The sequence below is a fragment of the Lampris incognitus genome, chromosome 2, assembly GCF_029633865.1.
Source record: "Lampris incognitus isolate fLamInc1 chromosome 2, fLamInc1.hap2, whole genome shotgun sequence".
In the NCBI taxonomy this organism is placed as follows: domain Eukaryota; kingdom Metazoa; phylum Chordata; class Actinopteri; order Lampriformes; family Lampridae; genus Lampris; species Lampris incognitus.
In genome coordinates, this window is record NC_079212.1 from 15,736,827 (window position 1) to 15,868,845 (window position 132,019).

The following is a 132,019-nucleotide window of genomic DNA, read 5'->3' on the forward strand; positions in this document are numbered from 1 at the left end:
CCCATCAGTTGTTATTGGAGTGCATCGTCTGAATAAAGTCCGGCTGGAATGCTACACCGCGGCCTATGCAAAGTAACCATAATGGAGATCTTGGCTCAATTGACCTTTCGCAAAGTACCGCCCCAGAACGGTGCTTGTCCAATCCTACCTTAGCAACGGTCTGTCAAGCTTTCAAACACACAACAAAATGCTGAAACGGTGTGCCTATGGGATCTGCAAATCGGGTACAAGATATCTGAAAAGTTTGGAGGGGGTGTCATTGTCTTTCCCTTCCCGAAACCCAGAACGCAAGAAGCGCAATGTCGGCAATAGATTTCACAGCTTAATCCATCCAAAATCAACAAAAATACCTGTCTGCTCCAAGCTAAGCGTGCTACTAGCTATTATTGATAGCTAATACAGCTAACGTATTATTACTGTTACTTTTACCCACACAATGCGCTGATTTCTTCCTTCATGTTTTGGTGTTTTCCGGCTACTTCCTGGATAGTTCTGAAATGCTTGACGGGCATAGCAACAGTAACTAAGGGGGGCGGGACTTTGCGAAAGGTCAATTGTTAACTGAGAGTTTCCGGGCAGAATAAACAAGGACATGAAGCTAAATCTAATAAATACATAATCTAAAATTAATAAAATTAATAAAATAAAATAAAAAAATCCAATAAATGCTGTTAGCATTTGAGTTTATGTTTCCCAGATTTTACAGTGGAGGTTCTTTGATTGTTTTTGCTTATGAATAGTTGAGATGTATCCTAAAGAACATTTATTTACAACATGTCCTGATTGCAATCCGAGCTGCTTGTTCCTACGTGTACCTGACCAAAATTTCTACAGGTTGTTTTATTGAACAGGTGTTCTCCGTTCATTCGTGAAGCAAAGGAGCTAGCATGGAGGCATGTTTCTCCAACTATGCTACAGATTTACTCCTGATCGATCCTGTTCAGCAGGGTTTTAAAGCTGCCCTTCGACATTGGCAGTACGAGGACCTGTCATCTAACCATGCGGCGTCATCGCTCAGTCAGTGAAGCAGGTATGGGTAAACATCATAACACAACACATCATAGCACATCATAACACAACATAGCGCATCGTAACACATCATAACCCGACATAGCACGTCATAACACATCACAACCTGACATAGCACATCATAACACAACACATCATACCCCATCATAACACAACACATCAGAACACTACATACAACATAACACACCATATGTATGTTTATATATTTTGTTCACCTGACCTAAATGTCTTTGGAATGTGGGAGGAAACCGGAGCACACCCACGTAGACACAGAGAGAACATGCAAACTCCACACAAAGAACGACCCGGGATGACCCCCAAGGTTGGACTACCCCAGGGTTTGAACCCAAGACCTTCGTGCTGTGAGGCGACAGTGCTAACCACTGGGCCACCATGCCACCCCATGCAATCAATCTTTTCCATTAAATGTGACCTTGCACTGGCTCCCTGTTGTTGCCTGTATATATTTCTAAATCTCGTTGTTGGTGATCTGGGCGGACCTACAAACCCATATTAAATAATACACTCTTACTTGCCGACTTTGTTCTACTTCTTAGAGGCTGCTATCTTCACCGTCTCCAAAGGTCCAGACTTTTCTCTCACCTGGCCCCTAAATGGTGGAGGAAGGTCCCAGCCTCCATCAGAGCTACTGACTCACTTACTCTCTTCTAGAAAGACCTAAAAACTTTCCTGTTCCAGGTTTACATTAATCCATGGTCTCTAAGCAACATTTGCAGCTAATATGAACCACTTAGTACCATAGTATCTGCTGCTAATATTGTGTCCTTACTTTTTGTTTTGTTTTGTTTTGGGATTGTTTGTTTTTTTAGGGGGGATCCCCCCTTTTTTTCTCCCAAATTGTATCCGGCCAATTACCCCACTCTTCCGCGCCATCCCGGTCTCTGTTCCACCCCCTCTGCCAACCCGGGGAGGGCTGCAGACTACCACGTGCTTCCTCTGATACATGTGCAGTCGCCAGCCGCTTCTTTTCACCTGACAGTGAGGAGTTTCGCCAGGAGGACATAGCATGTGGGAGGATCACGCTATTCCCCCAAACAGGCGCCCAGGTGCAGTGACTAGGACACATACCCACATCCAGATTCACACCCGCAGACACGGCCAATTGTGTCTGTAGGGACGCTCGACCAAGCTGGAGCTAACACGGGGATTTGGGCAACGGAATAGACCGCTACACTACCCGGACGCCCATTGTGCCCTTACTTTGACACCAGTTGCAACTGGTGGCGTATCGTGTCCGTCAACTATTTGCACTTTACGTCACATGCAGTGATGTCCCGTTTTGCTGATTCATGGTTTTGTCCATGTACTTCTACATTAAATGCACTTTACATGCATTCTTGATAAATATTATTAGAATGTTGCAAATGCACACTAGTAGTACTTCATGTAATACTATAGACTCTATTACTGTGATGTAATTACTATGTAGCACTCCAAGATACCGGTTGGTAACGCTCAAATTTATCTACTGGCTGCCAACTCACTTGTGAGTCACTTTGAATAACAACGTTTACTTTGTTCAGACACACAGATAAGTGCCTTTAGTCGACTGGTTAACGTTGTCGGCCGCGATGCGGGAGGTAAGGGTTCGCGTCCAGGCTGTAGCGGCACCCGGGCTGCCCCCCTTAATTCGCTGCATTGGTGAATTAAGGGGGGCAGCCTGGGTATGTTTTAAATGTAAATACACACATTAATTATCCGTTTTCAGATGCTTTATTGATTTACACAATACAACTGAACATCGAAACTGCTGATAATGTGCTGATCCCTCATTATTTCAAGAGAAATCAAGACAGAATATGATGTGAACATATTATAAATACACTTCGCTAACAGTGACTACTTTCATACATTTAATGACTCATTTATTACCAGCTGATACACATCATACCTTGGTTAAAGTATTTCACATTCCTGACCTTGTTATATTGTACATATATATATTTCTATGGCCTGGGAGTTGCAATCTTGCCTTTTAATATGAACTGTTAAAACCGCCACTAGTTTTATATCCTATTGTTCCTCATTTCTGAAGTATTGGTTGTTCACTTCATTTTCCGTTAACGGAATTTGAATAATACTGGCGTGCTCTCTCCAAGGCAGCAAACACACCCCCCCCCCCGATATGATCAGACTGTCAAACTACATTGCTACAAACAGTGTCTAACGTTACACCAAACAGCTGCAATTCGCTCTGAGCAAAGACAAAATACTGATCTTGATACTGATCTTGATACTGGTTTTCATTCACAACCCGGAGATGACTTTATGTAAAGGAGCTTTTATTCATATCTCTCGGCTGTACATGTCCACCTGACTGTCAAGGCATTGGAGAGCGCAGTTCTGGGTTTTGGCGCTTTTGCACCTAATATTTATATCCTTTCTGGGCGGGGTTACATCCGGTCAACAACATGTAAACAATAAGTAGTTCAGTATCCACAGTGAATGATAGAACATTTATCAATACACCACAGTTGCTTTAAAAATTAATGTTTTTTTTACAGACAGCATTGAGAATTGCTTTTGAGTGGTTCGAATTCAAAGTCCAAAATAACTCGCTAATGCATGTTGAAGTGCACTGTGGCTAAGATAAAGGTACACTGACAACTTCTCAAGTGCAGTAGCACACACTCCTGAATCTAGGTCGCTCAACGTGACGCGAACACTGAATATCCAAGCAAGGCTTCGGTTTTAAACACCGGTGCTGTATTTCTTCGGCCACGACTCTGTACCACATTTCGCCAGCGCCGAGACAACAAATGTACACAGCCAGGGCATTCATTACCTGATTTGCAAACAGCTTTTCACAGTGGTTGACAAGTTCATAAGGCAGATCAGTGTACAGTCACTGGTGAAAACAGCATTAATTGTGTGCTGGCTGGAGGCGTCAACAGATATTAATCTCTTCTTAATAAGCAAAGCAAGAGTTGGCATTTTTATATGCTAGCGAGGTGTAATGAATAGCTGCTGAGCAGCCCTGGATGTCAGCTCCTGTTAATGCCGAGTCATGTTACAAGGGAAAAAAGAAGTCTGTAGATTTCAGACAGGTGAAACCAGAGATTCAAGAGCCAGCCTCTTAACACTTCCTTGCTCCAGCACAGTTCCTGACTTTGTCAGGCTGACTAACAATGGCTGCTTGCAGCCGCTCCGTATTTTATTATCTGATATTGCTCTCTGCGATGATTTAGGCCTCAGCTCCTGTGTTTTTTTTCTGTGAGTCTGCACCTTTGTCTGTGGTAGCCATGTTCTTAGTTGCTGGGCCAATCGTTTTGCCAAACACAGTGATATTATTTTTGAGAGGAGTCTGGGCCAGCAGTGCCACCCAAATCCTTCACTTTTTATCTCTCTTAATGTCCCTCCTAGTTCTTGTATTAGACCCCTGAAATCCTGCGGTAAGCAGTATCGAGGAATGTGTCTGAGCTCCTTCGGAATATCCTTGCTCTGGCTGAGGCCCCGGAAGTAGACGAGGGCGACTCCGTGGTCTTTGTTTCTCTTCTGCAGCGCCCCCTGTAGACAGGCCATGGCCGCCATGAACACCGGCTCTGTCACTGATGAAGGCTCACTCTGCAGAGTCACCTCATCATCGAATAATTTACCAGAGACTTGCTTCTGTACAGCTCTCCCTTTTGTATTCTTTCCAACCCGCCTTCCTTTTGCTGTCGCTTTCTTCTCTGACTCGTCTCTTATTTTCTCAAGTCTCACCTCCCTTTTACTGTCCTTTTCTTTCTTTTGTTCATTGCACTGCCTTCCTGTGCTCTTTTCTACCCACTTCTGATAGGATGCCTTGGCCTCGTGACTCCATACGATCAGCACTTTTCCTTCTGCCTTCTGAACTGCCTCCCATTGTCCATACAGCCAGGGAAGTGGACCCAGATCTGGCACTCCCCTCTTGGCCTCCGCCCCAATGTGCCTTTCTGAACTCTGATCCCACAGAGCCATTCGGACACTGGCACAGAGCTCTCCCTGCAGGACTGATGCCAAAGCACATACGGCATACACATGGGCGGACTGCTCCGATGAGCACACAAGCAACACTGGCTTCTGGATAGACAGCCAACCTGGAGATGCAGGGAAAACGTATAAAAAAGATGGCTGAAAAAAAAGTCAGAAAAAAAACAACTGTGGAAATAGTGTTAATTTATTGTTGAATGGGCCACTTTCAGTTTTACCGCTTTTGATAGAATAGTTTGTGTGCCACAGAAAATACTCACACTGTTTATCAAGCAAATGGGAATTAGGGCTGAACAATATTGTAGGAAAAAAATAGTGAGCATTAATTTTTTTGCAACATGCATTGCAGTATTAAAGAATAGAAATGAGATGTGCAACTTTTAACTTTCAAAACTCCATTTGCAAAGAATTTATCTAGCGACTATTTGGGTGATTTTAGAGAAGGAAATAAAGGTAGTGGTCCAAGAAGGCATTAAATCAGAAAAAATTATGTTATTTGTCAGATGCGCTAGAATATTCAATAGTAGTCATACAAAAAGCAGACTTTACTAGAGTTCTAGTTTTCAGTCAAGCAATAGCAGTTTTAGCCTAAACATGACCGATGGGCCCAGTTTGCCATATATTGCATCCTATCAAATCCGGCTATCGCACATGTGCAATGTCAATGACAAATGACAATTTAGATATTGATTATGAAACAATATATTGTCCAACCCTAATAGCAATCAGTCAAAACAGATCACAATATTGCAGTCTGAGTTAAAACTGGGAAGAAGGTGGGCCCATATGGAAACTTCTAGACAAAGAAAACACTGAGACTTGTGTAAATTGGAACGTCAAGATGTCGAGAACTAAACAGTTAACTAGTTCAAAAAACATCAACTGATAGTTGAGAAGGAAACTCCGAATCACCTGTAGCTCTTTTCTTGGTCACATGATGGATGAGCTTTCCCAGCCAAGCCATGACAGTCACCATCAGCAAGGCTGCCACAGCAATCACACCACATCGCCTGTGTGTGTCTGGCAGAAAACAGAGTAGGTGTCAGTGTAGTATGTTTATGGTCAGAGTGAGCATGTGTTAGTTTGTGTATGAGTATTAGTGTGTGTGATTGTGACCATGTGTGTGCAGTAAGTGTGTGTGTATGATTGTGATTAGTAGTCTGGTAGTCTATCTATGGTGATCTATGGTAGTCTGATAGAAATTGTCCACAAACACCCTGGTCAACTTCTACCAGACTACCATAGATGGCATCCTTACTGGCGACATACTGGTGTGGTTTGACAACCTGACTAAGTAGGACCACAAACAGCTGAGAAGGATGGTAAAAATGGCTTCAAAAATCATAGGAACAGCACTGCCTCAGCTTCCGGACATGTACGCCACCCGCTGCAGAAGGAAGGCCCTAAGTATCATGGAGGACATGTACACAACCCATTGCAGAAGGAAGGCCCCAAGTATCATGGAGGACATGTACACCACCCATTGCAGATGGAAGTCCCTAAGTATCATGGAGGACATGTACACCACCCATTGCAGAAGGAAGGCCCTAAGTATCATGGAGGACAAATACACCACCTATAGCAGAAGGAAGGCCCTAAGTATCATGGAGGACATGTACACCACCCATTTCAGAAGGAAGGCCCTAAGTATCATGGAGGACATGTACACCACCCGCTGCAGAAGGAAGGCCCTAAGTATCATGGAGGACATGTACACCACCCGTTGCAGAAGGAAGGCCCTAAGTATCATGGAGGACATGTACACCACCCATTGCAGATGGAAGTCCCTAAGTATCATGGAGGACATGTACACCTCCCGCTGCAGAAGGAAGGCCCTAAGTATCATGGAGGACATGTACACCACCCGTTGCAGAAGGAAGGCCCTAAGCATCACGGAAGACACCAGCCACCCAGCACATGGTCTGTTCCCCCTCCTTCCCTCAGGACAATGCTTATAGAGCATCAGAGTTTGGATCAGCCGCCTAAAAGACAGTTTTTACCCCCAGGTGGTCACGATAATGAACAGTAGGCACCTTACATAACTTCACTGACTTATTATTTTGTGGGATTTCTGATTTCTTATTATTGTTTTCGTTATTATTTCCTTACATACAGTTTTTTAAGGGCTGAGAGAGCCAGGCCATATGCACTTCATTGCATTTGAAGGTACATGGTACTTTTTATATGTATTTTTTTTTTAAATTTATTTCTGATTTTCCCCTTTTTTCTCCCAATTTAGTGGCCAATTGATCCCTATTTTAATTCAAACACCCACCCTCGTATTGCATGCGTTCGCCAACTGCATCTCTCCGGCCGGCAGTCTCGAAGGAAAGCGCCTCCCCACTTCCGTGACAAGGCGAATCCAAGCCGAACCACTGTTTTTCCGACACACACAGAGACGCATTCACATGACGAACACAAGCCGACTCCACCCCCTCCCGAAGACAGCGTTGCCAATGATTGCTGCTTCATCGAGTCCGGCCATAGTCGGATCTGACGAGACCGGGGCGCGAACCCCAGTCCCTAGTGGGCAACTGCATCGACACCAAGCCGACGCTTAGACCGCTACGCCACCGCGGACTTTTTTATATGTATTTGACAGTAAAGTGAAACTTGACCTTGTGCGTGCATGTGCATGTGACTTTACATGCAGGCCTAAAGGCTCATACATGTGCTCGCATGCATGCGGGTGTGCGGTTGAGCAAACTCACAGTCCGGACACAGAATCCTTTTGCCCTGCTTATAAGGGTCTGACTGCCACACCTGCAGATAACAACAGTGTGAAAGTGAGAATAGACAGGCACAAGAGGAAGCAAATTCCACAGAGAAGGGTTTTCTGGAACGTGCTATACAGTACCTGCACGCAAGGTTTGTCAGCTGGGGAATGAAGGGGCACACTGATCCATGACTCGTCTCTATTTCCTCGCTGTAAGACAGACGTAAACAGATAGGTGGTCATATTAAGGTTGTCTGATCACTCGTCTGCCCCCTCTCCCTCATGCACTCATTTTCCTTTTCTTTCACTTGCACGCACGCACACACACACACACACGAACAAACCCATGCACACACAAGGCCACATACCATTCTTATCGAGTGCACATGTCCTTGAGAAGCACAGCCTCTCTCATTCAGGATGCAGAGTTGAGCGGAGAACCTTGCTGGGACAGATGAGGTGAGGTACACAAACACACCCTGCCTACCAGCTCCAATATGTGCTTCCCACGGGGACACGTCTATGGAGGGTGGGTGGATAAAGCATGCGTTTTGAGGGTGAGAGGGAGGGTGGTAAAGACATATACGTATTACAGCTGCATGACTTGTAAGAGCGTTGCCAGACTTTAAACCGCTCACTACTCACCAGACCGGAAGGGGCAATGAAAATGATGGCTGTCTTGTAGCGACAACTGCAAAGACCAAATGGAAATATGAGCATCCATGCTAAGAAAAACAGGTCATGTGAACAAACACACACTCTCTCTCTCTCTCTCTCTCTCTCTCTCTCTCTCTCTCTCTCTCTCTCTCACACACACACACACACACACACACGGATGTCTGGTTGGGTGTTGTGGTGTCTTTGAAATGAATTTACACTGTTTTTCATGTATGACAAATAATTCTTGAAGTATTACTGTCTGTTCTCTAATACCCCTTTCACACTGGCCAAAAAACCCCCACTAACATCTGTTAGCGGGGCTTTTGGCCAGTGTGAAAGGGGTATAGGTATTGGGAAGATGGGTATATAAGAAGGTGGGACGATGGCGGCGTGAACTCACATTTGTGGCGGCCTCCCCCAGTACCGACTATGCAGTGTCTTTGTCCACGTCTAAATCTGTGTCTAATTTTATGATGTCATGTGCAGTTTTTATTTTTATCATCGATTTCATTTAACGGCTGGGAGAGCTGGTGTTGGATCGGCTGAGGGAGCCTGGTCTGCTGCGTCCTGTGAGCCCAGGGACCACAGCCCTGCCCGGAGCTGTGCCCGACGAGGAAACACCGAGGGCAGTCTGACAGGATGTGGGAGCGGGGCAGGCTAAGCTAACTGCTAGTCTATGCAGACTGGCAGTTCCGACAGAAATCCTGGCTGGCGTTCGTTCTCCTGGACAGTGGAAATTTTTTGGATTGTGTTGCACTGTTCTGTGTTGTTAACAGTTTGTGTTTTTTTGCTTTGTTCTCTCTGTTTTTGTATGCTTTTGGCAGTGTTGTTTTTGGGAAGTTTTGGATATGTGTTTTTTGCCTTTGGTGTTGCACTGGTGTGGGCTGGGGGGAAACGAAATTTCATTTCTTTCGCGTACGCAAGCGCATGAAATGAAATGGCAATAAATTGTTCCCAATTCCTGATATTGCTAAATTTCTACAGGGCCTTCAGCTGGCTCTCACCTGCACACATATCTGCGGGTGTTTGTCCACAGCCGAAATGTTGAATTTCTGTTGGAGAGACAGAGCGACACATGTGGTTCGGGAAACTTCAGGTAATATTATCGACTCACACCACTGCTTACTTACCAAGTTTCCTTTTTGGCCCGTCTCCTCCAGGGTGGAGTTGAGTATGGGTGTGCACAGTTCGGGCTGTGGGCTCCAGCAGAGGGAGGCAGAAGGCTTCAGGTTGCTAGCAGGACACTCGGAGCTCCATTCCACACTTGAATCATACAGTGTGATTTCACTTGAGTGCCATATGTCTCTGATTGCTGCATATGCCCGCGTGCGTGCACACACACACACACACACACACACACACACACACACACACACACACACACACACACACACACACACACACACACACACGATTTATTGAGGCACTGCAGTAAAATTGACACGGACATGTTTGTAGCACATGGCAACACAATACCACTGTTCTGCTTTAAATCTGTTTTTATTTACAGCCTGGGCCTTATTTTTGTTGTTTGTGCCTTTGTGCAAATCAGCTATGGTATCATTTTACACATCAGCTTCATCGAGGAGATCTTTGAGACAGATCTTCACGATGGCATCTTACATGTCAGCTGAACACAAGTTTCAGCCAGTCCAGTTCATATCTAAACTAAAGTAAAAACAAAAGTCAAAGTCAAAAGTTATTACCTTAAATCCCCCCGTATCAACGACAGTCCGTCACACTGTTAAGCCATTTCCTGGCTCAGTTTGCAGGAGTGGCCAACCTATACTCTCCATAGTAGTGTGCATAAAATAACCACCTGCCCAGTGCAACAGAGAAGCCACACAACACTGGGAAATTATGCACACAGTTAAACTGAGGCACAAGGTTTTTTGGGTTTTTTTTGGTGGTGGTGGTGGGGGGGGTTGTCCTTGTTGTAGTTAAAAGGATAGGTTTAAGGCTCATGTTACAATGCCCCATAAGAAGCTGTTGTAAAGCTGTGTCCAGTGGTGGGCCGAGTCCAAAATTTCCACTATGAAGCCGGTGTGTAAAATAATGTCATAAGTGAAATGCAAGATGGGAAAAACTACAAAAAGTAAGACCCAGGTTGTAAAAAAAAAAAAGACTTATCCTTTAAATGGACAGAGGAATTACTGATAGATTCAGAGTAAAGGGCTAAAAAGTGCAGCGACACCAGAAAATGAGTAAGAGGACGTCAAGTCGAGTTTATTTCTTATAGCCCAGAATTACAAGGTAGTCCCAAAGGGCTTTACAGTCAGTGCAACTTATGACCTGAAACTCCACAAGAAAGAACTCATAAGCTTAAAAAAATGTGAGGAAGATATTTTTCTATTGAGCTTTGCTATACATGTGTGTATATATATATATACATATATGTATATATATATACACACATGTATCTATATATATACATATATGTATCTATATATACACACATGTATCTATATATACATGTATGTATATATACACACATACACACACACACACATATATATATACACAATGTAACAGTAACAAGCTCAACTCGAGATTAAAGGTACAGTCCGCAATTGATGCACACAGCAGCTGTCTGCACCACTTCTGTTGTTGTTTTGTGTTTTGTTCAGACTTCATAAACATTGTTGGCTTTATCGCTTGCAAATAAGAAAACTAGCCAGTCCCAAATCACTTTCAGATCTTTTGAGGCTTTCAGTTGTCTCAATTTCTCAAACAAACACACAGTGTTGACCTGATGGTGAGATATGCCATGTTTCTTATCGTCTGTAGAGCGCTAGTGTTGTTGCTGTACTCCACATAGCCATGGCAGCGCATTAATATACGGATTGCATCTTTAAGTATGACAACCCCCATATATACGTTTATATGCGTTTCAACTCGCATCTAAAATGTTGTGGCAACTTGCACTTTGTGATGAGCGCTATAGGGTTACTGTTTTTTTTCCAATCTAACTTCTCAGACAAGATCTGAATCACGAGATACACTCACCTCCAAGAGTCTGATTTTGAAACGGGCACTTTGTATTTCGACGGGCATCTAAGAAGGTGTAAAATACCTGTGTATGCAGGCAAGACACGTAAAGGCAGCTCTATTAGGAAAAACAATTCATGCAGGAGCACTTGGATGCAGAAATGTGAACACTTTGAGTTGGACCTCACCTGCACACAGACACAGGGCAGCAGGAAAGGGAAGTTAAGGATGACTGACGGAGACTGAGATGGATCAGTCTGAAAAGAACACGGTGATGTTGAGAAAAACAACAAGAACAAAACACGCAACTCTCAGCAAATAAAGGGCATACACACACACACACACACACACACACACGCACACACCTGATACCTACAGTTATTAGACTGGAATGGGGTGGACCATTGCACTCATCTTGACTCTTCCTGTAACACCACCTGGCGTACACCTTGGCTCCAGGTTTCACAGTCAGGTTGGCGGATTTGGTCAACGGATCAACAGACAGATGAAATTCTGGTACTGGATCTGTCTCGCAAACACAAGGATATATCATAAATCCCAAGGATATATCATAAATCAGATTTAACTTCAATAACAAGGATTCTGGACCTTATGTCCAAGTCTCTGCTTTGTTGAATGTGTTAAATGTCCACGATGGGCTGAGTGAGACAGCATGGAAAAACAAAATCAAACAAAGACCAAACAAAAAAACACAATGCCCTACCTGGCACTTCGTAATTGTCCCTGTACGTTTCTGGGCCTATAGTGACAGTTATATTCACAATGTCACCCGCTTCAGCCTTGACACAATTACACACCAGCTCCCACTGCCAAAAAAAAAATCAACACTAAATTACCGTTGTACCATTGTAATCATCATCACCGTCGCTATTCCCAGAGACCCCCCAAAAGAGGATGACCCTTACGATGGTAACATTGTTGCTGATGTGCTTTTTACACGTGACCTCGGCCCCCAGATACCTCACACGCCACTAAAAGAGAGTGAGAGAGGTTGGTGAATTACAAGAGGGGCTGACATTTGTCTTCCATTGGATATCGTTGGTGCTCTAACTTACCGGTTTTGGCTTAAGCTTTAGTTTGTGTTCTCTCAACCGAACAGTAGCTGCCCATCTGATCGGTGACAAGATCTCAATGTTTGGTTTGAGATGCAAGTCTGGAAGAAATCAGTGTCACACAATTGCGACTCGACATCAGTCAGACGGTAAAATGAATGTAAGCTTGGAAAACCACGGGGGGCCATGATAGGATGTGTTCAAGAGCGAAAGGTTGATGGTGGACTTTGACTTCATACCTTCAGCTGTCATGTAAACATGCACACTAATACATTCGGTGTATTTTTCCCCTGGAAAAACCTGGACTGAGGACAGCTTCAGATGAGGGCCCCTCATTTCAGCTGATCAAACAGAAAGAAAAGAAAATCATCAGTCAAGTGAAGTCGGCGAAATGATGGAATTAGACTCACATCATTACGCTGGTATGTATGGGTACACTGACGTGGACCCATGCCATGTCTCATTTAATGTCATGCTTGTAGTATATGGTAATACAAGTGTGGCCATGTCCAGCTGTATCATATTATCTACCTATCTACCTATCTATCTATCTATCTATCTATCTATCTATCTATCTATCTATCTATCTTTAAAAGTTCGATAAAGTTGGAAACTTCCCAGATCAATAGCTCAGAAGCAAAACGTTGACAAAACATGAGCGATGCCTCTTTCTTACCATAACAAGGTAGAGAACAAGCTAAAATCTAATTTTCACCAAAACGAGTCGTGGTCCCACAGCTGGACAAATAACATTGGTCTCCATGTACAACCAGCTGTGAGACCGGTGTGCAGGGACCGTCTAAAACAGCGGTCGGGAACCTATGGCTCGCGAGCCATATATGGCTCTTCCGGTGACGGCATATGGCTCCCAGACAATTTTGAGTTGAAAATTATTTTTTTTTTTCAAAAAAATCAGTTTGGAACTGATTTTAAAATACTTGTGATATTTCTTAATAATACTGTGTCATTTTAAAGTAAACAGAAATTCGTTTTGAAGATAAATTTCACGGGTCACGGGTCACCCGTGGGTCGGGTCGGGAACCAATGGCTCGCGAGCATGTCCGGGTCATTGTAAAGGTGAAGAAATCAATTTTATCAGATAGCCAACTAGTTTATCCGCTTCAACCCTTGTAACGGAAAAGATGGCGAAAAGAAAAAAAGACGATGATTACCGTGCATTCCAGGCTGCGTGGACAGAGGAATTTGCATTTGTGGAGAGAGCAGGATCTGCGGTATGTCTAATATGCAATGATAAAATTGCATCGATGAAACGGTCAAATATAAAGCGGCACTTCGATACGCACCATGCTTCATTTGCATCGAAATATCCAGCGGGGGACAGCAGGAAAAGGGCATGCGAGGAGCTACAGCGGAGAGTGCAGACGAGTCAGCAGCAACTACGTGTGTGGACCAAGCAAGGTGACGGGAATTCCGCTAGCTTTGCGGGGGCTTTGGCAATAGTAAGGAATGGAAAGTCATTCACAGATGGCGAGTATGCCAAAACATTCATGCTTGATGTGGCCAATGAACTGTTTGATGACTTCCCAAATAAAGACAAGATAATCAAACGAATAAAAGACATGCCCCTGTCAGCAAGAACTGTGCACGATCGTAGCATCATGATGGCAAATCAAGTCGAGGAAACACAAATTAAGGACATAAACGCCGGGACGTACTTTTCTCTCGCGTTAGATGAGTCAACAGACGTTAGCCATCTATCTCAGTGCAGTATCATTGCCAGGTATGCTGCAGGTGACACACTGCGTGAGGAAAGCTTGGCTGTTTTGCCAATGAAAGGGACAACAAGAGGAGAGGATTTATTCATGTCTTTCATGGAGTTTGCTAAAGAAAAGAAAACTACCGATGGATAAACTTATTTCTGTCTGTACTGATGGTGCACCCTGTATGTTGGGGAAGAACAAAGGATTTGTAGCGCTTCTCCGTGAACATGAAAAGAGAGCCATCCTAAGTTTTCATTGCATCCTGCACCAGGAGGCGCTTTGCGCTCAGACGTGTGGCCAGGAGCTTGGCGAGGTGATGTCTCTGGTCATTCGAGTGGTCAACTTTATTGTTGCCCGAGCTTTAAATGATCGCCAGTTTAAAGCTCTGTTAGAAGAAGTTGGGAATCATTATCCCGGTCTGCTTTTACACAGCAACGTGCGTTGGTTGTCAAGGGGGAAGGTGCTCAGCCGTTTTGCAGCTTGCCTGAGTGAAATCCGGACTTTTCTTGAAATGAAAGGCGTCAAGCATCCTGAGCTAGACAACACTGACTGGCTCCTGCAGTTTCACTATCTCGTGGACATAACTGGCCATCTGAACCAGCTCAATGTGAAAATGCAAGGTATTGGAAATACAATCTCATCCCTTCAACAAGCAGTGTTTGCATTTGAAAGCAAGCTGGAAGTCTTTCTCAGGGACATTGAAACAGGTCGTCTTCTGCACTTTGAAAGACTGCAACAATTTAGAGATGCATGCTTAGCAAGTGACTCCACTCAACATCTGGATCTCCAGCAGCTAGCTGGCTTTACGTTCAATCTCCTGCAGTCATTCAAAGCACGTTTTGGAGAATTTCGTGCGCGCACTGGTCTTTTCAAGTTCATCACTCATCCACATGAGTGTGCAGTGGACAAAATCGACCAGACATGCATCCCCGGGGTCTCTATCGGAGACTTTGAGCTGGAAGTTGCTGACCTGAAGGCATCAGACATGTGGATGAGTAAGTTCAAGTCACTTAATGGAGAGTTGGAAAGTCTTGCGCGACAGCGAGCAGAGCTGGCGAGGGAACACAAGTGGACAGAAATTAAAAATCTTCAACCTGAAGACCAGCTGATTCTTAAAACTTGGAACGAGCTTCCTGTGACATACCACACAATGCAGCGTGTGAGTATTGCCGTATTGACCATGTTTGGCTCTACATATGCATGTGAACAGTCTTTCTCGCATATGAGGAACATTAAGACCAACCTACGCTCACGTTTAACTGATGGAAGCCTCAACGCCTGCATGAAGCTCAACCTCACCACGTATGAACCAGACTACAAGGCCATCAGCAAAACCATGCAGCACCAGAAGTCGCATTAAAAGTAAGACATATTTAATTTATTATACGTTAAAAATACTATATGGCTCTCAATGAAATATATTTAGAAATATTTGGCTTTTATGGCTCTCCCAGTCAAAAAGGTTCCCGACCCCTGGTCTAAAAAGTCCAGCACCGTAAAAAGATGCTGCAAAAATATTCAATAACTCCACTCTCATACAGTGTAGTGTCCCCAAAATCACTTCACACATCAATGGTCTCCTGTTGATTGTACTACAACACTTAGCTGGGGGGGGGGGGGCTTTTGTATAATTTCAGGGATTTTGTTGAATTTTCATGTGGTTACTAATAGATCATCTTGTGACTGCCTCATGGCCACTGCCTTTAAACCAATCAAAAGAAGGATGCATAAGGTGGACTAAGCCACTAGCCAATCAGGAGCGACTGTCAATTAAGCTCTACCTGCAGTGATCATATTCAGTCTTTACTGCAAAACCACTACGGTGGGGAAAGAAAGCTTTCAATAGTTAATGCGTTTCCATTCTCTTGAAAATATGCCTTCAGTCCCGTTCCATGTTGATAGGTAAGTAATATTTTTGTTTTTATTGTCTGGTCATTGTAGTTATTACCAGTTAGTTGAGCCATGCTTGTATACCTGTTCAGACCCAGAAATTTAAATTTGAGCTAGATCTTGTGCATATTCGACTAAGCGAAATGTTACTGAATTTCAGCTCCAAACAAATGTATTATATTTTTCTACATGTATATCAGAAATACCCTGTGATGGACTGGCGGCCGGTCCAGGGTGTCCCACCGCCTGCCTGCCACCCAGTGACTGCTGGATTAGGCTCCAGCATCCCGCAACCCTGCTCAGGATAAGCGGCTTAGATAATGAATGAATGAATATCAGAAATAAATAGCATCGTTAACCACGTGTTTAATTAATCCAATTACAAATTAAGGATATTGATTTGTGTAAAACCAGAAATATGATTTTTTTACTTGTTTTTTTAGTCACACATGCTATGTTACTTTTCGAAACAGTATCTTCATGCCCTTCAAACCACATCTTTGTGGTTGATCCTCTGCAAGGGTCAAATGAAGTTTAGGACTCCAGAAGGACTGGCTACAGATATGGGTAATATTAAATAGGCCACAGGAAATACTTAGGTCACACACACATTTAGTAAGGCCATAGAGTAAGCGCAAATTTAAACCACAATTGCCCATTGACTGAGAGCAGGATAAGCGGTTCAGATAATGGATGGATGGATGATTTTCCTTCTTTTCGTTCTGTAGACAGTGTTTCAAGATGTGGCAGAATAGACTTGGGAAGGAGGACTGGGTTAACATCAAGTGGCAGTCTGGCAAGATCACCCACATCTTCCAGAAAGATGACACCAGTTGTGGGGTCTTAGTCACGCAGGTGATTTTATGCAGCATGTTTTTTATGAAAGGTGTGTGGTTACTGTGTAAGATGACACACACAACGTGTGTTGTTTTGCCATCCATACAGATGGCCAAGATGACAGTGAGGGAATTTCCAAACATGCCACAGACGTTTCACATCGACTCATCAAAACAATCTCTTCAAAATCTAAGAAGAGACATGGCAGAAGAAATTCTCAAGGATCAGGTGTCATGCCAAATATTAAACACAAACTTAAAAAAAAATTACAAGTATATTACTGTTAAGTTTCAAAGGATGAGTTCTGTTCCTTCTGTGGAAACAAGGATCTGCCCAAAACTGCTGTTGATGCTGTTTAGGTGGGAGTTAACATTTGATTGTTTTAAAACAATTAAACCTTAAACATTTAATGGCCAATTTAATTATATTTCATTACTAATGATTATTACTAATATTTCAAATGTTTTCTATCCTCTCATTGGTAGCTGTCCACCATAATTTGGGGCGTGACGTAGGGCAATGCAATATTTATTGACAATGTTTTTCTTTGTTGTTTAATCACATTGGCAGCTGATGAGTGCGTGACACGTGAAACAAGCTTGTACCGAAATGCATTGAAGTTTTTTACCTATATATATATATATATATATATATATATATATATATATGCGCCCTATAATGGCCTGGAAGCCTGTCCAGGGTGTCTCCCTGCCTGCCACCCAATGACTGCTGGGATGGGCTCCAGCATCCCCGCGACCCTGAGAGCAGGATAAGTGGTTTGGATAATGGATGGATGGATAACTTTGTTAAAAGAAACATTCAACAGTAGGGAAAGTGCTCAACGAATAAGGAGCAAAATAATCCAGTGAGTGAAGTAAATTCTTTTTTAAAATTTCCTTGATTCTATATATATATATATATATATATATATATATATATATATATATATATATATATATATACACACACACACACACACACACACACACACACACACACACACACATATATATTTGTGTGTGTGTGTGTGCATAGTTTCTTGAAGATTAAAAGAGTGAACTAGTCTTGATGTATGCGATACCATATTTTATATTCTTATTCAAGACAAATACACCATACAAAACGTCATAGGTTCCCAGTTGCACCAGTTTGACCAAATATACTTAACTCACATGATACTCAATACCAATATAACTTGGAATCCTCACCACAAAGAGAAATTGACAACACCCGTCAAAAGTGGTTGTATATTTTTTTTCACTTATTGGTCATAAAAACAAATGAATGTTCATGAATACTTTCCTAATTTTTTTTTTTAAATTTGGGACTCCAATGCACCAAAAAAAAACAAAACTATTCAGAGTGAACCCCACTTTTCAACTACTGACCACTGGGAAGGGCTCCTAAACCAAACATTTATCCTTCTCCGAAGAAGCAGTTTGGTAAATACGATGGATTGTGTGATTGAGTCTGTATGTCAATTGATGAAAGTAGCCCAAACCAATGTTCTCGTTTGTGGAAAGCAAATAGCACACTTTCTCACATGGTTTCAATGTTAAAGAAACTCTGGTTAAAAGTAATCAAAATTATGCAAAAAAAAAATCTTTAAAAACTAAGTGGTTTCGAATAACCATCAGGGGTCTCCTGGTGTTTGACATGAATTTGGTGCCACTGCACTTTATCTTAAAAAAAAACAACAACAACATTAAGACCATTAAAAACGACGACGTTTTCCAAACTAGAAGAGTGCACTCAGTAGAGTGCAGATCTCCATCAGGCGTATCCCCTTCTGTGTTCAGACTTGGCAACAAACCAGCTGAGGAGTTAGCACTCAGTGCGGTATAAAACAGGTTTTTCAAAAAAGGTTTTGAATCACCACAACCATGAGAGGTCTTACATCACACAGTCATAACTGTGCACAAAAATTATTAAACTGACAAGCGCAGTAGGATGCGAGATTAGCCGTGGACACACACACACATGGATAGAAAAACCAGTGTTTTCCTGCCGTTATAAGACTTTTGCACAGCACCCAAGTCAATTGAACGTGAAATATATATATAAAAAGTTGTTAATATGCAGCACTCAAGCTAAAGAATCTACCTAATAAAAACGTTTTGCCTGTCAGTCTGTGGATGTGCAGCCTCCTAGATGGGCCCTCGCACGAATGTGACCAAGTCTAATATGAGCTTGCACTTTCCTAAAAGAAAAGGTTTGCTATACCACCGTTTTGGTCTAACCCTAACCCTGTATAAGAAATATAATAAAGCTCGGTGAACCGTTTGCGCTCACGCATGCGCGACTCACATCCACGGTTGACTCAGATCAGGCAGCAACAGTGTATGAGTCTTGAAAGTAAACGAGAAAGTCGATCGTATTTCGCAAGTCAGCAAATCTTTCACTGCTAATCTCAGCACAGGAGAACTGGAGGAACACTGGATAAACCAAACATAATAATCTTTGTCTTTATTTTCATACCATGAAGCTGGCTAACCTGTTTAGGATCACGCATGAGCGACTCACATCGGTCAAGCGAGGTGAGTGAAGAGAGGGAGCGGTGGTAGCGACAAACTTTTTAAAGGTTTTTAATCACGTCCGCGGTGGCGTAGCGGTCTAAGCATCGGCTTGGTGTCGATGCAGTTGCCCACTGGGGACTGGGGTTCGCGCCCCGGTCTCGTCAGATCCGACTATGGCCGGACTCGATGAAGCAGCAATCATTGGCAACGCTGTCTTCGGGAGGGGGGCGGAGTCGGCTTGTGTTCGTCATGTGAATGCGTCTCTGTGTGTGTCGGAAAAACAGTGGTTCGGCTTGGATTCGCCTTGTCACGAAAGTGGGGAGGCGCTTTCCTTCGAGACTGCCGGCCGGAGAGATGCAGTTGGCGAACGCATGCAATACGAGGGTGGGTGTTTGAATTAAAATAGGGATCAATTGGCCACTAAATTGGGAGAAAAAAGGGAAAAATCAGAAAAAAAAAAAAAAAAAAAAAAAGGTTTTTAATCACCGCAACCACGAGAGGTTCTTGAGCATGCAGTCGTGACCGCATAAAAGACTTTAGGCCAGTGTTTCTCAACCCAGTCCTCAAGGAACCCCTATCCTGCATATTTTCTTTGCAACCCTGAATAGGTACCTCTTTGTAGTTATTCGACCGATCAGCAATGAATTCTGTCAGATGTTGCACACCTTCTGTAATTAAGTGCTGCAAGATGATTGGTCGAGTAAGTACAAGCAGGGCTACCTATGCAGGGTTACAATGAAAATCTGCAGGATAGGGGTTCCTTGAGGACTGGGTTGAGAAACACTGCTTTAGGCTGATAGGTCCCGAGATTACCAGCATACAGATAGCCCCCCCCCCCCCCACACACACACACACAGTCGCGCCTGGCAGATCGCGACATAATCTAAATGTTGTGACATAATTAACTGGAGACTATTGATGTGCGAAGTGATTTTGATGACACCACACTGCATAAGAGTGACGTTATTAAATATTTAAATTCCCAAAATATGCAGAACCCCCCCCCCCCAAACTAAGTGTTGGGGTTAACCAACGGGAGACTCCCGGTGGTTGAGCTGAATTTGATGGCACTGTAACGATCACGGATGAATAGGCTCGGTAGCCTATGGCTAACCGCTCGTCTAAAGGCTCCGACCCGTTAGCCAAGGGCTACCGAGCCTAGTCATCCGTGATCGGTACAGTACTACACTGTATATGATTGACGTTACTGATATTTTTCCCCAATAAAAACTCCCCTAAAATTATGCAAAAGCCCCCCCCCCCCGCCCCGGATATGTGAAGTGATTTTGAGGACACTACTACACTCTCTGAGATTGAAGTTATTGAATATTTTTGTAGTCCTTCCTCTTTTCGGCGCTGCGCTTTTTTTAGACGGTCCCTGCGCACCGGGCTCCCAGCCGGCTGTACGTAGAGACCGGTGTTATTTGTCCAGTTTGGAGGAGACGGCTCGTTGTCCACCTTAGTACACTACGGCTGGAAAGAGGCGTCGTTTGTGTTTTAACAATGATTCGCTTATGAGTTATTGATCCGGGGAGTTCGAATCTGTTAATATATTTCTGACTTTACCTAACCTCTTTGAAAACCCATAATCTCAGTGTAGAGCTCATCTATTGATTCATTAACACCTTCCCTTTCCATTGGCTGTGTAGAATCTATCATCTTTATGATCGTAGCCTTCGTCGGCATGCTGTAACTTGAAATGACAAGAGCGTCTAATTTAACTTACCGGCTCCATTTGACACCTAAAGAGAGGGGAGGGGAGGGGAGGGGAGGAGGCGTAGTTAAGTTCACATGATGGAAACGTGGAAAACATCCGCAAAACATTATGTATATTGTCCAGTAGGTCATTTACAACAATAAAATAAGACATTTAATTCGGCGGGTTTTGGACTTAACGGAGCCTGTCCTGAATTCGGATCACTTTTCAGACTTCCATCGGGTAAAGAAGTGGACTCACCTGGCATTTGGCGTTTGGCGCTCCAATTACAAACACCAGCGAAGACGCCAAGACGACGGTCCGGGCCAGCTCGGTGTTCAAACCCATCCTGACACCTCGATGTTCGAACAGGGGAGCAATCTCACCAACGCTGGCACATGCTGACCTTTATTCTCTCGTTTCAGGCATTCCTTCGGCATGTATCCGGAAGTCCACGCGCAGAGAAATCCCTGGACCAGTCGACGCGTATGTCCTCGGCTGACCGTTGATCCGATCCCTGGTCAGCCTTCACCAGCGCATGGGGACCGGGTTTTACGCACGAGCCGCAGCATCTGCCCGCAGCCCACTCAGCGAAGTGAGTGCAGACTCGGGGCGTCTTCACCTGGCATGAATAACAGTCCCCTCCCTCTCCCGGTGTGTCCTCCACCTAGGCGATGAATGTAGGTCGACTTTTAATGTTTAATTTCTTCTCAAGACACCTTTATCTTTTGACTCAGTATATTCATACTTAGCCACAGCCCTTACGTGTCTAACAGACCACAACGGCGACTTTGTCAAAAGTCTAATAGTCAAAAACGTTGACTATTAGTGGGTTCATCATCATCTACTACTACTACTACTTCATAATACTATGACCAAAAAAACCTCACTCACTCTGTCTGTCTGTGTTTCCATACACCCACCTATCTGTCTTTAATACACCCATCTATCTGCCATATATGTCTGTCTTTCCATCCACCTGTCTGTCTGTGTTTCCATCCACTCATCAATCTATCCGTCTGTCTGTCTGCGTTTCCATCCACCCATCTATCAATTTTTCTGTCTGTCTCTCCATCCACCTGTCTGTCTGTCTGTCTGTCTGTCTGTCTGTCTGTCTGTCTGTCTGTCTGTCTGTCTGTCTTTCCATCCACCCATCCATCTAGCCATCTGTCTGTCTTTCCATCCATCTATCTATCTGTCTATCTATCTATCTATCTATCTATCTATCTATCTATCTATCTATCTATCTATCTATCTATCTATCTATCTATCTATCTATCTATCTATCTATCTATCTATCTATCTGTCTGTCTGTCTGTCTGTCTGTCTGTCTGTCTGTCTGTCTGTCTGTCGATCTACACTAAATATTTGCACGTTTTTTTATATTGAAAAAAATTGACAAATAAATGGTATCCCTAATGTTTAATATAAAAAGAGGTGTGTAATTCTTATCAATGTCAATGCCACATTTCTCTCTCATACTTTTAAAATGACCACTTTGTCTCATACAGAACCTGAATCTCCACAATTAGGGTATAATGACCAACATGTACCTTAGTCATGTAGGCTACCCCAACCTTTTTAGTACAGTGTACGTGCATGGGATGGACAGCTGAGGGGACACTTTGGAACAGAAATATAAAAACTGACATTCTTGCATATTTTCCACATTTGCTGAAGTAAACACTTTACAGTTGGCTGTGACTGCTCCTAAAGAATGTTTTAACCTGTGTAACACAACTGAAAGAACACATACAGCAAGACTTGGCACGTGCCCCATTCTTCATGGTGTAATGCCAGTCTTAAAAGTCTAGGTAACACCATATAACTGGTATACTTGTATCTGTCTTTATTCTAAAATGAATCTTTATAGGTTCATTGTGCTCAACACCAATTGCATCCTGAAGAAGGCATTGCAGAGATTGTGTTTTCTGAGGCGTCTCAAGAGTTTTGGTATGAGTACCAAAACCATGGAGAGTGACTTGAGAGGCTGTATCACAGTGTGGTTTGGCAACCTGACTGCTCAGGACTGCAGACTGCTGCAAAAGACTGTAAAGACAGCAGCAAAAATCATTTGCATGGAACTACCACAGCTTCATCATATTTACACCATTCGCTGCAAAAGGAAAGTCCAAAGCATCATGAAGGACAACAGCCATCTTCTGTTCTCGCTCCCTCCATCTAAAAAACGTTACTGGAGCAGCAAATCACACACCACCCGTCTCAGTAACAGTTTCTTAGCACAGGCAGTCAGGTTGCTGAACAGCTGATGCATCCATATGCACCTTACATTGTTGTCAAAGAAGGTTGAATCAGTTCATCTGGATACAGCGTTTATTGACAGATACATTTCATCAACTCATCTAAGTGACCTCTTCAGTCTAAGCTGACTGCAGGTATCCCCAGCCTTATAAACAATACAGTACAGTACAGCTGCATAACGACTGAAACCAATGACCAGTTTCATATGTAAATATGGGTGTGAGCATTAACTAGAGTTTCAATGGCCATGTGTACTATTCACAGAGGATTAGGGATTGTTTGCAATCACAGCATCTTACAATGCTGTGATGCTACACACAGATGCCTGTGTGTAGTCCCCTCCTGCTTTAAATCATCAGTCATTGCGTTAATGCCGAAGAAGACCAAGCTAACATGCTTGAATGATTTGCATCCTGTTGCGCTCACTCCCATAGTGAGTAAATGCGTTGAGAAGCTTGTTAAGTTGCTAATCTGGAGCATGTTACCGCCCACCCTGGACCCCCACTAATTTGCCTACTGACAAAATAGATCCATTGATGATGCAATAGCCACTACAACCGATACCACCCTCACCCACCTGGAGAAAAGGCACTCCTATGTGAGAATGCTGTCTGTAGACTAGAGCTCATCATTCAACACCATAGTCCCCTCCAGACTCTACACCGAGCTCAGGGACTTAGGACTCAACCCCAGCCTGTGCAGCTGGATCCTGAACTTCCTGTCGAGCCGACGCCAGGTGGTGAGGATGGGCTCCAACACCTCTGCCCCTCTGCCCCTCAACACAGGAGTCAGTCCACTCCCTGTACACCTATGACTGCATGGCCACACGTAGCTCCAACCTGGTGATAAAGCTCGCTGATGGCACGATAATGATGGGCCTGATCACCGATGATGATGAGATGGCATACAGGAGAGAGGTCAACAACCTAAAAAAGTGGTGCCAGGAGAATAACCTCTCTCTCAACGTCGACAAAACTAAGGAGCTGATTGTGGACAAAAAAGAAGAGGGGGGGCTGGACCCCATCACCATCAATGGGACTGCTGTAGAGAGAGTCAAGAGCTTCAAGTTCCTCACAGTCCACATTATTGAGCACCTCACCTGGGATGAACACACCAGCCATGTTGGGAAAAAGGCACAGCAACGCCTCTTTCATCTCAGGCGACTGAAGAAGTTTGGCATAGGACCCAAGATTTTACAGGCCTTCTACAGAAGCACAACCGAGAGCGTCCTGACTGGATGCAGCATCACTGCATGGCATGGGAGCTGTACTGCTCACAACCGCAAAAGGTTGCAGAGGGTTGTGTGGACAGTCTAGGACATCAGTGGATGTGAGTTTCCCGCCGTCCAAGACATATATAATGGACGTTGTGTCAGCAAAGCCCACAGGATTATCAACAAAATAGACTGCTATGCCACCCGGAGCCCCTGTGTTGATTTTTTAGGGATGGTGTGTCCTTGTTCCATTGTGTTAAGGCAGAGAGAGCCAGTGCACAAGGATTTTATTGTATTCTAATACACATGACAATAAAGTTGATCTCAGGCATTTGATGACCCTTTAGCGCCAACTATGGAGCATTGACCCTAACTATGTATTTAGCATGGAGGGGGGGGGGTCTCTGGGTCCTCTCGCAGAGTATTTTACATTTCTCAAAACTAATTACCTTGCAACTTTAATATAATTTGCGAAACACTAACATGTCTTTTTAAGATCAGTTCTTGCGTCCAGAGGGTCTAAGGGCAGAATGTTGTGCTGCTGTAGAGCCCACTGAGGCAAATTTATGATTTGTGATATTGGACTACACAAATGAAATTGACTTGACTTAAGGTTTGAGTGAGTTTGAGGGAACACATGGCCACAGTATTATTATTAGAATATTTATTTCAAGTCTATTGATTTCATTATATTTTTACTCAGCCTATAAGTGAGAAAACGTTGTTGTTGTCCTATTGATAAACATACACGGTTTGTCAAATGACACCGGCAGGACACAGATTATGATCTATCCTGAAGTAAGGACGAAAAATAAAGAATAATGATGCTCAGCCATTAATTAGAATGGAAGCGGATCCCAAGTCAAGGCCAAAACAGGCCTGACAGTCTTTTTGTCCCATTAATAACAGACATGCATTGATGTTTATTAATGTGCTTTAATATTCCCCACTTTACACATTATCTTTCTTCTCCAATTGATACTACATGGTAGACAGAAGTAACCATTATAATCATTTGCAAGCATATTGACTATTTCTGATGGCGGTCCATGACTGATTGCTGTAAACTAGGAAGAAATACATAAAATCATAAACACTAATGACAGGGGTGGGATGATTTGATTATCTGATAGTTGGGAAGGGGGAATACGTCAAGCCCAATTAGTAGTACAGCTATGGCCTTGTCATGTACTTTGGTTTTTCAGCAGCACACATTTCCCACCCTCTTGGTGGTCTGCAGGACCTTTGATTTATTTTTATTTATTCATTCATTGGTTTTCAGCGTGGTGGTTAGCGCTGTCACCTCACAGCAAGAAGGTCCTGGGTTCGAAGCCTAGGGTTGCCCTATGTTGGGGGTCCTCCCAGATCGTCCTCTGTGTGGAGTTTGCATATTCCCCCCATCTCTATGTGGGTTTCCTGCGGGTGCTCCGAGTTCCTCCCACAGTCCAAAGACATGTAGGTCAGGTGAATCGGCTACACTCAATTGTCCGTAGGTGTGAATGTGTCTGCCCTGTAATGGACTGGCAGCCTGTCCAGGGTGTTTCCCGCCTTCCGTCCTATGATTGCTGGGATAGGCTCCAGCATCCTACGGTCCTAATCAGGATAAGTGGCTCGGAAAATGGATGGATGGATGGACATTCCCCAGCTCTCCCTCTTTCCATTTTTGTCTCAGCAACCCACAAACAGACATATGAATAATCACATCAAAGAAATAGTTAGATATCTTTGAATTAACTTTCACAGTGTCTCAAAGAATACTAAAAAAATCAACTTTCCAAATGGTAGGCAAACATAATTCAAGAAGTGAAATGTTTTTTCAAATTTTTTCTATCCAAATTGGATATAGCATACATTTACTCTGGCATGTAACTCTACAAGCTCCATGACCTATTTGGTGTTGGATGAGGCAGGCCGCATGCTGGACATGGGCTTTGAGCCACAGATTATGAAGATTGTGCTGGACATTCACCCAGATGGATATACTGTCATGACCAGTGCTACCTGGCCAACCGGTATGAGGAGATTAGCAAAAGGCTACCTAACGGGCGTCCGGGTGGTGTAGTGATGTATTCCGTTGTCTACCACCACTGGGATCTCCGGTTCGAATTCCTGTGTTACCTCCGGCTTGGTCGAGCGTCTCTACAGACACAATTGGCCGTGTCTGTGGGTGGGAAGCCGGATGTGGGTATGTGTCCTGGTCGCTGCATTAGCACCTCCTCTGGTCAGTCGGGGCACCTGTATGGAGGGGGGACTGGGGGGAATAGTGTGACCCTCCCACGCGCTACGTCCCCCTGGCGAAACTCCTCGCTGTCAGGTGAAAAGAAGCGGCTGGTGACTCCGCATGTATCAGAGGAGGCATGTGGTAGTCTGCAGCCCTCCCCGGATCAGCAAAGGGGGTGGCGCAGCAACCGGGACAGCTCGGAAGAGTGGAGTAATTGGCCAGGTACAATTGGGGAGAAAAAGAGGGGGGGGAAATCCTACCTAAGGAATACTATGATGGTATACGTGGGCTACCTGGATTTAGCAGCAGTAGACAATGAGCAACAGGTTGTGCGGGTAGTCAAGAAAGAAGAGAAAAAGTTCCACATCCTTGACTTCATCCATAACATGTTGCCCCAGGATAAACTACTCATCTTTGTTAGCAGGACATTTGTGGCTGATGACCTAGCCAGTCACCTTTGCCTGTAAGGTATAGCGGTGCAGTGTCTTCACAGCAGCAATGAGTAGGGTGACCGTGAGGGATTTCAGAGAGGGTCGTGTGTGTACCTTTGTGGCTACAGACTTGGTATCCCGGGGCCTGAACGTCCACATGTCATGTGGCATCACACACATGTTCAATTATGACTTCCCTCAAAACACTGAGGGATATGTTAACCGTGTGTGCCTCGCTGGTCAAGCAGGACGGTCAGGAGCATCTCTTACATTGGTAACCAATGAGAACTTAAGGATGGCATCAGAACTGATTTCCATTCTGGAGAGATCTGGACAGGACGCCCCTGAGGAACTTGTGATTATGGCAGAGAGACTCTGAAGAGTGGATAGATGTATTGTGGTCTGTTATCAGACGTGACTGTTTCTGGTATTCCATGGTGGATGAACGCTTTCTTCAGAGCAGCAATGACGGTGTTGACAGAAGCTACCTTGAGGGGGTCTACGTCAATGACATACTAACTACTAAAACTAGTGCAGCGACCAGGACACACACCCGGCTTCCCACCCGCAGACATGGCCAATTTTGTCTGTAAGATGCCAGGCCAAGCCTGAGGTAACGCGAGGATTCGATCCGGCGATTTCCATGTTGGTAGGCAATGGAATAGACCACTATGCTACCCAGACACCTTGGAAGCCTTTTCAGCAGCTTCCAAGATGTTCCTAATGGCTCTTCTTTGCAGCCCATAAATCCCCAAGAGTCCCAGGACCCAGTGTAGAGACTGGCCTTTTATAGAGCAAAAAATGTGATCTGAAATGAATAGGTGAGCATTCATTTTGATCTCCATCCATTACCCAAACCACTTATCCTGCTCTCGGGGTCACGGGGATGCTCGAGCCTACCCCAGCAGTCATTTGGGCAGCAGGCAGGAAGACACCCTGGACAGGCTGCCAGGCTATCACAGGGCCAACACACACACACACACACACATACACACACACCCCTAGGGACAATTTAGCACAGCTAGTTCACCTGACCTATATGTCTTTGGACTGTAGGAGTAAACTGGAGGAAACCCATGCAGACACAGGAAGAACATGCAAACGCAACACAGAGGAAGACCCGGGACGACCCCCAAGGTTGGACTACCCCCAAGATTAGACTACCCCGGGACTCAAACCCAGGACTTTGTTGCTGTGAGGTGACCTCGCTAACCACTGCGCCATCGTGCCACCCTCATTTTGATAGTATTTATCTAATTTTCCTCATCTCTAAATACATATATTTGTTTCATATTTTCAACTCTATGTGGTCTCAAATGATAGAGTTGTTGTTCCTAACTATGTAGCATTTGTAGTTAACAGTTGTCTTCGGTAAAACCAGGTTTTTAATCTTTTGTCTATCAGAAATAAGTGACATTAATGAAATACATGTTCGTAGAAAAAAAAGGCATTGAATGTAATTGAATTCTTCACACAAAATTGGCTTCCGCTCAGAGGTATAATTATATTCAAGCAGAAACTGTATTGGGTTCTTATTTCATGAAAAAAAGATTTCTAGCAAACTATATGCCTAGACATCAATTGAAAAGGAGACACTAACTGGGACTGTACAAAACCCAGAATGCCTTCAGAATGATCTTTATGATATTAGCTGCAAGGCATAGGTTGCAATATATGGAGCTTTCTTTTTCTTTCTTTTTTTTAAACACATTCATTCATTTATTCATTCTTTCACCATCAACCACTTCTCCGGCGTCGGGTTGTGCTGGCAGCAAGCTAAGTAGGGCACTCCAGACGTCCCTCTCCCCAGCAACACCCCCGACTCCTGCTGGGGGATCCCAAGGCGTTCCCAGGCCAGATTGGACATGTACTCCCTCCAGTGAGTTCTGGGTCTACCCCGGGGTCTCCTCCCAGTTGGCCGTGCTGTAAAACCTCCAAAGGAAGGCGCCCAGGAGGCATGCTGATCAGATGCCCAAACCACCTCAACTGGCTCCTTTCGACGCGAAGGAGCAGCAGCTCTACTCTGAGCTCCCTCCGGATGTCCGAGCTCCTCACCCTATCTCTAAGGCTGAACCCAGACACCCTGCAGAGGAAACTCATTTCAGCCGCTTGTATCCGTGATCTCACCCTTTCGGTCACTACCCAAAGCTCATGACCATAGGTGAGGGTTGGAACGAAGACTGACTGGTAAATTGAGAGCTTTGCCTTCCGGCTCAGCTCCCTCGCCACCACAACGGTCCGGTACAACGTCCGCATCACTGCTGATGCCGCACCAATCCACCTGTCAATCTCCCCTTCCATCCTACCCTCACTCGTGAACAAGACCCCGAGATACTTGAACTCTTTCACTTGAGGCAACAACTCATCCCCAGCCCGGAGGGAGCAATCCACCATTTTCCGGTAGAGAACCATGGCCCCAGACTTAGAGGTGCTGACTCTCATCCAGGCCATTTCACACTCAGCTGCAAACCGCCCCAGTGCACACTGGAGGTCACGTTCTGATGAAGCCAACAAAACCACATCATCTGCGAGGAGCGCAGATGCAATTCTGAGATTCCCAAAACGGACACACCTCTCACCTCACACTTTTTTAAACACATATTACGAGAAAACGTCGACCTCAATGACAGTAAGCAGTGTCAGAATCTGGGTCACAATTTCCCTGATTCTTGCTTGAAATAGAACTGCGTTTCAGAATATGTGTTTGATGTTGGGCAACAGCTGCACTTTATTGAAATTATGTTCCTTTATACGTGCTGGCTGCAAATCCCCCACCTCCTGTCTGACTGGCCACACTACTCTGTCTGTATGTAATCATTCACATTTTCAGAGAAAAAAAAATAATCAAAAAGCATCATCCAAGACATACTGTCCCTGCAACTCCAGCCCCCGAGTTAATTAGTATGTGTGTGAATATTCAGTGCTGATATAGTTTTCGAACTGGCTCCACGCAAGCTGCAAAGGGTTAAAAAAAACCCCGATGCGTGTCTACACAGTGGTTACAGCTGCTGCGGGGGCTGACAGTATCTCAGTTGCCCCGAGAGCTGCTCTGAATGAAGACAAAACCATTGGCTTCAGGCCCAAAAAGAGGTACTGTCTCCTCATCTCGTCTTTACTCTGTCTAAACCACTGATGTTTATCGCCTGTTTCCACCTCCCCTCTAGTTGGTTGCTGTTCATAACAGGAAATGTGAGATGTCATGTTGAAGTGGGAGTAAGTGTGGGTCAGTAGCTTGGTTGGGTGGGGACCTTTATCTTGTACGGAAAGACCTATGAAACAACTTGGCCTGGGATCACTGGGGTGGGTGTTCACACAGAGAACCCAGAACGTAGTACTTGAAAAACCAGCAGCACACAGCGTGTATATACAATGCAAAGCCACTGCAACTAAAAACCTATAGCTGGTGCAGTTTGCAAAGAGGGTGTGTTTTTACAGAAAGAGGGAGAAGGACCTGTAAAACCAGTGCAAAGCAATATTTTACACTGAGGGACCTGTTGGCCCGGAGTAAAAGGGGCTGGACTTCTCTGTGTGATACGGAAGACTGCACAGCTCAGGAATTCTGAGGAAGACAAGAGCGATATAATGACATTAAGGTACAGGCTATGGGGCACCCGGGTAGCGTAGCGGTCTATTCCATTGCCTACCAACACGGGGATCGCTGGTTTGAATCCCCCCCGTTACCTCCGACTTGGTTGGGTGTCCCTACAGACACAATTGGCCGAGTCTGCAGGTCGGAAGCCAGATGTGGGTGTGTGTCCTGGTCGCTGCACTAGCGCCTCCTCTGGTCGGTTGTGGCGCCTGGTTGCGGGGGGGGGGGACTGGGGGGAATAGCGTGATCCTCCCACGTGCTTCGTCCCCCTGGTGACACTCTTCACTGTCAGGTGAAAATAAGCGGCTGGTGACTCCACATGTATCGGAGGAGGTTTGTGGTAGTCTGCAGCCCTTCCCGGATCGGCAGAGGGTGTGGAGCAGCGACCGGGACGGCTTGGAAGAGTGGGGTGGTTGGCTGGGTACAATTGGGGAGAAAAAGAGGGGAAAAAAATCCAACAAAAAAAAGTACAGGCTACATTGTACCACACATCGCCACACCCCTTCGCAATGAACTCAGCAAAGTGGTCTCCTTCTTCTGAAGACAGGTGATACGCTTTTGCTTCCCAGTTAAGATTTTACTTGTTAAGAAAGCTCAAGTGAGATAAATTCCTTCTCTTTTGCATATGCACAAAAACCTTTCAGGTGATTCAAGCATGTCTGTGTACAGCTCCTTTGCTTTACAGACTGTGACATTTCTCTGAAGTCTTCCCAAGCAGGGTGAGACAAACCCACTGGCTTAGGGTTCGAAAGCAAAACACACAGGACTCCACAACGCCAAACATCGAGACATACTGCGTTAACTTTTCTGATGCTTGAAAAGTTGCTGTATAGTCATATGTAACTTGATTGGTTTTTTTCCTCCCTAATTGTACTTGGCCAATTACCCTATTTTCCGAGCCGTCCCGGGTGCTGCTCCACCCCCTCTGCCGATCCGGGGAGGGCTGCAGACTACCACATGCCTCCTCCGATACATCTGGAGTCACCAGCCGCTTCTTTTCACCTGACAGTGAGGAGTTTCACCAGGGGGACATAGCACATGGGAGGATCACGCTATTCCCCCCAGTTCCCCCTCCCCCTGAACAGGTGCCCCCACCGACCAGAGGAGGCGCTAGTGTAGCGACCAGGACACATACCCACATCCAACTTCCCACCCGCAAACACGGCCAATTGTGTCTGTAGGGATGCCTGACCAAGCCAGAGGTAACATGGGGATTCGAACCGGCGATCCCCGTATTCGTAGGCAACGGAATAGACTGCTACGCTACCCGGATGCCTTGTTAACTTGATTCTTGAAATAACACGTGCTGCAGAAGACCGTAAACGGTCTATTACATGACTCACAACTTCCTGGAAAGTAGGAAGTTATGGGTGGGTAGGAACTTGAGGTAAACATGGTATTCCACATAGTACCCTCCTGCAAGCAACTGAGAAATTCAAGCTTCTCCAGGTCTCAAAAACTATGCATTGCCCATATAGTGTCACTCACTCACTCACTCACTCACTCTCACTCACACACACACACACACACACACAATCAGTGAGCAGATTCAAGAAGTGTTAAAAAATTCAATTCTTTTTATTAAACTTCTATCTTTATGCAATCTGTATATATAAAAGTTCTAAAGCCATTGGCCTGAAACTAAGACAGACAGTGAGGCTATCGTGTTTCAATTACTCCTCCGTATTCATTTACCGGCAGCCTGTGTGACACAGATGAATGTGGAAGGAAAAAAAAAAAGAAGTAAAAACAGTTTAGAATATACAAGAACAACTGCACAATGTTATCGAATGCAACAGGAGTGATGAGTCGTGGTCCTTAATCAAGCCTGTGGACCTTATTAAGAGAGTAAGTGGAATAAATAACAGGTAGTTGGTTTGCTCACAGTTAGTTGGCTGTGTACAGTCTGTCTCTGCTCTTCTTACAAGTGATTGTAGACTAGCACCAGGGGTGGTGGTGGGGGGTTGAAAGGAAAACAAAAAAGACATGCTTGAGTAATGGTGTTTGACACCACACCCACAATATTTGTATGGAATATGTGCTTTCTTGTTTGAATGTAAAAAGGATTTTTTGTTTGTTTGTAGGGAGTTGTTCCTTATCCGATGCGAGGGTCCAAGAACGGGATGTTGTGTTGCTGTAAAGCCCCTTGAGGCAAATTCGGGATAATGGGCTATACAAATAAAATTGACTTGAATGTATCCGTGTATGTGGAAATGACAGGAGGGAGGCAGAGATTGTGTGTATGCATCCAAGCATACTACTATGTCCTCTTCTTGTGTCTAGACCGTGATCTTGTTTTGATCATAAACACCACAAGGAATACTCCAAACCATGATTCTGAGCAGAGTATTTTTCTTTCATTATCATTATTAATACCCCTTTTTCAATTCTCTTAAATACAATATTGTACATGTCGTTTCAGGGGTCTACGGTGGCAAGGGATGTGTATGTACGTGCATCTGTGTGTGTGTGTGTGTGTGTGTGTGTGTGTGTGTGTGTGTGTGTGTGTGTGTGTGTGTGTGCATGCTTGTCCATCTTGGGGCATGTGCAGTGGATATGCTTTCCACTAGGCGCTACTGGCACTGTACATTTGTGTCGAGGGTGGGGTGCAGAGTTGGGGTGTCAATGTAAAAAAATATATCCTGTGTTGTTTTAGTCACTGTCGCTGGTCTCACTGCTAGGATCTCCCTGCACCTTGTTGCGGTGCTGCATGGCACGGTGGTAGGCCACCTGGACCGACTTGCGTATGTTGGACTTCCTGCCCTCCAGCATCTTCTCCTTGTCCAGCTCCTGGTCCACTCCCAGAGGTACTAGCTTGGAGCGTGGAAGCCACTGCCTGTGAACACACGAACATACTGGCCAAATTAATTCAGTTCGGTTGTATTCGGTTGATCATATTATCATAGTATGAGGGAGAATTTGGTTTGTGGATAGGGCTTGTAGTAGTAGCCTGGCGAAGCCAGCCTAAATCTCGCAAGCTCTGTTTTCGCTATACCAGATATAGTCTGGATAGCATCCATCGAGATCGAAATGAGCCCGGTAGCTGGAAGCCGGACCAGTCAGTGAACTACATTGAGAGGTTTAGATGACAACGACAATGAGCAGCGCTGTAAACAAAAACGACACCAATGACTGCACCAGGAGAGGTTAGTGTTGATGCTGCTATAGAAATGGTTTCATCAGAACTGGAATTCAGGGTGTCCGGGTAACGTAGCGGTCTATTCCATTGCCTACCAACAAAGGGGATCCGAGTTCAAATCCCTGTGTTACCTCCGGGGTATGTGTCCTGGTCGCTGCACTAGCGCCTCCTCTGGTCGGTCGGGGCGCCTGTTCGGGGGGGGGGGGGGGGGAGACTGGGGGAATCGCCTGATCCTCCCACGCACTACGTCCCCCTGGCGAAACTCCTCACTGTCAGGTGAAAAGAAGTGGCTGGTGACTCCACATGGATCGGAGGAGGCATGTGGTAGTCTGCAGCCCTCCCCGGATTGGCAGAAGGGGTGGAGCAGCAACTGGAACGGCTCAGAAAAGTGGGGTAATTGGCCAGGTACAATTGGGGAGAAAATGGGGGATGGGCATTCATCACCTCATTGAAAGTTAGACTGATCAACCTTCAAGCGGTAGTGGCGTTTACTCCCAGCAGGCCAGTGTGTTTGGAAATGTGGTGCTCCGGTTCTACGTCATTGGGTTTGCGACTGAATGATTAAAGGCTTATCCAATTGTCTGCAAAGTAATTTTGGTTTATGTCTTTCGACACCCCTAACACAAAATAATGTGCACTGAGCCTTATAGGAACACTAATAGCAAAGCAACATTTGTGGGCTGGCTCTGCAAGGCTAGGCTTGCAGTACAAACACAATTTAAATAGAAAACGAAATAAATAAATAAAAAAGTAAAGGCAGTAATGAAAAAAAGTATAAAAAGCACATGAAGAATAATGACACAAACATCAGCTGGTAAAACTATGCAAGTATTTCATAGCGGCCTTGAGTGCAATAAAAGGATGCTCATTCCTTGAAAATAGCAAGTTTTTTATACAGGTATAAGATGCTGCACCACTTCAAGTGCAAATTTTTTCCCATCCAAATGTGGTGTGGATTAAGGGAGTCCCTTGTTCTTTTCTTTTTATGGTCAGGCACTCTAAAGTAGCATCCGGACGGCAGCCACTTAAAGGACCTGACCAGGGCATCACCATGAAGTCACCAAAAGATGACCAGCACCATCAAGAGCAGCACTGGCTTTTTCTCTCCACTCGCCTTTCAGTCCACTCACTCATTTCATCTTACAGCTAGAACTGAAAACAAAAAAAACACTGCTAGTTCCGCTGCATATTTTGACCTAAAATGCTGCATGCTATTTTCCGTTTTTCTCGACTCTCAAACCACATGTGCCCTATTTCTGCTATAATGCAGAAAGGCTTTTTTTCCCCTTTCTTGCACCTCTGACATCCTTTTGCTGCAATAATTCTTGCTTGAAATGTAAACAAGAATAAATTCCACAGAATTTAGAAACCGCACGTGCTTTTCACTGCATTTTCACATCGACTTTGGACTCCAGTTAGAACCAGAAATGGTATGGGGTGACAGATTAAGAACGAGTGATTGAGAAAGAACAGATGAGATGAACCGGTGCACTTACCAGGTTCTCTTGTTGTCAAAGAAGAGGACGAGGAAGAGGTGCTCCCTGGCCTCCTGGGTCATCTGTTCTCCTAGCTTCAGCACGTCCAAGGGGGGCACCGGAATGGGCACGCCCCGGTGAAACACCCCTTCCCTGGGCATCTTTGGATCGATGATCTACGAGGAAGGAAAGAGCAGAGTTACAGCTATCAGGCGAAAGCAGCCATTAATCAAGCCTGAGGTTGTGATACGGCATGCTGATGGCCACAAAGAACTCATATCTGATTAATGCCGAAACTTTGTGACGTGGTCTGACTCTGTATTATATTTGCGGTGTCTGAGTGTATCTCACCAGGGCAGGGTAGGAGGGGTAACCTCTACATTTGGCCCACACCAGGTCCAGAGCATCCAGGGAAGAGTAGTCATCAGAGCTCATCCAGCAGCCTGACCTGCCTCGGCCACGCACCACTGAAAGTGATACCGGAAACACGAAGACCATCCGTATCACTCCATTTCATCAAGCTGGTGACAGTACACTAGCTCAATGACTCACAAACTGCATGTAATGCTGCAATTACTGCTTTTCAATACAGAAAAAACAAGCACACAAACAAACAAACAAAAATAAACCCAGTAAAGAATACCCTTGAAATACTAACCTTGCATCTACACTTGACAGATAGATTTTGCAAATGGACATCGACTATGTTCATACTAAAATGCATGCATGTGCACGCCTGCATCTACTTACAGTGTGAGACGCTGCGGGAGCCTCCAACGGAGTAGGAGTCATTTTCAGTGCCTGATGTCTCCTCACTGCTGTCTTCCTGGAAGGCTGATCGAGAAAACGATGCCTTGCCTCTGCCCTGCTTAGAAGGAGTAGTACTGGGAGAGAGGAGGGAGAGGGGGTCAGTGTACTGGCTTCGAGGCACAGATATTTACCTCACTGCATGATGGCTAGCTTCCACTGAGCAATCCGATTGGTCAAAGACCTGTGACCACGCATTAATTCCTAGAAAGCCTACTAATTTTGTCTCATCTCTGACTTCCTCCTATTACTGTCAAAAAAAGGAAGCGATGGAAACGGATGATCCGCTGTGGTGACCCCTAACGGGAACAGCCGAAAGTAATAGTAGCAGATTGTTATTCCACAATTGCTCATATCATGGTCATACTAGTGTGCCTGAGTTGCGACATCTGAGCCTAAAAATTGAACTCCACACTTTGCCACATCACCACTGTGTCAGTGACTACCGTGAAGCACCCCCATCTCAGAAAGTCCCTGCTATGGTGATGACTAGAGGATATGTACGTGTGCACTAGTCACCTGGTTCTGTCTGATGCTGCACTGCTGCTGCTGCTGGTGGTGGACTCGGAGTCTGAGCTGGAGCGAGGGAGGCTCCTCTCATTTCTGTACACACGGAAGCTCTCTGTCACTGGCTGGTTCCCTCCATCAAACCCATTGCTGGGCAAACCTAAGATAAATGAAGAGAGAGGGTGAAAAAGGTGCTGTCTATTGATATCCACACCTGTGCAAATACAAGCAAATGGGGGGGATTCAAACAAATGTAGCCTTTTAATGTTGCGCTCTTCTGTAGTAACCATGCACCCGCCATACCCAGCAGGAGGTCGTCATTGTCACTGTCGCTCTCTGAGCTGGAGCTGCTGCGGGGGCTGCGGGGTCTCTTCCTCTGCCTGGGCGGAGACAACAGGGGCAGCTGAGGGGGGCCGATGGGGCTTGGGCTGACCCCCGTCCCACCATGTCCGGCGTCCCGGTTCTTGGGGGGGCGGCCTGGCCTCTTGGGAGGCCCGGCTGTTTTGGGGTTCTTCTTGGAGAAGAGCACAGAGGTTCGACGGCCCACCTCTGGAGCCAAAGCCGAGGAGGACACACTCAGATCTTAAGTAAGAAAGCGAGAGAGGTTCAGGGAGGGGCGTCAAATACTAATAACTCGGTTGTCATTCCCTTCCACACATACACAGCTATGTCTCCCCTATGTACATAATGGATAGGATGCTACATAACAGTGATTGTGTACATACTGTAGCAATATATACCCTTCTCCTATAATTCGTCACATGTAAATGAGACATGCACAAACATGCCTTTAACCCTAATAAAAATCTTATTTGTTATTTTACTGCTGTTTTTTTTTTTTGCCATCAATTCACTTTTTCTTCGAGCAGCTTTAAATGAAAAATGTTATATAAATAAAAGCATTTGCGCAAAGCAAGATGTAATTAGAGCTTTGGTTGGAAGGCAGGGAGGCAAAATTAGGAGTGCCCATATCAATCAACAGTACACACCTACACCTATTTAAACCCCCCTTTTTAGGAGGGAGTGAACTGAATCTGGAACCTTGCCAGCTAGAACCTGAACAAGGAAATCCAGAGTCTGAGGTTAAGAGAGCAGACTGTGACCCGACAGCCAGGTTTATTGAGCTGCCCCGCCCAAGTTTAGCACAAGCTTTATACAGCTGCTCCAAATGTTCCTTTTTCAAACGGTCCTAACTTTACAGCGCCACGCCTACTGCACCATTTGTACTACTGTTTTCACGTTTCGCATCGCAGTGCTTCAACACTGACCCTTGCCACCGATCTCCTGGCTGCTGCTCTCGCCGCCCTCGTCGTGGCGTCCCGTAGAAGAGGGGTGGTGGGGGAGGGATGAGCAACGCTCGCCCCCTCCCACAGTGTCCCTGGGCCCCATGCCAGGCCCCCCCTCCCGCTGGTGGCCCAGCTTCCTCTTGATGATGGTCAGTTCCTTTCTCAGGGCTTTGGCCCTGCGGGACTGACCGATGCTATGCTTCCCCGAGCTGGCCTCTTCGATGCGCGCCTGCAGGATCCGTAGCTGCTCCTCCAATGGCAGCCGTCGCCGATTCTCTGGCACTAGCAGCTCTGCGAGAGGCAGGGAGAGGGGATAGAGAGGTTACACACCTCCACTGAGAGACAAAGAAATGTGAAATTAAGGAAACGGAAATGACATCACCAGTGGCTGCGTTTCCAAAGCGCGAATAATCACTAGAAACAAATGGTAAGCAGCAGTGAAGCAGCTCACTTACCCTCCTCATTCGAAGACTGACGGTCTCGGTCTCGGTCTCGGTCTCTTTCTCTCTCCCTCTCCCTTTCCCGCTCCCTTTCTCGGTCCCTCTCTCTATCATGATGGCTTTCTGGACTGGGTTCCCGTGGGAGGTGCATGCCTGTTTCATAGTCGAAGCCTATTCGCTCCGCCTGGCGCCGCGCTGTCCTGATGACAGCGCCCCCCATCTCTCTGAGCCGCAGGGCTGCGCGGTAGAAGACGGTGTCCTTTGCGTTGTACTTGAGGCAATTGTTAACAATGAGACCAAAGTCGGACTCAAAAGCCTCAAAGGTGAGGTAGCGGTGAGACTCCAGCAGGTTCCACATGGTCTGGAAGTCCATGGGAGTGTCGATGTGATCCAGGTAGTCTGGCACCTAGGGGTGGGGTTGGGGTGAAAGGTGAGAGATATCTGAACTACAATCCAAAGTGATGTTTGCGTCACAGCTTTTAATATTGCAGCGATTCTCTGGACAGAGAAAAGGCAATGGACACCTGTGAACACTCGCAACTTTTATCTTTTTTTTGGGGGGGATTTTTCTCCCAATTGTATTTGGCCAACTACCCCACTCTTCTGAGCTGTCACAGTCGTCGCTCCACCCCTTCTGCCAATCCGGGGAGGGCTGCAGACTACCACGTCTCCTCCGATACATGTGGAGTCACCAGCCGCCTCTTTTCACCTGACAGTGAGGAGTTTCGCCAGGGGGACGTAGCGCGGGGGAGGATCATGCTATTCCCCCCCCAGTCCCCCCTCCCCCTGAACAGGCGCCCCGAGCAACCAGAGGAGGCGCTAGTGCACCGACTAGGACACATACCCACATCCGGCTCCCCACCCGCAGACATAGCCAATTGTGTCTGTAGGGATGTCTGACCAAGCTGGAGGTAACACGGGGATTCAAACTGGGAGCCCCGTGTTGGTAGGCAACGGAACAGACCACCGCGCCACCCGGACGCCTGCAACTTTTATCATCCAAATCATTCCCGATTCACAGCTGGTATCAAAATGTGTTTTTGCTGCTTACTAGCTGCCCACACTGTGATCAAATTTAAGTATTTTGCATCCACGATGCAAAGCAGACGAGTAAGTAGGTGAGGTGACGTGTCCATCTACGGTCAACAAAAAGCAAACATGACATATGTAGGCTCACTAGAGGGGCCGACACTATACAGCCTCCGCTTTTCTCTCACTTGCTGGAAAAAGGGCTAATTTCTATCGCAATTCTCGGCTTTAGCCCTGATAGCAGTGTTGCACAACACAGCAGTTTATAGCCGAACACACCAGCACAAAAGTAGAGCACTGAGTCAAACATTGCCTATAATATGCTGCCTGCAGCACAAACAGGAAGCACCAGCTAACACATGTCAACCGGTGCTGGTGTCTTCTGGCCCTTAACAGTGTCTTGTTTGCTCCATTAGCGACAGTCAGGTTCTTTCTACCCCCTGGGTGGTTAAAAAAGAGCAAGAAGTAGGTATTATTCTCTTAATGCTAGGACGTGTTACTGTATTATTTATGTGTGTCGTCCATACTATCTAACGTAGTAAACTGTTGATACAGTTGTCAGTTTGATGTCAAGCTAGCCAGCCTGCAGAGGTCTTGATGCTTTTGATGGGTTATTGAAAGCCAGCAAAAGAAGCTTGTTTTCCCATATGATTTTGAAGTGTCTTTGAAAATTGCCTTTACTATTCAAATTAACTGCTTTCACCCACCCTAAGTTAGAGTCATTAGTCTCAGAGTCGCCAAATGTGTAATTCTTTTTATTTAACCCGGTACCTCACATACCAAGATCAGCTTACAGTCAATATAATGTGAATCATAAAATAGAAAAGAGACCATGAAAACAACTACAGCCATCATTAGCTCAGTAAAATCCCAATGCCCCAGTGCAGTGACGGAGACACTGTGCTGGAGGAGATACCGTCCTTTGGCTGAGACGTTAAACCGAGGTCCTGACTCACTGTGGCCATCAAAGATCCCACTGCAGTGGGGTTCCCCGGTGTCCTGGCAAAATTCCCAGCCTGGCTCTCTCCATCTGGCCACCTAATCACCCCCCCCATGATGTAACTGGCTCAATGATTCCTCCCTCTCCACCTCAAGCTGATGTGTGGTGAGCGTTCTGGCGCAAAATGGCGGCCATGCAATACCCAGGTGGGTGCTACACAGTGGTGGTGGTTGAGGCGAGTTACCCCCTTCAATGTGAAGCGCTTTGGGTGCCTAGAAAAGCGTTATATAAATGTAACGATTATTATAATTTTATTATTATTATTATTGTAAGAAAAAAAAGTTGACTTGTGTAGTTTCGATTGCACAAACACCTTGCCGACTCTGGTCGCCTACATCTGTCTGGTCATAGGTAGGCCGGCAGTGTATGATGTGTGCAGTAACACCTTGCACCAGCATGTGGTTTGCGTTATCCAGAGACGATAATTGGGTCCAGGTCCAATTCTGACCCCAAACACACTTAGTATCCCTACTACATCTGAGGGAATCCTAACCGGATACAACATTAATGTCTACTAATATCTGGTTTAAAGACACACTGACCAGAGACACAGCAAATACCTCTTATGTGTGTGTGTGTGTGTGTGTGTGTGTGTGTGTGTGTGTGTGTGTGTGTGTGTTTACCTCTGCCAAGGGTACAGGTTCAGTGAAAAAGTTGCTGGTGTCTCTGTCCTGTAACTGCTCCAGTGTACTCCTCAACAGCACAAGAAAGGGAGTCAGCTGCATCTCTAGCGCCATCTGCTGTACTTTGATCTAAAGACGTGTACACATACGCCAAAACAAAAAAAGAAAAAAGAAGCGAACACAAATGAGGACAGAATGCACACCTGCTCACTGAACAGAAGGTGTGGGGATAATGATCGTGTGCAGCGATGGAGTCGTGTCTGCGAGTGTGTTTGTGCACCTGTGCCCTGTTAACAATGCATTAAACTTGTTCATAAAGTGTTACAAACAGAGATGATAAAAAAAGAGATGGCACAAAACAAACACCCCTAGTACATTATAAAAATTAAAAAAAACGGAAACAGAGCCTGTGTGTATGTGTATGGTTGTATAATTTTTATTTCTTTTTCATTTTCTCCCAATTGTATCCAGCCAATTACCCCACTCTTCCGAGCCGTCCAGGTTGCTGCTCCACCCCTCTGCGGACCCGGGGGGGGGGGGGCTGCAGACTACCACATGCCTCCTCCGGTACATGTCGAGTCACCAGCCACTTCTTTTCACCCGACAGTGAGGAGTTTCGCCAGGGGGACGTAGCGCGTGGGAGGATCACGCTATTCCCCCCCCAGTTCCCCCTTCCCCCAGAACAGGCGCCCCAACCAACCAGAGGAGGCGCTAGTGCAGCAACCAGGACACATACCCACAGACACGGCCAGTTATGTCTGTAGGGACACCCAACCAGGCCGGAGGGATTTGAACCGGCGAGCCCCGTGTTGGTAGGCAACGGAATAGACTGCTACGCCACCTGGACGCCCATCTTTGTATAAATGTTTGTGAATGTGAACTCTGCATATCTGGACGCATGTGTAAATGGATTTAAGGGTATCAGGAAAACCAGGGCTATATGGTATCTGGAAAACCAGGGCTACAGGGTATCAGGAAAACCAGGGCTATAGGGTATCAGGAAAACCAGGGCTATATGAGTGAGTGACAGACTACATGGACGTAGAAAAATACAAAGCAGAATAGCTGGTGAGGTGGGCCTTCAGTCAGAGTTTTGATTGCAATGCACAAAAGGGTCTTTGAATCTAAACGTCAGTATTAGGAGTGTCTGATAATGACAGGGCAAAGCTAAACAGAAAGGGAGGTTTGTGTTAGACCTGTAAGTTAAACGTGCCACCGGCACGACAAGGGTTACGGCCTCGATCTCTGCCAGTGAGGGTGACGTATCTGATTCATATGCCTCACCGTCTCCCTCTTGAGCTTCTCCCTCTTGCGGATGAGCTCAACAAGTAGCCTGGCTCTCTCAAGGTCGTGCCTCAGCCTCTGCCACGCCTTCAGCTGCTCCTTCAGAGCCGACTGCTTCTCCTCACTGTCCCTCTGCACCGACACGCATAGGAGGACAACCACACACACATAAATATTCAACACGCAAGCTCAAATTTATCACCGTACGGCACGTTTTTAAAATAGAGAGGTCCGATTGTGAAACAGTCAGGCACGGTTACCACAGGAAGTTGTGTTGTGGGCTGCTGTGACTGGATCTGGTCAATGTTGCGCTGTGACTGTAGGTGGGTCTGCAGCCGGCGCAGCAGTGGCACGCCATTGCGACTCTGCCTCTTCAGGGTCCAATAGCTATGCAGCCGCTGCATGAACTGGCTTTTCCTCGGCACCGTCAGATTGCTGGTGATTTTACTCAGCCTGGAGAAAAAACAAACAGCAATGCTCATTAGACATTTTCCCCGCACGCTGCTTTTCTGCTGGGTGCTGCAAACTTGGGACAGGTTGAGCACAGTCCACCAACACTGTGGAGGCTGCAGCACTCAATAAAATTCAAAGTCTTTGGCTCCATGGTGTTTTATGGATCGTGCTCAACCTCATGGTAATGTTACTTTGGCACTATGTGTATATCTGATGGGGTAATAATCTGATGGGGTTTAAATTGCAGTGGAGTAAAGTCTCTTTGCTTTCTCTACCTGAGGGAAGTCATGGTGCTGTGCCCATGATCTTGGTAGGGATACAGTGTCTTACTTAAAGCTTCAATCCTGAAGATTTACATGTATATTTCTATTTCCGGCATATTGAAAACAACAGCTAACCCACAATCATCCAAGTCTTGATGACTTTTATAATTGCTCATTTTAATGGCTACTGTCAGACGAGACTTCCTTGAGAAAAAAATGACACGGCACAGCGTTTTTTAAGTTCACTGTAGCAAGCAACGAGGAAGAATAAAAAGAAGTAGTGGTGCGTTCAAAGAGGAAGTGAAGTTGTTGTGGTTAACACGCACACAAAGCAGGCCAAGGTTGTCAAAGACCTACAACAGATACTGCAACATTAATAGCTAAATCAAGGTTTAACTACTATGTTTGTTCTGTTCAGTGCTGTGGAGGATGCCGACACAGCGGCACTGGTGATTCTGACTCATTTCAAACATCTCTGAGACCTGGAGAAAGTCTGACATCAGTGTGATGATCATGCATCATTACAGGAGTCAGCAAGGTGAAAGGAAATGAGCAGTTCCAGGACTGCAACTTCAGAGACACTTCAATAAATGGGCTTGAGCCCATCCATCCATTCATTATCCAAACCGCTTATTCTGCTCTCAGGGTCACGGGGATGCTGGAGCCTATCCCAGCAGTCATTGGGCAGCAGGCGGGGAGACACCCTGGACAGGCCGCTAGGCCATCACAAGCCCCCCCCCCCCCCCCCCACACACACACACACACACGCACCTAGGAACAATTTAGTATGGCCAATTCACCTCACCTACATGTCTTTGGACTGTGGGAGGAAACCAGAGCACCCAGAGGAAACCCACACAGACACGGGGAGAACATGCAAACTCCACACAGAGGACGACCTGAGACGACCCCCAAGGTTGGACTACCTTGGGGCTCAAACCCAGGACCTTCTTCCTGTGAGGTGACCGCGCTAACCATTGTGCCACCGTGCTTGAGCCCATGTTATACATTTAAAGGATGGTTTCTATAACAATTAGACACATTTTTTTCATCAACTGCGAAGCCTGTGCCAGTGCAGAACAGGTTATACACAGGTGCTTCAAGTGTTTGGTTACCTATGAGGGGGTATACAGGGAACAGACACCACGGGTGCAGCAGCCCTCTTCTCAGCTAAAATTTTCCTGGCCCTTTTCATCTTTAGCCTGGACTTGGCCTTCGCCCTCTTGGCCCGCTCGGAGCTCCAGCCTTTGGAGTCATCATCGTGGCTGATGCTGGGATCGTCGTCCTCATCCAGCTCGCCTTCACTGTGGGAGGAGCCCATGCTCGCCCCTCCCACACCTCCCAGGGGTCGGGCTGAGCCTGGGGGCGTGTGGAGGTCACAGTAGGCCGTCTTGCGGACGCTGAAGGAGGTGCCATTGGCGCCGGTCTCCCTGACGGGCTCCATCTTCATATAAAGGCCGGCTTGCTGGGCACAGGTGACGTGGAAGGCCGTGTAGCAGTTGGCCTTGTGGCACTGAATGCAGGCGCCGGAGCCACGCTGCTTGCAGATGTAGCAAGTGAGTTTCCAGCGCGCAGGAGGAATGTGCTCAATGCTATCGATGGGTTCCAGGAAGACGGTGTTGGCAAAGCAGACCTGAGGGCAGACAAAACAATTCAGCTCGACGTAACACTTTAATCTACAGCTGTGGCAAGTAAAGAGATGACAGACTGACTGAACCCTTCTCATCGGGACACCGATAAAAGCACATCTATCAAACGTGCTTTAGAATTCAGATCCATTACACTGCCAACACCACTGCCATCAATGCCAGTCCATTTACACCGCAACAAACATCACAGCTCTTTATACCCGTCTGTTAAAGTTTAGTCTGCAGCCACACTGACAGCGCCGTATATGAGGTCCATTAAGTTTTACCCTGCAGCCCATGCTCCTGCCCTGTATTGTGTAACTGTCTTCTAAGGTGTCCGGACCAATTAAACAGGTCAAATTCCATGTGCGCCTGCCGCACTCACCGATTAACAGACCAGCAGAGAAGGCCTTGTCTAGTCTGCACACATTAGAATTAGCAGGGTAAAATGTATTCAGCGTTCATGCTGGTGAGGTAGAACACTGACAAGTATTTGTCCTTGACCTTGTTTCCATGATGAAAATGAGATGATGGTAAATTAAAGATTCACCGTTTGTCCCTACTGAATTTTAGATGAAGAGATCATTGGGTAGGTGTGATCAAACTTGTTCTAAATTAAAGTAAAAAATTAATTTCTAGACAAAAAAAAAAAAAAAAAAAAAAAGACAGACAAAAATGTTAATCAACAACCTGAAGAAAACGATATAAGAAAATCAAAACTCCCCTTTATTTTTGGATTCCCCCCCTTTTCTCCCCAATTGTATCCGGCCAATTACCCCACTCTTCCGAGCCGTCCCGCTTGCTGCTCCACTCCTTCTGCCGATCCAAGGAGGGCCGCAGAGGATCATGCTATTCCCCCCTGAACAGGTGCCCCGGCCTACCAGAGGCGGCACAAGTGCAGCGACCAGGACACATACCCACATCTGGCTTCCCACCCGCAGACACGGCCAATTGTGTCTGTAGGGATGCCTGACCAAGCCGGAGGTAACACGGGGATTCAAACTAGTGATCCCCGTGTTGGTAGGTAACGGAATAGACCGCTATGGTACCCGGACGCCTGTAAAAAAACTCCCCTTTGTACCAAAAAACTATGAGGTAACTCTTCATGATTTTTTTATCAGTTGTTGTTTACAAAGGGGAGTTTTGATTTCGTTATTGTCTCATTTCTGCCATGAAAAAAAACGTCAACAAATTGAACACCAAATGTAATGTAACAGAATGTACTGCAGTCCTTGAACAATTTTTAGATGACTATGTCACTCTACACAAAAGCATGCATGCTTCCTTCCTGCTCACCTCTGGGATCCAGAGGGCGCACACCACGTGTGCCCAGCGTGCATCGTCTGTCTGTTTGAAAGCTCCTCCCTTGTTGGGGCAGAGAGCACAGTCCACAGCTCTGCTGGGTGACTGCAGGCAGCGGCGGCAAAGCCACTGGCCCTCGGGGATGTAGGGTACGCCGTAGCACTCCTGGTGCACCGCCAGGTTACACATATCACAAAACAGGATCACGTTGCTGTTCTGACACTCTCCATCATTACAGATACAGCAGACGGCATCTTCATCGATTAGGGAGCTGGGGTCTGCCTGAAAGAGATAAGAACGGAAGGGTGAATAGGAGGGAGAGGAGGTAGATGAGGTCGTTAAATAGTCCAGTGGACAATATCTGACGATACTTGCTACAGTTTCTACTTCACAATTTGAGCTCATTTAAGTTCATGTTGTGTTTTGGGTACCTTGTTGTGGCTCTCAAAGTAGGACTCCTTCTCTAGGCGGTCCATTAGGTACTCAAAGACTTCCTGGGGGATGGGCGTCACACCCTCTTGGCGACGCTTGTCATTCATGATGTCGAGCCAGATGTAGTCTTCTTCATCGATGTCATACTCCACCTCTTCATCCAGCTCCTCCACAGACTTATCAATGTACCTGGAGCCCAGAGATGGAGAGGAGAGGCAGATTGGGTTGTGTGACTAAAGTGAATAAACCGGGAGGAAAACCAACGAAGGAAAGTTGGAGTGCAGAACTGTTGGAAAGTTTAGCTTTCCAGAGGAAAAAGGATGGAGTGTACACTGATATCTCACACTGTGCAGACCATGATGTCCATGTCAGTTCACAGGTATTCACAGCAGCTGCATATGACTGAGGTCATTGACTGACACTGTGCAAAACTATCCATGTCTAACCTGGTGTCGTATACAACTTCAGTGACAAAGTGCTCCGTTATAGCTAATGATCCTATCGCTATACAGTACGCTCACCACAACTACCTTTCTATACAGCTACAAACAGAATGTCAATGTTGCTACTATATACACAAATAGTCAGCTGTTTGAATTTATGTCTAGCCCATCTCCTTTGCAACAGACATGTAGCTGTGGATATCCCTTTGGGAAGTGAGCATGGCACCACTTGTTTGAAAGTTGCAGAGCCATGCTACTAAGACGATCCCCTTAGGCCAGCTATGAGTTTCTGTGACAATAAAGAGAATGGAAACTCTGCACAAACCTGTAGTAAGATGAGGGTCGTGGCGGTGCGTCGGGTCTTTCTTGGTCCAGTTCTCTGAACACCGCCTCTGGGAGTTTAACTGCTGGGCCAGACGGAGCGCTGTGGTGGTGAGACGAGCCCTCCTTCTTCTTCTCTTTACTCTTGTGCTTTCCGGACTTTGGAGTGGCTTTGCCCCCATTAGCGGCTGGCGTGTCCGGCCGGTCCTTGCCATTGCCTCCTGCGTCACTGCCTCCAGCACCGCTATCTCCACCGTTACACGCTCCTCCCCCACCAGCGCCAGAGGATGGAGGGTCCTCCACCTCACTGTCGTCTTCTGACACCACGTCAATGTTCTCAAAGATACTAATGCGATGGATGCGTCCCTGAATCTCAAGCTCCACCATGCGCTGGGCCTGGGCGTAAGTCATTGTGTCCCTGCCCGGAGAATGAGAGTGCTCTGACCGGTTGGGACTACCGGGTGTGTTTCCGCCCTGACCTAGTCCACCTCCCTTACCTCCAGTCCCATCCCCATCCCCTGCCAGCGATACGCGTGGAGGTCTTCCCTTTCTCTTTTTCTGAGGAATAGTCTGTACAGGAGTCGGGTTGTCGTGGTCGTAGTGGTAGAGATGGTACTCAATGCCACTATAGCTCTTGTAGACCTTACGGCAAGTCTCCACAGGGCACTCGTACGGGGGCTTGGTGGCCCGCAGATTGTGGCAAAAAGTCTTTACGTCAAAGTCCAGCCCCATTGTGCCAAGGGCCACCTCTGGGACAAATGCTGCTCGAGTTTACATCTGGAACACAAAGCGAGACGCAGAGCATCGAACGGTGTGATTTCATTTCTATGACGAAACATCCGAAATACAAGCGAACAGTTGCATCAAAGCGATTCTCCCACTGGCAGTCCAACATTTACCCCGGACAGGGCGAAAGTTTCCCCCCGGCGCATCACGCTGAAACGCGCACCTGTGTGATTGAATCACGTGACCGCGAGAGCGCCGTTCACCATACAGCCAAAACGGGGTGTTGAGGGAAACGTTACGTCAGTTGCTGGCAGGTGTATTTTTTTGTTGTTGTTGTTTACAGTCAACAATACAAGTCCCTACAATGATTCTTCTTTGAAGATGGTTTCGCACATTACAGACTACTATACATTTAAAGTTGCATTAATGCTTATATGAAGAACAAAAACTGGACCAGACGCTTTGCGACGAGATTCTGACAGTGCTGGGTGGGGGAGAAAGATCCCAAATCTTGCAAATGGACCAACGGTAAACCAAGCTAACGTTAACCTTGGCATATGACGCTTACTACCGCACAACCGAACACAACAACCACCGAACAGCCAGAATTTATTTCCCCCAAATATCGAGACGCGCGGTGACTCTATCGTCATTAGCTAACTACCGTTTTCTAATCCCGAGTGACGTGTGCCTTGCTCGACTTTGATATATTCGATTCCATTAACTTTACATGAGTTATATTCACGTGGTAAACCTTGCTGGCTAGCTGATACACTACGCGTGTTTACAAGCTTGGATAAAAAATGTGGCACCAAACCTTTGCACGTTGTAACACCGGGTGGTGTTTTTGTATTGCTGTAGACTACGTATAGCAGAAACACAATAATCTCAGTTTTAATATGGAACGTGCTTTTGTTTTGGGAGTTGTCATCCTCATTTCAATGCACCGAAAAATATGCGTATAGATAGGCCAATCATAACAGTGCGATTTGCATGACACCCTTGAACGCATACATGACGGTTAAGCTATCTTATTGTGTATTCGTGCAGAAGTACGAATATATATCTGCTTCATACACTCTGCATCCTCTTGAGCCACAAGCCTCTTCACCAGTACGGCGCTACCTACAGTGGATACAATTTGGCAGTGCACACCAGCTACACTCTCCACAATGACCTCACCCTGAGAATTACAGACAAAATCACACGTTTACCTAACCCGGCTGCGATCACATTTGTAAATTAGTAAAATGCACGAGGCGGGCATCTATTTAGTCAACAAAGACACATTCACCAACAAATGGTCTCCCCGTTGGCAATACAACCAGATTCGTGCTATGTGGTATAGGAAAACAAGCCGCCTTAGTATGAGCGATACCTTCCATACTTTGGTTTCTGGGTGCACAGCTACATGTTTCAGCTTCAGGTCATAAACCAGGTACAAAATAATGGTGCTCAAATAGTAAAAATGTGAATCCAATTCTCCACACCACGAGTCTATACGATCTAGATTATAAACACTTACAACTCCGCGTTCCTCAAGACTGCGTGCTGCGAAACCTCACGCCAAATCAGTAGGGCTGCAGATCGGTTTTTACCGAACCAAATACTCCGATTTAAGATCGCACGAAAAGTACATGCTGCGAAAAATGCTCATAATCCAACACAATATCCCGATGATTTCATTGTGGATGGGAATAATTCAGGAACTCAAACGAACAAAAGGGGCAACCATTGCTGTACGCCGTAGACGCGTGTAGACACATTCGTCAGACAAAAAGGAGCCATTTCTTGCCATTTAAATTACACATGGGCGTTTATGTTAGCTTTAGTCAAATTACTGGCACTATATTAAAGCGATAATTTTGGAGATGATCGTGAATCATAATTGTTTGCGATTCTATAGTCCCCTCGTTCGCTTACTAACGTGGCGAATCTGTGGGTTTGGTTCACGCATGCTCAAAGCGGAAAAAACCCCGATGATTAAATCCATTTTCAATTTACTGTTCTGCATAATGCTGAGTTAGTTATGCAGTCTTATATGAACAGTCTTACTGGAAAAGTCGGTGTTTAGTATTGTAAACTGCTATAGACATTTTTGATCCAAAATTTTTAAAACGGTAACAAATGGAAAACATTTTTACATACGAGTCAATTTCTCTTTGCCAGGCAACGTTTCTGACAACCCCCCCCAAAACTTTATAAAACGAAGTTATCGCGTAAACTGTTACTTAAAATTCAGTGATCCAATATTCGTTATACGTTGATTTTAATGGGTTGAGAAATTTACCTGCGCTCACAAATCCTAAGAATAAAACCAAAGCAAGTAAAAAATGTTTTGAAAAAGGACTCCGATACAAGTAATCAAGCACAAAATAATGTTTTATTTCTCTTTCAACATGTACAGTCTTTGTGATTAGAGTGCAGCTAACAGGGTTGAGTCGGGTAATGCAGTGGGAAATACAGCAGGCAGAAGCAATCCCACACAGAGCTCGAATGCAGGCTTTTGTAACTCGGGGTATAGTCACCAGGGGGCGGTATTGTCGGGAGAAGTGATACCATTGTAAGCACAGACCTGACACTTGTGCCATCTCTATGCACTTCGACTCTCCCTCCAAATACTGGATCCAGCTGAATACACCAGTGGTCGTTTTTCCCTCTCTGTTCACCTTGCGTTAACAGACTGGGAGGTGGAGAAAAATACCAGGTACAAGTAACAGAGAACAGAAATCTCTTACTACTGGAAATATTTCACCAAAGCAGAGGACTCTGCATAATATCCTATAAAAGTCCAATTCAAACCGAATTGATGGAAAAGTATACATTGAAGCGACCCCCCCCCCAACAGTCAAACAAACAAAATGTACAAATATAAATTACAAGAAAACTGTACAATTCACAGCTTGGCAGGATCAGGGTGCTGCAACCTTTTGAATGGTGTGGTGGAGATGTGACATTTCAAAGCACAGTAGCTGTAATATTTATCGGCTTTGTGGAAAAACATGAATAGTTGGCCATGCTTGTCAGTGGTCTAGAGTATCAGGAGTGAAACCCACTATATACAGTGTTGAAAACTCCACAGACAGGAGTCAGGAGAGAACATGTGTTGTGCAAATCTCCTGTATCAAATATTTCCAATTTTGCAATATACTTTTCAAAGACAGTGGGAAAAAACAAAAACAAAAGGCTTTTGTCAAAAGCAACATGGTAAAATAATACACATCAGAGTTTCAACAAGGCAATAACACTGGCTTAGGAGCATCTAATTTGTGGAGAATTCTTTTTCAGTAGATTTATTTCTATGGGGTGACTATAAAGTACCCTCTTATGTGTACGTTATGTTCATCTGTACAGTGAAACCACCTCAGACAGAATAGCAGCATCAAAATCAAGCATTAAACATTAAACAATGACAACCCTTGAGGCTTAATTGATTGCACAAAAAATAATGTTATAATAGAAGAGCCAAGCTGAAAAGAAAACATTTAGCAGTTGTGAGTTCAGTGTTCGCTTGGTGATTTATAACTTATGTTAAACTTTGCAGCTTGCTCCTGTTGCACATGTCAGGGATAAGGCTCGTGGCAAGGCCACTGTCAAAGCTTCGTCAAGGGGATACAATTGCACTTTTAAGCCTCAAAAACCTTTTTTCTCACATTTACTGCTACATTCTCATCTGGACACTACCAGAGTCATATATAGAGAACCATGTACAGTATATATGGCTCTGGACGCTGCCTTCTGTTGGAGCACAAGGCTACAACACTGCTAACTCTTCTGCTGGCCAATCAAAAGGAGGCCACGTCCAACAGAACCATTTAACCTGAAAGAGTGGATTTTGGCTGCTGGCTTGGTTTTTTTTTTTTTCCCATTTCTCTCAGTCGACATTAACTATTTGTTTCTGCAAGGCAACTTGACATTTCACCACTATGGCGTTCCATCTGTCACAGGGGTGGAAAGTAAGCCAAGATTAAAACATGACTTTATTACTTAAATAAGAACATATATTGTGTAAATAGTGCAGTACTACGAGGGAACTCATATGTAAACCAACAACAAAAGTGTCTGCAATGCATTAAAAATGAAGGCGCACTCAAGCCACCATCAACTAAAATCACTTGGATGCGGACAGGCTTTGTTTCATTGAAAAAGCTATGTTCAAGGCACTACATTTCTTCAAATATCCTCATCATACTGTAAATTCTACACTGTCACCTCAAGCCACTGCATTTGGATTCTCATGTAGTGTTTAAAGTGGACATACATTGACAGAAAGACAAAATCAATTTCAAAATGATGGGTATGAAGGATATGGTGAAACAATTTATTGTGACTGCTCACAATATGTCTAGTATGGCTGTGTGTTTAGTCAAGAGGAAAGCCAAAAGCATTAGGTACTCAAACACACATACTTAACATATATACTACACAAATAGACAGACATACGCACTCACAATCAACTTGTAGCTGTTGTATAAAGGATATCAGCACTCACTGTATTATTTACAAGCTCACAGACTATGTACACACATGGCTCTGGTGCACAAGCAGATCACTGAACCAGAGCAGAGTGGAGCTGGAACATCTTGCCGACTGACTCTATAAAGACTAGGGAATGGAGGGGTGGGTTTGATCCCCCTAATAGGGAATCAGAAAAGGCAGTAGGTTAGGTAGTCCTGGTGGTATTAGGACAGGATGCATTTTCAGGGTTGTGCAGGACCAAGGGGTAGGCCTGTACCCCTGGGTTTGCCAGGGTGGCATAGGGCATCACTCCTGCAGAGCCAAGCAGGCCCACGGGACCCATGGGCCCCACAGGGCTGGGCATTCCAGGCCACTGCTGTGGGTAAAGAGGACCAGGCATCATACCACTATAGGAGCCTGCTGAGAAAAGGTACCCTGGAGGGGGTATTGCAGAGGAGTTGGGACCTAGGGCTGTGGGCATACCGGGGCCTAAAGCAGCAGTCAGCGGGCAGGAGAGAGGCAGCTGGAACTTGTTGGGAGGGCATCTAACCTGGAACAAGAGCGGAAGTTTACAAATGGGACTAATCTGTGTGGCTCCAGAGATATTATTGCATCAAATGTCATGGATGTTAGCACAGGTCAAAGACGGCTCTCAAATCTCTTCTCTCCCAGAGAATGTCTCTCTACATCAGATACCTCATGCATGAATGCTCCCATGGGTGGGGTTTTGCCTTCCAGGTCCTGCCGGCGTCTCTGCTGTTTGATCTGATTCAGGGAGGGCCTTGGTTGATGGGGTGCAGCCATAGTCTCCTTTGTCCAATCGTCTACCAGCTTGTGAAGGTCATCAGTAAAGGTGCCTTTCTTGTTGTTGCTGTTGTTGGTCTGGACCTGGGCTAGACCAGTGATTGGCTGTGGTGATGGAGAGGGCGTGGCCAAGGGACGTGATGGCTGTGCTTGACTGGGGGCTGTCTGAGGTGTTGTGGCTCTTTGAGAGGACCCTGAAAAGACACAGAGTTCCTTAAACTTTGCCCAGTCAAACCGTTTCCAGTGAATCAATTGACTGCTACATATATAGTCACTGAAAAAAGCAGATCTGACAGCTTCGTTTTAATCCAAAAGAATCCCTTCAACTTGCCCTCAATGGGAAGAGAGAAAGGAGTTTCAAGGGGGACATAGTACTTTTGAATACACAATAAAACTGTATTTTACTGTACTCAAACATGCTGATTTTGCTAACTGAGCAGCCAAAGGATTACGAGTATAGCTGAGCATCATAAAAAGAACAACAAATGGAAAAAACTGATAGGCAAGCAACCACAGTATTCAACATTCCAGACCATTTATGCACACTGCCATGCATGACAATACCTAACGTAAATAGGAGGCAATAATGTTGTCCTTACATTTTGCAAACACAACTAACACTTTTAACAAACACCGGCACATCTGGTAAATGACACAAAAAAATGCATTGTGTGATGACAAAAGGTGCCCATGCAAACAGAGAGGGGACAAAGAATGACGACACGAGAAGTAGAAAGTAAATGAGATATTTACTACTACCACGCTCTTTGCCTAGACATAGTCGTTTCAGAGTGGACCCTATAAGAAGGTAGAACAGCACAAGACAGAAACAGTTAGGCCAGGACAGACTGCACCCCACACAGGGCTCTGGACAAGCTGCTTCAAAGCCACACACAGCTACCAAACCAATCAGGGAGAGAGGAGGAGAGAAAGAGAGAGGGCAAAGGAGGACAAGGGGGTTTTATTGAGTAGATATGGGGAGTGGGGGGGAACTTAAGTGTGCTTTTACTTGTGCAGTCATTCTGGAAGGTGAAAAGCAGAAAATTTAGCTGACAGATAGGCCCAAAACAGAAAGGATCCTGAGCCCTCAACTTGTTTTATGTTGCTTGTGCATTGGTAATGGTTTTGTGGAGGAGACTGGTCCATGATAAAGTTGGGGCAGGTCGGCAGTGTGGAAAGCAAGCACAACTAAGATATTTCCTGTAATCTGTGCCTTAGTAACCATGTCCTGTTGGAGACCCTCATTATGTCTAGTGCTCTCTTTGTAAACAAATTTGATTACAAGCAAAACTGAAATGGTGTTAACATTTTGTGCGACAATGTGCTGTTTTGATAGAAATATAGCACAAAGCGGCTACAATCAGCATATACACCTTCACAAACAGAAGGTCTAATAATGGTCAGTTACTATATTAATAAAACCTAATAAAGATTAATGCTCCTGCCTGGCTGCATAAAAGCCCATTACTCGGCAGGGGAAGCCAATAATACAATAATATTGTTACTCAAGGGGGGGTGGGGGGTTGGCACTTGGATTCAAAGACATCCCTTCTGTTACAGCATTTGCTGGTGTGGAATGCCTGTGAAACATAAAATATGGAACAAATATAAATAAAATAGGGAAAAAAATGAATCCAAACCAGTGAGCACATCGACACTACCCGGAACACATCAGAATCAGCACTTGTCAGAAACATGCAGGTAACAGAGGAGAGGTGGAGGGAAAAAAGTAGTAAATACTGATGATATACAGCCCTTTTGATGGCGGAGCAAGTCTCCATCAGTGCCCTGCCTGGCGCCTGCACCATGCACGTCTTCCCCGTCCAAACATGAGGGACAGAGAGAGCTCTCTTCTACCACAGCAAAGGGTCTCTGGTCTATCGGGGGAAGTGGGGGGACTTTCTCTGTGTTAATATACAGAGGACTGCAGACTTTGGTAAAGTACCTTGACTGGGGTGACATTATACAACCAAAATAAACAGTGAATGACAACACATACCAACTAAGTGTGGTACAAAGGCTTTGTCTCACACACACACACACACACTCTCTCTCTCTCTCTCTCTCTCTCTCTCTCTCTCACACACACACACTCTCTTTCACTCACTCTTTTGGTCCAGATCTGACCTCAGGCATTGCCTGCCCATGTTTGGACAAGACTAGTTTTACCTCATAAACAGTGTGCTTGTGGGGTCTTGCTTGTTAAAGCCAGAAGCAGTGCGCAAAGCGTTTGTAAAAGGGGGACATTTAAATCGACAAAACAACAGAAGCTTTAAGGGCTTTGAGGAAAGGAGTTCTTAAGGATGAACACAAAACGGATGGCGTATGTTTGTGTTGGGGGCGGTGGATCGATGGAGGAAGAGCAAGGACGTAGATCCACTACATCAAATATAAATGAAAATTAAATTAACTGGCTGAGAAAAAAAGAGAAGGGGGTGAAATAAAGAGATGGGAACGAGTGAAGGGAAATAGAAAGGAACAAATACAAACAGATGGACAGAGACACGGGTCCACTGAGGAATCTAGTGCGCGGTTTGCTACTAGACTTATAGGTCACTCTCTCTGACGTTTGGTGGTAAACCGTCCAGCCTGTAAAAATGAATATAAGAGGGAAGAAGAGAAGAAACAAGAGAGACACTACTGTAAAAGTGCACAGAGACTAGAATGTGAAACCCCCACCTTTACAGCACCAGATACTAAGAGAAGATCGTCTAAACCAGGAAAGAACAATACTTCTGTTCACTACTGTGATGAGTCAGCACTAAGAACGAGTGCCCCTTCTCTTTTCCCTCATTCTGACAACTGCTACCCACCTGACAAATGACTTCCCTTTACATATGTGAATGTCTGATGCGTTCTTTGGAGTGGGTCTATGGGTGTTATATATGAAACAAAACTGTTTCCATATAGATTTGCAGGCCACACCACTGGAACAGTAAATTAGTCCTATAAAAGATGTTAGCTGTGTAAAACACTATCTTAGTGTTAAGGATTTTTGATACCAAATACACAAATATACAGTAACAATGAAGTGATTATGTTTTGGTCTCGAATTCTTGGGAGGTTTAAAATCTGGCTCTGCTTGCAAAATGTTCATGCATTTGCACCTATAGCTTGTACGTGGCTGCTGTGTAGATGGTAAACCATGTCTAGAATGTCTGTTTAAATGTCTGTGTGTGTGCACGCACATACGAGTGTGTGAGAACACAAATATGTATCGTGTACCTTGGCCAGGGCCTGCTTGGGTGGCTGTGCCATCACCATGCAGCCCAGCATGGATGTTGTCTGAGGAGAAGGAGCCCTTGAGAGAGCAGGGCTGCTGGGTCTGCACCAGTTCTGGGATAGCATTGGGTTGGGCGCTGGAACTGGTACTGCCGCTGGAGTGGGCAGAGCCGTCTGACAGAACTGAACTTTTTGCTGGGGATCCAGATGAGCTAGCAGCACTTTCAACTAGGCGGGAAAAAAGATGGAAAGGAGGTGAGTCAGTGTGAATCACTTTCTGAATAACATGCCCACGTAGGCACTGTACACCAGCGTTTGATTTGGATGACTAACACCTTCAAATGAACTCTCTCAATCACATTCTGGCTGACAGCTTTATCACATCAACCACCAATACATTCTCTCACACCCACACACACACACCTTTCCCCTCACCAGCGGTAGTGTTGAGATTGTTTTTGAGTTGCTGCACCATGGGATTGAGCAGTTTGCCAGCCTTCAGCTTGTGCTTGCTGGCCCTGCGTCTTCGGCCACTGGGGGGTGCAGCATGAAGCAAGCCTACGCTGGGGGGCAGAGTTTTACCCAGCTCCTTGTACAGACACTCAATCTCACTCCTCTGGAATGCCTGCAGCTCAGAGATCTCCTTCATGTGTCTTGATGGAAAAGTACAGGAAAAAGCAGGCAAGGATTATGAAGAGGTAACTAATCACATGAATACCTCATCTCATCAGCTGTCATTTTTGTTGGCTTGAGCGATTTCAGAAAGGTTGCCGAATGGCTGTTAAGTCTCTGGAGTATTTATGTGGAGTAGATCAATTTGTGTCTATCAAGGTGAGCTGAAAGTGTTGGGGAGTTGTAGGCTCCTATATCAACACAGCACCTCTAATTTTAGCTTGCAACACTAAATAGATGCTTGGGGGGACGTTCCAAGACTTCAAGTTTACAGTTCTCAGCACTGTACGGAACCTGCCGGAGCAGTCCCTTTCCAAAGGCAAGAAAAAGCCAAACATTTAAAGACACATTCCTGGCCTAATGAATTTGTCCAGATTTATGCCAAGAGTAGTCTTATAGCTTGTGTATGCAATCGAAAGTGAGTGCATGTTTATGTATGTCCCTCACTTTTCTCTCAGTTTCTGTAGCTCCTTCCTCATGTCTGCATCTTCAAACTCCGAGTCATTGTCACTGCTGATGTAGGATGAATGGGCATGTCCTCCAGAGGGTGAGGGGGCATGACCATTCATTGCTACGGGTTGTCGACTTGGTGATTCAGAGCTCTGCACGCTACTGCTGCGGCCTGACCGTCGCAGGAAGGCAACAGCTCTCTTCATGAGGTCACTTCCACTGTGCTCAGAGAGGGCATGGGCTGGCGGAGGGGGATGTACAGGGGGAGGAGCCATGCTGCTGCTGTCGTCATCTGCAGAGTCTGAACAGAGATGAGAGGCGTGGTTATGGTGGTGGGTGGGGGTGTCAATGGTCTGGGCCCGGGGGATGTGGGAGGGGGTGACATCAGGGCTGGAAGTGGGGGTGTCCTGGTATAAGTCTGGTGGGGCTGAGTAACGGTTACCACTGTGGGGCTTGGGCATTTCTGCAGCACTGTCCTCGGCTGCTGTCGTCACGGAGAATCTGCCTACAGCCATGAAGCCCTGCTCTCTCTTGCCCATGCCCTGGGTCTGTGCTTGAGACCGTCCGGAGCCACCGGTGGGTGCTGGGGAACTGCAGGTGCTTCGGCTCTTCCTGCTTTTCTCCACACAACAAATGACGTCCGGGGGAGTGGGGACAACCTGGGGAGGAAGACGCTACAACTTTCATAACAAAATCACAATTTATAAAAATGATAATGACATAGTAGCTCCTGAAAATAATGCAATCCATTCCAGCGAGGGACATGACAAAGACAAACGACGACTCAATTTATGACCTGTGTAATTAGATTTGACCAAATCCAGTTTAGGTAGAATAGACTTACTTGGAAATGGTTTTTGGAGCTATGTGAACTGGAGCTGGTGACTAAATCTCTTCTGGTAGGACCCCTATTAGAGGCTTAAGAAGGAAAAAGAGAACCCGTCAGAGACAATTTCCTAACAATAACGCAGTGACATCATGGACAATTATCCAACACTTGTCAAAATGGGGTTCATATATGGTCATCTCCCTGTGACTTGCCTGCAACTGCAGAGTCACTCAGAGTACCCACATCATCTGTGCGTTCAGGGATCTGGGGCTAAAGGAGAGCACAGGGAACAGTCAAACATACATGTCTTGATGCATGCTCAATAATCCAGGTAAGAAAATCAAAGAAGGTTGAATCAGTTCATCTGGATACAGCGTTTATTGACAGCTACATTTCATCAACTCATCTAAGTGACCTCTTCAGTCTAAACTGACTGTAGGTATCCCCACCCTTATAAACGATACAGTACAATACAGCTGCATAACGACCGAAACCAACGACCAGTTTCCTATGCAAATATGAGCATGACCATTAACTACAGTTTCAGTGGCCATGTGTACTATTCACAGAGGATTTGGGAATGTTTGCAATCACAACATTGTAAGCTGGCAACAGATGTACTCTTAGCCCCCCCGCGGTTCAGGGATGATCGTTCCCTCTTAACATCGATAGCCTCTTTGACTCCCCATTCAAACCAGCGTTCCTCCCTATCAAGAAAGTGCACGTCCTCATCCTAGGAAAAGAATGATCACTGGACTGTAGATGGGTGTAGACTGCGGAGTCCCATCCATGTTAAGAGGGAATGACCATCCCTGAACCGAGGAAGGGGGGCTAAGAGTACATCTGTTGCCATCTTACATGCTGCGATTGCAAACATTGCCAAATCCTCTGTGAATAGTACACATGGCCATTGAAACTGTAGTTAATGGTCATGCCCATATTTGCATAAGAAACAGGTTGTTGGTTTCGGTCGTTATGGAACTGTATTGTTTATAAGGGTGGGGATACCTGCAGTCAGTTTAGACTGAAGATGTCACTTAGATGAGTGATGAAACATAATTGTCAATAAACGTATCCAGATGAACTGATTCAACCTTTGAGTTAAACATACAATTCAAATTCTGATATGCTCAGGCTAGCAAGTATCCTCTCCTGACTCAGGCTGTCAGTAAGGCTCTTGTTCTCTGAGGATTTTTGTTCATTTTATATTATGCAGCACAAAACCACACACTATCTACGGCATCATATTTTCCATTTTGCAGAAACTGCGAGCAGAATCATGGAATCGAGAGTCTACTACTACTACTACTACTTTCGGCTGCTCTCCTCAGGGGTCGCCACAGCGGATCATCCGTTTCCATCTATTCCTGTCCTCTGCATCTTCCTCCGACATCCCAGCCACCTGCATGTCCTCCCTCACCACATCTATAAACCTCCTCCTTTGGCCTTCCTCTTTTCCTCTTCCCTGGCAGCTCCATATTTAGCATCCTTCTCCCAATATACCCAGCATCTCTCCTCCACACATGCCCAAACCATCTCATCTGATAGTTTTTCTCTGACTATTGACAATTCTATAGTTCCTCCATCGCCTCAGGTTAAGAGTCTGGGTGTCATCTTGGACAGCACATTATCTTTTGAAGCTCACATCGATAATGTTACTCGGTCTGAATACTTCCACCTACCTATTTGTTTTGATTTTATGCTGTCTGATACATTGCTGCTTGTTTTTTACTGTGTTTTGTAAGGTGTCCTTGAGTGCTCTGAAAGGCACCCACAAACAAAATGTATTATCATTACACAATATTAATGGTCTTCGCCCATCACTTACACCTAATGGCACCGCCATACTCATTCACACCCTGGTTACATCCCGTACCGACTACTGCATTTCTATCCTCTTTGGTCTTCCCCTCAAGTGTCTTCATAAACTTCAATTGGTCCAGAATTCAGCTGCCTGTATCATTACCAGAACTCCTTCGAAAGATCATATCACTCCTGTTCTCCAGCAACTCCATTGGCTCCCTGTTAAATACCGTATTGACATCAAGACACTGCTTCTCACCTTTAAGGCCCTTAATAACCAAGTTCCTTCATATCTTTCTAAACTCCTTCAAATCCACACACCCTCCCGCACTCTCAGACCCTATTCTGCTCACCAACTCACTACACCATCTCCCCACTTGACTACCATGGGGTCTAGAGCCTTCAGTCATTCAACTCTGCCACCTCCAGCTCCACCTCCTGTCTTTTCATCAGTGCCATGGTCTCCAAACCATATAACATAGCTGGTCTCACAACAATCTTGTAAACCTTCCCTTTAGCTCTTGCTGGTACCCTTCTGTCGCAAATCACTCCTGACACTCTTCTCCATCCACTCCACCCTGCCTGCACTCTCTTCTTCACCTCTCTCCTGCACTCTCCGTTACTTTGAACAGTTGAACTCAATTATTTAAACTCTTAAATTTAAATTTCAAAAGTATTTAAGCCTTCATTACCTCTACTCCTTGCATCCTCACCATCCCACTGTCCTCCCTCTCATTCACGCATATGTATTCCGTCTTGCTCCTACTGACTTTCATTCCTCTTCTCTCCAGTGCATACCTCCACCTCGCCAGGCTCTCCTCCACCTGCAACCTACTCTCGCTACAGATCACAATATCATCCGCGAATATCATAGTCCACAGAGACTCCTGCCTGATCTTGTCCATCAACCTGTCCATCACCACTGCAAACAAGAAAGGGCTCAGAGCCGATCCTTGGTGTAATCCCACCTCCACCTTGGACCCATCTGTCATTCCAACTGCGCACCTCACCACTGTCATACTGCCCTCATACATATCCTGCAACACTCTTACATACTTCTCTGCCACTCCCGCCTTCCTCATACAATACCACACCTCCTCTCTCAGCACCCTGTCATATGCTTTCTCTAAATCTACAAAGACACAATGCAACTCCTTCTGGCCTTCTCTATACTTCTCAGTCAAAATTCTCAAAGCAAACATTACATCTATAGTGCTCTTTCATGGCATGAAACCATACTGCTGCTCGCTAACCGTCACCTCTCCTCTTAACCTAGCTTCCACTACTCTTTCCCATATCTTCATGCTGTGGCTGAGCAACTTTATACCTCTGTAGTTACCACAGCTCTGCACATCATGTTTATTCTTGAAAATCGGTGCCAGCATGCTTCTTCTCCACTCCTCAGGCATCCTCTCACTTTCCAAGATTGTGTTAAACAATCTAGTTAAAAACTCTACTGCCATCTCTCCTAAACACCTCCATGCCTCCACAGGTATGTCATCTGGACCAGCTGCCTTTCCACTCTTCCTTCATCCTCTTCATAGCTGCCCTCACTTCCTCCTTGCTAATCCACTGCACTTCCTGATTCACTATTCCCACTTCATCCGACCTTCTCTTTCATTTTCTTCATCCATCAGCCGCTCAAAGTACTCCTTCTCAACACACTCATCTCTTGTCAGCACATTTCCATCTCTATTCTTCATCACCCTAACCTGCTGCCCATCCTTCCCAGCTCGGTCCCTCTGTCTAGCCAATCGGTAAAAGTCCTTTTCTCCTTCCTTAGTGTCTTAAGCTCTCATACAACTCACCATACACCTTTTCCATTGTCTTTGCCACCTCTCTCTTCACTTTACGCTGCATCTCCTTGTACTCCCGTCTACTTTCTTCATCTGTCTGACTATCCCACTTCTTCTTTGCCAACCTCTTCCTCCATATACTTCCCTGTACTTCCTCATTCCACCGCCAAGTCTCCTTGTCTTCCTTCCTCTGTCCTGATGACACACCAAGTACCTTCCTAGCTGTCTCCCTCACTATTTCTGCAGTTGTTGCCCAGTCATCCGGCAACTCTTCACTACCACCCAGTGCCTGTCTTAACTCCTCCCTGAACTCCACACAACAGTCTTCCTTCTTCAACTTTCATTATTTGATCCTTGGCTCTGCCTTCACTCATGAATCACTAATATTCAATCATGGAATCGAGAGTAAAACTTGGAATTCCCGTATAAACACGGAATGCCATGGATTTGTGGGGTTTGGAGACAGATTACTTAACAAACATCGTTTTTGTGCTGTTCGACCATGTAAGCACTTGGTAGTTCACTGTGCCAGGGCATGAGTAGACGTGCCTGTGGATGTCTGTGATCTGTTGTTGTGAGGAAAAACAGAAAAACATTTCGAAGTGGTAAGGAGACAAGTGTCACACTATGGCCTTAATTTTGCTGAAAGCACTAAGTTTCTCAAATTTTTAGATACTGTGGTACTGTTACAATTTTCTTTCCATCTCCCCCCCCCCCCCCTCACAACAACAAATCACACTTGTTTGCCGACATACCCCAGACATGCTGAAGCACATCTAGTCACGCGCTGGCACGTTCAACTACCAAATCCTTGAATGGTCAAACAGTACCACACAATATTTCACATTCGCATGATCGCTACAAGTATCTTTCTGTCCAATTAATTGTACGCTGGTTACACGAATTCCAAAATTCACAGAGTAAAGAGAAGACAAAAACAGAAGGAGAAAGCAGCAATTGACCACTCCAGGTCACACCCACAAGCATGGTTAAATCCCAAGATGCAAGATGTGAAGTTGTAGATATTGCGGGGATATATGCAGAGTCCAACATCCAGTTAGAGAAAGAAATATTTTCTTTGAATATTCAGTTTATCTTGTATGACAAACGAATGTGTTATGTCCACCAAGCAATTCACATTTTAAAGCACTTGTTGGAAGCAGTTTTAATAAAATGTATGCATGTCTGTTAAGAAACTAACTGACCCCAAAATTAACATTCTATCAACTTTAATACTATTTTTCAAACAATTTAAAATGGCCGCTGCAACGCCTCATGGTAGTCACGGTGCGTCTGTAACAAGGTTTGTACCCAGACATGTTGGCAATAATCAAAAATCAAGTTTAGACTTTTACTCTGCACTGGAGAACACTAGTGTGTTTCTAGGACAGAGTAATGAACTTGCGAAGGAAATGATGCGACCAACACGCGACATAAATAGTGACATGACGCGTATGATCCCGCGCAAATCACGAATGGTCATTTTGACTGGTCATGGTCATTTTAGATAGATCTTATCATAACTTTTTTTTGTGCAATCAGTCTAAAACTCGTTTTAATGCAAATATATGCAATTTTACGAGAATTCAGGGAGCAGCAGGTCTGTATCTTTTTTTCCCCCATAAAGTTATTAAACTTTGAAAATCCAAAATGGTCATAATGACCATCTTGGTCATTCTAGTTTAAAGGCAATGGTTGAATCAACAGTACACTGTGGGGGAAGGATTCACTGATACTGCCATTAATGTAGGTTCTGACAGATGTCTGAAAGTTCAAACCTCTCAGACAGACACAAAGTGTTTTTTTACCAGAGGCTCCCCCTTCTTCCTGGTGAGTGCTCCCTCAATGATCTGGCTATCGGTGACTGGTGGGGAGGTGACCCCTTCAGCACCGGAGGCTTGGGGGTCGGAGGCTGCGCTAGAGGGTTGAGAGGGAGCGTGCTCCTGGTACAACAGATTTCTCAGCTTCTCATCTAAGGTCTTGATGGTACGGTCAACAAACTCCACCCTGCGGGGCCCCTCGCTGTCTGACTCCCCTGGTCCCCCAACTCCTGGCTGCACCTGGCTTGAAGACTGAGGGTGCTGGGGGGCTTGGTGGGCTGGACTCTGGGGCTGGGAGGTCACTGCCCCAGGCTGCATGGTTGTGGCATAGGGCTGCTGCAGGACCACTGGCTGATGGGATACCAGCTGAGGGGGCATGTCTCCAGTGGGACTGGCCTTCTGATTGGACTGATGAGGTACAGAGGAGCACGAGTCACCAGCTGCTCCTTTCTGACCAGCACTGACATCCAGTGACACAGGTGGCACGATGGCGCAGCATGGGATGTCAGCTACCATAGAGACAGCAGAAATGCAGGGCTCATCCGCAGGAATAGAGTTGTGGCGGCTAACATTGGCAGTGGTATGTTTGGCAATACAGGGCTGAGGCTGCTGCAGCTGTGCTGGACCCAGGTTTGGGTCATGGGGCTGTAATGGACCCTGAGCTGCAAGGGGGACTGAGGAGGGTGGGGCTTTGGACAAGGCAGAAGCTGGGGAAGACACTGCAGAGATTGTGCTGCTAGACCTGGCTGAGGATGACGCAGACCTTTCACACTCTGCAAAAAAAAAAAAGGAAAAAATTTAATTAGGGAAAGAAAAGATGAATTGAACGGAAGGAGGACTGGATGAATGTTACATCATTGCTCGTCTTTCCCCATCAGGCTCTGTCAGTTCGACCATAAAACGTGCTCTTCATTTTTGCCTGGGGCCACTGCAGCAACACTCTTATATAACTGACCCCCACAGCTCAACTACACACTCTAATGCACACACAGCATCTTCAGCACGCCAATAAGACAGAGGCTATTACATCCGTTTCTGTCACAGAAAACACACAAACAGGTTGAGACAGCAATTGTACACAACTAAGATTTTGGTTAAGTTTATATTTATTAGACCACCTTTAGTCATTCTGTTGATGTGAAGAGAACATAAACTGTACTCTTAAAGCATAATTGTGTATGTGCATGCATGTGTGACGTATACCGTTGTCCATAGAGGTGTGAGATGACGTCTTCTCCCCGTCCGGTGTGGGCGTCTCAGCCACGGGGCAGATGATGAACCAGCGCTTGCCAGTGTGGAGGACTTTCAAGGACAGAGAGACAGACACTCATAAATCCACATATACCATAATATCAATTGTGGGGGAGGGTTAAAGGGACTGACCACATTCAAAACATGAAAAACGTTGACAGAGTGGAGAACACTAACGAGATCATGAAGTAAACACAAGGGATAGCAATGCCTCATGAGACCTCATTTATCAAATCACCCTTATCTCACTAACTGACCACTAGGGCCTCAAAAGAATACAAATCTACGAATGCAGTGTGGCAGTGCTGTTTGATGTTAACCAGAACCACAGAGATTTATCGTTTTCATGTATATTCAAAAAGATCTTCAGAATGGTTAGTCACACCAAGAATGTTGAGCAAATGACTTACCATTCTGCTGATACACCAGCTGTGGGGTGTTTGGTGTGGAGGCCTTCAAACCCTAAGCCGGAGAATTACAGAGGTGACACATATTCATCATATCAGTAAATATTTTAAAGGCCCACCTGGTGGTTGGTTTTAGTGAAGCCCCATCTCTGTAAAGTTTCATATAATGCCTCAGTTTGTGTGTGTTCTGGCTTGCAGAGCCTACATCAGAACGTATGTTCGCTTATGTTCACCTGATAGGGGCTGTGCGATATGGACAAAATTAAACATCATGATATATTTGATCCAATACCTTGATATCATTATTATGATGAGATTGTAGGGATGATTATTGGTGCTTTCATAAGATATTTACATACAAGGGAGTTTTGATAAACAGTCATTACTAATGTGGATATGATGACCAAGCAGAGTCAAGCAAATAGTAGAACAGCTACATCACTAACAAGTTCAGAAAATGTCATCCCTTTACTGTAATGCAGCCTTTTAAACTAGGAAAAGACAACTCATATACTATATCACAATATTATATCCAAAATCCCAGACGATATCTAGTCTTATATCAGGATAAATATAATATCGATATATCGCCCAGCCCTAGTTCGCCATAGATCTGTGAAAAACATAAGTTAATTCAAGCATCCTTTGGGAAGGAATGTAAACTTTTATTAACTTGCTGAGCACATTTCCGAGACACTGGGTTTCAACTGACAGTCCGGTTTTCAAATGATTTTTCTGGGTCCGCTTGGAAAAGTCAGCCAGATAACTGAATGCTTGGTTCTCTTTATCCAAAACCAACCAACAATGCAAATGCTGCTCAGTCGAAGCAAAGAATCGTTTAGTGTTTGTTGTTACATAAGCAAGCACCTAATGAAAAAACACAATCAGAAGACATACAATCACACTGTGAATAGCCTATACGTATGCATTTAAGGCATAAGGTGTTTAAGCATATTATGGCAGAAATTAGGTCCATTGTTTCTTCTAATTTTCCAAATGTAGTGGTTGTTGGTACTATTTGGATTTGGTTCTTTAGTGCTCCTTAATAAATTAAATATCTGTAATTGTGAATTTAGAAAATAGATCGCAAGGATAACGCGTGCACAAACAAGCAAGTGCTCCACCCAGCTCTATTGTGGTCCATGACCAACATGTCAAAAACACAGCAAATATACAATTTTGGACTAAGACCACTACAAATAACTGTGGACCTAAGAAAATATGTCCTATTGTATTGGAGCATTATTTGACATAAGTGGATCTTCCCTAGTATTTGTCAAAAATGGAGCTTCCCTAATGGCCACAGAGCTGGAACCTAGATAGAAATTTGAGCTAGATTTAAGTGTCGCATCAGCAACAATGGTATTTTTGGCAATGCTTATAGGCACTATTGCATGCAAAGTCATCTTGAGAGTGGTATCAGGGTGATGTATCCAAGAGAGAACCACTCCTGGGCAGAGTTCCACATCTTGACAATCTGCTGCCAACGGTTCCTCCACTCACCTCTGTACATGCTGCGACAGCACCTTGGCTCTGGTGCAGACTGCCTCCTTGGTCGGAGCTCCTCTCCCCTTCAGTGTCCTCACTCAGCATGTCTTCAGCCTTGTCCACAATATCCTTCAGCTGCTCAATGAACACCTCTTTCTCCGAGGGCAAGATGAAATCATTCTCAACCTGAAAATGAGATGGATGGAGAGAAAAACAGAAAAGTAGAATGAATAGAATGATCAAAAGGTTATGATAAAAAGCACCCACGGGATAAGCCTTAAATCATAAATGTACATCTCTGTCAAAACGAAAAAAAGCAATATCAAAGAGTTAACAGAAAGCCATCCAGTTTCCAGTGAAACTGCTTTCATGCAGTTTGCTGCAGTCAGGTCAACTGATGTTTGATTCTAATCCAAGGCCTTTGAATCAAGAAAATATCTCTTACACTTTGGGAAGTGTGGATGAGTATAAGTGAAAATTATACAAGCATATAGTTCGATCCAAAAGTGTTTAAACAACAATGTATCATTTAACTTATAAGGCAATAAGACAAACAAAAACTGTGTTGCCAGGCAAAACGTTTTTGAGGCAGACTACTTTGAAAAGGGTTCAGTCCTGTTTTATGAACAAAAGCAATATTCCCCGATTCAAGAAATAACAAAGCAACCATCAATATTAAAGTTAAGGTGATTTTAATTGATGTTTCCTTTGAATAATAGATTTGTTTTTGTTTTGTTTGCTTTACTCATAGGGAATCTGTTAAGGCCACCGTTAAAAGCCCGGTATTCACCTGGGGTCATCTACTTCAGGCATGAAGAGATGGTGAAATAGTTTTTCTCTATGGGAGGCAGGAAGTGATGGGAGGGAGGAAGGAATAGAGAAAGAGAGAGAGGGAGAGAGAGAGATTTTTTTTTTTTTTTTTTGCTGCATTGCAGTGGAGAACAGCAACAAAGGGAGTTTCAAAGTTCTGAGGCATGAAAGAGCTTCTCAGTGAGTACACAGCTGAGTAAACGTCAGAAAGGAAATTCTAGTGCAGTTGAAGTGGTAATAATTATGTGCACTGCAGTCCATACCATGTAAGTAGCAATCTCTTCAGGAGCATCTCCATCCAGGTCAAACTTGAACGTTACCATTTTGTGGTTGTGGGTTTCCAGCTGACACTCAACCATCTTGTCCCCAGTGTTGCATACCTGTACCGAGAGGAAACATATCAGTTAATCCAGTTTAATGAAATTACTACTTTTCACCACAGACAGAGAAACATCACTCTTCAGAACATATCCCGAGTACCCACGTTGAGCATGCTGAGCTTGGGCCTGTTGGTCTTCTCCTGCCGGGAGCGGGTGCGAGAGGATCTGCGGTGGTGTTTGCGAATCTTCCCTTCAGCTTTGCTTCCATGTGTCCCCTCGTAGCCATCACTCATCTCTTTTCCTGAGGTGGCATCTGAGTTGATACTGGTTTTGGAACAGAAAGGAAAGCATTACATCCCTTTGTGCAGGTACTGCTTTATGCATTAATATCTAATCCATGAAAACCTCCTCAGACATCTCTACAGATTGGTGGAAAAGCGTAGCCTCACACATTTTACTCTGATGTTCAATCAATGCCTGACAGAAACCAAAGAACAGTGACAGGTGTGCTCAGGGCACATCCATCCATTATCCGAATCGCTTATCCTGCTCTCAGGGTCGCATGGATGCTGGAGCCTATCCCAGCAGTCATTGGGTGGCAGGCAGGGAGACACCCTAGACAGGCCGCCAAAAAGTAATAAAAAAAACATATCTATAGGCATGTCTATCTTTATAAGCACTGTTCCCACATGTTAAAATAAGGTCAGACAGCAGGGTGTAAAATGAGCCCCATGAGTCTATTAAGTTGAAAAATACTGAATCAAGTTACTGATGAGTCTTGTTTCAAGGATTTGAAGAGCATGTAAAATGAATTTTGTATGGTGAAGACAGCATTTTCCGAAACCAGGCATATGATACATTGGGGTTTATCCACACAAAAAATATTGACACTTGCTTTGAATGAAAGCTGTCTACAGAATTGCTGTCTCTACCATCATGCGCTGTATCAACTCAGTCGTCACAATTATTCAGAATTTCAACAAGTACATCAAATGAGGAATGAGTGTCACCCAGTGCTGAGAATACACAAGTTAAAATGTAAAGCAGTCCTGAGTACTTAATGTCACACTGCACCGTGCAAAATAAATTACACCTAAAATAGATCACAAGATCAAGAGACGGCAAAACAGTAAATTGTAAATGTGGTATGCATTAAGCTAATGTGTTGATTTTACACAATCTCATTGCATTCATGGAAATTTTCCTACCTAAGGGTATAATTGTCCAGATTACCAGAATGGCTGTAATATCAAAAATTTAGCTAAATGTAAAGAATAGAATCCCTAATTTCCAAGTCTGACGTGAACAGAGCTACAAAAATAAGCTTAAATGCAACCATTTATCATTCAGAATATTGTTCAGAGGATGAATGATTTATTCAGAGAGCTGAGAGATTATGTACATTCAGTATGCATCTCTTTGAATCCAAATCTCAGAACAATGACACCAGACCAGCAAAGCCTTTTACTAAACTGAGATTAGCTAGTACCTGTCATAGCTCTGTCCTGCTGTCTGTTTCTCCGCAGCTTGATCCTGCAGACAGAGCAAAATTCAGAAACAAACAACAAAAAATTGATTATGGGATATATAATAAATATCATTTTAAGAGATTACGTTACTGACAGAAATGTGAGAAGACAGGAAGGGGGATTGGAATATACCGAGACATGCAAGTGTACTGATACAGCCACAAGCATGAGGCAGCACACTAGGCTGCAATTAATGGGGGCCGAAAAAGGTGGGGAATTTAGTCATGTGTCCATACCTCCAGGTGGGTCTCTGCTGGAGCCTGAAAAGGGGTCCCTGTGGAAGCACTGGCCTGTATCTGCTGAGTCAAGCTAGAACTAGCTGACCCTGACGATGCTCTCTGCGAGTCAGACGGCTGCAGCACAGGAATCTGGCTCTGGGCCTGATGCTGGACCTGGCCCTGCAGAGGTACAGTTTGTTGGCATTGATTCTGGTTGTGCTCCAGCTGGGCAGTAACAGAGGCTGTGCCAGCGTCCGGCCCACTCTGTACAGGTGGGGTGAAGACTGCAGGCTGGGCCAGCTGAGTAGAATGGACAGGGTCTGGATGGCTGAGCTGGGTATGATGCTGTGCCTGCTGTAAAGAGGCAGAAAAAAAATGATGCATCACTGCTTTTTGCATTACCCCAGAATTTACTGATCCCTCCAGAAAGTTTGTGCAAAGGCCTTATGTTCACCAGATATTTGGTTGCGATTATTTTGTGTTGGTATGAACTTCTATAAACCACATTCCAGTAATCTACACAGTAATGAATTTGATTTGATTTTTTCCATCCATTTTAAAATGAGGAATATTTATCATTTAAAAGGTGCATTGTTTGATGGCATCCTTCAAAGACCATCATACTCAGTAACTAACTAACGCTTTCAAATTGGGATACCTTTGAAAATCTGCATAATATGCAACAGCTTTCAGCGATGTCCCTCTTTAATATGTATAAATATAAAAATACACAGTAGGATAAACTTTATCAATCTAAAGTTCACACCCAAGATAAAGTTAATCAACGCTTAAACATACACACCAAACACTCTTGCTCCAATTCACACCTCCTTGGTAAACATTAACATTTTTTTGCAGCCTTCATAATTACCTGTATCATAGTGCTGGAATATGGGGGAGGGTGTGTGTTCTCTGGTGGGACAGGGTGTGCATGTATTGGGTGTGTGGTCGGGGCAGGCATAAATGCCGGCTGTGGGTGTGGGGCTTCAGGTCTAACACTCTGCAGCATGGTAGGGCGGCACTGGTGCTGTGGAGATGTGGGCCCTACCATACATAACACAGGTGTGGGTGAGGGTAAGAGGGGCGCAGAGACAGCTGGAGCTAAGGCGCTTTCTATGTGCAGAGGGGAGAGGGGGGAAACAGAGGGGGTTGCAGGAAGAGTCTGTCCAGGAGAGAGGAATGCAGGAGCAAAAGAGGTGGAGTTTGAAGAGGGGTAAGGCTGGGGAGTGGAGCAGGAGTGAGGGTAGGAGAGATCACAGTCAGTCATGGCCGTCATCACTTGGATAGTGGGATACTGTGAGGGGAACGGAAGAAAAGCACAGAACAGGAAAAAAAAGAAGCAAATCAAATGACCAAGAGTGCAGGGCTTAGAACCAGGAGAAGGATGCATCAGGATAGCCTATTTTAAGACTTCTGACCAACCTGTGACCATAGTTTAAATAAATCGCACAAACCTCTTCTGAGTCATCCAGAAAATATCAGATTCAACAAAGGAAGAATGGTATCATTAGGGCAAGTGATTTCTGTGGATGAGTTGTTTAACAAGGTGAGCATACCTGAGGTGGGTGTGTTGGTACTGAAGAGGTGGAGATTTGCAGTTGCTGGAGCTGCTGATGGGTAGGAGCCTGAGCTAATGGCTGCTGAGGTAGCGGTGCCTGGGCTGACACACCGGATGCTGACTTGCTGATACTCTGTCCATCTTGTCCGAGCTGTGAAATACCCTGACCAGCCGGCAGATTCTAGAGGGAGATAAGGAGGAGGACAAAAAGAGAGAGGAGAGAAGTTGGATGACAGAATCAAGTCCAGTTTCATCCCTCAGTTTGGAAATCTGCTTCTCCTGCTATGGACTGTGGTCAGAATGGCTCAAACTTTCCATCCTGTCTCCAAACCTGGAGCGAGTCAGCATCTGCTGCACAGGGTTTGGCGCTTTGTGTATCACACTGCTCTGCAGACACGGAACAGGCCTGAGGGGGCTGGCGGATGCAACGGATAAAACCACTGTTATTGTTTTCGTTACTGCTTCCATTATCTCTTATGTTGGCCAGTCTCCGAGGAAACCACTGTTTATTGGGTTGTCCCCCCCCCCCCCAATCCACCTACTGTCCTCTAACACAGCTGTTTCAAATTCATGGGCAACAAAACAAAACTACCAGTCCAATGTGAGTACTGCTTTTACCAACAGTAGCGTCATCATATATAACAATGTTAACTCCCTCCAACCTTTCCGAGCATCACAGTGGTAAGTGTGTTGAGAGGAAAGGACTTCTACCTGATTCAGGAAAGCTGCGATGTAGAGATAGGGTTGGAACTGATGAGAAATGAAAATAGAGCAGGTTCAGAGCAGGGGTAACTATGCAAATCAAAACTCAAAACTGGGCCACAGTCTATAGTAAAGTAATTTAACTGCTAGTAATTATCAATAATGTGCACTCACTTGTACAGACTGGCTATGCTGAGCAGAGGCTGGAAGGCTGTGGGCAGTCACTAATTGGTTTACTCCTGGGTAGTTCTGCGGAGCTGCAGTTTGTTGAGGGGCAGGTGGATAGGTCTGCCCCATAGCAGCAGACTGAGCTGGCTGGTACTGGCTCTGAGCCGGAGCAGTTTGTTGTTGCAGCACATTAGGGGTACTGGGTGCATAGCTCTGCAACACAGCATCAGGCTGGACTTCAGCATGGTAACACTGCTGAGTTGGTGGGAATTGTTGTGCAGAGGACGTAGCCGTCTGATAGGGCTGAACATGTTTAGTTGTGGTCTGGGATTGTAGAATTGGAGCCTGTATTTGCTGCTGAATAGAAGCCTGAAAACTCTGTTGGGATTGAAGTGGAGGTTGTTGTGCCATCTGTTGTTGCTGTATGGCTTGTACAGTTGATTGGCTATGCTGGAGTTGAGGTTGAATAGGGGCTGGCCCAGCTTGCTGTGTCTGTTGTATATTTGATTGTCCCATCTGTCGTATAGGTTGTTGGAGCTGCTGTTGAATGGGCACCTGTTGGCTGTAATGTGCTGGTGTGGAAGAGCTTTGCTGTCTTTGCAGCATGCTGACCTGCTGAGGTGCACTGGGAGCCTGGGTAGAAACACACTGGGCAGTTGCTGCTATAGTCGGGGCCACAGATGCAACAGTGTAGCTCTGTAAAGGTTGCTGTGATGGAATAGTGGTTGCCACACTGATTCCAGCTGCAGAAATAGACTGTTGGGCAAGCACAGAGGATGCTGCTGCAGTCTGCTGCTGAGCTGGAGCAGGATAGCTTGATGCAGGTTGGGCCTGTAGTTGAGCTGGGACCACATAGGCTTGGCTAGTCTGCTGGATGTGCATTGGCACAGATGAAGCAATTGCTGTCTGCAGCTGCTGTTGAGTTTGTGCTTGGTAGCTCTGTGCAACTTGTGGTAAGGTTGCTGTTGAAAAAAATGCTGCAGTGTGGGTCTGTTGCAGACATGAAGCTGTGTAGTTGGCTGCAGTGGCTGCATGCTGAATATTGGCTGCTGAGAGGCTTGCTGGAGCCAGGGATGAAATGTTGGACAAGCCAGCGAGTGGAGCAGAAGGGAAGTTTTGTCCAGGTTGGTTATACTGCAGAGGGTTTTGCAGGGCTGGGCTGGAGGGAGGAAGGCCTTGGAGAGAAGATTGACCTTGGAGCCCTGCAGAATTGGCCTTGGGGGAAGATAACAGAGTTTAAAGTAAGATTCCCCCCCCCCCTTAAGAGTTGATTCTATATTAGTACATGATTAAATGACACAAAAGCTACTAAATATGACATCAATAATATATAACACAGGAAGTAAACGTAATGAGAGGATGAAGAATGAGAATGTTCATAAAACATCGGTTTCAATAATGAGCAGATGCCAACAGGTGTACACTAAATTAAAACTATGAAGACAGAAGCGAAAGCAGGAGGGAGACGAAGGGATGAAGAAGATTCAGCAGCCACCATTCCTTCTTTCACCAGAAGCTATTTGTCTATCAGAAGATTGCCAAGGGAAGTATACAAGCTGCTGAGCCAGGGAGAAAGACAACTATGCATTAAGTTAGTGAAGCAGAGACAGAAAATATTAAAATCTGGGCTGGCTCTGATATTGAAGTGCTTTGGGTGTCTTGAAAAGCACTATAAAAATGTAATGATTATTATTATTATTGATAGGTTAGGTTAATCAGCAAGGAATGTGATCACACCTACTAGATCTTGCCCTAGAGTTCTAACAGGGCCAGACTTAGAGCACTGATTTATAAGACGACAATAAGCCTAGGAAGCCTATAAGGCAGCAAGGTACAGACAGGAGATTAGACCAGCCAGCTCCATGCAGAACAATGCTGTGCCTCCTACAGCCAGGGAAAAATCAGCTATGTAGGTGTTGAGCCCAGATGCAGCGTTATAAGGGGCTTGTCTCTAAGTTTAACCTACCACTCCCACAGCCCCGGACGCTTGCCGTTCTGCACAGTAAATGGCACTGTTGTCCTGGGGGGCCTTGTGCTCACCAACCAAATTGCCATTCTGGGGGTGAACATTCAAGCTGATGTCTCCATGGCTCCTGGCAGGCCTTTGGGTGGTGGGTGGCGGCAGCGGGGATGGGCCTCGGTTGCCCTGGGTGTTAGTGGGGGTTGTTCTTCGGCTGATAATGTTAAACAGGGACTTCTGTAGCAGGAAAAAATCCGAGCAGTCACTTGGACCCTTCAGCCCCCCGGACAAAGAGGTGCTTGTTATCCCACCAAGGGTGTGGTGATGTCTATGGGCACATGAACAGGGGTGTGTTGGCATGGCAACAGATAGATAGCGAAGGCCCCCTTCTCGTGATCTCAAAAGCAAAGAGAGGCAGGCTTGGCACATATGGCTTCTGTGCATAGCATGCTGATGATGATGTTGAGTGTTGAGATTCAGAAGACTGCTGAGGTCAGAGTGTCTTCGTCCACCTGGCACAGGCAATACTAAGCTCCCACCAGTGGCTTCTGTGGTCGGTGCCATGCAAGTATCACTATGGCGACGAGGCTCTGAAGGTGATGGGACAGGGGAGACTCTCAGCACGGAGGAGACACTCTCAGATGGGAACCCATCTTCATGTTCAGAGTGGAGATCATTAGGGCTTAGCTCGGACTGGTTCTCTGATGCCATCACAGTGGGACTTATTGATCTTTTGCTCTGGGATTTGATCAGGGCATGGATTTGAGCGATGTGGTTGGCCCTAAGAGTGTCAATAACAGAGGCACTTCCTCTCCGTGCAGCAGCTCCCATCCGTGCCCTGATCTCTGGGCTCAGGGTTCCTAGCCAGACCTCGCCCTGTTCACAAGAGCGAGGTCGCTCCATGGCTAAACAGGGACTGCTCTGGCACTGATCCAACAGCAACCCAAAAGCAAAATACTCGTTACTCAAAAGGCACACTAATGACCAACACAAACAGAAGAAACAATGTGATGGGATGTAGATGAATAATGTTAGCCTCAACAATGAGATCCAAGCATTCCATACTTGCCGCTGCTTGCAGGGACACACATCAATATGCATGAAGGTATATGGCTTACATGTGTATCCAATGAATATGTCTACGTTAACGAGAATTGATCTGCACATGTCCAATATGTGTGTGTGATAATGATTCTGTATACACCCATTCTAAATATCCTGTGTGGTATGTATGTAAAGATTGAGTAATGACCCACCCTCATGTGTGCAGTACATGGGCCAAAGAATTTCTTTCCAAGTGTGTGCATGTTAATAAATCTGAATGTACATGGGCCACATAAGTGTGCTGCTCTGGGTATAGACCTGTGGTGTTGCCATGGAGATGGGCTCCATTAGGGAATTGTAGAGGACACTATGCTGGCTGCTGTGGGAGTCTGAGTAGACAGTGGAGCCCAGGCCACTGTCAAATGTGCCATCAGCTGCAGAGACACAAACCAAAACAGAAGGGTTTACACATTATTAATAAAAGGCACAGTCAAAGATCACTGCTTATCTGTAGCATAGTGGAGGGCAAGGGAACCCCTTACATGTTACAGAGGTGGCACTGGCTGGTAGGTTACACAGTCTGTTGTGGTGGTCGGCCTCTGGCTCCTCTGGTTCCAGCAGAGGGGGCTGTCCTCCAGGTGCTGCTCCAGTCGAGGTGCCCTGAGCTAGAGTGGGCTGTGTCGCTTGCGTCCCTTCAGCCTGGTCCACTGGAGTTGCAGCAGACACAGTTCTCTCTCTCCTCCATTTGATCAGCGCCACACGGTCTCGGATTGACTTTCCCACAGTCTTTGCATCACTATCGTGGAAGAAGCCAGACTCCACCTGACAGAAGGAGGAGAAGCATGAATTTATGGATATTTTTAGAGTTGAACACATGAGAGAAGAGACAGCATAAGAGAGAGGGAGATAGTGCAAGAGGAGGAGGGAAAAGAAAATCTATTTTAGGGCAGGGATCAGAGGAACGACGGACTATTCCTTTTGTCAGCAGCTTGGTTCAGTGGGTTCACAACAGAGCTGGCTCAGCTAATATTACCTCTGCCAATAACAATAAATATAAAGATAGGATACATTGAGGAGAGCCTTCTTTACATAAAAAATAAAATACAAGCCGCACTTTTGTCTCAAACACTGAAATAGTAGGGGGAAAAAAATCATTTGTAGTTCACAGGCAATATGGTTAGTATAAACGCAACATTAAAAATGACCCAATATGTTTCTTTCAAAGACAATACTTGATGTTTAAATACTGTAATATAAGAACCCACTTCATGCAGATTTTCCCTTTTTGTGAAATTGTTAGTTTGGACTTTTTACACTCCGAGAAGAAAACCATAACTCCCCAAATTCCTTTACTAACTTGCCAGCTTAGATAATAGCAGATACATACAATACTTTTAGCACTCCATTACAAGTGGCATTAACATGTATCTCACATGATCAGACCTTAATCGGGTTGGGGTTAACTGTACAAAAATGCAGGTGTAAATGCACCAAAGAGGCACTGAAGGGTTGATCAGGGGCACATTTGACACCATGAACACATTTAGATAAAGAGTAAAATATTTTTTTGGATTTCCAATCCAAATTCAACATTTACATGAGAGAAAATATGTGTTCACTTGGCACATGCATTCAACAATAAGTACTGTACTGCTCTACATTTACAATAGCAAGAAGGGCTTGGACCACAAACGAAAAGGATAAATATAAACACACACACACACCCCTTTAATCCACTCTTCCCAGCCATCCCGGTCACTGCTCTACACCCTCTGCTGATCCGGGGAGGGCTGCAGACTACAACATGCTTCCTCCAATACATGTGGCGTCGTCAGCTCCTTCTTTTCACCTGACAGTGAGGAGTTTTGCCAGGGGGATGTAGCGCGTGGGAGGGTCACGCTATTCCCCCCCCAAACAGGCGCCCCGACCAACCAGAGGCGGCACTAATGCAGTGACCAGGACATATACCCACATCCGGCTTCCCACCCGCAGACATGGCCAATTGTAACTGTAGGGACGCCCGACCAAGCCAGAGGTAACGTGGGGATTTGAACTGGCGATTCCCGTGTTGGTAGGCAACAGAATAGATCGCCACGCCACCTGGACACTGGATAAATATACTTTCACTTCTTACACAACACACCTGCCTCGAAACTCTTCTTCCGCTCTTTGGCTCAAACAGACTTTCTTGGGTAACATTTGACAAATTCATAGATTTTCCTTTGTCACAATTAGATACTTGGGCCTCAATCTCAATTCAAGCAACTGTAGGACATTTTGAAAAAGCCTGGGCCCGACTTTTTTAATTTTACATTTGTCACAGGGTTGATCTTTCCACAATATCTGATAACTTGAGGCAACCTTCACTTTAACAGCTCCTTTTTAAGGTTTTGTCTACCAAGAAAAAAAAATTCTAGAAAAGTGATACAAAGATCTTGAGCTTTGCATTATCATGGCTCTGGTAGTTACAAATATAAGGCTTTTCTGGACCTGGCCTTTATCAGTGGTCTTGAGTAGGTCTTATCTGATGGTGGCCATTAGAGAAAAACACACAAAGGGGGGGAAAACAAGAAACAAAACCACAATCACAGGATTCCTGGAAGTACAGTGTAGGTTATCACCAGCAATCTGCATGTGGGCGTATTCAACAATGATGTGGGCACTGTTAGAAGCTGGCATGCGATGCCAGGAAGACTCCAGACAGAGGCATAGTTCAAGATTAACACCAAAATCCATCCAAATCCAAAATGGATTTTCACAAGAAAGTCCAATATACCAGTAATTATTAGAATGAGCAAACGTAAGAGTTAATGATTTGAATAATCATGGTTTCGCTACTGTCTTAAGACAGCAACAGGAAGTATTAAAAAGTCATTTATTTGCATGTAAATCCTTCAAATTGCAGCTTTATAAGTTCAGAGGATAGACAGTCCACTCTAGGCTCAAAAGATTTGCCCATCTGGGCACATCCCAAGACATCTATCCGTCTGTGAACAAAACCATCCATAAATCCATAATTTTAACCAGCTTAACCTATTCCTTAACCATTCACTCACCATTTCTTGTGCCACACCCTCTGGGACCTCTTTCTCCAGGTCAAAGGTAAACTCAATGGCTCCACTCTCCTTGTATTTCCCCTTAAGCTTCTTTGGGTCCTCCACCCACAGCTTGAGTGCTATCGAGGATTTTTTCCCATCATCCTCCTCAGCAAGCTCCACCCTCACACCCGTGTCCTCGGCAAAAAAGGCATGGTTGAGCAGATCCTTGATCGAGTACCTGAGAGAAGAGAGAGGAGCTCATAATCAAGTGCAGAAGTCTGTTAAGCACACTGCTATGACATTAGCCTAGCCAAATTCTACAGTGTTTTAGATAGCTTTAGCATCAGTGTTGATAGCGGTAAAAGTTGCTTTATGTTTGGGAAATGAAGCAACATCTGGTCCTTCATGCAATCCCATAACTATATCAAATAGTGATGTAAAAAAAAAAAGTCTGGTACACTGAAGTGCTGTGATGTTTCCCACAGAGACATTGAAACTGGCCTAGTCCTTATCCAAGATTACACCCCTAATTACTGGCTGTCCTAACATGACAAACCCAAGCATTTTTCAGTAAGAAAAGCAGCAGCAGTAAGCAAGCTTTTCAAGGGTTATTTTCCCTTTGTATAGGATCTCATTATTATGTAACCGTGCAGAGGACACCCGGCAGATATGGAAGCAGATTGCTGTGCTGTTCAGAGCCCTACTGTCAGCATTGAAGCGATCAAGTGAGGATGGGTGAGACAAGGTGCAAAAAATGGGAGGGCACCTTGTTGGCCCCTACAGGCTGAGTTTTGAATAGCCAAGGGGGACGGTCACTCACCGCTCTTCTTTCTTTTGGCAGATACACTCCCCAATAATCTCTTTTATTTCAGGATCCATGACCTTGTTGTAGCTGGCTGGCTTCACCCCCTGAGGAAATAGAAATGGAAATGAAACTCAAGCACTGGGAACATGCCAAGAGAAACTACAGTGACAGAAGAAATATTATGGGGAAACAACAAAAGGGGGTGGGGAAACATGCATAAAGTATTGCTCGATATAAGATGGGGTTGTTTAGCAAAATCCTTATCTTAAAGTAGCAATGACCAACAATATAGGATGTCTTTTATAACTAAAACATGCATTTTCTTTACAGCAGGGCATTTTCAGAGGTGTTTACATGACCTATCATGTCATTCATTTTTAACAGTCACTCATTACACCTTGCAAATAAAGGGGAGTGACACATTACTACTGACTGTAATAGACTATATGCTGTATGTAATCAGGAGGGAGTAGTATACAGCTCTAAGCGCTTGTCTTTGACCAGTCTCCTTTTAATAGTCTGTAGTGGTCTCTGCAGGGCACTTTGGTACACTTAATAAGAGTACAATTTTCAGACAGACAGCTGCTTTGATGCACAATCGCCTACTGTTAACATAGGTATGTAGGGCTTGTCTTATTTAAAAGAAATTCAAAGACTTGCCTCTGATTCCAGCCATGCCAAAGTTTTAAAATCAATAACCTTCTTCAAATTAGACATATATCAGGACTTTAGACACCCTCAGATCTACAACCGTTCACTGTATGCTTAGCTAGCTCAGAAACACTCAGTGGAATGGAAACAGCCTCAAGAAATGGATAACTAGAAAACTGGGCACATTTGGACACCCTCTGAAAGTCCATATGGCCCACTAGTTTCTTCACTTGTGTTAAGGAATTCCAGGCCCTGAAAAGGTTCTATTGAGATCAAGTTAACAAGATTGTGAGTGTGTTCTAAAATCTCCAAATTTAACAACACCTTATGACCTGTGATCAAGAAGTGTAACTGGAATAGTACAATGCGTTGTTATTCGTCAGAAAAGCCCATCATGCAGCCGGCACATCCAAATTGCATTACATTTTGTTTGACCTCGTCATTAAGAGTCATTTTAAGAAAATCTGTAGAGAGAATATTTTGACTTTCCACCGAATAGACTGACTAAGCATAGCTTTTCCCGAATAATTAAAAAGAAACTCGCATACACCAACATTTATATGGACCCTGTGTAGATAATGCCCATAACTGTTATGCCAATAACATTTACAAAAACGCTTGATGTACAATTTTTTCAATTTGTATTTGCAGTTTATAGCCATAAGGCTGATGGGATTTAATACACTTGTCTTCTAATTTGACTGGGAGATGAGATAGTGTACACCTGAGGAACTCTAGACCTCTACATTCATTTCTGGTAGAGAAAAATATTGCAAGCTCTTTATATTCAGATATGAAGATCAGAGTCTTTACATTGTCTTAACCCTAGAAAAGCAAATATTCCTGCTAAATGGCTCATGAAATTTTAAAATCAGATCCAACAATCTCATTGTTCCGTGTATTTTCTTTTAATTGAAAAAAAGAAGAAGTAAATACAGATAATTTTTGCGATTTCCCCCCATTTTTCTCCTTTTGTGACCAACAACAGGCCACTTGGCACTGATACCAAAGAAGTCTGTCTGCCTTTCCTCCAGTGCTAGTCAAATCTTGAATGGCTGATGCATTCCACTGATCAGGTGAACACCATCTAACACAACTTTCAAAACAAATTTCACGCATACAGTATGACCATTACCTTTTCAACAAGAATGTTATGAGAATGATGACATTAGCAGTCAGATGAATAGTTGTGTAATGACTGTGTGAATAATTAAGAAAAATTTGCATTTCAAGGATTCCATGTGTAAATTCACAGTGGAATTAAGAATGAGTAGATAACTATTGTTTTTACTTTTCAACCACTGTTGCTTTAAACACTCAAATCATTTGAATATACTGTATTTACATTAAGTGTTTTGCTGATCAATGCAACACATTAACGATGAGTGCCACACTAGCCAGCTGGGTACTGTACAGTAGAGTATCACCAGTTACAGAAATCACACATTACTTATCTATTTTGCACTATGTACAGAAAGTTACCATCAAAGTATCCCTTACATATAGATTAAAAATCTCAATACACTTTTATGTTTAATGGTAGACGTAAGCTTGTTTTTCTACTTTAAAAAGTTTGTGTCTTTATGTTGAACATCCCACAAAAGACAAATTCCTAGTATGTGTAAACTTAGTTGCTACCTAATAAACGCTTAATACAATGGGCCATACAGCCCTGCTTAACTATATAAGAGGTTTCATGTTTGCTCTTTCCAATTTTAAAAAGGTTTTAATTTTGTGCTGCTATTTACCTTGTAAAAGGGGGGTGTCACTTGTTTTCAAATAGTAAATATTTCATTTTGAAGTAACTTACACTTGTGACTTTGCGGTAGATCTGAGCTGCATTCTGACATTCTGAATAGGGATACTCTGAGGTAGCCATCTCCAGCATGCACATTCCAAAGGCATAGACGTCCACAGCCTCATCATAGTGCTCCTCATACATCTCTGGGGCCATGAACTCTGGGGTGCCTGCAAAGAGTAAGGCCAATAGACATGTCATTTTCTTAAAGCTGAAAAGACCATGAAAATGCCAGGCTATATTTTGCATTGCATCCTTGATAACAATCTCCTACCAATGACACTCTTGGCAAAGGAGGCCCTCTTAAGCGTTGCCAGTCCCAAATCCCCTATCTTGACGGACCCTGTAGGCCCAGTGATGAAGATGTTGTCACATTTGAGGTCCCTGTGGATGATAGGAGGGGTCCTAGTGTGGAGAAAGTGGAGGCCTTTCAGGATCTGTCTACACCAGCTCCTTAGCACCTTGGGCTTCATTACCTTGAAACGCTTCAGATAGCTACAGGAAAGAGAAACACATTGTTTGACAAACAGAGGATTATATGATATATTCACAATAAAAACCCAAAGAAGCTGACTTTCTGGATGGACTATGAAGAGGAGCTTTTACTACAAAATCACTTATAAATGGTTGCATCCGCTAGGTCATACAATTTTTTTTTTTACTTTATCCCCCTTTTTCTCCCCAATTGTATTTGGCCAATTACCCCACTCTTCCGAGCCGCCCCTGTCGCTGCTCCACCCCCTCTGCCAAGCTAGGGAGGGCTGCAGACTACCACATGCCTCCTCCGATACATGTGGAGTCGGCAGCCTCTTCTTTTCATGCGACAGTGAGGAGTTTCGCTAGGGGCACGTAGCACGTGGGAGGATCAAGCTATTCCCCTCAAGCCCCCGCCCCCCCCCGAATAGGTACCCTGACCAACCAGAGGAGGCGCTAGTGCAGCAACCAGGGCAGATACCCACATCTGGCTTCCCACCCACAGACACAGCCACTTGTGCCTGTAGGGACGCCCGACAAAGCGGGAGGTAACACGGGAATTCGAACCGGCGATCCCTGTGTTTGTGGGCAATGGAATAGACTGCTATGCTACCCGGACGCAGAAAACTTTTTACATTCCCTTGCGCCTGTGAAGTGATATTCAATTAAGTGCGTGTGGCATTATCATGTATCGGTCAACATATTGAAACTCACGTTTTCAGAGTTCCAGATGTCATGAGCTCCGTTACCAGGACGATGCACTTCTTCCCTTTGAGGGGCGACTCCCAGAAGTCATAAAAGCGGACAATGTTGGGATGCTGGAGTCCCTTCAGCATCTCCGCCTCCTCCTTGAAGCGCTGACGCTCCACTTTAGACAACTTACGGTCCTAGAAAGAGGGGTTGGGGGAGGAGGAGGGACAGGAAAGGGTAATTATAAAGTGAATATTTAGTGCTGCAGACAATGCTGAGAGACAATACTAATGGCTGGTTTGCTTTTCAGAATCTACCAGATGGGAGAGACCCTTCACCGTCCGGGATCTTGTTCCTATAAGGAAAGCATTTAAGCCACATACACATTTCTAACTAGATAATATCATCATCATAGCTGATGACAGCCAGCAGTGTGTGCACCTGGGAAGAGGTGGCTTCTTAAAGTGATCTCAGTCAGCCTAAATATCAGGCGAGTGTGTGACAGTGATTCAAAATGGGGTACCTGTCAGGTACAACTTCTAAGCAGTTTTGGGAAGACTCAGTGTATGCATAGACAGGGGCTGCAAAGAGACTGAGGGATGAGTATCACACCAATCACTGGGGGAAGGAATACAGGCTCACGCATTGACGCGGACACACCCATTAGACACTGCAGCAAAAAGGTTACAGTTCATCGATGTCTTCTTTCCCTTTCTCCACCTTCCTCACTTGCTTGCCTGCTCGCGCCCACTCCCCTCAGCTCTCCTCCCCTCCCCCATATCCGCAATCCCTCTTCCTCTGCACCCCTCGTTCCAACCACTCCCTTTTCCATCCCCCAACATCCCACACATATCTCCTCAATCACTGCTCTCTCCCAATCTCTTCCTCTCCATTTCTCCAAAAGACTGACCCCACTCCGAGGAGCACCTTGATCTAGGTAGTGTTGGATGGTTTCTTTACTGCAATTTCCCTTTTTAAACCCCCCACAGCAAAAGCTTACATAACAAACACGTGTGTGAGCGCACGCACGCACACACACACACACACACACACACACACACACACACACACACGGACATAGCGCGTGGCTGTACCCCTCCCAGAGATGGATCACATTAACGATGGAATGTAATGAACACAACCAAGTGAGATAAAATCTGTTTAATTATTCAACCACAGTCATCGTCCTGTGAGAACGCAGTGAAATGTAATGCATATGCAAAGAATAAGTCAATGACCTGAGACTAAATGATAAATAAAGATTTGTTGGGATGTAATTTGTTGCAGACTAAAGTGAGGTGATATGATAAGGCATGCCTTGTGTGTGGCATATTGTGTTTTGTGTGCAAGTGTGTGGGGGGTGGGGATTTTCACTTCTCTCTTCTGGAGTCCTATGAATAATTCAGTTCTGCAGAGAGCCCATTCTACTGAGCCAAGCTGAGCAGTGGAGGGCTAGGGTTGGGACAAGCTAAGTTGGGCAGGGTTATCCACAGGGAACTGTAAAAAAACAAAAACAAACTGGAAGCCCCAACCAAAAGCGCCACCCATTCATTTCCATTGGACTTACACGTTGCTGTGCTGAAGTACCAATTGAAGGATCAGGGGGTAGGGATTTCGAAACTCTGCCATAGGGCTTTTTTGGGCCCACAGTTGGATTATGGGCAAAAAAGAAAAAGAAAAAGAATGTGAGTTGTCATGATAAAGATGTAAAGATGTCCTTTACTGCCATCATACAATTATAAAATTACAATTGGCCTTTGAATATGTCAATATTTTCTAGAGCTGCCCCCTAATAGTCAACGAGAAGATTCTCAGTCAACCAAGTTAGCTGCAAAAAAAAAACCCTGTATGAAACGCTTTAAAAAAAAAAGGCTTTTAATTTGAAACGACAGACGCATTAAGAATCATTATTCACTACCTCTTTTGCCGGTGTCGTTAACAGGCGGCTCGCGTTGTGCATGCGCTTATAAAATGTACATTTTGAATAGGCCACAAATGAAATGTGGATTTCATTGCTTATCAAACATAGTATTAAAACATCTGTAAAGTGCTGCAGCTGTCCACTGCTCCTATACCATAGGATGGGTTAAATGCAGAGAACAAATTTCACTGTAACCTAAAATGACAAAATAAAGGGGCTTTCTTCTTTTCTTTCTTTCAAACACAAAATCTCTTCACAAAAAGATGCAGAGGCTTTTGAGCTCCACACGAAAGTATAAGTAAACTCATTTTCTCAATCCATTCCTGCTTTCACTCTTGGGGTAGGCTCAATGCATTGGCATCAATAATGCTATTGATATATTGTCCAACTAAAAAAAAACAAAAAAAAAAACAACAGTCATCTAGTTTCTAGGGCATGGGAGTGCAATCAGCCACCAAATGTAGCCATTACAAATGAACTTTAGGACCCATTAATGTCGCCAAAAATAAGCTAATTTAGATGTTGTAGCATGTCGAGTTTTACTGGCAGTCACTGAATAGAGTTCCTCTTTAGGCCAATCACTATTATCTCTGACCCCTAGTGGTCATTTTCATTTCGATACTTCACCCCTCGGGGATGTGTGACTAAGGTTTACCTGGAAGGTTGGTCTAACATCATAGTAAGAAGAGAGGGGACACGTAGCCGTTCAGCTTTAGCCTTGGTTTCAGGAGGCCTACTCCCTTCATGAAATATTTGCCCCCATAACAACCCCCACTCCAAAACCCCAACAATTGTCCCTAGTCTCATCTTTCAGGAGTCCTGCTGTTTTTCCTAACCCCCCAGCATTCCCCAATTCCCTAACATACCCCAATCCTACAGCCCTCTCCTTCTCCATTTGTTCTTCCACTTCTGTTTTCTTTCTCAGCAGACATGGGGGGCCCTCAGATGCCATATGAAGGCTCAATGGTGTTGTGCACCCCATGGCAAGACACTCAGGATACACAAGTATGCAGAGAAGATAATCTATAACCCATCCCCCCCAAAACACACACAGATATCATGCTCAAATGTTCTGCAATAGTAACATCAATATATGTTGGCATTATTGTAGCGTTTTTACCATGAGAAATGCGATCTCTGACAAGTTTGAATTACTGTTAGATTTGAATTGCCACCAGTGCTGTAAAGAAACCATCTGTGTGTGCATATTTCAAGAATCTTATCAAGTGTGTGCTATGCACTTGGCTCGAGAACAGGGACAGCTGGCCACAATGGAGCAAGGAGCCACCCAGGCAAAGTTAAATACACAGAACTGCCACACCAAGCAGCAGGCACAGAAAAATTGATTGTGACATTAACAGGAAGTAATCCATAAAGCCGTGTTCCACTCTGCTGCCACCCACTATATTTGAGTACTGAACTATACACTGATGAGCCAAAACATTATGACCACACACAGGTGAACTGAATAACACTGATTATCTCCAAACAAGGGCACATGTCAAGGTCTGGGTACATTAGATGGTAAGCGAACAATCGGTTCTCGTAGTCAACGTGTTGGATGCAGGAAAAATGGGCAGCAGTAAAGACCTGAGCAACTTTAACAGGGACCAAATTGTTATGGCCAGATGACTGGGTCAGAGCATCTCTGAAATGGCAAGGGTTGTGGGGTACTCCCGGACAGTAGTGGCGAGTACCTACCGACAGTGGTTCGAGGAAGGACAAACCATAAACCGGCAACAGTTTGTTGGGCACCCAAGGCTCATCGATGCGCAAGGGTAACGAAGGCTGTCCCTTCTGATCCGAACCAACAGAAATCTACTGTGACACAAGTCACAGAAAATTTGAATGATGGTTATGGGAGGAATGTGTCACAATACAGAGTGGATTGCACCCTGCTGTGTATGGTGCTGTGTAGCTGCAGACTGGTCAGAGTACCCTGTCTACCGTTGAAAGCTCTTACAATGGTCACACGAGCACTGGAACTGGACCTTGGAGCAGTGGACGAAGGTCACCTTGTCTGATAAGTCCCATTTTCTTTTAGATCACATGAACGGCCTTGTAAGTGTGTGCCGTTTACCTGGGGAAGTGATGGCACCAGGATGCACTGTGGGAGGACGACAAGCCCTTTGGAGGCCGTGTGATGCTCTAGGCAATGTTCTGCTGGGAAACCCTGGTTCCGGCCATTCATGTGAATGTCCATTAGACACACCACCTACCTAAACATCATTGCAGACCAGGTAAACCCCTTCATGGCAATGGTATTCCCTGATGGCAGTGGCCTCTTCCAGCAGGATAATGCACCTTGCCACACTGCACACACTGTTTGGGAATGGTTTGAGGAACATAATGAAGTGTTCAAGGTGTTGCCCTTGCCTCCAAATTCTCCAAATCTCAATTTGATTGAGCATCTGTGGGATGTGGTGGATCAACAGATCCACCTCACAACTTACAGGACCTGCTGCTAATGTTTTGGTGCCATATACAACAGGACACCTTCAGGGGTCTTGCAGAGTCCATGCCTCTGCATGTCGGTGCAGTTTTGGCAGCACACGGAGGACCAACAGCATATTAGGCATGTGACCATAATGTTTCGGCTCATCAGCGTATTAGTGCAGCTGTGGTGAGAGCTAATACAGCCACACAGACAGATCAGGGTGAGATACTAACACACAAGGTGTCTGGAAGCAAGAAACAGCAACATGTCATGGGTAAAGCACATTCTATATACTACTTAAATTGTGTCTTTGCATCTAGTTCTCAACCTGGTGCCTCATAATCCTCTCTCATTTTCCTCCTCCATTTTTTCATGTTTCTAAAAGCCAGAGATGCCTAGTGAGAAAGGCAGTCATCTGTAAAGCGAGCAAAGAAGATCACCTCCGACCCCTCACATCCTGCTCATCACCTCTTCCAGCTACTTCCCTCAGGGTGGTGCTACAGGTCACTGTCAACTAAGACTAAACGCTTCGCAAACAGCTTTTTTCCCCTAGCCAAAAGGACTCCGAATTCCTCCCTATAGTCCCCTCCTCACACACAACTGGCATAAATACCACCATTCACCTGTTATGCCCGATATGTATATTTCTGTTATTGTGTGACTGTATTGTTCGTGATAATATGCGAAGTGTCTGTTGTTGTCCATGTATGTATTGTGCTGCAGAGTGTAAAATGTACCAAAAACAAATTCCACCGGCCTTGGTCATGTGGCTAATAAAATAATCTCTCTCTCCATCTATCTATCTATCTATCTATCTATCTATCTATCTATCCTTGCCATGGGATAATAGCCAGCTATAATAATGCCATTATTTTATATAGCTATTTCCTATACCTAGCATATTCAAAATACTTGAGAGACTTCCCAGAAGAGTAAAAAACTGAAAGCAATAGTGTTGGTTGCCTGACCAAAATAGACGTATTCAAAAATAAGCAATTGCTCGTGAGAGCTTAAGTTTAATTAGCGGAGCTATGCTACAAGGATGCCATGTTAAATGAATCAAATAGATACTTGACTTAAGGTCCATTAGGGGCTCAAAACAATCTCCTTTTGGCTACAGAATTCAAGAGAAGCAGTTCCACTGAGACCAGATGTGTGTTTAGGATATCTGTGTTGTTCAAATGTTAGTACATGATTAACACTACTAAAAACATGCACTGTAAAAATGTATGCCCTGTGAGGTGCTTTGGATAAAACTGTCCACAAAATGGCAAATATTTGGTATCGTTTTTCAGGAATGTTTCAGGAATTGCATAAGTCTACTTTTAAGCAAGCCAATGTGCATTAGCGCCTGTTGAATAACTCCAATTGTCTGTGCTGAACTTTTAAAAGGAGCATTGTGTGATAGAGCCAAGTAGTGCACTACTGGTGAACTAGTGAGATTAAAATAGCTTGGAGTATTGTGTGTTGAGGGGTATATCATGAGCCACTTAAAAGAAGAAAACATTGAGGCTTACTAACAGAATACAACAGCTCATCTGATCTAACATAGCCTGTGCAATGTAGTCTGTCACTTCTTATCAAGCTAGAAGAAAACCATCATTGCTGGTTTGTCTATATCTTGCAGGGGAACCACATACAGTACGAGGGGCCTATTGCATCAAATATCTTTTTACAATAAGGGTGCCAATCGTGAACTCCAGTTTGCCAAAAGAGACCACACAGAGGTAAAGAAAACATTGAAAAGGCTATAGCCATCAGTGGCAATGTTCTTTTGGGAAAAGATGTGCAAAATCGTTTTTCCATTAGTCCATTTGTATTAAAATTGGCTTCCACTTATTCATACAGAGGTGTCTGCAGATGAACAAAGTCCAAGTTTGCCCTCATAAGTACCTGCTTGATTTTCTGGGGGGGGGGGGGCAAGGGAAGATGTTCTTTAAATCACAACAATGTTACCAAGAAACTGCCCTGTTTTTCCTATGGAAATCACCAACTCGGTCAGCTAAAAACAAGGGAAGAGCCACAGGGCCTAGGGCAGTACAGCAATGATTTAGTGAAGTATAGCAGGGTATGACTGTTTACTCTTGGTCATCCACTAATAGAATCAAGCTGACCAAACAAGGAGGGCCGAATAATGCTTAGTTAGGGCCACCCCTCTGAATCATCAATCTAAAGGGACATATCCCAGCCATCGTTCAGCTGACTGAAATGTGTAAAAAAACACACACAATAGATGACACATAGATGCAATCACTGAGTCAAGGATTTGTAGGTTGTGTAACAATGCTAGCCATCTTTAATCATCCTCATTGCATGCTCACACAGCAAAGGCATTCACACAAATTGCCATGGGAATGCAATACAAGACAAGGAGCGCCATCACTTAACAGAGATGGATCCAGTTTCTCACACCAAAAAAGAAGGGTGAGACTTACATGTAGCTTCAGTCTACAAAGATGAAGACACAAATTTCTGAATGTAATCAAGGCTAGAGTGTAAAATTAACTCAATTATTTAGACCAGAAACCTTGACCAGGGCAGTAAATTCAACAGATCTGACACCAAATATTCAAATTTCTCAAGCCATTGTCTTGAGAAACATCTTCCTAAATGTTCTCTGCCACCAGGATAGAAACATTCAGTTTAAAATAGTTATTTGAGAACTTTGAATATTTGGTGCGAGGTTGAAATTGCTGCTCTGACAAGGTATCCAGTCAAGATTATGGAGTACAAGTATATTAATTTTACGCCCAATTGTACATATAGGGTACACAAATACACATACTAAATTAATCCCTTATAGGGGAAAATGGCTCTCTGTGACATGATTGTAGATCAGGGTTAACCAGCTAAGTTCTGAGCCCTGAAGTAGATATGGGCCAAGTACTTTGTTTGAGACTCCTTTGATGGTTATGGTTGGAAAAAGCAATCTGGTTAAGGACAACTTCACGAACCACTGAGCCATTTTGCTACCAAATCAGAAGAATAAACCTGCTGTGAGAGTAGCAGAAACAACATTAATCATAATTAGGGCTGTTTAAGTGCAAGCTTATAAAATCAAGCTCCTCTGATCTGTGTTCCTAATTACTGCCCCCACACCCACAACCCCCCTCAATCTGGCTTCCTCCAGCATGATCCCTGTTTAACAAGGGCCAGATTAGAGACATTGAGACATTTGGTCTTAATATAATTTTAGCTCTAAGAACAGTAGTGTGAGAGGGATTTAAACTCAATCTCAAAACACACCTGGTCAACAACCTCTGCTGCAAAAGCTGGACAGCTCACCTTGAGGTCACCTAAATGTGCCACAAGATTTTAGGTAAAAAGATTTTGGGTGACAGTAATACTTCCACCTCAGGAAATAATTGCTGAACAGATTATAATTTGCCTCTGCTGAAATAATAGACACCAAATGCTACACTATGAGTGACAGATTTGCCTCGACACAGTGTCATTTCCCGGACCACGTTAAAACCAAAAGAAACATTAGGACAATGAGGCCCCTTTATGACATGGTAATATTCATATAAAAAGGCCAGAGTTAGAGGCACCCCAGCACTCAGTTGGTCAAGTGCATAGGCTCTATACAGGCTCAGATTTTTTTATGACATCCCAGGGTCAAGTCTGATTCAGGACCCTTGTCACATGTCATCTCCTGCTCTCTTTCTGCATTTCCTAGCATTCTTCACTGTCCTATCAATAAAAGCTAAATGCCGGGGGGGGGGACAAATCATTAAATAAAAAAGGTCAGGGTCATTAATGTTGATGATTAAATCAAACTTTGTTGATTGTCATAGGGAAATTCACTTTTTGCGTGCCCCTGTCCAAGAAGAGTGTGTGCAGGACTAGCTAAAAAACAGCATCCCTAGGGCTGGCAGTGAATCGAATCACTTGCGCAAGGATACTCTAAATGACTTGAATATGGATTGAAGGACAGTTGAAGCACTAGGCCACCATGGCCTCCCCATGTAAACCTCATTGCAGCATTTCCTCTCTGTGGGTAACACAAGCTGGTTTAGGGCCAACTATGATCCAGCAGACAGACAAGATTCCATCTGCATTATTTCCAATCAGTCATGGGCAGTGGGAGGATTTGGCCTACAGCCACACGAGCCTGTTATCTTCAATTCAGTGATAAAACCCACCTCTGCCACAGCTTTAAAGCCAACCTCCACTAAATCCTTACCCTTGCATCCAGGATGGCACAGTGAAACAGGTAAGGTGGTGGAGACTGCATCATTGGCAAGGCCAATAGGGTAAGGCTGTATGTGCGCATGTCAAAATGTTAATTGTAGATACCAAAAATCCAAATATGAATGAAAGTAAAATTCCAAATGTAATTCAGTTTCAACCAGTGACGATACACTGATCATAATTCCAGTTTAACATTTTCATTCATTCCTTGCTTGATACATCTCCCTTGAGTAGATATGAGACAAATGTAGGTGACAAGTCACAATACAGAGCCCCAAAGGGACACTTCTGACTCTTGAGAATTCAGTTAAGAGATATCCACTTTATTAATTTTAAGGCCTCACCCCCAGGTATATTTACTTTGAGGTTTTTCCAACGTGAACATTTGTTTTACTATTCATTTTGACTAGTTTCAACTACATTTTCATTGGTGGAAGTATAACTAACAAATCAAAATGTGACAATTGTGATCTTGAGTGAGCGTTAAAACAGACTCTCATTGCATGATTGGTACAAAATTACATACACCGGAAATTCCGTGAGTCTCCCGCAAATTGACGTTTGCTCCCTGACCTTGCTAGTGAGGTCAAATCTCCCGCATTGGCTGTATCCGGCCCAAGGTCATATGATTGTGCTATTGAGCGCATATAGACGAAAATGAGTTAAAGTGATACTCGGGCACCACTCAACTTGATATACTTCGCAATGAGGGTGAGGCTACAGAGCAGTGCATGCTGGGTATCAATGACAGGCGGGCTCACTCTGGGCGGGCTTTACGTGTAGCACCTCTTTCATTCATTCTCCATGTGTCAAAAGTTTGGGATGACAGGTGTTGCATTGCGTGATAGCAGGCTCAAAGAAAAAGAAATATAAAATGCACTTCACCTCTGAATATACAAAAGCACACCCCCGCCTAATAGCAGTGAAAATTAATGACACTTGCATCGTTTGCAACAGTGAGTTTTCTATTGCTCACTGTGGTTTAAATGATTGCAAAAGACATGCTGAGGTGAATAAGCAGGCGTCATCTGTCTAATACCATAACAAAGCCACCTTTAGTGTTATATTTAAACTTTATTTTTCCTTGATGAGACCAACTCCCTGTAGACTTGTTTTAAAAACAATCATTTCATTTGGCTCTAGCCTATTTGTTCGAGTTCACAGCACAATTATATCACGTTCTTTTTTCTTTTCTTTTTTTTATGAATTTCTGATTTTTCCCTTTTTCTCCCAATTTAGTAGCCAATCAATCCCTATTTTAGTTCAAACACCTACCCTCGTACTGCATGCATTCGCCAACTGCGTCTCTCCGGCCGGCAGTCTCGAAGGAGACGCCTCCCCACTTTCTTGACAAGGCGACTCCAGGCCGAACCACTGCTTTTTGGTAGAGGCTAGTTCCCATCGATGCAGAGAACGCAAATGGAGTAGAGAACGGTCAACTGAGCATGCGCGAAATGCCTCTACCATGCCTCCACACGCCCCGCGTAGCATCCAGGTGCTAAGATTCTAGGAAGACCCACCCCTACTCTGCGTCTGATTAGCTAACTTTAACCCTAACCCCGCCCTAACCCTAACCTACCCAAACAACGGAGGCAACGAGTACTTGCGCATGCTCAGTTGACCGTTCTCTGCATCGATGGGAATTAGCCTCTACCCTGCTTTTTCCGACACACACAGAGACGCATTCAGGTGACGAACACAAGCTGACTCCGCCCCCTCCCGAAGACAGCGTTGCCAATTATTGCTGCTTCATTGAGTCCGGCCATAGTCGGATCTGACGAGACCTAGGTGCGGACCCCGGTTCACAGTGGGCAACTGCATCAACACAAAGCCGATACTTAGACCGCTACACCACCACGGACTCGTTCTCTTTTACATACTGTATTATTCTCTCAAAATGTATTAACCCCTCACACGCCGTCGCACAAACTTCTTATATATCAGCTGTAGACTAGGCTAGGGTACCATTTCTTTTAACAGGTAATTGTTGAAGACTGAATAAATATGTACAGATTGTCTTTACTCAACAAATTACTGTAATGAATTAACGCAAATCTTATATAAAGTAGTTTTCTTTAGTTCCCTAGATCGACCGCCTGGATTTGTTGAAGAATTTGGAGACTTTGTCTCAGGTCTTGTTACTCATTCTGATGAGATTCTAATTCTTGGTGATTTCAATATTCATCTGAATAAGGCTGCTGATCCTCCAAGTAAAGCCTTTCTGGCGCTTGTTGATACTTTTAAGTTCACTCAGTTTGTTCAAGAGTCGACTCATTGCAGTGGTAACACCCTTGATATGGTTTTATCTAAAGAGATAGCGGTTTCTGATCTGAATGTCTTGCCAACCACATCTGCTGTGTCACATCATTTTTTCATCAAAATTGAAGCATTATTGGCATGTCAAGTTAATGTCGGCACAGATGTAACTGCCACTCGCCACATTGGTCCATCCACCATAGCTGCATTTGGCCAGCTGCTGCCTGAAGTCTTGGCTCCTTTCACTGTAGTGACTGATTGTTGAAAATTTCACTAGTGACTTAAATGTGGCCCTCTCTAGTCTCTTCAGTTGCACCTCTCACTACCAGAGCTAGGTGACTAAAGAGGCCTATACCCTGGTTTAAAGATGAGACTCGTGCTCTTAAGCACGCCTGCAGAGGACTAGAACGTAAATGGTGAAAATCAAAATCGGAAGTTTTTTACCTATCTTGGCATGAGTGTTTATTGAAATACAAGTGTGCTTTATCTGCTGCAAAAGCAACATATCTCTCTCGCTTAATCATTAATAAACATAACCCCAGGTTTTTCTTTGACACTGTATCTAAACTTACTAAAAAGCAGCTGTCTATTAGCTGCTCACCATTCACAGCCCATGAGTTTCTAGACTTTTTCTGCAATAAGATTGAGCTCATAAACAAAAATAGCTCTTCAACTCCAGCTATTCCTGCAGATCCTGTCTTTCGAAACTCATATCTATACAATGAGTCACTGACAATCCATGTTATTACAGCTTCTGAGACTATCTCTTGATACTCTGACTAAGCTCATGTCATCTTCTAAACTAACCACTTGACCCTTTAAAGACCTCTGGCCTTTCCCTGGCACCTACAATGCTAGACATTGTTAAATTATCACTTACTACTGGCTCTGTTCCCAGAAGCTTTAAGACAGCTGTGGTTAAACCTCTACTTAAAAAAAAAAAATTTTTTTTAAAATCGAACCTCTTGGGGCGCCCTGGTGAATAATCTGGTAGATCGCGTACCATACAAGGCTGAGTTCTTACTGCAGCAGACTGGGTTCGAATAATCCGGCCCGGGCCCTTTGCTGCATGTCATCCCTTCTCTCTCCCCTGCCTTTCCTGTCTTTCTCTCTCTACTATCTCCCTCTCTCTACTATCACTATCCAATAAAGAAGGAAAATGCCGGGGGGGGGAAACACCTCGATCCAGGGTCTCTTAATTATCGACCATTCTTTCCTTAAGTACTAGAGAGAGTTGTGTATCAACAACTTTCGACCCATATTGAAGAAAACTATCTATATGGACCTTTTCAATCGGCTTTCAGAGCCTGTCACTCAACTGAAACAGCTCTGACCAGAGTGGTGAACGATCTTCTACTTGCTATGGAATGATTCCACTTCTGTGCTACAACTGGACCTCAGTGCAGCCTTTGACACCATTGATCACTGTATACTATTAGACAGAATAAATTGTAATTCTGGTGTCGCTGGCTTAGCTCTCTCTTGGCTAAAGTCCTACTTATCTGGAAGAACACATTCTGTCTGCATTATATCAAAATTCTCTGACGTTAAATATGGTGTACCTCAGGGCTCAGTTCTTGGCCCTCTACTTTTCTCTCTTTATATTTCCCCTCTTAGCCAAATTATACGCCTTCATGGAATAAATTTCAATTGCTATGCTGACGATACTTACCTGTATGTGTCTATAAGGGCTGATGATCATACTCGAATGACTAATTTAGAGGCCTGCTTGGCTGCTGTGAAAAATTGGATGTCACTAAATTTTCTGCTTTTAAATTCAGATAAAACTGAGATGCTAGTCATTGGCCCTGTCAGACACAGACACCAATTTGATCAAGTAAGAATACCAATCGACAACTCTGTGGTTTCACAAAGTGTGGCAGCCAAAAATCTTGGTGTTATGTTTGATCCCAGCCTTTCCTTTGATAAGCACATTGAAGAAATCACCAAGACTGCCTTTTTCACTTACATAACATGGCTAAAACTCGGTTTATCCTGTCCATGGCTGACACAGAGACGCTAATACATTAATTTGTTTCATCCAGACTTGATTACTGTAATGTTCTGTTTTCAAGTCTGCCACACGCTAGTACTAAAAGTCTTCAGATGGTTCAGAATGCTGCAGCTAGAATCCTAACTAAAACAAGAAAATTTGACCATATTATACCAATTCTTGCCTCCCTTCATTGGCATCCTATCCATGTTAGATCAACCCTCAAAGTGCTTCTGCTGACTTATAAAAGCCTAAATGGGCTTGCCCCGTCATACCTGTCTAATCTCCTTAAACCATACATTCCATCTCGAGCTCTTCGCTCTCAAAATAAAGGGCTCTTGTGTGTACCCAAAGTTAAAAAGAAGTCAGCTGGTGGCAGGGCATTTTCCTACTGGGCCCCGTTCTTGTGGAATAATCTGCCTGCTGCCATCAGACAATCAGAGTCTGTTGAGTCCTTTAAATCCAAACTTAAACCTCATCTTTTTGCCTTAGCCTACAATTAGTTGCCTTTAAATTGAGTGCGTCACAACCTGTACTGCATGGCGGATCAGTTTCTGTCTCAATGAATTTACCAAGCATTGTTCTGCCGACGAGATTATAGCATATACATTAATGGCTATTGCAAACTGTTCTCTTCTCTCACATGTCTTTTCTCTCTCTGAATGATGTGCTTTCCTTTCTCTTCTTCTGTGTGTGTGAATGATGTGATGCGAGTCTCCCTTGTGTGCATGAGCAGTCTATCCTCCTCCCAGGTCTCCATGGTAATGGTGGTCACCACCTGGACACTGCTTGGCATCCCCCCCCAATCATATTTTCTTTTTATGTATCTTATAAATCCACATAATTCTGTTACCCTGTTTCAATGTTATATCTTCTCACTCAGTTGTGTGACTATTTTTTGTTTTGTTTATATGGTGATGCTGGTCATGTGGCTCGGGTCTTGGGCTATTCCGGTAGCGTCTGGACACTAGTTGGCATCCTTCTCATCATAGTCTTCGTATATTTTAATAATTCCAATACAATTCTGTTAACTTCTTTCAATGTAGTATTGTGTAAACGAAACATCCATTTGCACGTTGTCCATCTTGGGATAGAGATCCCTCATCTGTTGCTCTCCCTGAGGTTTCTTCCCATTTTTTCCCCGTTAAAGTTTTTTTTTTTTTTTTTTTTTAGGGAGTTGTTCCTTATCCGATGCGAGGGTCTAAGGACGGGATGTTGTGTTGCTGTAAAGCCCCCCCCGAGACAAATTTGTCATTTCTGATATTGGGCTATACAAATAAAATTGACTTGACTAGTTGATATTTTTATGCAAGAGTAGCATAATAATAATAATAATAATAATAATTTTAGCTTATCAGGTGATCAGAAAATTAAAAATAATTAAAAAAAAAAATACAAAAATAAAATAAAAATTCCTTGTCAACTTCCTTAGTCTGGTTGAGTTATAACCGATCAGGACGGGTCCTGATGTAACGGGGGGGGGGGGATTGGTGGATTGGGGTAACCTCCCTGAAATTATTTTTTCTAGGGTGAGATGTCTACAATTTAACAAGCCTGGACGACGTGTTTACCAATACATATCCTAGATGTATCAGAGATGAACAAATACTGCCCACAGTATCACCCAGACAATAGTATTACACAGCAATGTTTTATTTAGCCATATCAGCCCTATCTGACACTTGTAGGGTGTGCTGGGAGTTTGCACAGAAAGGGGAGGGAGGGAGATAAAACACTGCAATGACAAAACATCTGGCAGTCAAACACGCCCAGATAATGACTTAAAGACAAAAAATAGAAACATCCACACAGCTCTGTCACAGGTGCACACTTCTATACCTGTCCTCTATGGGTGTGTAAGTATGTCTTGGTGGAAGTGACCTAGTCATGCAGCCTGGATTAGGGCATTCAAACCTTCTATAAACCTCTTACCTGTTATAGGCAAAATGCGTAGGCGGATGAACAAGCAGCGCCTTTGACACACAGACAAAGCAATGAAAATTGGTGATTACAAGCTTTCCTTCTATTTCGAAGACAAACACTAGTTATATAAGGACCCTAACAAATGCCAGGTCATGATCCAACTGATTAAAATCTGTGTCCAACAAGGAGAGCGAGTACCCAAACATTCCAGACAGTGTTTGGTAAGAGTGTGTGTGAGAGACAGAGAAAGAGAGAGCGACAGAGAGAAAGTACTGATTTTGCACACAACGCTCCCATATCTGCACACAACGCTCCCATATCCCAGTATCAGTCAGGTTCAGATGCAAGGCAGGCAGATCCTCTCCAACCTCTTTCCAAGGCAGAGGCTTAGCCTTCACTCTGTCCAGTAAGTGGGGATTATGCCAGAGAAGAGGGCAAGCCTATGATGCCCAAATTACCCTGATCCATTCTGGCCCCCTCTGCTGCTTCTCTCCAGCAGCCCTTAGCTACCTTGAAGGGGACCCAAAACATCACTGATTATGGGTGCCTGCCTGTCTAACAATTGGCACTCTAGGAGAGAGGGAGGAAGGGAGGTACCCCCCCCCCAAAAAAGCCCTCCAACCTAAAAAGAGATTAAGCATTGACTAACTTTACTTTGGCAATCTCATTGTCAACCATGATAAACAATAAATAGTCATTTTTTCCTTTACCTATTTAAAAAGTCTGCTATTAATCCTTGTCCGATTGACAGATGATTGGCAGGGGTGGAGCACCAGGCTAATTGTTGCTGTTGATTCTCAGCGGTCAGCTCAGGTTCTTTCTGTAACAGGCCCAGACACCACATTGGAGTAACATAAAACCCAACACACACCAAGCTATTAACCAGTCAATAAGTTACAGATGGCTCAAAATGAGGCCCACTTGGGTATGAGAATCGACTGCCTCATTATGAGCCTGGACATCTCTGAGGTCACTCAGAACCTTAAAGATGTCCGGTCACTAGATGCAACGAGGGAGCATGGAGCACTTTGTTATTCTGTCCCAAACCAAACATGCTCCATAGCACAGCAGAAAACTTTGTTATTCTCCATCCAGCAAATTGTGAAGCACGGCAGCTGGTGATGACATCCTAAAACACACACACTCCACCCACAGACACAACACATCCTCACAGAGATAACACATGCCTACTCAGACCCATTGTAAAAATCCCAGAGGAGCCAACAGAGTTAGCATGGAATAACTGTGGTGCCATGATACCCAAGGTGGTCAATTCACCCACCTGCTAACTCTCGCCCACACAATCTTGGGCTCGCAAATGTGTGCAATACCCACGTAAAGAACCAAAACCCAAGAAAACCAGTGGTGACTAGTGCAAAACCAGAAAGTGCATCTAAACCAACCTGAGCCATGAGACCCTGTTCCTAGGTCACTGATGTTGGGGCCTGCTGAGATAGCATGTTAGCTAGAGATGTCCTAAACTGAACTGCTAGCCTGAGCAGGCTCGCTCTCCTGTTTCATTTGCAGTGAAACAGGAAAAATTGAGAGAGGCAGCCTTGATTCAGCATATTACCCTCACCCCAAGACTAAAAAGCAAATTAAACTGCTCAATACAGTCGTGCGAGAAATACCAAGTTGGACATGCTGAATATACATCTCCTCCAAAAAAAAAAAAAAAACCTTCGGCAGCACGGTGGTCCAGTGGTTAGCACTGTTGCCTCACAGCAAGAAGATGCTGGGTTCGAACCCTGGGCCAACCCAGGTCCTTTCTGTGGAGTTTGCATGTTCTCTCTGTGTCTGTGTGGGTTTCCTCCGGGTGCTCCGATTTCCTCCCATCATCAAAACCACATGCATGTTAGGGTTAATACTCTTGTTTGTGCCCCTGACCAAGGCAATAGGAAAAAGAACTAGAGTTGGTCGCCGGGCGCTGCAGCTGCCCACTGCTCCTATACAATAGGATGGGCCAAATGCAGAAAACAAATTTCACTGTAACCTACAATGTCATTGTAACCTGCAATGACCAAGTGTCTTTTCTTTTTTTCTTTTCCAGCATAATATTTAATGGTGATCTTAGTACAGTTCCATTGTGGAAATCATGTGCCAAATAACACGTGACGTAAGAGCCAAACAAGTCAAATTTTTCTAACAAGATCTTCCAAGAACCCTCTCAACACTTGTAAAAACAAATACTTGCATACAACATTTCTTTTAATTCTTAATGGGCCGTCTAGATTTTTATGAATTACAGCTTAGTTTGGTCATTCATGTCTTGGTCAGGCCATTTGTTTATCACATATAATTATGTAAAAGGCTTACAAATGTGGAGATCATCTAGCCTGTGCATTAAAACTAACCTTTGTCTTCATATCACAGTGGCTAAGTAAGGGGCCTCAACAGGATGGTGGGTCTTTAAAGTTCATATAAACAAACTTCCTAAATTCCTAAAAGGATCAACAGCTGGGGAAATCAAAGGCTATTTAGCTGGTGCAATAGAGCTACTGTTAAGCAATAGCCAAGTGGTTCAAAGTCTGGACAAATTCCATCCATTCATCCATCCATTATCTGAACCGCTTATCCTGCTCTCAGGGTCGCGGGGATGCTGGAACCTATTCCAGCAGTCATTGGGCAGCAGGCGGGGAGACACCCTGGACAGGCCACCAGGCCATCACAAATTCAATAAGTTTCAATCAGTATGTTAAGACAGTGCATCTCAAGAGCTCATTTACTGAATCCAGGTCTGACCTGTTAGGACACAGACCTGGGGTAGAACATGTACACTGTTTAAAACATGTTACAACTTACCAACAACACTGCCAACCTAGCGGTGGTATTTAACAACTTCTTTGTTCAATTTGACAAAGACAATAACCAACCTCCAGTTGGTTTCAAACTATTGGGAGACCCACAGACCCTTGTTTTACACACTCCAGAAGTGGAGTGGATCCTCCACAGCATCAACACACAGAAAGCAGCGGGATCTGATGGTGTACAAGGGTGTGGACTCTAGGCCTGTGCTAACCAGCTAGCAGAGGTAGTCACACACATTTTCAACCTCTCTATCCTTATGCACAGTCCCCGCATCCCTAAAATCCAGCACCGCCATGCCCGTTCCAAAAGAAACCTGTGGTAACCTGCCCCAATGACTATTGGCCAGTCACTCTCAACCGTCATTGCAAAATGCTTTGAACGACTGGTACTCACCCACATCAAAGACACTCTCCCAGCTGATCTAGACCAACACACCAGTTTGCCTACTGGGCAAACAGATCGACTGAGGACGCCATCTGTGTGGCTCTAAATACAGCCCTCTCTCACCTGGAAAGACCCAACACCTACGTCAGGATGCTCTTTGTTGATTACTGCTCGGCATTTAACACCATCATACCAAACAAGCTGGTCAACAAACTCCACAAACTAGGACTAACTCCCTCCATATGCAATTGGATACTGGACTTCCTCATCTACCACCCCCAGACTGTAACACTGAGCAAGCACAAATCCTCCACCCTCATCCTGAGCACTGGCATCCCCTAGGGTTGTATGCTGAGCCCCCTCCTTTATGCGCTGTTCACACATGACTGCCAACCCATCCACAACTAAAACACTATTGTTAAGTTTGCAAATGATACGACAGTCATCGGGCTCATATCAGACAATGACGAAATAGCATACAGGGAGGAGGTTCAGAACCTGACAATGTGGCATGCTAACAACAACCTGGTTTTAAACACCAAAAAGACCAAGGAGATTATTGTGGACTTTAGGAGCTCCAAGAAGATCACACACACAATCCTGTCCACACCAACACAGAGACTATGGAGAGTCCCCAGTTCCAGGTTCCTGCAAGTCACCATCAAAGAGGACCTCTCCTGGGCTGACAACACCTCAGAAGTGGTGAGTAAGGCACAACGCCTTTATTTTCTGAAGAGGCTAAGGAGAGCCAACCTCCCCCAAAAGCTGCTTATCAACTTTTATAGATACGCCATCGAGAACATCCTAACAAACTGCATGATGACCTGGTACAGCAGCTGCACCAAAGCTGACCAAAAAAAAACCCTCCAGTGTGTTGTGGAAACAGCACAGGACATTGTTGGCAGTGAGCTGCCTTCACTAAACATCTTCACAGCACTCACTGTGTGAGGAGGGCTAAGAACATCATAAAAGATATTACACACCCTGGACACCACCTGTTTCAGCCCCTCCCATCAGGTAGGCACTTCAGATTAATCTGCACATGCACAAAGAGACTGAAAAACAACTTCTTTTCAAAAGCTCCGGCATTAATGAACTCGGACATCTCCTCAGTCTGACAAGACTGATGTGCTGCCACCACTGGGCATGTGCAATATTTGCAATATATATTCATGTCACTTTAAGCTACTTCATATCTGTCCACCGTACCTTTATTGCATTTTTGCTGATGTTTTTGCACCTTGTAAGTTGTATTTTATCAGTAAACATATTTGATACCTTATACTGCTTATATTTGCCACTTATATTGTTTAGACTCTGTACTTTTTATTGCTGATATTTTGTTTCTTATCTCTTATGTATGCACCATTCATGAAACAACTGTTGGTGTGTACAGATTTGTTTGTAAAACAAACATACGTTTTAACTTGTGGCTTTCAACAATTTTCTCCATTTGGATTTATTGTTGATATTATCAACATTTAAGAGTAGTGTAGACCTGTTGTATGTTAACAGGCACAATAGTCCAGTTGGTCAACCATCTCAGGATAGAAAAATTTTATCTATCTATGGCTCAGATGAACTGAAAACAGTGAAAAGTACAAATCTAATCTGGATAACGACATCTTTCTTTATAAGAAATGAATTATTTGAAATAAACATCCTTTGCACAATTACCAAATGCAAACAGGAGGAATAGGACTGAAGCAGTACCAATACTATCAAATCTAATACTTGAGCCAGTGAGGGTTTAACATTTTGCCTTTGATGTATACCTTTGTCAGTTTTGACAACACTTTGATTTCTGAACTTGTAAAGATCCTTTTAGATCCATTTTATGTCTGCATGTCTAAATGAAAAAGGTAGTGCTTGATTAGCTGCATTTCTCCAGATTGTCCTCAACTTCCTTATTTGCACTCACTCTAAATCAGCTGTCCTTATATAGTCTTTTTGTGAGAATTAACATTCAAACACGTGTATCTACACACCTGGGTGGTTGAGAACATGTGATTCCATTGCTGATTTTGCTTAGTCACTTCCAGCTAGAACAAATTTAAGAGAACGTTCTTGTCATGAGGCCCATTGAATTTATGCATTCTTTTTTTAAAAACATGGATGCCACATTTTTTTCCACAACAGGGAAATAACATTATGTGGCCTGCTCTGGTGTTCTACAAAGGAAGTAACTACGGAAAAATGTTTTTCCACACATGGTGCAATACCTCTGACACAAGCTTATATCCCTGACCATTTCAAATAATGCAGATGTGTTGCCCAGCTCTACATACATCGATACAATCTTGGTATTGCAATATGACAATAGCTTTCATCTGGCGATTTGGTCACTGTAATATTGTGATAAAATTTAAATATCGTCTCCCTTGCCTTAAAAGCTGCATTACAGTAAAGTGATGCAATTTTCTGAACTCAAGACAGTTTTAGCTGAGTGAAATTAAAAAACGAATGCCTCTACCTACTTGGTCAACATATCCAAGTTACTGAATCCTTTTTTTTTTAAAATCTTCTTGTGAGTAAATATATCATGAAAGCACAAATAGTCAGCCGTAAAATATCAAAAAAGGTATTCAGTCAAAAATATTGTGATATTTGATTTTGTCAATATCACCCAGCCCATCATGCATGTTGAGAGAGACTGTGTTAAAAGATGTTGACTCCTGCACCTTCACCACTACAAAGATCTTTCCTTTCATCCTGCCGTCAGCCACAGTGACGTCATCACAGCTACTCTCAAGTGCCACAGCGGTGGGGTGGTAAGAGTGAGGACAGATTCTCTTTGGTCTATCAAACATGAGCATCGTTGAAGATATTAAGGTGCAACTTTTAAAATTCAGAAAACCACAGGAGCACTGAAGCTGAAAAGTAGCTAAACATTGTAGTACTTAGCCCTTTTTGTCATGCTCTCATATACAGCGTGGTAGTATGGCTGCCACCATGTCAGAGTGAACATGCATAACGCACCAGATCATTCTTTGAACCGTGTTTTGACAGGGTCTGGTTTAGCATCTCTTAGCTACATTGTTAAAATAGCTTTTCCACCAGATAAGTAGCTACCCCTGGGGGTAAGGGGGAAGGCAGGCGCATTCTTAGGTGCACTGATATGCTAATGTGTCATACACAGTTTGTGTTTTTCTAGCTCAGTCAGTCAATGTCATAAATATTAGTCCTGTTTCCCCCGAATTTAATCTTTGACCCACTTTACCAACACCTGAACACTATAGAAAGAAGTTCTTGACACCAACACTTAAAATAATTTCTTATTTCTATAGTTAGACCAAATATATAAAAATCTACACCTCCTTAATTATGTGGGCAAGTGGCCATCTCCACTGTCTTAGGCCTCAATCCTATTAACTCTATGGAGCCACAGCAGGTAACCCAGGTAACCCACAGGTAACCCAGCCACTGAGGATGCACAAGCCAGTGCATCCTTAGCGCCGGTCCCAAGCCCGGACAAATGGGGAGGGTTGCATCAGGAAGGGCATCCGGCGTAAAATCTTTGCCAAATCAAATATGCGGATCATAAATAAAGACGCAGAAGACAGGAAGAAATGGAAACGGATGATCCGCTGTGGCGACCCCTAACGGGAGCAGCCGAAAGTAGTAGTAGTAGCTGTGGCTCCAACAGGCCTGGCCCTCTTCCCTCAGGGATCTGGGTAAACTGAGTGACACAGGAGCTGCAGCTCGCCTGGAGATGGGGCTGCTGTTGAAACCATGCCACTGGCTCCGCTTGGCCATGCTTCTCTGGACTCCTTGATGACTTATGAGCTGGGACAGATGACCCACTTGAACACTACTTTGTTTTCCTTTTCCATCTCGACAACCAGGGAATTGTTTTTCTAAGCTCAATGCGTCTTGATGAAAAGATACAATGCCAATCAATCCACCCCTTACTGTGGTTTTGATTGAATCCCCATTGCACGACGCTAAAATCTAGTGTGAAGAGCCAACTCAGTCTTGTAGAATCTAGAGTGAAGAGCCAACTAAGTCTTGTAGAAGTGTAGAGGAGCCATGTAAAGTGTTGTGATTATGAGGACTAAGATCGTCCAGATCTCCAGCCAACACTTGGACAGGCTTCATTCCGCTGCCATAGTGTCATCACCAGCTCTGCATACAAAAGCTCTCAAGTAGATTTTATCTGCTCAACAACAAGCCTGTTGCCAAATACCACAGTGCTATCAGTACAAAGAAAGAGGGGTGCTCTGAAACACACACACTACAGATAAAATCTTTAAACAGAGCTAAAAGTAAACTGTTGGCAGAATAAGGAAATTTCCATAGTTTAAAATTTCAAATCCAAGTGACCAATGATAGGAGGCAAAACAGAAACAGAAGTGTTTGCACTTAAAAGACAATAGTCCCCACATTCATATCTCCCTCTCTCGTCTTCAGATTAGCATCCCTCCCTCAGCCAGAGCCATCTGTGTGATGCCAGTAGCATCAGCAGAGATGTGGGAGAGATGGGCAAAGAGGGAGGGAGCACGCAACCAGATTAAAATTTCCAGGCAGAGAAGCCATGTGACCATTGGAGGGAGCGAAAAGAGTGGAAAATCACAGTCATATCTCTTTCTCTCTTGGACAAAAAAAAAAAAATGTCCAAGCCCACAGTGCCTCAGTTAGCTGGGTAAAACTAAAATGGCAAGGTCCACATGCACCACTGGGGAGAAAGTGCAGAATATGAGTCTTTACAGTTCCAACAGCCAACATGGGTGCAGCTAATGGGGGCACCATGTTGCTGAATGTGAATGACAGGTGTGATGTGGAGGTCGGAAAGGCAGTGTATATTCTAGCCTGGATCCACCAGTCTATCCAGTATAACTCAGACTCCCTAAAGGCAAACAGACCTTTCTCATCCAATACACCTACAACCACTCTCACTTCATGACAAAAATTTAAACATGATAATGAATTTCACTTGGGACTGGAAATTATCACCCTTATTAAAGAAGTCAGTATAACATCTTACTTGCCAACCTTCAATTTGGTCAACTAATAACCCACCTCTTTAGAATCATTTTTGTAAAATGTATTGTCAATCAAGGAGTAGAACCCCGCGTGACGATGAAGATTGATTCTATAGGAACTGACTGTCCATTAAGGGAACTTCTTTGTGTCACTTGGGGGGGGGGGATTAATGGCTTCCTGTTGCATGTCCTATCATCAACTGTATTCAATTACAGTTCAGAGTCACATAGCTAAGGAAGATATTGGATTATTTTCCCCTACCATCAGCCTGCATGACATCATCACTTAAAGTGATAATCATGTGTCCCTATGCGTGATCTTGACACAGCCAGATCACTCCTAGTAAATGCCACACATTCTTTTGGGAAGAGATGCATCATTGTTTTGTGATTCCCGTGTCTGGGTGTCACACGCGCGCGCACACGCACACACACACACACACACACACACACACACACACACACACACACACACACACACACACACACCAGGCAACTGGATAGATTCTGTTTATATACTGAGGCCAAAGGGCAGCCATACTGCTCCCAGCAGGCTACGGCACACATCAGCTGCTTCCTGTCCGTTTACCTCCTGTCTCACATGGGGGCGGGAGGAGCACGGCTCACAACCTGCAGACATTGCTGTGACAGGACACACGGATATCTCATGTACAGTCCGCTAAATTGCCTGTACATAGTGTTATCACACTATGAACATGGCAAAAGAGTTACAATAAAGGGTACATCAGACTGAATTGTTACAACTAAATTCTAACCATTTTAATCTGAACAGTAAAAGAAAATAAAAGGGTCAAACTAATGGTATTTTGTCTCTGAGGGGACCAGTCATGCTTACTGTAGTCCCCTTAAGCCTCCTGGGAGAGAGGGAGAGAGATAATCCCTGCTGTAGTCTACTAAGGATGGAAATAATTAGTTAATACCTTTGCATAGTCTAAGCTGGTGATTTTCCTGTGTCTGTAATGGAAGACAAGATACTCTCCTTGTGCACTTGCAAAACTGCTGATCTCTACTACAATGCTGGCATGTGATTCAACATCATTGACTTAGGCCCGTCAATCATCTGGCCTGTGTAAACCATTTAGAATTTAGTGGGAACCTATTTGCAACTTAGTGAATTCCCTGATGATTGTCCAACTGATTGAGGGCTCCCTGTAGACAGCACCACTATCCTGTCATGATGCGTGAATCCTCATCAACAGAGTGATGAGAGGGGGGCTCCTGTGAGAAACCTTGCTTCACTCCGCTAATGGAAAATCTTTCAATAAAAAGCTAATAATATGCCTTCTATCACAGAGAAAATGACTGAAGATTGAAATATGATTAATATTCCGAATGCTGTTAAACATGGGAAGGTAGTTCATATATTTGCTGGACAACTGATCCCATTTCCATTTGCTTTTTAGGCCTAAAACAGGTATATGCCGGTTTTAATCTCATGCATTTTAACCTAAACACTATAAATTGATGGCTCTTTGACTGCATAGTGATCTAAACATTGGTGCCAAGCTCCAGTTTCATAAATAAAATAAATTGGTTGAGTGTAAATCAAGTGCAGTTTCGGTACTGTACCTGCAGCTCACACCAGGCAACTTCCACCCAAGTCTCAGTATCCAGGCCCTTGTAAACAGTCTTGAAAGACCCTCTCCCCAGCTCAATGTCAAACTTGAGGAACCTTCCTCCTGGAGATGTGGAGACAGCCTTCATCTCAGCCTCTTCCTCGTTCTCTTCGCTGGCTGCTTTGACAGCAGTTTTAACGCCATCGCAGGACGCAACATTCAATGCATCGCCACCTTTCTCCCTCTCCTCATCAGCACTTGCACTCTCTGTTGCACTGTCTTTTAAACCAGCTTGGCTTTCAGTGCTAGAGCCCTCTTTTATCCTTGGCTTCGTCCCCCGTGTCCTGTCAACTATTGTGCGCAAATTTATGTTCAGGTTACTCCTGTTATCACATTCAGGTGCTTCAAAGGCCTGCTCGTCCGAGTCCGAAAACCATAGACTTCTCCTGATGAATCTCTGATGCACAATTCGCTGATAATTGGATGGAGGGTATGCACTGGGGTCACTTCCACCTCTCACTACTGTGGAGGAGTCAGTATTACTCACATCACTGACAGTCTCATACATATTCACATTCAGTTCACACTGTGCGTTTGGTACTGATGGATACTTCAGCCCTTTGGTAGCATCAGGGTGTAACTGGCCTCCCGGCTCCATTGCAACGCAAAGTTTAATCACTTTATTTTCCAGGCGATTTTTGCCATGTTTAGAGTTTCCCAATACGGAGATATTTAGAGCTGAATACCCGCAGCGCCCACTCGGTGACGCAGTTTGCCAGCAAAGGCCCCTTCCAACACTGGGATGGATGTCATAGACGAGGTTTCATCCGATCTGAATAAAGAGCAACGAGAAGAAAAAAAAACAAAAACGAAACAAGTTAAAAAAAAGAAGCACACAAGATCCGATCAATCCATGCCATTTAATCTGCAAAGTCGGTGTTGTGCATGTTGGTCGCAATGAGGTGTAACTCTGCATTAGACGAAAAGCAGGTGGACCAAATGGCGAGCTATGATTTTAACAGTTTTTCACGCCTGTAGCAAAAGGCATCACCGTTTAATCACCGGGTGCTGAGGCAAAACAGAAATTTGGTACGCTAGCTTGAACAACGCTAGCCCACTGGAAATTAACGTTAGCTTACCAAAACGACTACCGTCTACATCGAGCTTTCGCCACACGTGAAGCCAGCCCATTGCATTACGCATTTTAAAAAAAAGTATTAACGTTGCGGTTAAATTTAACAGCACGGGGGGGGGGGGAAGAGAAAGCAACATCCAGACTTACCGAACTGAATTCGGGGGCGGAAAACTGACAAGCGAACCGGGCTAAACACCGATGGTAGGCACGGCACGAGCTGACCGGCCGGCGCTGGGGCAACGGGACGAGCTCGCTAACGTTAGCCAACAGTCCACGACAATAGGTGGACTTTCAGAAACACACTATCTGCACATCCTCATTTTCGCGCAAAGCATCCCACGGACGATAGATCCGACAACTTCAGCCTCCGCAATTCCACTCAACGGTTGACTACAGAGTGACACAACACAAAATAGTGTCCACGGGTGCGTTTTTCATCCTCTTAGGAAATCCTCACATCCCTCCTCCTCCTCCTCCTCCTCCTCTGGGAGCGAGGAAGAGCTCTGGCGGCGTCTTTAGCGTCTTCAACCTCTCCGATAACCCGGCTTGCGGCGAGCGACCAGTCGGTTTGGTTTGGTTTTGGAGGCGCGTGGGGAGGGGGGGGTCCCCTCTATATGAGAAGCGACAATCCTGTTCCGCCTGTAAAAAAAAAAGAAGAAGAAAAAAAAGAGGGAAAACAAGATCCTCGCGTCCTTCGCAATTAGGGCTAATTTAATACTGTCATCTGCTTCGCTTGTTACGGCTTTCGACACACACCGGTGAAAAACGCACACAGACGCGTTTCCCCATTCAAGTCCGCCTTGGTTCCACGCCCCTATAAAAGACCGGGGGGCCACCCAATCAAAGAACACGTCCAGACCTCCTGCTGTGCAACAAGGGTAAAATAAATGAATATTTACCCCAAAGGGACAAAATCAGCCCGGAATTTGTTCAAAGCGATAGCAATTTTAGCAATTCACCCCCCGAAGCATAAGAATACAAATTTTCACTTTTCTTTTTTTTATTTCTCAAACGTCATTCACAGCCTCTTCCAATCATCGATCTTTCTGTCTCTATTTCTCTCACTTCGCTACACAAACGAGGAGGCCCTTGACAACAGTGAGCCATTATGGAGAAATAATAATAATCAATATGTGACCATAATGATCATAATTATAATGATAATTCTAGCCAGCAGCCCAGCTGTAGCTATTTCAATAACTATTTTAACAGCTTCACTAAGGTTGCAAGCTTGCAAATCATTACTTTTATTATTAATCTGTTGATTAATTTATCGATAAAACATTTAGTTTATGAAATGTCAAAAATACTGATAAATGCCCATTTGTGTTCTCAGAGTCCAGTGTTTACACTGTCTGACCAGCAGCCAAAAGAAAATCCCCGAAAATATTAATTTTATTATATAAATCTGAGAAAGATAAGCACATTTTAGCATTTGTGAGGCTGCAACCTAAACATCAGTGCTATTTCTACTTGATCAATGACTTAAATGATTAAGAGATTACCAAAATTGTAATTGATTTTGTGTCAGTCAACCAGTAGACTAACCGACTGTTTCAGCACTAAACTTCACGTCTGTAATCTGACGTATCCATGTCAAGAAGGCTAGGGTGAGCTGTACATACCCTGTCCCCACTCCCCACTGCATGCTGACATCTACTCACGTTAGAAAGCTGCTACACTTCTACTCTGAATCATCAGATACATAGGGAAAGGATGAACATGGACGTTGGCAGAGAAAGTGGAACAGAGGTGAGATATCTGAGGACCATTCTTCACAAGAGAAACAATAGAGAGAAAGTAAATTGTTTAATCCTCAATTGAAATGCTGGTCGTAAGTAAGCCCTATCTTAACTCCTACTCAATGAAATGCACTTGGTTTCTACAACATATTGAGGTCGTTCAATAAAAGGGATAAATATGGTGTTGTGTGTTAAGATAAATACACTTGGCGTGAAGGACAGGGGGTAAAGTTAGTGCTTAGGCCTATAGATAATATATTGATATTGTGACAACAATTTTAACCTCAACAAGTACTTCCTTAAGATTTTTTTTAAAAATTTTCATGCCATATCTGGTGATAGCCTGTAACAAAGGCACAATGAAAAGGAAATGTTTACAGTTTGGAAACAAAACATACACAATATAACGTTGGCTTTCCTTGCAGGAGCAACTAAATGAAAAACTCAGACATATGTCTGTTGCAATGATGCCTCCATGAGGATGGGTTGGGTGACCGTGTGGTTCGGTTGCAGGGTAAAGTATAGTTGGCACCTGAGTGGCCTTATTAATAATGAATGCCTCCACTGTTTCCAATTCACTGACCAAAACGCACATATACCCACATACACACACACGCACATTTCATTTTCATTTTTATTATTAGATAGTTCACAGCTGCACCCAATAGCTTTTTACAGGGCAAGGAATACGGGCTTTACTGTCATTGCAACCATCACTCATCTCATAGCTCTGTTTAATTTCCGCAAGTTTATCTGTTGTGTTTATGTGTGTGTTTGTTGTTATGGTGTGTGTGTGTGTGTGTGTGTGTGTGTGTGTGTGTGTGTGTGTGTGTGTGTGTGTGTGTGTGTGTGTGTGTGTGTGTGTGTGCATGCGAGCGAGCAAGAGAGAGAGAGAGAAAGAGAGAGAGAAAGAGAAAGAGAGACAGGCAAGGATAGATAGTTCCCTGTGACTGTGAGACCTCAGCTAATGGCCACAGAATGGAATATCCTTACGCTCGATAAAATGAGCAATTGTTGTCGTTTACAATGTGTCTCCCAACAGTGTGACTCAATAACATGGGAATCAATCCTCGGCCAGTTTGCTGACAGCAGTTTGCCTCTACATGTTTTGCCCTTTCCAGCCATTCCATGGGCTATTAATTCCTCTGCAGTCACATACCGAAGTTTCCGTAGCTTGACTTTCTTTCATTTTGTATACTTTTGTTTTCGTCTGATTTTTAGGAGGCCTTGCAACTTTGCCTGGGGTGAGCAAGCGTTGCAATTGCAGAGTGTAATAGCGGGCTACTGCATGCTTTGAAAAAGCCATGTTTGCTTTGCAGTGTCCAAGGCTGTAAAAACTAAAAGCCCTACAGAGAATCATGGAAATTAGATTTACAGTTGGGTCGATTCCCTGCTGGAAGAAGGCCAGGGTTTGAGGTGAGGGCGAGAAGGAGGTTGCTGATGGCTCATGATGGATGGAGAGCAAAGAAGTGCTGATGTATAAAGAACACACACACACACACACACACACACACACACACAAAAGAACCACCTTACGTAGACACACATGCCTCCATTTGCAAAGTCAACGTCTACATGGCAGACATATTGTACACTGAAATGCAAGTTGTTCAGGGGGACTAAATAATACATGCATGATTCCACAGTGCCTTGCTATCTCGCATTGTTACTGCAAAGGCCTTCCTTCCCATGTCTCTGATGTAGCGTTAACTCGTGAGAAATTCATCCTGTCAGACTTCTAGAGTAGTCAACACGTCAGAGTTTAGCATGGTGAGCAGACTCGCAATTAAAAGGTATTCATTAGTGATGTGGGAAAAGCTCACGGCTCGCTGAAGTTCATTTTTGAAAGTACAAGAAGATGAATAGATTAATTTCTCCCAATTGAAAGTCAGCCCAAATTACAGTTGGCCTTGGAACACAGGATGAAAAACCACAGTTATGGTTCTAATTAGGTTGGCGAGTCGGATAATAGTAAATAAATAAATGGACTGCATTTTATATAGTCCTTTTCTATTCTACCAACCACTCAAAGTGCTTTACAGTGTACACCTCACATTCACCCATTCATACACACACACATTCATACACTGATGGCAGGGGCTGCCATGCAAGGTGCCAACCTGCCCATCAGGAGCAGTTATGAGTTCAGCGTCTTGCTCAAGGGCACTTTGACGCGCTCTCCGCAGGAGCCGGAGATCGAGACAGCGACCTTCTGATTACTAGATGACCCGCTCTACCTCCTGAGCCCTGCCGCCCACGGACCCAAACTAAGCATCGGCCCTCTAGTTCAGCAGTGATGTATTCATGCTTCTAGCAGTGCTTTAACAAGGTATGTAAATCAAAGTAGGTAATCTACTGCGTTGTTAAAAAACAAACAAACATGGTAGAGCCATTATGATGTGACAGCTATGCATGATGATGATGATGATGATTTATTTCGAAAATGTAAATAAGCAAGATATCATTTACAGATAAACCATTGCCAATAATCTGAAGTGATCAACAAATCCACACATCAAACTCAGCAAACATATGCATCAGATAATTTGTTGCATGTTCGAAAGGGAGTAGGAGGAAGTATACACTTATCTTTTCCTACCCCTTCTCACCTACTCTTAAATTAATTCAGCTACCATACATTACAAACTCAATGGCACTCCTTCCAGGAATTAGACTAGACCATGAGTTCTCTGCCCCCAGATGGATTTGTCTACGCCGCTTTTCGTCCTTAAATCCACCTGTGGCAGAGAACCCATGGTCTCGTCTAATTCCTGGAGGGAGTGACAGTCAAACTCGCTGGCTGCACCAACCTCGAGGGAACGAGTCCACTTAAGTATAAATACATAGAATCTCCGAAGAAATGAACACAGAAATAAAAACTCCCGGCTTTAAATGGAGTAAAAAACCTCTTACACCTGTCGACTTCTTAGAGGAAAACTGTGCCACATGGAAAACACCACGTGCAACAAACAAAATATGTCCCCTGTGCAACACAAACTACACACCCAGTTCTCATGCAGCTCCAGTACAAACAAAATCAAAATTCACGAAAATAAATCATATAAATAATGTGAGAAAACAAAATATATCAAATACTGACATAAATAATATTGTAGCGAATTCGGGGGACAACGCCAGCAGCCAGCGTGTCTTCTTATCCATGCACGTTACAATATGTATGGCAGTTAAACTCAATCCCCACTGTACTCCATAGTTGGAATTCAATGCAAGTTGTGCTGCACAATACAAACTCAACTACTGTGAACAATAAGAGAAAACACGAGACAAAGAGAAAAAAGAAAAACACATCCTAATGTCATGTACCACGAATAAACAGACCTCAACAACACGTACAACCCAAATATCCACTCGGTGTCATGGAAAGAAAAATGGGAAAAAGGTAAAAGTAATAAGAAATGTTTAGAGATACATAAAACTTAGTTAATACAACTCGTGATCATCTCTATATCTCTTGATAATCAGTCCTTTGTACTTCCTCTGGAACTGTGTAATGTTTGTACTGTGTTTGACTTCCATGCCCAGACTGTTCCACAGTTATGCACCAAAGATTGAAATGCCCATGCTCTTCAAAGTTGTACGAACACATAATTTCTTGAAGTTTGATTTCCCTCTTAAATTATATTCCCCTGAGCGTCCGGGTGGCTTTGCGGTCTGTACAGTTGCCTAACAACGCGGGGATCGCTGGTTCGAATCCCCGTGTTACCTCCGGCTTGGTCGGGCGTCCTAAATTGGCTGTGTCTGCGGGTCGGATGTGGGTATGTGTCCTGATCGCTGCACTAGCGCCTCCTCTGGTTATTTGCGGTGGTTGTTCAGGGGGTAAGGAGGGGGGGGGATAGACGAGTTTTCCCGCCTTTACCTAGGGCGCCGGGGTGGGTGGATTGTTCTTCCGGTCTAAATATCCGTAGCCGGATGTAAACATGCAAGCCTAGCTCCACGATATCTTCAACGACATTAAATATTAAAGATTGACATTGGAAAATCAAAAAATGGTTCAGGGACACATTGTGCGGTGCGTGGCTGTACTAATACATGGAAACGCCTGAATGAATGGTTGGATAGAGAGTGTGTTTACCCATCGACCTGCCACAAAACGGCAATGTCCCTGCATTCCATTGTTTTCCTTTCAGAGAAAACCAACAGCAGATTTCGAATCACTGATGTGGTTGAAGGCTTTGAATTTGAAGAAACCACCGAAAAACGGCTTTGTTTGTTCCCATCACTTCATTGCCAAAAAGCCAACCAAAGAAAACCTTTTCCCTGAACTGTGGTAACTATGGTAGCTACTCGTTACACCGGAAAAGAAAAGCATATGGTGGCCCGAATGCGGAAATGGACCAGAAGTGCCGTGTAAACTTGTCTGGTGAAACTCATTACATTACAGTCATTTAGCCGACGCTTTTATCCAAAGCGACTTACGATAAGTGCATTTAATGTAGGAAATCAGGAGAACTACTAGTCATCAGAGGTCATAGGTGCATCTAAACAAGCATCTAATAGCAAAATCAGTGCTAAAGTAAAAGTGCAAGAAAGCGATTTTGTAAAAAAAAATTTTTATGAGTGAATACAATAAGTGCTAAGAACAAGTAACAGGGTAGTAGTTCTTAAAGAGGTGAGTTTTCAACCTGCGCCAAAAGATGGGCAGCGACTCCGCTGTCCTGACATCAGTGGGGAGTTCATTCCACGACTGTGGGGCCAGGACAGAAAAGAGCTGTGACCGGGTCGATCGGCAGCAAGGGCCTCTGCGCGACGGGGCAACCAGGTGTCCCGAGACAGCAGAGCAAAGTGGTTGGGCGGGGGTGTAGGGCTTGACCATGGCCTGGAGATAGGAAGGTGCTGTTCCTTTCACTGCCCTGTAGGCTAGCACCAGAGTCTTAAACTGGATGCGAGCAGCTACTGGGAGCCAGTGTAGGGACACGAGAAGGGGAGTTGTGTGGGAGAACTTAGGGTGGTTGAACACCAGACGAGCTGCAGCTTTCTGAACAAGCTCCAGAGGTCTGATGGCCGACGCCGGGTCGCCAGCAAGGAGGAAGTTGTCGTAGTCCAGCCGGGAGATGACCAGAGCCAGGATGAACACCTGTGCCATCTCATCGGTGAGGAATGGGCGAATCCTCCTGATGTTATAGAGGAGAAATCTGCAGGAGCGAGCAACCGATGCAACGTTTTCAGCAAATGACAGTTGGTCATCCAGGATCACACCCAGATTCCTCACAGTCCGATTTGGTGTCACCACGGTGTTGTCAATGGTGATGGCCAGGTCTTGTGGGAAACCTTTCCCTGGGAGGAACATCAGCTCTGTCTTGTCCAGATTGAGCTTCAGGTGGTGTGTCGCCATCCACTCCGAGATGTCAGTCAAGCATGCAGCAATGCGTGTCTCTACTTGTGTGTCAGAGGGCGGAAAGGACAAGATCAGCTGGGTGTCATCGGCATAACAATGGTAAGAGAAGTCATGCGAGCGAATAACAGAACCCAGGGATGTTGTGTACAGGGAGAAAAGGAGAGGACCCAGAACCGAACCCTGTGGAACGCCTGTAGTCAGTCTGCGAGGCTCCGACACAGATCCCCTCAATGTCACCTGGTAGAAGCGACCCATCAGGTAGGTTGCAAACATTGAGAGTGCAGAGCCTGTGACACCCACCCCCTCGAGGGTAGAGAGGAGGAACTGGTGGTTCACTGTGTCAAACGCAGCTGACAGGTCCAGGAGTATCAGGACAGAGGAGAGAGAGTTTGCTCTCGCAGAGTGCAGCGATTCTGTCACTGCAAGAGGGCCGTCTCTGTCGAGTGACCCACCCTGAACCCAGACTGGTTGGGGTCCAGGAGGTTGTTCTGGTGGAGGTACAAAGAAAGTTGGTTAAAGACAGCATGTTTGAAAGTTTTGGATAGAAAGAGTAGAAGGGAAACTGGTCTGTAGTTTTTGACATCAGAGGGGTTAAGTGATGGTTTCTTGAGAAGTGGGGTGACTCTAGCAGTCTTGAAGGCAGATGGAAAGCATCCTGCCTGGAGGGAGGTGTTGATGAGGTGGGTTAGATAGGGAAGGAGTTCAGGTGCTATAGACTGAAGAAGAGAGGAGGGGACCAGGTCAAGGAAGCATGTGGTTGGGCGACTGGATGTGATGAGGTTTAGAACCTTGTTGGGGGAGAGGGGAGTGAGGTGGGATAGGGTGGGATGTGGAGAGGTGAAGGAGGGTGCAGAGGGTGGGATAGTGCAAGCAGCACTAACCGGGTGGTGAGAAAAGGAGGATCTGATGTCATTTATCTTCTTGTCAAAGAAGTTAGCGAAGTCATCAGGGAGAAGGGAGGAAGTAGGAGGAGGAGGTGGGGGTTGAAGAAGTGTAGAGAAGGTTTCAAAGAGTTTCTTAGAATTAGAGGCAGAGGATAGGATTTTGGAGCGATAGAAGGCAGCCTTAGCAGCAGAAAGGGAGGAGGAGAAAGTGGAAAGAAGAGACTGGAAGTTGAGAAGGTCCTCTGGGAGTTTGCCTTTCTCCATTTGCACTCTGCCACTCTCAGGCTCCGCTGTCAGTACCTACTGAGTCGGTCAGCCAAGGGGCAGGTGGAGTTGGGCGTGCAGGCCTGGAGGTGAGGGGACAGAGATTGTCCAGAGAAGAGGAGAGGGTAGAGAGAAGATCAGTAGCAGTGTCAGGGGGTAGGCGAGAGAAAGATTCAGGTGTAGAGAGGATAGAGGTAACAGAGGAAGAAAGATCAGTGGTGGAGAGAGAGCGGAGGTGTCTACGGGTGGAAACCATGTGGGTAGGGGAAGGGGCCGAGGGGGGTGAAGAGAGAGAGAGAGTAGGACATGAAATAGTGGTCAGAGAGCTGGAAGGGAGTAACAGGGTGAGAGGTGAAGGTCAAAGGAGGAGAGGAAAGAGAGAAGAGGATCTGCTTGTTAGTGTGGATGTTGACGTCACCGAGAAGGATACGTGCAGAGTCATCAACAGGGAAGTGTGAGACAAGTGTGTAAAGCTCCTCCAGAAACTCACCAAGGGGGCCTGGTGGGCGGTACACAACCACGATGGTGAGTTTGACTGGATAAGAGACAGTAACAGCATGAAATTCAAAAGAGGGCGGAGAAAATTGTGGAATGGAAACAAGAGAGTATTTCCATTTCAGGGAGATCAGCAGGCCAGTAACACCACCCCACCTCCCAGCTCAGAGAGTGTGAGAAAAACAGTACACATCAGACAGAGCTGCGGGTGTGGTAGTGTTTTCTGGCATGATCCAGGTCTCAGTTAGCGCAAGAAAGTTGAGGGAGAGCAAGGATGCGTAGCCTGAGATAAACTCAGCTTTCGGCACCACAGACTGGCAATTCCAGAGCCCTCCCATCACCACTTGCTCAACGTGAGTGGAGAAAGTGGGATAGATGAGATTGGTAGAGTCACAGCGCCTAGGAGTGACCCAATGTCTATGCCAGCCCCAGGAAGAGGAAAGGACAGGAATGCGAAGGAAACACATAGTCTATACTAGGTCCATAAAATACAGATGACTGACCGGATCTAAAAAGAGCAGTCCGTGTTTGATGAGGTCTTGGCTTGAAAAAGTCGCGCTTGCATTTGTTTACTCTAGCCTTCGTTCAATCTTGTTTGCCTGAGGCTTAGAAGTAGCAGCAGTGATTTAAGGAACACTGATTGCTGATTGTCTGCCATTAGTGCAGGCCACACCCTGGCCACTTAACACCCAATTGGCCAAAGAGGTACAATGAAAAGAGGCCTATTGCCCAGAAACTGGTCACTTATGTAAAACTCTATCAAACCTCACACACTACTATTAAAAATGCAAACAGCACGTTACCAAGGAATATATTTATAAGCTAAAAGGATAACTAAGTCAAAACAGCTAGGCAACAAGAAATGTTTAAGGGCACACTAGGTGAAAAACAGCTACAGCTAGAATAAGTAAATAAGACAAGTAAGTAAATAGAATAAGACAGCTACAGCTAGAATAAGATCCCACTAGGAACCAGCAGCAGATGTATAGACAAAAAGACTACTACTCAAGCAGCTGGAATAAGACTAGTAGCAACTTGTTTAGCAAGAAAGATGATACTTACTCTATTCTAGATGAACCAGCAATTCAGAATCACTCCAGAAGTTAAAATGCACACTGGACTGAAACTGAGTGAGGCCAGACTTATAAATCCCTGTGATGTTCTAGCCACACCCTGGCCACTTAACACCCAACTGGCCAAAGAGGTACACTGAAAAGAGGCCTATTGCCCATAAACTGGTCACTTATGTAAAACTCTATCAAACCTCACACAATACTATTAAAACTGCAAACAGCAAGTTACTAAGGAATATATTTATAAGCTAAAAGGATAACTAAGTCAAAACAAATAAGTAACAAGAAATATTTAAGGACATACTAGGTGAAACAAAAAAAAAACAAAACTCCTCACCGTCACATGAAAAGAAGCGGCTGGTGACTCCACATGTATCAGGGGAGGCATGTGGTAGTCTGCAGCCCTCCCTGGATCGACAGAGGGGGTGGAGCAGAGACTGGGACAGCTCGGAAGAGTGGGGTAACTGGCCAAATACAATTGGAAGAAAAGGAGGGGGAAATCCCCCAAAAGTTATATTCCTCTTCTCTATCTGATAATATTTTTTGTATATTACTTGGTAGTAGAGTGTTTCTTGCTTTGAACATTATTTGTGCTGTGTTAAATTCTACTAAATCCCTGAACTTCAAGGCACTTGACTTTAAAAATAGCTTGTTGGTGTGTTCATGATGTCCTACATTATCAATAATCCTTATGGCTCTTTTTTGTAGTATTCATAATGGTTGTAGGTTGGTTTTGTAGGTGTTACCCCATACCTCCACACAGTAGATCAGATATGGTGAAATAAATGAACAATACAGAGTGTACAATGATTTATGATCCAGAATGTGTCTTGCTTTTCTTATGATTGCAATGCTCTTGCCGGCTTTGCTGGCATACATGTGAGATTTCCAGCAGATTTTGTGGTCTAGTATCACACCTAGGAATTTATTTTCATATTGTGGCAGGATGAGGAAAAACACAGGAGACGAAGGCGAGTTTGAACTTTATTCCTCAGCTCCAAAACCAAACTGAAACAGGAACAACCTTGCACCAGAGATCCCAGGAACGTAAACCACGCCCCCAGCTCACAGCCCTGCTGGGTGAGAGGCATAGCCCCTAGTGTTCGCCACAATATGCTCTTTCTAGATGGACATTGTCTATCACTACTTTTGCTTTGGTATTTATTTTATAATTTTCAAACAACATAAACTTTGTTTTGTCCAGATTTAAGGATAATTTAAGCTGCTGTAAACTCTAACCAGAATAAAATATATTCGTGTCATCTGCAAATAAAACAATTTTAAATATTTTCAGTAACTTGCATACATCATATATAATTTAAGTACAGAATGAACAGTTTTGGACCTAAAACCGACCCCTGGGGTACACCACAAGTAATATCCATGCATGACGATATAAATGTTCGCCTGTCTTTACAAACTGCTGCTTGTTACTTAAATAGCTTCTTAGTCAATTCTGATCCACCCCCTCTGATACCACACCTTTTCAATTTGTCTATTAATCGATTGTGATCAATAGTGTCAAAAGCTTTTTTTTTTTGGATCTATAAATATTCCCACAGCAAAAACACACACAAACACACACACACACACACACACACACACACACACACACACACACACACACACACACAAACACACCGAGCAGCCAAAACATTAAAAACCCCTGCCTAATATTATGTAAGTCCCCCTCGTGCTGTCAAAACAGCTCTGACCCATCGAGGCACGGACTCCACAAGACCTCTGAAGGTGTCTGGTGTCATCTGGTATCTGGCACCAAGACGTTAGCAGCAAATCCTTTAAGTCCTGTAAGTTGCAAGGTGGGGCCTCCATGGATCGGACTTGTCTTTCCAGCACATCCCACACATGCTCAATCGGATTGAGCTGTGGGGAATTTGGAGGCCAAGGCAACACTTTGAACTCTTTTTCATGTTCTTCAAAACCATTTCTGAGCCATTTTTGCAGAGCGGCAGGGCACATTATCCTGCTGAAAAAGACCACTGCCATCGGGGAATACTGTTGCCATGAAGGGGTGTACCTGGTCTGCAACACTGTTTGGGTAGGTGGCATGCATCAAAGTAACATTCACACGAATGCCAGGACCCAAGGTTTCCCAGCAGAACATTGCCCAGAGCATCACACTGCCTCCACCAGCTGGCCTTCTTCCCATAGTGCATCCTGGTGCCATCTCTTCCCCAGATAAAAGATGCACATGCACCCTGCCATCCAAATGATGTAGAAGAAAATGTGATTCATCAGACCAGGCCACCTTCTTCCACTGCTTCATGGTCCAGTTCTGATGCTCACATGCCAATTGTAGGTGCTTTTGGCAGTGGACAGGGGTCATCATGGGCACTCGGACTGGTCTGCGGCTATGCAGCCCCATACACAGCAAGCTGTGCTGCACTGTGTTCTGACACATGTATATCATAGCCAGCATTAACTTTTTCAGCAATTTAAGCTACAGTAGCTCTTCTGTGGGATCAGACCAGACGGGCTAACCTTTGCTCCCCGCCTGCATCAATTTGCCTTGGGTGTTGCTGGTTCACTGCTTGTCTTTCCTTGGACCACTTTTGGTAGGTACTGACCAGTGCATACCGGAAACACCCCACAAGACCTGCCGATTTGGAGATGCTCTGACCCAGTTATCTAGCCATCACAATTTGGCCCTTGTCAAAGTTGCTCAGATCCTTACGCTTGCCCATTTTTCTTGCTTCCAACACATCAACGTCAACAACTGACTTTCCACTTGCTGCCTAATATATCCCACCCATTGACAGGTGCCATTGTAATGAGGTAATCAATGTTATTCACTTACCTGTCAGTGGTTTTAATTTTTTGGCGGATCGGTGTGTGTATGCATGTGTATGAGTGTGTGTATCGGTCGAGGTTCCATACAGGATCACTCAAGGCCTGGGTTGGTTAACAATGGCCACCATTGGTGCTGTGCCCTCACAAGGTACCGATGGAAAATGAAAAACCCGCTGTGGCAACCCCTGAGAAACAGGGAATAAGCCGAAAGAAGAAGAAGAGGTGTGTGTGCGTGTGTGTGTGTGTTGTATATTATATATATCCATCAATAGTGTTGATAGAAGTGCTCAACAAATGATGAGCGGAATGTAGGAAAAAGCTTTTAATACATAGCAGAACAAGCTTGTTTCGTGCGTCGCGCACTCATCAGCTGCCACTGCTATGTATTAAAAGTTTTTTCCTACATCTATCTTTATATATATGGATAGATAGAGAGATAGAGAGAGAGAGAGAGAGAGAGAGAGAGAGAGAGAGAGAGAGAGAGAGAGAGAGAGAGAGAGAGAGAGAGAGAGAGAGAGAGAGATTGACAGTTGATGATTGCTTATGGCATGAGACAGGCTTGTACTGTCTCATACAGAATTTACCTGACTCGCTGGATTATATATATATATATATACACTACCGTTCAAAAGTTTGGGATCACATTGAAATGTCCATATTTTTGAAGGAAAAGCACTGTACTTTTCAATGAAGATAACTTTAAACTAGTCTTAACTTTAAAGAAATACACTCTATACATTGCTAATGTGGTAAATGACTATTCTAGCTGCAAATGTCTGGTTTTTGGTGCAATATCTACATAGGTGTATAGAGGCCCATTTCAAGCAACTATCACTCCAGTGTTCTAATGGTACAATGTGTTTGCTCATTGGCTCAGAAGGCTAATTGATGATTAGAAAACCCTTGTGCAATCATGTTCACACATCTGAAAACAGTTTAGCTCGTTACAGAAGCTACAAAACTGACCTTCCTTTGAGCAGATTGAGTTTCTGGAGCATCACATTTGTGGGGTCAATTAAACGCTCAAAATGGCCAGAAAAAGAGAACTTTCATCTGAAACTCGACAGTCTATTCTTGTTCTTAGAAATGAAGGCTATTCCATGCGAGAAATTGCTAAGAAATTGAAGATTTCCTACACCGGTGTGTACTACTCCCTTCAGAGGACAGCACAAACAGGCTCTAACCAGAGTAGAAAAAGAAGTGGGAGGCCGCGTTGCACAACTGAGCAAGAAGATAAGTACATTAGAGTCTCTAGTTTGAGAAACAGACGCCTCACAGGTCCCCAACTGGCATCTTCATTAAATAGTACCCGCAAAACACCAGTGTCAACATCTACAGTGAAGAGGCGGCTGCGGGATTCTGGGCTTCAGGGCAGAGTGGCAAAGAAAAAGCCATATCTGAGACTGACCAATAAAAGAAAAAGATTAAGATGGGCAAAAGAACACAGACATTGGACAGAGGAAGACTGGAAAAAAGTGTTGTGGACGGATGAATCCAAGTTTGAGGTGTTTGGATCACAAAGAAGAACGTTTGTGAGACGCAGAACAAATGAAAAGATGCTGGAAGAATGCCTGACGCCATCTGTTAAGCATGGTGGAGGTAATGTGATGGTCTGGGGTTGCTTTGGTGCTGGTAAGGTGGGAGATTTGTACAGGGTAAAAGGGATTCTGAATAAGGAAGGCTATCACTCCATTTTGCAACGCCATGCCATACCCAGTGGACAGCGCTTGATTGGAGCCAATTTCATCCTACAACAGGACAATGACCCTAAACACACCTCCAAATTGTGCAAGAACTATTTAGAGCAGAAGCAGGCAGTTGGTATTCTATCGGTAATGGAGTGGCCAGCGCAGTCACCAGATCTGAACCCCATTGAGCTGTTGTGGGAGCAGCTTGACCGTATGGTACGCAAGAAGTGCCCATCCAACCAATCCAACTTGTGGGAGCTGCTTCTGGAAGCGTGGGGTGCAATTTCTCCAGATTACCTCAACAAATTAACAGCTAGAATGCCAAAGGTCTGCAATGCTGTAATTGCTGCAAATGGAGGATTCTTTGACGAAAGCAAAGTTTGATGTAAAAAAAATCTTATTTCAAATACAAATCATTATTTCTAACCTTGTCAATGTCTTGACTCTATTTTCTATTCATTTCACAACATATGGTGGTGAATAAGTGTGACTTTTCATGGAAAACACAAAATTGTTTGGGTGATCCCAAACTTTTGAACGGTAGTGTATATATATATTATTGTGACGGCTTCTCTCCTCTGTCTTGCTCTCTCTCCTCTCGCTCTCCCTGTCCTTGTATCACCCCATCTCACCCCCTTACCCATTCTCACTCTTGCTCTTCTTCAGTGTGTCCCATGTGTCTTTTTCAGACAAGGAATGTACTTTGAATAATTCATCACAAAAATAAGCACTGAACACTGGAACCAGCAGAGAGCAATTGACTTAATGAGAGCCTTTGGTTTTAGTTTGGGCAAAAGAAAAAAACAATGGATTTGCAGTGGAAGTTTGATTGACGAGCATGTTGCTTCCCAAGGAGGAAAAGAGAAGCCTGTGCATATATGGAAATGTGGGGTGTCTGCCATGTTTTTAAAATTTAAGCGTTATTAAAGTGGAGGCCTAGATCAGATGCATCTTGTTTTTTTGCACTAACTGCTGCACAGTGATATTGGATCCTTTATATGTAACACCTCTGTCAAGTATTCAACATGGCGGCATCCGGGTGGCGTGGTGGTTTATTCCGTTGCCTACCAACATGGGGATCGCTGGTTCGAATCCCTGTGTTACCTCCGGCTTGGTCGGGCATCCCTACAGACACAACTGTCCGTGTCTGTGGGTGGGAAGTCGGGTGTGAGTATGTGTCCTGGTTGCTGCACTAGCGCCTCCTCTGGTCAGTCAGGTCGCCTGTTCGGGGGAGGGGGAGGGGGCAGAGAAACTGGGGGGAATAGCGTGATCCTCCCATGCACCCCTTCCTCTGGTGAAACTCCTCACTGTCAGGTGAAAAGCGGCTGGCAACTCAACGTGTATCGGAGGAGGCATATGGTAGTCTGCAGCCCTCCCCGGGATCGGCAGAGGGGGTGGAGCAGTGACTGGGACGGCTCGGAAGAGTGGGGTAATTGGCAGGATACAATTAGGGAGAAAAGGGGGGATTTAAAAAAAAAGCATTTTACATGTCTGTTGTGATGGAAGACTTTTGATCCCTAGTTGTTGAGTCAGTAATACGGCGAAAGTACACACCTTTAAAACGCACTAACACCCTTTGAAATTCACTCACTCGCTCCACCAAACTCAACATTTGAACTCAGTTCATTCGGCTGTAAATATTACGTCACCTCGGCCTGGTTTATACGCCAAGCTGAAGAGACAGGAGGTGGAGAAACAGCCCTGCAGATTTGTTGGCGATATCGATAAAAGTTCGGGACGTAACGACCGCACCCTGAGGGATGGACCCTTCCGGCACGTGACCTCACAACAACCATGATCTCACTTCTCTGTTGCCAACTGGGTTAAAGGACTGTTTGCGGAAAAACCTGCATCTACTTGCAAAGCGAGAATAACCCTGGCATGTCACGACAGTGTGCCATTTACGGCATTTGGCACGTGCCACTGTCATGTGACCGGCGTACCGCGTCATTCTGCTTTTCCAGTGACCCAGCGGAACGCGATATTATGAACCCTACATAGCCCTCGCCAAAATCCCGTACCGGATACGTTATTGGTATTATATTAATGTTGATTGTGGATAACTTAGACAGGTTAAATTGTGGGTGTACAGCGTTTCCTTGATGAGCGCTAACCCCATAACAACATATTTTCGCGTTGCTACGGTGGCGCACACGTGACAAAGCCAGAAACGGGATTTTGGCGAGGCCTATGTAGGGTTCATAATATCGCCAGCGGAACATGTTCTGAAAGTGGCTAATTCATTGCTGCTAGTTGTTGGGTAGGGGGGGGGTAGCGGCTCCGAGAGAAAACTAATTCCTGAAGGGCTGTCGGGCAACAGAATGGAGATTCATTTTGCATGTCGTGCTAATACATTTTCTTGCATGCCTCTGCAGTATTCATACGAGGCTAAGCAAAATGCTAAAATCCAAAATAACGAAGGCCCTGCCAAGTGAAAACCTTGGCTGGAGACGTGCGAAAACCCATGTCCCACAAAGCGGAGGCACACTGGGAGAATTAAACACAGCTTGTCGGGTATTTGTAATGGGGGGATTGAAAAAACTAATCGAAATAATTGCTCCACCTGGGTCACTAACATATCCCCCTTTAACCCATTTACTTCCTTCTGTGATAAAGTGAGTGGCTGTAACACGGCCCGTGGGTTTGTTGTGCATCTCTGAAAGGCCTGGCAATTCAGCTGTGCCCTGTGGCAAATTAGAGGTTGCTACTCCTTCCTATCACCAAAAACCCAACATCTTCTCTGCTGCTCCAGCCCTCCGCCCCCACAACAACCCCTCCCTCCGCCTCCCCCCTTGTCTCTATTCCTGGAGCACAGAGAAGATGGTCCAAAGTGGCTCTGTGGTTCAGTTCATCCCTGACACTTTAAAAGCCTGTTCATTCGCAGCTGTGAGGGGCGGGGAGTGTGAGAAAAAGGGGGGAAAAGCTGCATTGTTGAGAGAGAGACTTGACAACGTTGCAGTTCATTTTCAACAGCAATGGTTGCATCTTGACGTGACTAAATCTTTACAGATGGCATTCAGTTGTTATCCAGGCATTGCGCGTAAATAGGCCTGGTAATCAGCTGCAGAGTTTCTTTCCAACAACGGCTTTCATTATTTTAAACTATAGTGCAATTTCTCATTTATCAACCAACACACCTATTAATCCTGCATCCCTGTTGTCCCAGTGCATGTTGGTCTCTCCGAGGTACAGAGTTCATCATGACAGAGGGGACGTGGACGCGGGCTAAAAAAAACATACTCATTACATCATCATCATTTCTCATAATAGATCAATATATAGAGCAAATCATTACTTGCCTAGTATCAAGTGTTGCCCAGAATATAATTTCATAGGATTATATTCACTTTTATTTTTTATTTTATTTATTTTATGTTTTTTTATTTTTATATTTTATTTTATTGTTATTTATTTTATTTTTATTTTATATATATTTTATATTTATTTTATTTTATTTTTATTATTGCTGTTTGATCAAAACATTTACAATCATGATCAGTTTGCTTAGGCTGTTGTCAGTTCATCCTAACCAGGAAATCAATTGTCATCATAATGCCACAGACGAATGACTGTTTATGCCATGTTAATAGTTTATAGTGTAAAGGACAGTGTACATTTTACTTGATAGGTCAACACAATATCACATTTTCTCTATGTGATATAGAAAATTGGGGTCCTCGGAGAGAGGGTTTGTAAAAACTCTGGTGAAACAGAAAGGTTTAGGAGTCATAGAAAGCTTCCCAATAGGACCTGATCTAGTGCTCAGAATAATCACTCACCACCACCACCAGTATGTTTACATACACTAGACAGACCCTTTGCCTTGACTTTGCAATGTCAACAAATAGATGATTGCAGTGCAGTTCAATGGAACCCAATGAAGAGAGTGCAGCTCTGGTTCACAGGAACCCACATGATGACCTCATAACCCAACCACTACAAACATCTTTTCTCTGTCCCTCGTTTTTTCTTACAGTGTTTCTTTTCACAGGAAAATTGAAAGCACACAGGGACCCTGACCACTGTACTCATTTTGAACTATTGCTTGTAATATTGGAATTTAGGAACTGAATCCATTGGAATCTAGCATATGAGCCTGCTTGAATCTGGGAACTGAATCAATTGCAGTCTAGCAACTGAGTCTATTGGCATCTAGGAAATGAATCTATTGCATTTCATTGGAATCTAAAAAAAATAGTCTGTAGGAATCTAGGAACTGAATATATTGGAGTCCGGCAACTGAGTCTATTGGCATCTAGGAAATGAATCTATTGCATTTCACTGGAATCTAAAAAAATTAGTCTGTGGGAATCTAGGAACTGAAGATATTGGAGTCTGGCAAATGAGTCTATTGAAATCTGGGAACTGAATGTATTGCAATCTAGGAGCCGAATCATGGTTTTGTGACGCATTCATTATATTGTAAATCAGACCTCTTGCATTGTAATTAAAATTGAATAGAGTTGTCAGCTTAATGGCTAAAATGTAAAAGTGGAATGTGGCACTTAGCAGTGAAATAAGGAAGTATGCATACTGTATGTGTTCATATTTGCCAGCTCCAAATGGAAAGCCTTACACTCGAACCATGGGTGTCCATGTTCACCATGTCTTAATGGAAGGGTAAGTGTGTCAGTGTCTCTGCCCTGCTAATGGGACTGTTTTCAAAGGTCACCTTTCTGTAATGGCTATATGCTGCACTAATTAGGTCGGGCATGATAACCGTATACTCATTACTAAACAGGAAGACACAATATCCCTGTTAACCTCACTGACGTTTTATGTTGTCTTCCTTTTTAAAGAAAACAAACAGTACAGAACATTACTGTCTTATCAAAACTGATAATCACTGCCAAGCACAGCATCATCGGCGTATTCGGTATCTCTGTTAGCATCTGTCCTCTCATGTACTGCTATGACAACAGGAAGAGCGCTGCAGAGAGCATGCTGGACCTTACTTTGCTGATGGCCAATGCTTCCCATCTGAAGCCAGGGCCGGAGCCAGGGCCAAGCTTCTCTTTCTACACCATTGTTGTTGCCCTGATCAGCATCTCCCTCTTCCTGCAGGTCACCGTGGGGATCCCGCTCATCTCCACGGGTGAGAAAATCAACACTACCCCTGCCATTTTCAGTGTCACAGAGCCTCCTTTGTTTGTCTGGCTTTGTCTGGCGCATCTGTTGACCTTCACTCGCCCTTGGTGTTTCATTTTTTTTGCATCCTTTCCCTATGAGACTCTGCTGTCTTATCATATGCAGCCTCTTACCTGGTAGTAAACCCTCCCTACCACCACCACCACCACCACCACCATCACCATCACTGTCAAGTCCACTGTCTCCTGACAAATGACAAACAACCCATTACCTACTTGACCCTGGCTATAACCATAGCAACCAGGCCTGCCAGCGGGTCAGAGTTCACTGGTCTTAGTGCTGCTGTCAGCACTCATGAGGAGGTGCGGGAGTTTTACGCGAGTGTTTACTGTAGGTGCACATGTATGTATGCGAGCATGTGCACATCCTCATGTCTATGCATGTCCAGGAATAATAATAATAATAATAACGATAATAATAATAATAATAATTTTAAAAAAAAGGATTCTGGTGTGGAGTAAACCTAGAAAAAGGGGGAAAGCATCACGTGTTCCCACATTCAGAATGACTTCAGTGATGTCTGCTTTTGCCAGACATCAACAACAGTGGTTTACAAAAGAGGCTCTTTAAACCAGCAAGATGGATGTGGACAATGAATATAAATGTCGGTTGTCATTTAAAATGCAATTAACTGTCCCGACAGGGTAAACATTGGGTCAGTGATCTTGTTGCTGGGTCAAAGCGCTTCGAGTCAATGCAGCTCCAACAGGATTATATAGAGGACTCCTTTAATTTCATTTGCATCCTGTCTACATCTGTACATCCAGTAGCCCTTCATCCATTAACAGGCTACATCAGCTTAGATGGGGTCATTTTCCTTCCTGGGCGATGCAGATTTGGCACCGGCCAAAGAGATTATTTTAAGGACTTCAATGAAATTATCACTTAAGATTGGCAGTGGAAGGAGCCACTCACCCCAAATAGTATTTGGCTTAGCTTTACTGGTTGAATTTCACTATAAATTTCAGATTGTAGAATATGTTGGCAGGGTTTGAGCCTTTCTTCCTTTCTATTTCAACACAATGTAGTTCAACATGTGATTATGGCACGGAAAATGACGGATGTCCCTGCTAATCCTATGTTAGCTACTATGTCAGCCTCACATTTTGAAAGGATGGGTCGGAAAGAAATTCAGTCAGAATGTGGAAGCTGTCACACAGTCTCTCTCTTTTACCCCATTTGACCCCCAGCTCTCCACTCCCTCATCCCTCAACACCGCAGCACATACCTCATTCTCATCCATGTTCCTCCTCCGTCCCTGCCTCCTCTCAACACACCCCTCCCTCCCTCCCTCCCCGCCCTACCCTTCCTACCCTTCCTCTGCTGGGGCTCGAGCTCTGCCTCTATGTCTATGTAATGGAGCCAGTGGTGCGTGCTGTAAGTGGCCTACATACCACCCACCCCCCCACCACCACCACCACCCCACCCCCACTCCCCGGCAGGTCAGAGACACACACTCAACACAGGCGCACAAGTGGGGGGGTCCTTGCAGCGTTTAACCTCTGCTAATCTGTCACAAACACAAAACCACACACCACACATGAGCACACACACACACACACATACACACATGCACACACACACGCACACACACACGCACATAAACACCATTCAGTAACATCGCCACAGCAGCTAAACAACCCCCACAAATCACATCAGATCACATCACATGACGCCTGCAATTCACAGATGCTGTCACCCTTAGTTTCCCTCATCACTTTCCTCGTCTGGTTTACATACAGGTAATTTCCTCCCTGCAGTAACTTTCTAACCAGACCAGGGGTTCGGGGCGGCCAGATGAAAGTTTGTCTCGACTCAGTCCACAACTTCCTGTGTTGTCTTTTCCGTGTTGCTAAAATCAAATGTTACTTGTCAGTGGACTTCTGCCCAGTGATCAAACTTGCTGTTTAAAGAAAGAGTCAAGCAACTTTCGCTACCAGGCGAAAATGATTAAATGCATAATAGCGGTCTGTGACTTCAGGCTGACAAGAATGGCGATCAGCTAGCTGATGGTGTTTGACTTTGTTGTGGAAGTAATGTGAGTTTTTTTTTTTTTTTTTTTTTGCAAAATTGCAGCCAATGAGGGAAAATAAAGCAGAACGCAAATGAGTTCAGAGAGGAGATGGAAACAACCGGGTGGCACGGTGGCCCAGTGGTTAGCACTGTTGCCTCACGGCAAGAAGGCCCTGGGTTCGAATCCCAGGTCCTTTCTGTGTGTAGTTTGCATGTTCTCCCCGTGTCTGTGTGGGTTTCCTCCAGTTTCCTCCCACCATCAAAAAGACATGCATAATAGGGTTAATACTCCTGCCTGTGCCCCTGAGCAAGGCAATGGAAAGAAGAACTGGAGTTGGTCCCCGGGTGCTGCACGGCGGCTGCCCACCGCTCCTAGCTACACAGCTAGGATGGGTTAAATGCAGAGAGTAAATTTCATTTGTATGTATGTACAAAATGACTAATAAAGAGTATTCTATTCTATTCTATTTTATACAAATAGATAAGACGGAGCATGGTGGAGTATACAATTTGTTTGGATGAATGCGGAATTTTAAAAAAAAAAGAAGATTGAGGTAATTTGCATTTTCACTCATTTGTGTAAGGGCTGGGAGTGTCTACTTCCTGGTTTTGTCCCGAGTGAGCTGGAACCTGAACGATGAGCTAAAGCACTGGAGGTCGAACATGATGGAAAACCTGACCACGGGCCTGGTGTTTATTTATCATTGTGGTGGTCGCTGTCTTCATCACAGCCTTGGGAGTCCAGAGGCCTCGCCGCAGTGACTGAGCAGCGAGAATGAGACACATTCAAGTATATCCCCCGTCCCCATTCGTCTAGAAAGCCCACTTAATCCTTATTCCCTCTCTACTTCTCTCGTGGTCTGGACTTTGTTTTTCTTTCACTTGTCACAGGAGGCCCTTTTGCTCCAATATACTTTGGTGTCATCAGCGTATTTCTGGTCCCCTCGTCTCCCGATGACCTCATCGGTCTCCCCTACCTGACCTATAAACACAATCGCCTCTCTCCAGGCCCCCACAGAAACTTCCACCAGAGCGACAACTCACACAAAACCCCAACTGCTGTTTATTTACCAGAACGCCATTGTCCTCCGCCACCGGTGTGGGGATGGAGAGAACGAGAGAGAAACAGCAGCAGCAGACACAGGGGTCCGTTACGTAAACAACGGGGTATTTGTTCCTCGTGGACAAACAGGAAAGTGGAGACAACAACAACAACAACGGACACGTGACAATCGCTTGTCTGCCTCTTTCAGTGCCCCTGAGTTACCACCAGCGCTGGCCAGACAGAAATGCAACCCCCCCCCAGCCCCCCCACCCCCGGGGGCGTCCGGGTAGCGTAGTGGTCTATTCTGTTGCCTACCAACACGGGGAAGGCGGTTCGAATCCCCGTGCTACCACCAGCTTGGTCAGGCGTCCCCCTACAGACACAATTGGCCATGTCTGCGGGTGGGAAACCGGATGTGGGTATGTGTCCTGGTCGCTGCACTAGCGCCTCCTCTTGTGATCCTCCCACGCGCTACGTCACCCTGGTGAAACTCCTCACTGTCAGGTGAAAAGAAGCGGCTGGCGACTCCACATGTATCTGAGGAGGTATGTTATAGTCTGCAGCTCTCCCCGAATCGGCAGAGGGGGTGGAGCAGCGACTGGGACGGCTTGGAAAAGTGGGGTAATTGGCCAAGTACAATAGGGGAGAAAAAAGGGGGGGGGAAATCCCCCCCAAAAAAGAAATCCACCCCCCCACCCATGCCCACCTATGTACTTCACCTGCTGCACTCGGCCACCACACACACACACACACACACACACACTCCCTGATGGCTGAACAGGTTTCAATTTTTAATCACATTCATGAGGCCGGAGCAGGGCACTGCAGCTCTCTTCCAGACATCTCGAGCCAGGAGGTTTGATGGCTCTGCTGAGCACACATGTGGCGAGCAGGGTGTGCCTCCTCCTCCGACTCCAAAACGGTGACCCACCTCTACACGTTCACCCTGCCAGCTCGTTCGGATGCAGCCGCAAACGTCATGCCTACATGTTTGAATTATAACATTGTTTTGGCCATACCAAGTCTCTCGTCTACGGCACACAAGCCAGTGTTTGTGGTCCTCTGGCCCCCGTGGTCGGCGAATCAGACAACCAGTGTGGCGCGTATCCAAGCACAACCGCTGGTTAAATCTGAAGGTTTAATTAGAGAGCGG

General features: G+C 44.6%; 3 protein-coding genes and 1 pseudogene across 5 annotated transcripts; 1 reads left to right on the forward strand and 3 right to left on the reverse strand.

Annotated features, from left to right (window-relative positions):
- Window positions 1-4,089: 4,089 nt before the first annotated feature.
- On the reverse strand, window positions 4,090-21,446 carry LOC130108444 (uncharacterized). The gene is made up of 17 exons (XM_056275363.1): window positions 21,360-21,446; window positions 21,129-21,144; window positions 12,442-12,539; window positions 12,292-12,357; window positions 12,090-12,192; window positions 11,742-11,890; window positions 11,554-11,622; window positions 11,384-11,450; window positions 9,508-9,689; window positions 9,382-9,429; window positions 8,363-8,408; window positions 8,086-8,237; window positions 7,859-7,927; window positions 7,713-7,764; window positions 5,914-6,021; window positions 4,654-5,108; window positions 4,090-4,614 (listed from the first exon to the last, which is right to left on the reverse strand). The coding sequence occupies exons 1-17, from the start codon at window positions 21,444-21,446 to the stop codon at window positions 4,090-4,092; spliced, it is 2,292 nt and encodes a 763-aa protein (XP_056131338.1).
- Window positions 21,447-33,415: 11,969 nt separating this feature from the next.
- On the reverse strand, window positions 33,416-47,978 carry brpf1 (bromodomain and PHD finger containing, 1). 3 transcript variants are annotated; one of them, XM_056273729.1, is made up of 18 exons: window positions 47,778-47,978; window positions 47,528-47,720; window positions 47,251-47,464; window positions 46,482-46,671; window positions 46,045-46,332; window positions 44,236-44,753; window positions 42,696-42,857; window positions 42,405-42,534; window positions 41,121-41,249; window positions 38,558-38,874; window positions 38,007-38,318; window positions 37,046-37,317; window positions 36,755-36,902; window positions 36,179-36,312; window positions 35,965-35,967; window positions 35,780-35,895; window positions 35,450-35,604; window positions 33,416-33,650 (listed from the first exon to the last, which is right to left on the reverse strand). In XM_056273729.1, the coding sequence occupies exons 1-18, from the start codon at window positions 47,976-47,978 to the stop codon at window positions 33,467-33,469; spliced, it is 3,666 nt and encodes a 1,221-aa protein (XP_056129704.1). In that variant the 3' UTR covers window positions 33,416-33,466. The 3 variants fall into 3 exon arrangements, with proteins under 3 accessions (XP_056129704.1, XP_056129702.1, XP_056129705.1); XM_056273727.1 differs by having other exon boundaries at window positions 38,552-38,874; XM_056273730.1 differs by lacking the exon at window positions 37,046-37,317 and having other exon boundaries at window positions 38,011-38,318; window positions 38,552-38,874.
- Window positions 47,979-52,635: 4,657 nt separating this feature from the next.
- Window positions 52,636-107,870, reverse strand: LOC130108446 (serine/threonine-protein kinase WNK2-like). The gene is made up of 31 exons (XM_056275371.1): window positions 107,226-107,870; window positions 82,762-82,934; window positions 81,848-82,068; window positions 81,586-81,743; window positions 79,140-79,228; window positions 78,338-78,557; window positions 75,824-76,103; window positions 75,600-75,715; window positions 74,244-75,164; window positions 72,284-73,492; window positions 72,119-72,157; window positions 71,519-71,588; window positions 71,406-71,479; window positions 70,721-71,143; window positions 69,868-70,203; window positions 69,592-69,635; window positions 68,267-68,426; window positions 68,046-68,162; window positions 66,988-67,158; window positions 65,488-65,530; window positions 65,030-65,128; window positions 63,815-64,599; window positions 58,620-58,677; window positions 58,423-58,496; window positions 57,576-58,237; window positions 56,880-57,109; window positions 56,460-56,684; window positions 55,725-55,823; window positions 53,988-54,032; window positions 53,118-53,428; window positions 52,636-52,980 (listed from the first exon to the last, which is right to left on the reverse strand). Exons 1-31 carry the CDS (start codon window positions 107,868-107,870, stop codon window positions 52,636-52,638), a joined length of 8,442 nt encoding a protein of 2,813 aa, XP_056131346.1.
- Window positions 107,871-127,245: 19,375 nt separating this feature from the next.
- LOC130108451 (ninjurin-1-like) lies at window positions 127,246-130,587 on the forward strand (annotated as a pseudogene).
- Window positions 130,588-132,019: the final 1,432 nt, after the last annotated feature.

Coding starts and splice junctions, on each gene's coding strand:
- brpf1 (XM_056273727.1), bottom strand. CDS start 47,978: ATGGGGCTGGACTTTGACGTAAAGACTTTTTGCCACAATCTGCGGGCC. Junction 42,535..42,695: donor CGCAACATTGACCAGATCCA/GTCACAGCAGCC, acceptor GTCGGTGCAGAG/GGACAGTGAGGAGAAGCAGT. Junction 38,875..41,120: donor AACCTGTACCCTTGGCAGAG/GTAAACACACAC, acceptor CCCCACCCCTAG/GTGCCAGACTACCTGGATCA.
- LOC130108446 (XM_056275371.1), bottom strand. CDS start 107,870: ATGGAGCCGGGAGGCCAGTTACACCCTGATGCTACCAAAGGGCTGAAG. Junction 79,229..81,585: donor TCTACCGCAAAGTCACAAGT/GTAAGTTACTTC, acceptor CTATTTCCTCAG/GGGGTGAAGCCAGCCAGCTA. Junction 65,129..65,487: donor GCTGGTGTATCAGCAGAATG/GTAAGTCATTTG, acceptor TGTCCTTGAAAG/TCCTCCACACTGGCAAGCGC.
- LOC130108444 (XM_056275363.1), bottom strand. CDS start 21,446: ATGGGTTTGAACACCGAGCTGGCCCGGACCGTCGTCTTGGCGTCTTCG. Junction 11,623..11,741: donor CCCATTCCAGTCTAATAACT/GTAGGTATCAGG, acceptor TGTTCTTTTCAG/ACTGATCCATCTCAGTCTCC. Junction 11,451..11,553: donor TGCCCTGTGTCTGTGTGCAG/GTGAGGTCCAAC, acceptor CTGCATACACAG/GTATTTTACACCTTCTTAGA.